Genomic DNA, 144179 nt, shown 5'->3' on the forward strand with positions numbered 1-144179 from the left:
GAAAATAAAATAAAAAATTACCTATATATATATATATATATATATATATATATATATATATATATATATATATATATATATATATATATATATATATATATATATATATATATATATATATATATATATATATATATATATATATAAATTCAATCCACATTTATTTGTATAGCGCTTTTCACAATATATAACGTTTCAAAGCAGCTTTACAGTAAATGCATGCGTCTACTTTACAATTTAGACTGAAATCTCCAAGTTATGGATTTCAGAAATGTACATATACAAGTTAGCTAACAATGTATTAATTTAGGACAGAAACAAATTAGCTCATTGAAGTAATGAATAGGCCTACATGTTAACAAATGATTAGAATATATATATATATATATATATATATATATATATATATATATATATATATATATATATATATATATATATATATATATATATATATATATATATATATATATATATATATACAGCCATTCACTGCCATATAAAGCTTTAAAGAGCCAGGCTATTTTTTAATATAACCCCGATTGTGTTCGTCTGAAAGAAGAATGTCATTTACACCTATACAGGATGACTTTAGGGTGAGTAAATCATAGGGTCATTTTCATTTTTGGGTGAACTGACCCTTTAATGTCTGTCCGTGAATACCAGTGTAATTCTGTAGTCGATCTAAGAGTATTTTATGATATTGTAGTGTCGAACGCAAGTAAAACTTAGTGTTGAGATGCAACAACTGAATCCGGACTAAAAATGTTCTTTTTTAAGGAGCACAATTGAGCGGACACAACTTTTTCAAGTATTTTAGACAAAAAATATGGAAGATTTGAAATTGGTCTGTTATTTACTTATTCATTTGGATCTAATTGTGGTTTCTTAATCAGAGGCTAATTTAAGCTATATTTTGTCTAAAATTTTAACAAACTGTCTGTTTGTTCTGACTAGTATTTTATTAGTCAGGCTTTATAGGGTTAATAAATAAATAGCCTCCCTCCAGTAAGACTAAAAACATGCAGGATTCATCGAAATGCAGGTTCTTTGAATGAAGACCAGTATTTTATACTAAGCCATTCCACTGGTCTCAGTTCAATAAAATGACATTGCGTGTTGTACAATTCACAAGTTACATGAAGTGTAGCCTAGAGGAATTTCCTTTAATTTTTTTTTTAGCTGTGCATGCAAATATTCTGTTTGCATAGGATACCCAGATGATCATTTCCAATGGCCAAAATGTGCCTATATAACCAGGACAATGCATGGTTTCACACCATGTACAGTACACTAAACTTCTTGTTCAAACATCCCACTCCCCCCACTTGTGTTTGGAGTTTATTTTTTCGGTCTACGGTCCTTGTATCAACAAAGCTGCAAGGGACATTTGTATCGTGCCGCCATCTGCCGGACAGACCCTGTTACTGCACAAGCCTCCAGCAGGAAGCGCTACACTTCCATATATGGTCCGTGTCTTACTGCAGTAGGCGGGACTTCTAATCCGATTGGTTTAACTGGTGTCCATCAACTCCGGTCGATAGCAAACGAGCTAACTAGCTCAACACAGACAAAATACAGTGAGTAAAACACAACAGCGCGAAACCGGCGGGTTATTTATTTAAATCTATTTATTTTTTTGTTAAATATTGCAACGTTAAATCGGATAATTGCAGAAACTGGGGCGAAAGGAGAGGTATGTTGATTTTTGTGTCGGTAATAATAAGTTAATTTGAAACAGTAGCTCCCCTTACACGCTACTAGACACAAACATACTAGGATAACGCTGATGCCAATAACTACATCAACATTTATGTGTTATTAAACACATTTTCCTTTAAGATATGTCTTGTTTAATCTCTACAGAATAATTCAGGTTCTGTAAATTATTTTTATATAAGTATATCCTTGTTAATTTGAATAAACCTCATTTGTTTGCTGATTTGTTTACTTGTTTTGCTAACTTGTGTGCTATTGCTGTTTGTTTTGGACATTTTATTAACCTAAAGTGTATGGTATAACATAATTGTCGCTCTATATGACAGTATTAACCTTAAAAACCTATAGAATTAACCTTTGGTTTCTTTAACATCTCTTTAATAATATATAATAGTAATAATGGTAAAACATTGTAGTTAAAGGGATAGTTCACCTCATAATTATTTTTTATTTATTTAATCGCCCTCATGTTGTTCCAGACCTCTATGAATTTATTCCTCCTGTTGAACACAAATTAAGATATTTTGAAGATTATGGGTAACCAAACAGTCGCCGGGCCCCATTGACTTCCATAGTATTTTGTTTTTCCTCCATACTATGGAAGTCAATGGGGACCATCAACTGTTTGGTTACTGACATTATTAAAGATATCTTCTTTTGTGTTCAGAAGAAGAAAGAAATTCATACAGGCTTGGAACAACTTGCGGACGAGTAAATGACAGAATTTAAAATTTTGGAGAGTAATTACTAATTTATGATAATTATCATTTAGAGTGAACTGTTCCTTTAAACGAGCACAGGCTAAAACTATGCTTACACAGCGTTTATAAACGTAAATACATTCACATGTACATTTGTTAGAAACATGATAAGGCACGACCCTGTAAGCGGTTGCTGAATTGTTGTTTTTGGTTGTGATCAAACTGCAAACGTGTTGAATAATATTAATTTGTATTTAGGTAAATATTTGTATTTAGTATTCTGTTAAATAAGTTGCAGTTGATTTTTTTGTTTAGTAGGTATTCTTAATTTATTAACTAGCTATTATTTCTATTACTTATAAAACACCTGAAACCAACAGGCATGTGTGTGTAAATGTATTTGTGAACGTAAATAAATTGAACCGTAATAAAGAAATTAAGGCCTGGTAAAGAATCTTTGTCACATGCAATGAGAGATGTTGATGTATTTAGTTGTTTTTCTATAATATATTTGATAATTTATCTCTGTTTATGAGCATAAAATACATTCACATGTACATAAACATGAGAAGGTACGACCCTGTAAGTGGTTGTTTTTGGTTGCGATCAAACTGCAAACATGTTGAATAATATTAATTAGTATTTAGTTTTAATTCTGTTAAATAAGTTGCAGTTGATTTTTGTGTTTAGTAGGTATTCTTAATTTATTAACTAGCTATTATTTCTATTTTATACTACTCATGAAACAACTTTGAACAAACAGGAATGGGTGTGTAAATGTATTTGTAAATGCAAATAAATTGAACTGTAATAAAGAAATTAAGGCCTAGTAAAGAAGCTTTGTGACATGCAATGAGAGATGTTGATGAATTTAGTTGTTTTTCTATAATATATTTGATAATTTATCTCTGTTTATGAGCATAAAATACATTCACATGTACATAAACATGAGAAGGTACGACCCTGTAAGTGGTTGTTTTTGGTTGCGATCAAACTGCAAACATGTTGAATAATATTAATTAGTATTTAGTTTTAATTCTGTTAAATAAGTTGCAGTTGATTTTTGTGTTTAGTAGGTATTCTTAATTTATTAACTAGCTATTATTTCTATTTTATACTACTCATGAAACAACTTTGAACAAACAGGAATGGGTGTGTAAATGTATTTGTAAATGCAAATAAATTGAACTGTAATAAAGAAATTAAGGCCTAGTAAAGAAGCTTTGTGACATGCAATGAGAGATGTTGATGAATTTTGTTGTTTTTCTATAACATATTTGACCATTTGTCTTTGTTTAATTATTTCTGTAGGAGAATGGTCGTCCCTGATGGTGGAAGTGTCATTCAGCCAGCCGATAATGGTGACGCAGATGGGACGATGTCTAGTTCTGAGCCAGATTTCGGTCCGAACCTGACCACGGTGGAGCTCGAGGAGGTCCGTAAGCTTCAGGAGCTGGTGCGACGCCTGGAGGTCCAAAATCAAGCCCTGCGCAACAGGGGCAGCAAATTAGGGCTGGGGGGAGCCGCAAACAGCAATCTCACTACAGGAAGTAACATTAATAACCTGCACGAGGTCATGGACACTTCTCCCAGAGCAGAGGATGCTGGGAACTTGGAGCTGTCCCCTCCAGCGGGCAGCTGTAGCAGCGAGGACATGTCTCCAATTCCTGACGCCTGCAGACCAGAGGATGAGGAGCAGGATGGCTTCTTACCGTGTGCTTCTGGCTCCAAACAAACACTGGCACGCTATCACGGCGTCTGTGATTCAGAGACATTGGGAGCAGGTCATGCGGGTATGGACCACTCCGCCCTGGATGAAGTAGATGTACTTGACTTGGAGATGTGTGCTCAGGCCGAGGATGAAGACAGCTGGTGGGTTTATTGTTACTCTTTATTTCACTGTGTTCTTGTTTCACGTGACATGTAGTTACTGTGGTAATGACTATAAATTATGCATAATTACATGCAACTAACTCAAAACCAAACCAAATAGCAGGGGTGCCCAATCCTGCAAAGTTCACTTTCAACCCTGATCCAACACAATTATCTCCTGAAGATCTTAAAGCTACACTGTGTGATATTTTTAATTAGTTTCTGTTCCTCTCAATTCCAATTTCGTTTGAACTCCTTCGGTGGCTGATTTAGTCCAACATTAACACGGCAATCCCCCTCTTCACATTCGACACGGTGCCATCGAGTGTTAAAACGCGAAAGGCGAAGCTTGAATTTACGGGTATGTCCCTCTTTGGCTAATGTACTTTCAAGATGGAGGAGCAACATGGCGACCGGCATTCGAACCCCTCACCCGTATGTATTTTTTTTCAATGGCATATTATAAACTTACAAAAATACTTTATTACTTGAAAGAAGCAAATATACAATAAAGAGCACATATATTTTTGAAAGTGTTTTTAGCTAAGAATAAACTAAACTAAAAAAGTTACACAGTGTAGCTTTAATTAGCTGATCAGGGCTAGAGCTGAACTTTGGAGGAAGGTAGAAACAGAAACTCCAGAAACAGGTTGGTAATTAAAGGGATAGTTCACCTGAAAATGTGATGTTTATCTGCTTACCCCCAGTGCATCCAATATGTAGGTGTGTTTGTTTCTTCAGTAGAACACAAATGAAGATTTTTTTAACTCCAACCGTTGCTGTGTGACACTCATATAATCATGTGAATGGGTAACAACTCTATGAGAGCAAAAAAACACATGCTTGGACAACATGCACAAAGAGCCCTGTGGCTCATGACGACACATTGATGTCTTAAGACAACATTTGTGTTCTACTGAAGAAACAAACACATCGAGATGTTGGATGCACTGGGGGTCAGCAGATAAACATCACATTCTCATTTTTGGGTGAACTATCCCTTTAATATTTCTCTCTTAAATGTATAATTACACCGTAACAAGGACACCTTAACATAGTGTGTAATCGTTTTCTTCTTCTTATAATAATGACGTAGCACTGAATATGCACTACACTTTTTCTTTGAAACACGTTAGAGTAGCAGCTCCTCGCTCATGCAAAACTCATCACCATGCTTGACTTGGAAAATTGGTGCTGGGTTGTTGTATTCATCCAATATGTAGGTGTGTTTGTTTCTTCAGTAGAACAAAAATGAAGATTTTTTAACTCCAACCGTTGCTGTGTGACAGTCATATAATCATGTGAATGGGTAACAACTCTATGAGAGCAAAAAAACACATGCTTGCCTTGGACAACATGCACAAAGAGCCCTGTGGCTCATGACCACACATTGATGTCTTAAGACACAAAACGATCAGTTTGTGTGAGAAATCGAACCGTATTTATATAATTTTTTTTACCTCAAATACATCATATCAACAGCCTAGAACACGCCGGCAAGGTCAATATACACACACTGGCTTGTATTCCCAGAGCGTGTATATTGACCTAACCTGACCTAACCGGAAGTGAAGCACGTTCAGGCTGTTGGAAATAGCGTTGTATTTGAGGTAAAAAAAAGATATAAATACGGTTTGATTTCTCACACAAACTGATCGTTTTGTGTCTTAAGAGATTAATGTGTGGTCATGAGCCACAGGGTATCTCTGTACATGTTGTCTAAGCATGTGTTTTTTTGCTCTCATAGAGTTGTTACCCATTCACATGCATTATATGATCTACACACACAGCAACGGTTGGAGTTAAAAATGACTTGGAAAATTGGTGCTGGGTATTCTGTGTTAGTTTGGTATTGCCCAGTGACTTCCTACTGGATCAATTTAATCCCATCCTTTAAATCAGCACCAGGGAACTTTTTTTAACCTTCATAATATATTTTCAAGACTCTTGTGATGATACATCAACTTAAAATAGGTTGAACGACACGTCTGCCATAGCCTGATGGGGTCTGTATAATTTTTAATCGTACTTTTAAACTTCGGGTTTTGGGTAGTAACCCGAGAACAAAAAGAACTACAAAATTCGACTGCTTTACGGCATATACGTCACTTCCACCAACACACACACTTCCTTACATTCGGACGTGCGAGCCCAACTTTGTTCGTCGGATAATATAGTCATGTCTGAAGCAGCAGACAAATAAGAAAGAAAAGGTTTTGTTGGAGGAAAGCAATAAGAGGAAACAGAAAAAGTGATGGGATTAAAGGCAGGACGAGGATCAACATGTGACCAGCGTTTGCTCGTCGGCGTGAGCTGAAGGAGGCGTGCCCGACTGATGCTGTCCTGCTTGTTATGGTGATTACCTACCACTCAAACATTGAACTGAAGTATCATATAGATTCTGTAAAGCGGTAACCAATAGACTACTATAATGACGCTGGCTTGTAAACGTGAGCATCGCGATTATTTAGCGTTTAAAAAAAAAAAATAAAACCCATGAAATTATATTCATATGACCTGCTGAAGCATATGCCACTGACTGTACCTGGGATGAAGACATTTCACACGCGACGCCAGAAGAACAGCTGCATGTGAACTCCTCCTGCGGTGTTCAGGGGAACTGTTAGTGCTGCACCGACCCGCGGGACGCTTTTATGAAGTTATTTGGCCCGCCCCGCACCACTGTATATATTTTTACAACCCGCCCCGCACCCGCGACCATTAAATAGACATACGGGGTCCGCGGGTTATGAGACGACCCGCTCATCAATAGCTCAGGACTATCAGGGCTGTCATGTCAAAAAATGCACGCGCTATGGCATCCCCTGATGTAGGATGACAGAGCTTACGACAGTAGTTGAGGACATTATTTTTTCCCAACTGTAGGGGGACCCCGAGGGCAAAAGTTACCCAGTGTTGCTTTAAAAACAAAACAAAAATGATCATCATTTACTTTCCCTTAAAAGTACAATTCACCCAAATATGATAATTTTTTCATGATGTGCTCACCCTTATGTTGTTCCAAACCCGTAAGACTTCTTCAGAACCCAAATAAATATATTTTTTAGATCAGTTGTGGTAAACAGAAGCTCAAGCATGCTTGCTTGATGTGCAAGAACCAATGAGGTTCATTCTCGTGTTACACATCACAATTGACGCGTGATTGGTCACTCCAGAGAACACGTCTCACAGCTCTTGTTTTTTTTTTTTTTTAGAAAAGTCATTTGTAAACACTGACTCTGTACTTCCGCCTACACCAAGCGTGACCTTTTCACCGTAATTGCTTATTACGCTGGTTTCAAATTCATGTTATCTTGCGTTCGTATACATGGCGTTTGGGAATGCAATCGTGTGAGAGATGCTTCTGGGAGGTCATTATACCAGGCACCTCGGGCGCTTCAGAATAACTACAACAACATTTGAGATGCTGTGTGATGAAATTGGTCTACTGGTTACTCCAGTTATACAATCACATCCTTTCATGAGGCAAAGTCGCGAGTTTTTGTTGCGCATCGAGGGATTTATTAAAAGTAAACGTTTTTTTTTTAAATGCGCATAAAAATAGATGGATGGAAACTAATGAATCCTAAGAGGTTTCTCTCCCTCCATTGAAAGTCCAGGTTACCTGAACTTAGAAGATCCAAAAAAGTCATAAAGGCGGCATGAAACAAATCCATATGAAGCAAGTGGTTTAATCCACATTTTTATGAGGATTACTTTACATAAATAATGATCGACTTGCATAGGCCTATAGTAAACACAGAAGCTCAGACGTACATCACAAATGAGAACAAACCTCATTGGTTTCTCGTGCAATACACATGCACTTTGAGTTTCTGTGTTCATCATATGTGACGTGTTTGTTCGTGATTAAAAGCTTAAATAATCACATCTTCACAAAACGTTTTAACGCTTTCATTACAAATATCTAGATGTGTATTTTGTAGATTAACCAAAGTCTTATGGGTTTGGAACAACATGAGGGGGAGTAAATGCAATTTATAGCGAGGTCTTTTGTGACCGTACTGTCATTCTGAATGTGTAACAGCGGTGAATGTGTCCGCCTCTCTTGAATCTAAGCGGAAGCCTTCCTGCCATGCAGTGTTAGTGGAGGGGTCACAGCGTCGAGCAGTCAGTATCTGTTCTTCTCTGTGGTTAAGAGCTGCTTTAAATCCACTTTGGATATAAGGGAAGGTCAGCCTAAAGGTGCATTACCATGGTGAAGGTTTGCTCTGCCCAGTGAATACATTTTACTCTTGATTAGTTATGGGCTCTTAAACTTTTATTTTTGAAGTGGCATTTTTAATTTTTAACTAGAACATGGTATGAGTGTCGTTTTTCAGCTGTGTGGTTAATTTGGAGCATAACCTTAATTACAGCCCATAACTAAATAACTAAAAACGGACTGTGTGTCAGTGAGGAAGGATTACTGCAAGTCGTGGTTTTGCATCACACACACACACACACACACACACACACACGCATACATACATGCATACAAATATAAATCTCTCACACACACACACACGCGCATGCATGCATGCATACATACACATATAAAACACACACTCACGCATGCATACATACATGCATACAAATATAAATCACACACACACGCAAATGCATACATACACATATAAAACACACACACGCAAATGCATACATACACATATAAAACACACACACACATGCATGCATACATACACATATAAAACACACACACGCATGCATACATACACATATAAAACACACACACATACATGCATACAAATATAAATCTCTCACACACACACATGCGCATGCATGCATGCATGCATACATACACATATAAAACACACACTCACGCATGCATACATACATGCATACAAATATAAATCACACACACACGCAAATGCATACATACACATATAAAACACACACACATGAATACATACATACACATATAAAACACACACACACACATGCATACATGCATACAAATATAAAACACACACACACACACACACACACACACACACACACACACACACACACACACACACACACACACACGCATGCATACATACATGCATACAAGTATAAATCACACACACACACACGCATGCATACAAATATAAATCACACGCACATGCATATATACACATATAAATCACACACACACACGCATGCATACATACATGCATACAAATATAAATCATACACACGCATGCATACAAATATAAATCACACACACATACACACGCATGCATACAAATATAAATCACACACACACACACACACACACACGCATACATACACGCATACACATATAAATCACACACACACACACACACATACATACATACTAGTCAAAAGTTTAGATTTGTCAAAATAGTAATTTCTTTATATAGAAACTGCTATTTTGATTGTTTTTGAAAGAAGACTCTTCTGCTCACCAGTGCTGCATTTATTTAATCCAAAATACAGCAAAAACAGTATTATTGGGAAATATTTTTACAATTTATAATAACTTTTTGAATATATTTGAAAAAAATATTTGAATATATTTTAAAAAGCAGTTTATTCCTGTGATCGAAGCTGAATTTTCAGCATCATTACTCCAGTCTTCAGTGTCCCTTCAGAAATCATTCTAATATGAGGATTTGCTACTCAAGAAACATTTATCATTATCAATGTTGAAAACCATTGTGTACAATTTTTTTCAGGATTATTTAATGAATTCAAAAGAACAGCATTGATCTGAAATATGACATTTTCAGCTGAACTATGCCTTTAGGTTAAACACTATGCAGTGAAGCGTGGTACTAATTTAGCTTCCTCACGCCGCATGAACACTTGGATATGTGGCTAATAATAGCACATTTATCTAGGTTAACGTTAGAGCGAGCGGCCGTGTAAAGTGGTTATCTGGTTAATATTAGGTGGTTAATAGTGTGTTTCAATTATGTTTGGGATCAATGAATGATAGACGAACGTTTGTATATCCTGCCCAACATAATTACCACATGGACAAGCCGTGTTCACGATCTGTCACAGACTGCTGGACTTCGCCAATTCCTTTAATTTGATTAATATTTGGTCAATTTGAAGCCTCTTCTCGTCAAAAAAACATTTAGTCGAATATTAGGGGGCAGCCCTAAAAAGATTGATTTTCATAAATGTACACCCAATGTTGGGTCAAATATGGACTAACCCAGCAATTGGGTTGTTTTAACCCTGTGGTTGGGTAAAATATTTGCTTAAGACAACCCAATCGCTGGGTTAAAACAAGCTGGGTTAGGCTGTTTTTTTAGTCTATCCCTTGTATTTTATTCTTTATAAATGCTGCATTTGTTTAATTAAGAAATTCCCAAAACAAATAATAATAAGCAGCTAATCTCTCTAATGCAGCTTTAATTTTCAGGAGTATAATCCAGCCACTAATCCTTCAGTTGGCCTGCAATTAGCCTCTCCGTATGTGCATATCGGCTGCTTAAGGTTAACCGAGCCCTGTTTGGTTGCAGCGTTGGGTCGTATCTTTGGCACGCTGGTAAGCAGCTTTTGGTGGATTTATGCTTCATGTGATATTGCTCATTCTAGATGGTGAAAAAAAGAGGATTGTTTTGAACTGGATTGTGACTACAACAGTTTTTTCATAGGATCCATTATATAAAGCTGCAGTGTGTCATTTTGTTTGGGGATGTTTTTAACATTGTCTCTCATTTATCAGTTTAATATGAAGTAAACAATTTACAGAAGTACCGCTAAAACATTTGTACTGTATTATTTTTATCATGTTTATTTCCTGCTGTAACTAGTAGTAAAGAGAATGATTGATGAACGTTGCATTCCACTTTTAGGGATGCTAGTGGTCCAGAGATGAGACAGCTTTGCAGCTTTAAATATGCATCAGTATTGTCTTTTTATGACTTAATGGCAATGAATGAGACATTTAAAGGGCTCATAACATGAATTATTTGAATGTGTTCCTTGTGGTTCACTTATAATTTTTCTTTATAAGTGTCACAAGTCTTTGTGAACAATGCGTCCAGTGTAGACGGGTGTCAGCCCAAAACAGCTTATGTCAAAAAAATATTAAGGAACATTTGAATTCTCAATTCATAAATTATTTCTTTGGACGTTTAAGCTAAAAACTTGCAGGATGTTTCAAAGAGCTCTTCTATGTCAAAAGATCATGGAAAAGTTGATTGTTATAACTCCTTTAATTCACATATCTTGTAAATTTTGTGATTTCTGACAATAATTTCAAGTGCATCAAATCTACATCTATTGTTTGAATTAAAGGGTTGGTTCACCAAAAAATAAAATAAACCAATGATTTACTCCCCCTCAAGTCATCCTAGGTGTAAATGACATTCTTCTTTCAGACGAACACAATCAGAGTTATAGTAAAAAGTCCTGCCTCTTCCAAACTTTATAATGGCATTGACTTGTTGCCTCGTTTATAGACAAAAAAAACAACTTCTGGCTGGTTAGCGGTACGCAAGTCGACTTAGGGCAAAATAGTGACCCCTGACGTGATGTACAGGAGAACTGTTTCATTCATTCATTCATCTCGAACTTTTGATGCGGATAGGGCTGGGTAACAAACTCAAGCCCTCTTATATTGAGATTCTCCTTCATTTCTCTTTAAAAATTCTTGTTCTGGACTCTAATTCATGACTTGTTTTGCTCTATCCTCTTGTGTACTGCTGGTAGCTAGTTATTTTAGTCTATAAAGTTTTAAATATGGATATTTTTCTTACAAAAACGCGCCACTTCGCTTTATTAACCCCCGGAGCCGTGTGGAGCAGTTATATGATGGATAGATGCACTTTTATGGACTTCAAAAATGACCCAATTATAAAGCTTGGAAGAGCCAGGACATTTTTACTATAAGGGTGTACTCACACTAGTCAGTTTGAACCGTGCCCGAGTGCGTTTGACCACCAAAGCGCGGTTCGTTTGACTAGTGTGAGTGCTCCGAACCGTGCCCGGCTCGATTAGCCGGCCGTGGCCCGTTTGGTAGAGGTGGGCCAGAGCGCGATTCAGTTGGACTCGGGCGCGGTTTGCATGCAGTGTGAGCGCTAACCGTTCTGGAGTCCGTAATCAAAGCTGCAAAGTCCTTGCTGCACTTCAGCTGGTACCTTGCAAACCTCCTCATACGAGCAGCACGATTACGTGAAAATGTTCGCGCCACTAAGGCGACACATCTGTTTAACAACAGGCTGTGAGAGGGCCATGGACCAAACGACACAAAATTATCCACAAAGAAAACAGAGTGATGGACTCCATTGTGTTCAGAGCGCGCCGCTCTTCCTGTTTATCCCGAAACTGTCGCACCATAATGACGTAAGCGTGCTCCGGCACGAATGCTGAAACCCTATGTGAGTGCAGGCCAGAGGGGGAGTGGGGAGGGGGGACAATCGTACTCGGGCCCGGTTCATGTGAGTACACCCTAACTCCGATTGTGTTCGTCTGAAAGAAGAATGTCATATACTCCTAGAATGACTTGAGGGGGAGTAAATCATGGGCTTGATTTCATTGTTGGGTGAACCATCTCTTTTAAAGTAGTTTACACCAACAGTAAAATGTTCTTATGTAAAATAAAGAAAACAAACAGAATGCACTTCTCTGTTTCCTTTCTGTGCACTTGCTTTTGGAGCGCATCATAAAAATGGACCGAAATTCAGCATATACTAATTTTTGCAATTTTGTTTTGTTAATCTGTTCATTATTTAGGGGAAATCTATTTTTTTGTATTTATTTCTTTTGTGATTTTATTTTATTTTTTTCTCCGTTCACGGAAGCTCTGCATGTGCGTGATGTGAGGATATGTGAATCACAGACACTTATCCATTTATTTAAATCTAATTTAAAGGGTTAGTTCACCCAAAAATTAAACTTATTTCATTAATTACTCACCCTCATGTCGTTGGACACCCGTAAGACCTTCGTTCATCTTCAGAACACAAATGGAGATATTTTTGTTGAAAGCTGAGAAAGGCTTCAGAAAGGCCTCCATTGGCATTCAGTACATTTACACTCACAAGACCCATAAAGGCACTAAAGACTTTGTTACAAAGTCCATCTCAATACAGTGGCTGTACAATCATTTCATGAAGTGATGAGAATAGTTTTTGTGCGCAAAGAAAATCAATATAATGACTATATCCGCCAAGTTATTGTCTTCCGTGTAGGTTTCGCTCCTCCTCTTCTGGGTCATGAACGGCGGAGCTGCGTCATATTCTCGCGCATGCGTCGAGTTCACGTCAATAACTTGGTGGATAAAGCCGTTATTTAGATTTTTGTGTGCACTAACTATTTTCGTCGCATTATAAAATGATTGTACAGCCACTGTAGTGAGATGGACTTTGTAACGAAGTCTTTAGTGCCTTTATGGGTCTTGTGAGTGTAAATGTACTGAATCCCAATGGAGGCCTTTCTGAAGCCTTTCTCAGCTTTCAACAAAAATATCTTCATTTGTGTTCTGAAGATGAACGAAGGTCTTACGGGTGTCCAACGACATGAGGGTGAGTAATTAATGAAATAATTTTTGGGTAAACTAACCCTTTAAAGGGATCCCCTGGTGTTGAGACTTGTATGGCTTAATATAACATAAATGATGTCTCTTACTGAATTATGTAGTAGAAAACCCATGAAAGATCTACGTTATTTAAAAAATCGATTTTATATTTGGACCATGGGCGGCGCCATTTTGTTTGCGTTCTAGGTTGATGACGTAGATTGGTTGAACTCCTCAATCAGCTGGCGTTACCCGTAGCTATTTTTACCACAACGCAACTCGAAAATTGTTTCAGAGTTAAACAAAACCAATGAATTGCTTTGTAATTGTACTTAAAACACACTCAAACATACAAGCACACAAACTCACCTACACAAACAGATCGGCGGCCGGGCACACACACCTACAGACTGCGTTGTCTCAATCGAGATGTTGGGCTGCTCAGTCTCCATGACAGGGGCTGAATCCGAAATCGACCCCCTATACCCTGAAATAGGGCATTATTTGAAGGGACGGCCATTTGTAGTGTTGTCCGACATCATAGTGGAAATGTTCGAGTGCAGTCATTCAGTCTCACGTTGCACCGCAGTGTACAGCCGATTTACAAACAGCTGTCCGACTTCACGCACCCAAACATACATGTGGACACAAACTCTCTCGCTCACACAGACTCACACACACCCCAACAGTTCGGCGCGAACACACACACACACACACACACACACACACACACACACACACACACACACACACACATGAGGCGCGAACAGATCGGCGCGAACACACACGCACTGCGTGCGCGCATACATCACTATTCCCTGTGTTGATATCATAGATAGACTGTTGATATGCAGTAGATTAACTGTAATGCCTAATGTATCCAGCAGAGGGAAATATCTAGGTAGGATGATGGGATAGGGGAACGTGAGGAAGAGAGGCAGGATGTTTTGGTGATGATGCATGGGATTGGTTTGTGCATTAAAGTTTGAGCACGCTCAGTGAATTAACCTCAATCTTTAAACTTTCACTTTTAAGACACAAATTACTTTCGCTACTTTTGTTCACTAATACAACTTGAAGGAGTGAATGAAGACGATCGAGTGCGTGAAGTCGGACAGCTGTTGTGTGTAAATCGGCTGTACACTCGTTATTGCGGTGAACGTGAGACTGAATGACTGCACTTGAACATGTCCACTGGTGTCGGACAACACTACAAATGGCCGTCCCTTCAAATAATGCCCTATTTCAAGGTATAGGGGGTCGATTTCGGATTCAGCCCCTGTCGTGGAGACTGAGCAGCCCAACATCTCGATTGAGACAGCGCAGTCTGTCAGGTGTGTGTGCGCGCCCGCCGATCTGTTTGTGACTTGTGTAGGTGAGTTTGTGTGCACATGTATGTTTGAGTGTGTTTTAAGTACAATTACAAAGCAATTCATTGGTTTTGTTTAACTCTGAAACAATTTTCGAGTTGCGTTGTGGTAAAAATAGCTACGGGTAACGCCAGCTGATTGAGGAGTTCAACCAATCTACGTCATCAACCTAGAACGCAAACAAAATGGCGCCGCCCATGGTCCAAATATAAAATCGATTTTTTAAATAACGTAGATCTTTCATGGGTTTTCTACTACATAATTCAGTAAGAGACATCATTTATGTTATATTAAGCCATACAAGTCTCAACACCAGGGGATCCCTTTAACATAATCTTGTCGACTGTTAATGATCGGTTAACAAGCTTTGAGTGTCGGTTTATATTCATTATTTAATTTGATTAAATTTATTAAATCTTTAAGTGATGTGATATTTATATTTATTTAATAGGATTAGATATATTCACATTGTGTGGACTAAACTTTAAGAAAACAAAACTTGCCCACAAAGAAGCGCAGTTTAAACCTCACCATTTTGATCAACGATTTCGGCCCTTAAACTGGTTTCAGCCACAATGTATTTTTGGTTGAATATTTCCAGTTCCTGAAATTTCATCACATCACTCCTATCACTACTCTCAGTTGAACAGCAGTGTTTGGGAAACCTTTCAAAAAACATAATAAAAAAAAAAGTCATTATTTTTGCATTTCCGTTTAGGGATGCTAGTGGTCCAGAGATGAGACAGCTTTTCTATGTCAAAAGATCATGGAAAAGTTGATTGTTATAACCTCTTCAATTCACATATCTTGTAAATGTTGTGACTTCTGACAATAATTTCAAGTGCGTCAGCCGTCCAGACTCTGCTTTCAAATAGGATCAGAATCTTATTGTTATTATTATGTTCTTCTTCCTCCCAGAAGGAAATGGATGTTTGTGTCGGTCTGGAGAGAGCGTGGGCTCCATCAGAGCAGCATTTATTGGCATGTGCAGCATTTTGATGAGTTGCTCATGAAGGATTGAGGCTTCTCAAATGAACGACAAGCATCTGTTCCAGTAACACTGAAGCGATCGTTTGATTTTCCCCTATAATTACGTTTGAGCAACAATCATGTAAGAACAGGAAGCTCTGGTTTGCCATCTTTATGCAGTGCCTTGTGAAATCGTTTTATTTTTTCCAAATTCTGTTTTTTCCGTTTTATTTTTTTGGACTCCACTAAATGAAATTTGAATCATCAAAATTTTATTTTAATTAATTAAAAAAAACAATTTTAATAATGTTTTTAAAACTAATTTCTATGAAATATACCCCCCCACACACAAATCTTGTGTTATTTTCTGGTAATCAAATTAAGACATAAAACATTAATTTAATTGATCTTTTAATCATATGAAATTAAACAAACTTTTTTTTTGTTCAACGATGCGGTGCACATTGAGCTTTACTGTTAAAATTAAAACATGGAGGAAAAATTATCAAGTTAAATGGTGACGTTAAACCAGACTTTTATTTTGACGGGTTTCTGTGTGTTTATGATATGATGGTAGTTTTCTCAGCTGAAACTGTAAAATGCTGAAGAAGCGGCTCTGGAGTTCGAACTCATGTTCGTTCATTCATGTCCTCATATGTGAGGAGGCAGAGGCTGAAAACACAGAGCGTCGTGCATGCTTCAGTGTGTGTGGGTGTGTGTAGGGATGTGACGTTGAGGACATTTCCCACCAGTTAAACGACATGTGACAACACCGGTATCACCGGAGGGGGCTTTTAAATAGCTAATTCTAAACTGAAAGTAACATGGACACAGCCGCTCGGGCATTCATAACGGAGCGGAGCAAAGCGATTGTTTTCAATGAATTCCTATAGAAGTTGAGCTGCCATAGGAATGATCTGAAAACACGTCAGTGGTCACGCACTGTGAATGACAGTGTGTGTGTATAGGGATGTGACAGTGAGGAACCTATGCTTGTCTAGTAAATACTTCTTGTTTTAAGAATTTTTAGATGTTTGGACTAGAAACAAGACAAAAATACTAAGTAAGAAAAGCATTTTTTTCAGTGTAATTTCTCATTTCTCCCTCAAAACTACTTTTACAGGTTTACTTGCATGGTTGATGCTTACCATTTCTGTTCTTGTAAATGTGTCCTGTTTTTCTCTCTTCAGGTTATACGTGTCACCAAAGAAGCAGGTTATGACACAACAGGGGCCTGAATCGCCACTGAAATGGTGTAGAAAAGTTCTCGATCACCCCAGTCCAGAGACTGAAGTCGCCTGTCGGACACTCATCAACCGACTAGATCAAAGTATGGAAACTTTACAAAATATGTGAATCAGTTGACATATAATAGAAACAATATTTTATGGTAATTTAACGGATGCTAACAAAACACAGTGTTTGTTGTATATAGATGAATAGAGAGTGGATCACAAGTGGACGACACTAAATACAGTTGACAATACAGTGAACAGGGTCTTGCTTTCTTAGTGTAGATTCTCATGTGGTCAAATGGGTTCGAACAGCCACAAAAGACCACCTATTGACCATTATGGGAATATGTAACGTTCATATGCAAGTTGTGTGAACTTATTTTAATCCATTAGATCGAAAGACCGGAAAAAGGCCATACATTTACCCATCGACAAAAGAGACGGATTAAAACACCGGTTGTAAACGGGAATGTCTCCCTCGTCTGCTTGTGATCCGATCAACTAAAACACGTCTTAATACCAGGTTTAAATAGTGCCACAGAAAGAGATAGTTATGAGATTTTTGAGTTGTTCACAATAAGATCTATAACGTGCACAGGGCTTAACTCAAGGATTTTTTTCTACTGCCCTGGCCACAAAAAAGAAAACGCTAAGTAGAAATAAATACAATGTTTATTGTTTTCAATGTTATTGACTCCTGTAACCTTGAATTGAAATAAATAAGCTTAATATGCCCTTTTAAATACCAGCGACATTTCACAATTCTTGTTTCCAATTTTGAAACCACCACACAAAACTACTAGCCAAACTTATTCAAATTCAAGTTCGATTCCCCATGGACAAAATTCAGACCTGTCCTACAAAATACATGAGAAGACATTCGCCAACTTCCATGCTGTCTTTAATGACGCCATGTGAAAATTTGTTTAAGACGATTAAATGAAAGTTTCAGTGAGAAGAAAAATGTCTCTCTTTAGCCTACCATCCAATTCACCAGCTACCACTGCTCTACACTGTTTGCCAAAAAAGGTTTAGAGTATAAATGCATGTATTTTTTTACACACCTGTTCGCAGTCTGAAAGCAGCAAGACAGTTTCTAGTTGGTAAGTAATAGATTCAAGAAAACACAATATTAATATTGCAGGTACAAACAATGTTGAATGCTCTGCAGAAACAAACACATAGTAATTAGTTAAAGGGATAGTTCATTCAAATTTTTTTTTCTGTCATTAATTTCTCACCCTCATGTCATTCCAAATCCGTAAGACCTTGTTTATAAGGTGTTATTTTGTTTGTTTTTTTGCACAAAATGTATTCTTGTCTCTTCATAACCATTAAGGTTGAACATTGGAAAGTGTAAATTAAATGTCTATGGAGGGGTCAGAGAGCTCTCATATTTCACCAAAAAGATCTGTATTTATGTTCTGAAGATGAACGAAGGTTTGGATCGACATGAGGGTGAGGAATTTATGACAGAATTTTTGTTTTTGGGTGAACTAACCCTTTAATGTCCCCCCCCCACACCTGAAATGTAAGCGTCTCTTTTTATATAATCCCATTAGTTACATTTCTTATAAGAATTACTCCTTTATGAAAGCAGGCATTTATTAAAGTCCCCCTGTATTCAGTAATTTTATCCCTTAACTCATCTTTGATCAAAGATGATCAAAATTTGACAAATTATATATGTAATATTTTTTCTTGTGAAATAATTTTTTTGTTGTTGCCGTAAAATAGCTTAAATATATCTCTATTCCCTTGCTTCATTTAGTATACTTGTTCCCATGAATATGCATATTATCCCCCCCTACACTCACTCACTCACACCCGTAGTAAATGCTGCACAATGGTATCGTTGTACAACGTCTGAATCTTATCGTTAATTGATATAATTAACCTTTTGCTTGACTACGTTATCAAAAAGTTAAAAATCTGTTGCTAATCTCACACAAACCATGTTTTCGTTTCATCATTTCCGAGTCTCTGTCCTTCTAACAAAAATTCTTTATACCTTAAAATAGCTTGAATATAACTCTACTCCCTTGCTTCATTTAGTATACGCGTTCCGAGTCTCTGTCCTTCAGATAATCAGCATCCTTAGAAACGCTTTGAACATATAGTTCATCATAACATCGTAATATACATAATACACTTGCTATTTTGCTTAATGTACCCGTTTTTTCACATCAACAGAAAAAAATACTAGGCTTCTCTTGAGACTCCTCTGCTTCAGAGAATAGGTAATGATATGATAAAGCTCGCCAGCAAGTTGACGTGATTGGTTACAAGATAGTTTGTAACACATAAAACACAGACACTGCAGTTTAAGGAGAAAATACTCAGCATTGGTGTTTATTTTGCACATGATTTAAAGAATAATAAAGTATATAAAGTCTAAAAGCGTATTAAAAACACCACATAGACAAATAAACAACATTAAAGGCGGGGTGAAACACTCAGTTTCAGTCAATCTCGAGTAGATTGACAGCAGGACGTCCGTCTCTGTGGTATGGACTGTATTTAGTGGCCTGTCATCATTTGTGTGTTTACTCGCAGTTTATGAGGACATGATTCGGTTTATGGACTATTGTATGCGACTAAACCTTAGCAGTAGCAAGCAAAACGGTTTTGCACATCAGATTAGTACATAGAACAGCAATGGAGTAACGTTAGCGCATTTGAATGACGAAGCACGCTTTGTGAGAATGCTAGGTTTATGTTTGGGTGGTTTTACAATAAACAAACTGACACCTATATTGGTCAGCTAAACAAATGTATTTAAACACACACCATAGATCGCATGCTCCATTGATAAATTAACTAACGTTATACACGATCGTGTCGTTTACTGATGTTTACTCACGCGACGGTAGCCAACAGCAGACATTTGAAGCAGTTTTACTCACCGGCTGCTTCCAAAGCAGGACCGAACCTTTATCGCTGGGACCGCTCCGTCAAAAACACACTTCTTTGGTATGATTTGGTAAAGTCCTGACAGCAGTGACCGTGGAGATCCACTTTTGCGACGCGACTAAAGCGTGATGTGACGCTTCCAGTCATTTCTGCGTTCAAATCGGTTCAAATGCAGCTCTGCCTTCCCAGAATGCTGTGCTAAAGCGTTGAAGTCGCTTGATGTCACCCATAGGAATAAAGTCGAGCGCGACGCGAACTATAACGACATAAGTGTTCACGGACGAGTGGATCTGCAGCTGAGAGCAGTGTTTATGGGCGTGCATTTCCTCTCTCGCCTCTGGTCAGGCGCGTGCGCACCCTTCCGCGAGAAGAGCCCGTACGGCCCATACAAGGACCTTCCGCTCTGTCAACGTCAAGCCGACCCATACTCGAAAAAAACTCTCCGAAACTTGTGAGAAACCGGAAGGAGTATTTTTGACACAGAAATACTCTATCAAACGCCCAACATTAGTTTTTGAAACTTGTCTATGTTTAGGATGAGAAACTAGATGTTTAACAGTGTAAAAAGCTCAGTATGCATGAAACAGCATTCCCCCCCTCCTTTAAAAACATGATTTTCACCACAGGGGGACTTTAACATTTGTCGTGTAATTTGCTCTGTCAAATCTTTGAGTCAAGTTTTGTGCATCCTTACATGTGAAATGACGAATGTAGAATTTAAAGGGATAGCTCACCCAAAAATGAAAATTGTCATTTACTCACCTTCATGTTGCTCCAAACCTGTTGGACTTTCTTTTTTCTGTGGAGCACAAAATATATTTTTAAAGAGAGTAAGAATTTTTAAAAGTTGGTGTGGTCCAAAACAACACCCCGCTGAACTTCATTGTATGGACAAAACGGCAACATGAGGGTGAATACAATTTTTTCATCTGGTTGTTAAATTATTTATTGTTTGTGTTTTGCAGCATCTAGATGGAAGAACGTGTACAGTAGCCCATCTCAGGCCGCTGAGGCTGGCGTCTCAGCATCCTCCTCTGCTGGGTACCTCAAATCAACTAACAAAACACTACTAACCTCTGGCAGCTCAGGTATGGCTTTAACCCGGTTCACTGCGCATCCCACGCCTCTTACCACAACACAAACACACACACCCATGCACACCCATTCAGTGGTGTGGACAGAGCTGCTATGACTTTGTTTGTGTTAAGTACACATAAAGCAAATGACAAGGTCAGATATCATGCATGAGGTTTCTGGCAAACATATCTGGCTGGCAAATTCCTCTTAACTTAGTCTTTAGCTGTGTGTTTCAAAACCTGTTTGGTGTGCGGTGTGAGCTGAAGTCACGAGTAACTGCGTCTGCATGAGTTTCTGCTGTTTAATGAACCTCACTGGTAGCCAGAAATGATTTTAGTTGCTTTGCTGCAGGCATGTGACTCACTTGCAGTTCTAGGGCTGGGCGATATGGACTAGAAATCACATTTTGGTATTTTTGGCTGAATGGCGATATACAGTATATATCTCTGTATTTTCCATGGAGTGGCTCAATGTTCAGTTTTGTTTTATAAGGCCCACCATAAGTAAATGAAGCTTGCAATGTGCTTTGTTTCACGGCTGGGGTTTCAGCAGCAACATTAAGTTTAACACACTCTTCAGACTGCAGTTTATGGCGATGTTGTAAAGGGTAAAAGAGACTTTTGGATGCAACACATTTAGGACATTCTCTACAGATTTGGGCATGGCAATTTTATTTGTATAGCACATTTCATACACAATGGCAATTCAGAGTGCCTAGCATAGAAATTAATTAAAATAGTGATAACACATGCATAAGAAATATGCATAAATGTGTAAGAATTAAAATAAAAACAAGGACAATTAAAATAGTTGTAAAGAGTAATTTTTATAATAAATCAAAATATAATGGTAATGCATAGATCCCTATCTGCCTGATTGTACATTCGGGTACCCCTATCTGAGATGGAAGAGATGGAGCAGGTTCGCAATGTCTCCTTGACCTTACAAGTGGGTCCAAGACGGGCTCCTGTACGGGTCGTGACCTTTGACCCGCAGGGCCTCCCCTTGCTTGAGTCCGCTGCACTGTCTGCAACAAGCAGAATGAAGCGAAGCACACTGCTCTCCTTTTCCAATCTCTTCCAGTCAGACAGCCCTAACCAAAAATAATAATCAGCAGATGCATAAGAAATAGAAATATACAGTTGCAAAGAGAATTCAAAAGAATAAAGTGATATATATATAAAATAACAATAACCAAAGATAAGAACAAAGGTAAACTAAAACAGTTATAAAAAGAATAAAAAGATGATGCATAGATAAGATAAGGAGCAATCAGTGGGACGTCCAGTGGCAAAGTGCTCATTCAATAAATGCACAGATAAACAGATGCAGATTAAATGGTTTTGATGCTGATATTTTATATTTGAATATAATCTCCAAATAATTGAACCAAGACTACAGCTGATTATTTTGATCGTTTAGATACTCTAGGCCGAATTTTATTTTCTGTATTAAAAAAAAAAAAAAAAACTATTCTTCATCCTGTCCATTGTCATCCTCCAAAAAATGTGCAAATTGAAAAAGTAAACATGTGGATGTATCTTTGTACTATGCCATATATTACACAGGGTTCGTACGGGTGCTTGAAATCCTTGAAAGTGCTTGAATTTTGATGTTGTGTTTTCAAGGTTTGAAAAGTGCTTGAATTTTGGATAAAGTGCTTAAAAATGCTTGAAATTGTAACTTTCTTTTACAACAAATAACTATCTGACTAAATAGTTTGTTTATTAAATGTAGAAATAAAACCTACAAAGGTTAGCTCAGTCCATAAAAATAGTGTCAGATGGTCATACAAGTAATTAGTGCATATGCATCGATAATGAAATATCCGAAACGATACCTCTCCTCTTTACACCTGCTGCTCTCCTCTCCGCCTCCGTCCGACAGGTTAACCCTCTGTCTGAACACTAACGTGGCGGCGCATTCTGCTTGATTTTATGACAGTGTGTTAGTGTGTGATCGGTCTGAATTTCGGGGTCAGGATTGCACATAATTCTACAAATTCCAGCAGATCCCGCGCTCATATCTGAAGTGCGCACATACCGTTATAAAGCCGACCTCTGACATACAAGTAAATAAATAAAAAAATAGCTCCTTTTCCCAGCTTATTAATGGTCAAATACACACAAAAAATGTTACAATGTTCATCTGGGTGTGTATTAATGTAAATACAGTCGAGTAACGGGAACAGTGTTTTGATTCCACACTCGCGTCTGGTCTTAAAGGGGCAGCAGTTATTCAAACTACAAAAAGACAAAAGATCACTTGCTGCTCTTTCCTGATTAACTTGAGTAACTTTAACAGATTAATATGCATTTAATTTTTACAATGAAAATCCAATGTTATTTTAAATTTGATAACTTTTTTAATTCAGTTTCTCACCTGAATATAGTTAGACCTAGGCCTACCTGATTTATTTGTGCTATTGTTTTTGCTTATTTGTTCTTATTTTATTACTGTTTTCTCTTCTTTTTACCATTTGAAGTCAAGCTTTCTTGTGCTGTATGTAAGCTACTGCAACACAATTACCCCGTTGTAGAACATGCACTGTAAGCATATTTGTGAGATAATTGTAATGGTAATTGATCAATGTTTATGAAAAAAAAAGCTTAAGCTTTATCATATAAAGTGATCTCTTCAGAAGAAATATTTGATTGCCTAGACTTTTAATAGACATACACACAAAAAAAGAAATTAATTAAAAATAGAAAAGGTCAATGAGCTGAATCTGATTGACTGTCTCCTCAAAGACGAATGTTTGCATTTTTTAAATTTTCAATAAATAAATTGAAAGTTAAGTGAACCCGTCGAGTGATTTTTAGGATAATTGTTTTTACAATAACCCCAAAGGCAGGTTAAATAGTAAGCACAGTCTACTTAGACAGTGATACATTTAAAAGAAATTTGGTTAAATATCTGATCCTTCTGCTTTACGAAACACAATTTTGGCTGTTTATAGCATTATTATCTTTTTAATGTGATGATGACACTAAATAATAATTTTGACAATGTATTGGTATGTAATTTACAGCGGTGTTAGGTGCTGGAAAAATCTTTAAAATGGACCTTGAAAGTGCTTGAAAAGTGCTTGAATTTGACCTTTGAAAAGGTGTACGAACCCTGATTATATGAAAAAGCGGTTAAAATATAAACATTAGGCCTTACATTTTGCTGACGGTAAAAAAACACAAAATCCCATACAACATTTATTCATCTGAACAAATTTTTACATATTACCGATGCAAGTCACTTTACAGTTACTAATCTCATAAAAATACAATTGTTAAACATGCATTTAACGTGCATCAAAATCCCATTATATTGCATTCAGTCTGTTTTGACGTCACCGCACCGGCACTCATTCGGTGAAGTGAAGTTTAACAGAGCATGCGTTAACATGACAACGATGTACGAAAAACAAAAGTTTTTCCTTTGGATATTTCACAAACAGCCGACAAAGTTGTCAAAATGGTCCCCATTTACACGGATCCACAAAAACAAAACACTTTTCGTTTTTCGCCTATAGACTGAACATGTAACACGCATGCGAATGATGTCACTGTTTTCACAAATTCACATTTTTGTAGAAACGATAAGAATATAGTTTTCAAAGGTGTGTTTTTAGGCCCCCAAAACTTTGTAGTCATGTAAATGAACAGCCAAAACGTATAAGTTTTGCATTTTGGGTTAAAAACGGTGTCGCTTGGTGTCAGAATGAACCTTTATGCAAAACAGAAAATACTGTGTGAGTTTCTAGCATTACAGATAGGAGTATAAGTCAAGTGCAAATTGTGCCCTGGGGAAAGCACATCTCAGATGTGTTAAACAACACACACATCTGACAGCACAAGCTGCTGTAAATGCTTATGAGTTTGAAGCCGAATATAAAGCGTTTCCCACAGCAGTTCACTCTGTGCCCTTCTGTGCTTTCCCACAAATGTGTTACTCACAAATGGAAAGTGTCGTGACTGGCGGATGTTTTCTGTGCAGAGCACGCAGATGCGATCCGATAATCAGATCCGTTGACGATTCTTTTTATCTATTAGTATCAGTTTCATTGATTAGTTGCAGCCCTAATATTGAGCTTGTTCTCTGTTGTGTACAGGTCACATGGGAGTCAACTCCGCTCTCAGCTCACAGTCCTCTATTGATAGTGAATTAAGCACCTCGGATGACTCCATCTCCATGGGCTATAAGCTTCAGGATCTGACTGATGTTCAGATTATGGCTCGTCTGCAGGAGGAGAGTAAGTATGCTTCACCAGACACAAATCCAGACAGACCCTGAGGGGGTTTACCTCAGTGCACCACTTATTGATGCAAAATGCAAATAAGTAAAGGGTATGAAAATGCTTTCTATTCCTGTCATTTTGTTTTGTAACTCACTGGGTGCGTTTACATGCACGTTTTTTAAGCCGATTATGCCTAATAAGATGACAATGAACATGGTCATGTAAACGCGGTGACCCTTTTTCTTTCATCGGAGTAAGGTCATAAACTGGTGGAGACAGGTAGTTTTTTGCCTCTTACCTCGATTTCGTGCTGCATGTTAACGCATTAACCTGCTTTCTGTCGGCTTATTGAAGTGCGCATGTGTGATAGGTGACAAAAAACGCAAACTTAGAGCAGATTTACATGCATCCAGATAGAGCGAGCTAGCGTTTTTTGCGTGAAATAAGGACATGTATCACAAACGCAGACTTTTTTAAGACCCAGCAAATTGTAAAGATGTGTTCGATCAGCAAAAGTAGAAAACGTTCAGTCTAGGGGTGTCCCCGACTAAGGATTAACACATTCGAATCAGAATTTTCGATTCTCTATGGTCGACCGATAGTCGAATCATCTGTGTGTGTGTAAACCATAGACCGGAAAAAAATAAACGGTAAAAACGGGTTGGGAAGGGCAGGACACTAGTCAGCTGGAGGCTAAGACTATTTTTATTTTACTTTACACACGGCACACAGCCACCACTTTTAATAAAGTGATCAAAACTAGGCTACACTACACATTCGTAAATTAACAGTTCTCTCATAACATTTAAAAGCCGCGATCGAAACACAGAACATCACACAAATATATAAAAGAACATTTTGATAAATAAACCTAAAAATATACCTGCCTAGAGAGGAAAAGAACACTGAGTGAGTTTATATGCTCGTCCTTAAGCCGATTGTGCCTAAAGGCGGTCGCACACCGGACTGAAGCTCAGCGCCGTGTCTCAGGATCTCACACCAGGCAGACGTGAACATCACGCGCGAGCACAATTTTGAATCGACTTCTGACAGAAGAGCTGCACGATGAGTGTATCTTGTAGCACAGGGTGAAATCAGTATGTACATTCACGATTTGAGGGAAATATACATTTAATCGCCGCGGTCTGGCATCGAATGCCACCGTCGGTGTGTGTGTGTTCGAAGGCGAGACGCATCCGGTGCGAAGCTCAGTGCCCTTAAAAGGGCGATCGCTCAGCGCTGCGACACGTCTATAACACTAATATTGAGCACCCCCATATTGCCAAAATGGTATGATCCTCGTTTCATAACACCCGCGAAGATTCAACCATGAGATCAGTGGTCGAATCCGGTCCTGCATATCGATGCATCGAATCTTCGACTATTAGGGGTCACCCCGAGTTCAGTCAAAGCGTTGCATCTGTAACCGCATGAGGGATAATATGAGCCGTAAATCTCCCGCTGACACGCTTTATTTAACATCACAATTGACGGATCACATTAGGAAAACTCTGAGTCAGACATGGACATTATTATTTTTGACGTCACTACAAGAAAATAACCCAGTTTGTTAATAAAGTCATGTAAACGTGGTATACTTGCATTGTCAGTTTACTGATGTGCATGCAAACGGGGAAAACTGGTTATTTCAATAGGAAATAATACTCAAATAAATAAAACTCAAATATTTGGAGTTTTTAGCTTACTGGTGTGCATGTAAACGCAGTGTTTCAACAGCAAAATCTGATTATGGTTCAAGATAATAGTAGACTGCTGTTATTTGTGTATCGAGAACACATTTGGAGATTAACTTGAGTCTGTTGTGTAATTATTACACAGCAGTTGAGGCTGAAAACTAGTTCTATTATCTGACAAACCATATGGGTTTGTAGTCTGCAGATGATTTGACAAAATATTGGTTCATTTTAAAAGGAAATCAAAACTGACCTGGTTTACTTAATTCCAGTTCCTGAGCTTGGGTAATTTTATGTAGTATTTAATTTCCAGTTAACTTCCACAATTCCTTGCTATTTCAAAATTAATTCCCTGCATAACATGTTTCCTGTTGAAATCTGCACTTTGGTCATGGATGAAATGTAGACGGTTCAGCTCAATCAGTCTTTCATTATAAAATCTATACATCTCTGAGTGTACTGAAGTCAACATACTCTTATTAAATGAAACTTCTACAGCTTGCAAGCTACATTCACCAAACTCAGCATAGCACACTTGTCAGAATGTACTGAAAGTCTGTACTTTTTAACTGATTAGGCTTAAAATCCCATAGACTTCCAAAGAAAATGTCTCTCTGTAATACCTTTTGTTCAGCCTGTGTCAATGAAACTTGGCTCTAGGGATGTTAGTACTGCAGTCAGAAAGGTCAGTTCCAGTGTAGCTAGAGTATCATTAGTATGATGGACAGGCGGCTGCTTTCTATGTGCACGTGTTCTGTGAAAAGCACTTCAGTAGTAAAGCAGATATGCACCTGAAAGGTCAGGTGTACTTCAAAATCTTTAGTATTTAAAGGGACAGTTCACCCCAAAATGAAAATCGCTCACCCTCATGTCATTCCAAACCCGAAAGACTTTGCATCACGTTTGAGCTTCAGCGAGAACCAATGAGGTTCATTCTCGTGTTACGCAGCACCTTGAGCTTCAGCGAGAACCAATGAGGTTCATTCTCGTGTTATGCATCGCCTTTGAGCTTCAGCGAGAACCAATGAGGTTCATTCTCATGTTACGCATCACCTTTGAGCTTCAGCGAGAACCAATGAGGTTCATTCTCGTGTTACGCATCACCTTTGAGCTTCAGCGAGAGCCAATGAGGTTCATTCTCGTGTTACGCATCGCCTTTGAGCTTCAGCGAGAACCATTGAGGTTCATTCTCGTGTTACGCATCACCTTTGAGCTTCAGCGAGAACCAATGAGGTTCATTCTCATGTTACGCATCGCCTTTGAGCGTCAGCGAGAACCAATGAGGTTCATTCTCGTGTTACGCATCATGTTTGAGCTTCAGCAAGAACCAATGAGGTTTATTCTCGTGTTACGCATCACCTTTGAGCTTCAGCGAGAACCAATGAGGTTCGTTCTCGTGTTATGCATCGCCTTTGAGCTTCAGCGAGAACCAATGAGGTTCATTCTCATGTTACGCATCGCCTTTGAGCGTCAGCGAGAACCAATGAGGTTCATTCTCGTGTTACGCATCATGTTTGAGCTTCAGCGAGAGCCAATGAGGTTCATTCTCGTGTTACGCATCATGTTTGAGCTTCAGCGAGAGCCAATGAGGTTCATTCTCATGTTACGCATCACCTTGAGCTTCAGCGAGAACCAATGAGGTTCGTTCTCGTGTTATGCATCGCCTTTGAGCTTCAGCGAGAACCAATGAGGTTCATTCTCATGTTACGCATCACCTTTGAGCTTCAGCGAGAACCAATGAGGTTTATTCTCGTGTTACGCATCATGTTTGAGCTTCAGCAAGAACCAATGAGGTTCATTCTCGTGTTACGCATCGCCTTTGAGCTTCAGCGAGAACCAATGAGGTTCATTCTCGTGTTACGCATCGCCTTTGAGCTTCAGCGAGAACCAATGAGGTTCATTCTCGTGTTACGCATCGCCTTTGAGCTTCAGCGAGAACCAATGAGGTTCATTCTCGTTCTGTAAAAAAAGTTTGAAGAGAAAGTTAGAATGACATTAGGGCGAGTAATTAATGACATGAACTATCCTTTTAAATATTGCACCAACTTATAAAATTGGTTTTGTTTTCAAGTTTTTGTTGTTATAATAATACTAATGTCAGCCGTTTCATATTACGTTTTTTTCTGCACTATTACATCCAATGGTGTGTGTTTGTGTTTGTGTTTGTAAGGTCTCCGGCAGGACTACGCCTCGACCTCGGCCTCACGCCGCAGCTCCTCGGCCTCCCTGCAGTCTCTGCGCCGCGGCACCTACAGCGATCAGGAGTTCGACTCCTACAGTCAGGAAGATGAGGAGGATGAGTGCTGCTCTCTGCCACAGCGTCTCCAGCGCTACTCGCCCTCGCCCCACAGCTCGCCCCGCTGTCTCTCTCCCAACACACTGGCGGAGTACAGCCGGCTCGCCGCCCCGCGGCCACGCATGTCCCGCCGCTCCCTACAGGGCCCTGGGTCTAAGAGTGAGGGTAGGACATTTAGCGTTCATCAGATATGAAATCACCATTTTGTGGTAAACATAAGCCTGGTTGAAATCCTATGTTAAAGGGATAGTTCACTTTAAAATAAAAATTCTGTCATCTTTTACTCACCCTCAAGTTGTTTCAACCCGGTATGAATTTCTTTCTTCAGCTGAACACAAGGGAAGATATTTTGCTGGAGCCATTGACTTCCATAGTATTTTTTTGTCCTACTATGGAAGTCAATGGCTCCAGTTAACTGTTTGGTTACTGACATTCTTCAAAATATCTTCCCTTGTGTTCAGCTGAAGAAAGAAATTCATACAGGGTTGAAACAACTTGAGGGTGAGTTAAGGATGACAGAATATTCATTTTAAAGTGAACTATCCCTTTAAAGGAACACTCCACCGTTTTTAGAAATAGGGCTTATTCAACTTCTTTCCAACAATAGATATGTGCATTTTTTTGTCTCAGTGCATGCATTGCTTTAGTTCGGACGGGTCGCTGCTAGCTTAGCTTAGCATAATGAATGGAATCCTATGTTGCCAGCTAGCATGTCCCAAGTAAAAGTTAACAAAAAAAAGAAAAACCCCATCTAATGGCATTATTATAAGCATTATTTCTAAAAACACTGGAGTGTTCCTTTGAGGCAATTTGCTTGTACAACAGAAGTGATTGATGAACTAAATTATGGATGCTCAATATTAAGGATCATTGATGCTGTGTTGTAGAATGAAGACATTTTTATTTGATGGGGTCATAATCAGATTTTTTTTTCTGGATGTTAGTTTATACCATGGGTGTTCAAACACTGTCCTGCAGAGTTTAGCGCCAACTTTCCTCAACACACCTGCCTAGAAGTTTCTATAATCCCTAAAAAGACCATGATCAGCTGGGTCAGATGTGTTTAATTGGGGTTGGAGCTAAACTTTGCAGGACAGTGGCCCTCCAGCATCAGGATTGGACACCCCTGGCTTATACAGTTAGCACACATTTGAACTTTTTGGTGCAAAGAAATATGTAAAATTTTTAATTTTGCGAAGGATATATTGCGTCAAGGGTTTGCAATAACCAAGTCTAATCACCTTGTATTTATATAGCGCTTTATACAGTAAAGCGTCAAAAAGCATCTTCAAAGAAATAAACAGGAAAATAACGATCAATGATACAAACTTTAGCAAATATGAGACCAAATTTAATTCTTTTGTGAAGCATCTCTACAGAAGACGGTGTCATTCAGATCAATTCTCAAGTTTTTTTTTCTTATCTGATAGGACCATTTATAGTCAAATAAATTATATTTCTGAATATTAAGTGTTTTTTTTAAACACCAACTTAGCAAGCCAAAGGTAACAGTAGCAACAGTAAGATGAACTAAAGCGGCACATATTCAACTTGAGTAAACGCATACATTTGATTAGCAGAACAATGATGCACTTGGGACTGGTTTCACAGACAGGGCTTAGACTAAGCCAGGATTAGACCTTAGTTCAAGTAGGACATTTAAAGGGTTAGTTCACCCAAAAATTATTTCATTAATTACTCACCCTCATGTCGTTGGACACCCGTAAGACCTTCGTTCATCTTCAGAACACAAATTAAGATATTTTTGTTGAAAGCTGAGAAAGGCTTCAGAAAGGCCTCCATTGGCATTCAGTATATTCCCACTCACAGGACCCATAAAGGCACTAAAGACTTCGTTACAAAGTCCATCTCACTACAGTGGCTGTACAATCATTTTAGTGCCTTTGTGGGTCTTGTGAGTGTAAATGTACTGAATGCTAATGGAGGCCTTTCTGAAGCCTTTCTCAGTTTTCAACAAAAATATCTTAATTTGTGTTCCGAAGATGAACGAAGGTCTTACGGGTGTCCAACGACATGAGGGGGAGTAATTAATGAAATAATTCTCATTTTTGGGTGAACTAACCCTTTAAGTAGCTTTTATAAATGTGACACCATTTTCAATCAAAAATTGAACACTTTTTATGCGTTTTGGCTGTTTATTTGCACGACAAAGGTGAAAAGTGCAGGTTTTTGAAAGCAATAGCTATACCCTTACAGTGTTTCTTTACAAAGTGACATCGCCATCTACTGGCCTGTCAGCGTAATACAGCCTTTTTTCCGTGGATGCCTATGAACAGGGATCGTTTTGACAATGTTGTCTGTTCACGAAAAGCGTAAAGGTTTTTAGTTCACCATTTTCGTGTAAACGTTCCATAGTTTACTATGAAATCACACTGTAACTTTTGGAACTAAAAACTTGTCCAAAAAGACCATTGATTGAAAGTTTGAGTCCTTTAAATTCTATCAGAAACTACGTATGACCACCTCTATTTACACAGCAATCTTGCCTATTGGGTAATCAGGAACTATGCCGATGCTCACTGAGCAAAGTGAGAACTCAATAGATACTGTTATTCCGAAATTCTATAAGTACTTTACTTTTATCATTACCTCTGTGCTCATTTTGGTCTAATCTTGACACCACATTTTGGTGCAAATGGTTCTGTAACCGTGTAATGCATCTGTGCAAAGAGGCTGTTATTAAAGAATGGGGAATTTAAATCTTTATTTGATCTGTCAGCACAGCCACAAAAAAAGCACTGGTACTAACTTTACATATGAAAAGGTGTTTGGAGGTCTTAAAGGTTTAGTTCACCCAAAAAATGAAATTGATGTCATTAACTCCTCACCCTAATGTCGTTCCACACCTGTAAGACCTCCGTTCATCTTCAGACACAGTTTAAGATATTATATTTAACCCGAGAGCGTATCTAAGTGTATGCACACTATACTGTCCATGTCCAGAAAGGCAATAAAAACATCATCAAAGTAGTCCATATGAGACCTCAGTGGGTTAGTTAGAGTCTCTTGAAGCATCGAAAATACATTTTGGTCCAAAAATAACAAAAACTACGACTTTATTCAGCATTGTCTTCTCCGGGTTTGTTTTCAATCCTCAAATAAAGATTCGAACGGTTATGAATCAGCGCAATTGAGGATTGAAAACAAACCCAGAAGAGAAGACAATGTTGAATAAAGTCGTAGTTTTTGTTATTTTTGGACCAAAATGTATTTTCGATGCTTCAAGAGACTCTAATTAACCCACTGATGTCTCATATGGACTACTGTGATGATGTTTTTATTCCCTTTCTGGACATGGACAGTATAGTGTGCATTCACTTGCATACGCTCTCTGGATAAATATAAAATATCTTAAACTGTGTCTGAAGATGAACGGAGGTCTTACAGGTGTGGAACAACATTAGGGCGAGGAGTAAATGACATCAATTTCATTTTTGGGTAAACAAACCCTTTAAAGGCTCTGCAACAAAAACTACCCGCCTACCTTAGGCTTAGACAGGAGGAAAGTAGTCATGATAAACTATATAGGTGGACCTCAGGGAAAACACGGCATGGTACAAACCCTTAAAAACTGTCGATTGGCTGATCAGCACTGCACCTGCATGTATTCCTTCTGCATTTCAAACAGCAAGGTAATCTCAATGGGCAGGCAGTGTGTAAAGCAGGCTGTGTGTGTGGTTTTCAGAGGAGCTCAGGCACAGCATGCCTAACCTGACCCCGCGCACCAGCCTGCACTCTCTGGAGGCAGTCAGAAACAGCCGCAGCATGGAGGCTAACTTACAGAGTTCAGGCAACCGCACGTCCCATCTGCCCCACTCCCCTACAGGTTGGTACCCCACTCCTCTGCTTCACCTTTACCCTTATCCCTATTCCTCATCTGCAGCTGTGTAATAATGATGTGCCTCTAACCCAGGGGTTTTCAAACTTTATGATTCCAAGGACCCCCAAATACGATGAATCTTTTATGAGGGACCCCCTTCCTAAAATGCATATATTTATTATGAATGAGAAAACATTAAGTATAGCCAATTCAGGTTAAGAAACAATACCTTGTATTTATAATGCCACACTTACTATTTAACAGTTTAAATAGTAAGTGTGGCATTATAAATACAACATTGTTTCCAAACTTAAATTGGCTATACTTAATGTTAAATGAATAAACCTTAAGAACATTTTCAATTAAAAATTATTTGAAAAAGCAGCTTTCCCAATGAATACATAATGTGTTAAGAATACTGCCTTACAACTCCAGTGTGTAAGATAAAGGGGACTTTAGTGAGAAAAAAATCACTAGAAAAAAAATGCAAACATATACAATTCTGGAAAGTGTATATGGCAAGAAAGGAGAGAAACATTTAGAAGTGTTCGATAGACTTAAACCATTTCTGCTTTGTCTTTTTTATTCTCTTAAATTTTCTGGGGACCCCTTAAAACCTCCCTAGTTGTCCCCGGACCCCAGTTTGAAAACCCCTAACCTAACCCACCCTTTCAAGAGCTCCTGTGTCCACAACCCCATAATCCCCATCGTAGTGGTGAGGTGAATGGATGTTGAGTTGTACAGGTGTGTGTCTGGTTTCTGTTTGACCACTCCTTGACTCGGAACCATTGTTAAACTGACAATACACTATTGGTCTAGTTTCTCCTCCCCTCACATCCATTATCTCTCACACCGCTCGTCTGCGGTTAAAACCTGTTGCACCTGTAGTGGCAGTTTGAGCCACTATAGCACATCCTTTGATGTCCAGGGATGACGTATTTTGGTAAGCAAACTTGGAAGTTATCAATCTTGACAACACAATTTTTCATTCAAAAAAATCTTCATCATGCTGATGTTTTGTGATTGTTTTGTCTTGAAGCTTAAATTCAGTCGGCATACGTCAAAAGCTAAACGTAGGCTATAAACAAACTACACCATGGTCACATGACTTCAATATCACCATCACTAAGCTTACAACATTGCCTTCAGTCTTCAGTCAGAAAACCATTCCATAAAAGTTAGTTAGAATAGTTTGCAAGTTTATAGCAAACTAGCGAGATGTAGTAGATGAGTTTAACTGTTCGGCTGATGACGTTTAATGTCCCTGGGAACCTCTGTAGTCCCATTTTGCCACTTGTTAGCTGGGTTAGTATCTTTTGAAACTTAACGATTCAGATTCTGCTTATTGATTCCTACTTTTGATTCCAATAAGGTAAAAAAAAGTCATATTGCAAAACATTTAATTGAATACCATTAATAAATCTACAGGCTAAAGAACATTTAGGAACTTTTGCCTATGGTTTAAAGGAGTGGTTCCGTGTTTTTTTTTCTTTCTAGGCTTTGCTGTGTTTATGGGGTGCAGTATAACATGTCTTTATGCTTCTTTTCTTTTCTTTTTTAACGCCGTATTTTTCTTCTATGCTCCCTTTATTCCACACCGCTGTCTCCACTGTCCTTTGAACGGCTCGTTTGCTTCCTGCTTCTATGAAGCCCATCCCTCCGAAAAACGCAATGGTCTTAGATTGGTCAGATGGCCAAATGTAGTTTCCTGTATTTTTATTGGCTGAAGTGCACAGGTTGCCGGAAACGCCACGGCCCTTCCCATTACGGGCAGAAGTCACATCTGCGGAGACTAGCGAGGGTCTATGATGTCACCAACCCAGGAAGAAGCTCGTTGTAGTCCAAACCGGCCGCTTTTGTAGGCAATAAACTGCCATAACTTTAAAAGACAATATCTCCGTTTGCATCGAACTTTCAGCGCTGTAACTTTGCAGATACTGTTTATGCTTAAGCAGCAACATTACACACTAACTAAAGTTAAAAAAGTCAAATCGCATGCAACCACCCCTTTAAAACAAACTAGCTTCACTAATATAAATGTCAAGCCTTTTTAAAGGCAAGTGAACACTTGCATAAATATAAACGGCTGAACTTTGATGCGATTGAAAGTGTTTTCAGGTGTTCAGGTTCAGAAACTGTAATCAAATGTACAATAACACTGCGCACACACAAAAAAAGGTTATAACCAAAATATACATTACAAATATAGTTACATAAGTTATTCAGTCAAGAACAGCGAGTGATTTTTCTGTCTTTAGTTGTTTGATTAACGTTATTATAGTGACGGAAGCAGGGATATTAGGCTGCTGTCACTTTAAGAGCTGCACGGATCCAATATACTGTTACACCTGTTTTCGTTCTCAATTTTCATTCACTTAAAGGAACATGCCACTTTATTTGAAAATAGGCTAATTTTCCAACTCCCCTAAAGTTAAACAGTTGAGTTGTACCGTTTTCGAATCCACTCAGCCGATCTCCGGGTCTGACGGTAGCACTTTTAGCATAGCTTAGCATAGATCATTGAATTTGATTAGACCGTTAGCATCTTGCTCAAAAAAATGACCAAAGATTTTCAGTATTTTTCCTATTTAAAACTTGACTCTTCTGTAGTTATATTGTGTACTAAGCGATTTTCTAGACCCATATGGCTAGGAGCTATACTCTCATTCCTGAAAATAGTCCCCAGCACGCTCCCTGTGCAAGCAGGTTGTCAGGTTGGTTATGTTGATGGAAGTTTGCCTATTTTCATGCACTGCGTAATATTGCGCCGCTGCAACAAAGTTCATTGATTATTATGCAGGAATGAGAGTATAGTTCTTAGCCATATCGGTCTACAAAATCACAACTTTTCATTTTGTGTCAGTCTTAGTACACGATGTAACTACAGAAGAGTCATGTTTTAAATAGGAAAAATATTGAAAAGCTTAGGTCATTTTTTTTTGAGCGAGATGCTAATGGTCTAATCAGATTCAATGATCTATGCTAAGCTATGCTAAAAGTGTTACCGCCAGACCCAGAGGTCGGCTGAATGGATTCAAAAACTAAACTGTTTGGGGAAGTTGGAAAATTTCAAAAATAGTGGAGTGTTTCTTTAAGACAACCCACTCTGTTTACGAGGATATTTTGTCATATTTTTGCATGTATGTGTCTGTTCAAGTCTAAAAAGATGAGGAAGAGAACTCAGGATCACACTATACCGTATGAGAGGCGGCTTTCTGTGCGTGCGTGCGCTCAGTGCGAGCTTGTGCTTGAATGGTTTAAAGTCATATTAAAATACACACAAAATAATCAAACAATTTTCACTTTTATAACAAGTATCTGAGTTCCGAATCTGAATGGTTTTTCGATTCCAAACCCTAATTGTTTGCAAACGCATTTTCAAGACAAGTAAAAAGTTTAATAAAAATCCTTTTATGCTTTATAAAACGTGAACTTATCTTGAGCTTGTTCACCTCTGCAACATGACATCATGACTTTGCGTAAACATACACGCCACTTTCTTAAGGAAAATGGCGTGTTATCTATACGCATTTTGAGCTATCCGCGTCTATGCCGTGTGATTCCACGTGTATGTCTACGCCCAAACAAACCATCATCTCCGCGTGCATGTCTACGCCGTGTGATTCCGCCAACCTGATCTGACAGAATGAATATTTATAGCCTAATTTTATATTTTGGAGCAACTAACTCCACTCCTACCCTAAACCTACCCACTCTCAACAATATAAAACACGTAACAGGCAAATAAATGTACAGTCACATGTATTAATTGCAAAAACTGACCAAAAAACTGAATAAAAGTACTAACTCATGTTGCATTCCAAGTCTTCTGAAGTCATACGATATCTTCATGTTAAGAACAGTGTTGATATGAATATATTAATCGTTTAAATGATGATCGTGCCCCTTTGTGAACAGAACACGCACGCACTCGATTTCTGTCTGATTCAAATGATACACGAGACGACAGGAGGGCCAATGGCATTTTACAATCAAAGCTGACGTAATGACGCAATTGGTCACGAGACGCACGACAGCCAATGCTGTCAAAGCTGACGTGACGTTTCTTCCGGCCGCAATATTTGAAATGTATTATTAATCTTTGGCGGATGGAGTCGACTTTCTGATCGCTTTTGGGGATTTTCTTCACACAAATCAATCGTTTGGCCTCGGGACACTTGGGATATTTTTACTTTCTGAATAAATTTTATCCTGTAAAATCCCAGTTATCCTGTTTTTTATAATACTCAAATGGGTAGGTTTAGGGAAGCGATTGCTACGCGTTCAAAATGTGTCTCAATATGTGTGTGTGTCCACAAGGTAAATTGATTAATAAACATACTAAATTATGTTTTTTTGAAAATGTAAAAATGCAGAATGTTTCTTGTGATGGGTAGGTTTAAGGGGCTGTGTGTGTGTTATGGGTAGGTTTAAGGGGCTGTGTGTGTGTTATGGGTAGGTTTAAGGGGCTGTGTGTGTGTGATGGGTAGGTTTAAGGGGCTGTGTGTGTGTTATGGGTAGGTTTAAGGGGCTGTGTGTGTGTTATGGGTAGGTTTAAGGGGCTGTGTGTGTGTGTGATGGGAAGGTTTAAGGGGCTGTGTGTGTGTGATGGGTAGGTTTAAGGGGCTGTGTGTGTGTGATGGGTAGGTTTAAGGGGCTGTGTGTGTGTGATGGGTAGGTTTAGGGGTAGGGACAGTGTAGGGGGGTAGGAAGAAACGGCGTTGATAAACATGCTAAAAAGTGATTATGCGTCTTTATAGCACACCAAAATGGCATACGAATTGGCGTGTCATACATACGCCATTTCATGAGATCAGTCTGACCACAGACCTTATTTCAGGCATTTAACCAAAAACTCGGAGCGATGGAACTGGAAGTGCTAAAATGCTAGCTTGATTCTGGGTTTTGGGCTATAAAATACATCATCCCTGCAGCACTCTTACAGCTTTGCCACTACCCAGTGAGGTGCAGTTTAATTTCCTCATCCAATTACTAAGAGTAATGTGACATGAATGTGGGTTAGTTTCGACCTACAGCCAACTCATATCCTTTGGGAATTTGGTTTAGAACCAAACAACAAGGTCAAAAAACTGCCACTGCAATGTAATTTTACACCGGATTAAGACCCTGGTCTCTCCTCTACACACCTTAAAAAGTCTTTCATTCTGCCCCTCTCTCTGGATATCCTGGGGCTGTTGCTTATCATGTTTTCTAGCTTGACTCTTTCACACACGCCAGTCTTTCCTGGAGGTCGCCCAAGGTTTTTTTCTGAAGGAATATGCCTCCTTTAGTCACTCCCTTTGAGACTGTTGTCTTGGACAGGATCTTGCTTCATCAGATGGCATCCAGCTTTCCTCAAGTATTTCGCCACATACTAAGACCTTCTTCCAGCTCAAGGTTTCCCTCTGACTCCTGGTCCAGGGGCCTCATACATGAAACACAATAATGGATTTGATTCTAAATTCCAAGGATTTCATCAAACGTGCTGAGAAAATCAGGATTTTAAAAAGGCGTAGGTCCACTGAATAGCATGCACATGAAGTTATTAAACCAGTGATTAAAATAATAAAGTTTAAAGATGAATAGAGAATATCTAATTGTTGTCTAATGCATCATATCCAGTACATTGTGTGTTAAAGAGCAGCATAATAACTGCATTGGATTGCATTTCTGAAATTAATTCACTGTTTATGATTTCCTGGAATATCTCACACACATGTTGGTCAGGAACCACGTCATTCCTGGTGCACATTTTTACTTCATCTATTTACTTCATCTGAACAATTAAGGCATATTTGTGAGCGACTATTGGTGGGAGTTAGGGGTGTGTGATGTATATCGTCTGTGACATTATCGTGATTGTTGTTTTAATGATGTGCGATCTGATATAGAGTATGTCCCTCACAAAAAACATAGAGAGCACACACATACATAATGTACTAGTAGGTTATAGTGCATTTAGAGTGCACACTTTCTCTGTGTGATTTAGTTATTAAAATTAATTTAGAAGGCTGCCTATATTCAAGATAAGGGGGCAAATGTACCTCTACGTATTTCAGATTTTTTTCATTTAATATAGTTAATCAATATCACAAAAAGTGATGTTTTTTTCCACCAAATATCAGCATGAGTATATGATTTTATACAACAGTTAGTGACTTACATCTTATACACATTATCGCCTGTTTTTGCTCTGTTTCGCCAATCGAAATTAGTTCTAAAAGAATCCACAGGACTGTTTTGGATCTCTGGCACTAAATGTCTGAATTTAAGACCCCATTTACTCTGCATGATTCAAGTGACCCAATTCCGAATTTTTCCTCTCATGTGGCACGGATCGGATATGACGTGAACGTGTAAGCAGGAAAAAAACCTATGAATTCCGATATCCTCAGATCGGATCCAGGCCTCACTCATATCTAGTAATAAATCCAATATGATTCGGATACGTGCATTTGCGTCTGCCATGTAAGCGGTCAAATCGGATATTCCCCTGTAAATGCGAGTCGTACGTCATTGAAAAAAGGACGGAGGCGAATGACGTCAACTCAGGTGGACACAAACTGCGATCAGGGGCTACTTTAACACAGTTTTCAGTTGCAATTGGGCGGGTTTTGTTGTGAAAAGGCTCCTCTTTTTCTCCACCTTACGAGAGAAATGTTTTGCCGACTATAAATATATGTGGAACAGTGCAGACAGCAAAACATTGTACAATCATTTTGTCTGCTTCCATTGCATATCGCACTGTTTTACTTCCTTTCACCGGTTAAGAACATCTTGGGCTGTTTTCCCTGTGTACAGTGTAAATGCAAATATCGCATACGGGTCACTTTTGAAAAGATGATGTAAGCGGGTCGTCAAAAAAATCGGATATAGTCACCAAATCGGAATTGTGCATCAAGACCTGCAGTGTAAATGCAGCCAATGATTCAATGACTTGAGACTCATTCATTCCTGAATAAATCGGTTGAAACTCAATGACTGACTTGTTAACAGTGACTTCCTACCACCTATTGGTGGTTTTAATTTCACATTTAAAGTATCTTTTCATTCAAGTCATTTCAATATGTCAATATTCAACGTTTTATGTTTAAAACATCAACACATTATTATGCCTTAGTAGCTGTGTAGCTGCAAGTTAAATGCATTCATGTCCCTCTGAGTTGCATTAAACAATCTGTGTAAATGCATCTAAACTCCACTTCAGATGCAGCTTCCTCTGCATTGCAAAGATTAATTTAGTTTATACTTATTTAATTGGTAACAACTGTATTGTCTTATTCTATTTTAATTTATTGATTGAAATGTAAGAATTTGACACAAAAGATTATGCACACATTTAATAAAAAATAAAATTATACACAATTAAAAAAAAAAGCTTTATATAGGTAAAAATCGATTTAAACTTAGTGGGAAAGATGATTTCTGTCAATGCTGTGAATTGAACACCACATAGAATATGAAGAATATCAAAAACATTAGGAGTCAGCTGTCCACAGCAGTCCAATAAACACACTACGCAAAATATCATCCAATTATCGTTATCGAGAAAATTCCAGAAAGTATTGAGGTTTTTTTTGTTGTCAATATCGCACCCCTCTAGTGGGAGGTAATGCACTTGTTCACATTGTGCATGGATTTAATATGAACAGCTATTTATATAGAGAGATGCATTTGTGTGTGTAAAGACATTTTGGAAGCTGTAGATCAATCTACGCAAGTATTTTTATAAACGAAATCTCTGGTCAAATTTAGACTGCTGGCTAAAACGCAATACCAATAACACTGATGAGGAAATTGCATGCGTGTGTGTGATTGGGTGCTCTTGCAGGTGTATCATCTGCAAGGATAAGGGGTGATGGCCAGTCCCCTCTCTATCTGCGGGCTCCCATGAAAGCTCTTAGTCCCGTGGGCTCGATGTCTGGAGTGCGACAGCATACCAAGGGGCCACCAGGGGCCCAGGGAGGGATGAGGAGGGTTCAGTCCCCGGGGCCCGCCAATGGTGTGGCATACTCGGGCTGCAGGAGCGCTGCCGTGGCCCGGCAAACGCCCGGAAGAGGCATGGCTCCAACATCGCCTTCTTCCAGAGGCAGACTTCCACAGACACCCAGAAGGTAACTAGCAATCAGCAAAATACACTGCCGCCCTACACTGAAAAAAAAGTGCATTGGATTTACATTATTTAAATGTGTACATCGGTCCCACATGAACCAATTAAAGGGTAAGTTCACCCAAAAATAAAATGAATGACTTGCCCTAATGTCAGTAGGACACAGTTTAAGATAAATATAAGATATTTTAATAATAATAATAATAATAATAATAGATTTTATTTATAATGCACTTTTCATTCCGAAGAATCTCAAAGTGCAATTTTATATTTGGTCCGAGAGCGTATGCAAGTGTATGCACACTATACTGTCCATGTCCAGAAAGGGAATAAAAATATCATCAAAGTAGTCCATATGAGACATCAGTGGGTTAATTAGAGTCTCTTGAAGCGTCGAAAATACATTTTGGTCCAAAAATAACAAAAACTACGACTTTATTCAGCATTGTCTTCTCTTCCGCGTTTGTTTTCAATCTGGAAACAAAGATTCAAACGGTTATGAATTAGTGTATTGATTCATGATTTGGATCGCCAATGTCACGTGATTTCAGCAGTTTGACACGCGATCCGAATCATGAATCAACACACTGATTCATAACCGTTTGAATCTTTGTTCATGTAACTTTTTAAAAACATTTTAAATGACTTGACTAGTTTCGAAGTGAATTTTATATGCCTCCCTGTCATGATTTAGACATTCAGTTTCATAATATTCATTCATCCACTTCAATTTCATTTACGTTAATATTACACAACTGAATTATAACACTGCACTATCGAGTTGACAAACTTTTAACTAGCAGTAGCACACATTAGCATCTTAAATGCTAAGCCTTAAAAGCTCTTTCATCAAAGCCGATTTGACATTAGGGTGCTTTCACATCTCTAGTTCGGTGCATTTGGTCTGAACCAAGGGCAAACAATTATACATTGTTGCATTTTTCAGCTTTTTTGGTTCCTTTTCACACCACACTGATTGCTTTGGTCCGAACCAGGCACGTGACAACATCCACATCGCTCATTGGCCATGGCGTATTTCCTAAACTGCTTTTCGATTGGTCAGAATTGACGTGTGGGAAAATTCCAACAGAAGAGGCAAAGCCAGCAAACTATAGTAACACTATGGAGAGACGACTGCGGGCTGGTTTTGTCCCTGGCCATAATCTACTACACTGTGTGTATTTACCACAGTATGCAAATACATTTCTATAATGAAGAGCGGATGCGACGTGAAAACAACGCTCTAATGCACTGCAGACGGCGAGCGCATCGCTCGTCACTTCAAGCGGAGGTGTACATTAATTATTAACTCTTGACATGCTCATCTTCAGAAAATATTTCCAACGATCTATCAGGTAATAATGTCATGCACACAATGTCAGCGCAGCTAACTACGGCAGCTGGTTCAGTCCAAAAATGATCAGTACTTTTGCAGTTGGTTCTGTTCGAGGTCGGATCACGTTCTCACCACAAACGAACCGCTCCAGAGTTCGTTTGAAAGCGCAGCGAGATCATCTCTTCAAGGAGGTCTCGGTACGCTTGTTTGGTCTGCTTTTGGTGCGCACCCGAGTGCGATTGCTGCTTTCAGATCTGACCAAACGAACCGCACCAAAGAGGGAAACGAACTCTAGTACGATTCAACCAAACTTAATAAGGCAGGTGTGAAAGCATCCTTAGTTGTTTTAGTCCACAGTCTAAGCAAAAGCTCCACTCTTCCCCACATTGGTAACCCACACTCATTTAAATCTTCTAATAATTCCAACATAATTTAATATTAAATTCTATTAAACACAATCAAGTCTCTCTTTTTCTCATCTTGCTAAAAAATACATTAAAAAAACACTTTTACATATAAATTAACGACATTTACTCGCTTGAGTTAGCCATATGCAAATCATGCTGGGAACTAACAAGCAAACCGAGTTTCAGTTAATGCAACGCAAATCATTCACGTTATCTCAACTCAAACGGATTGACTTCAATTAGACTTGTATTTATGTGGATTGAACACAATCAAATTAAGTTTGAACAAAATGTAAAGCAATTTTGTTGCTTTAGCTCATTTTAATTAAGCAATTTGAACCAGCAGTAAAAATATATTTTTTCAGTGATTTTGAAAGTTATTTGATATTGAGGTTATCTTGCTTATTTCCCTCCATAGCAGATCACTGGGAATGACCAAACCCTGTGCTCCAATCACTGATGAATCCTGGAAAGATGGTTGTTACTAAAGTCCCGAGACCTCCACCCGTCGTCCTTCACAGTGAAATCCAACATGGCACCACTGCCTAAAAAGACATGGCAGGAAAAATCAACACAGAGACCCTAAAAAAAGCCAGAATGAATCCAGAATCTCAATAATAAGGACCATGGACGAACGGTGGATCTGACTCAGAGACAGCAACATAAATTGTAATATTTGCTTGTTTGTCAGACATTATTGTGCTTTTAAGTTCATGCGAACAGGGAGGTTTGAAAAAGTACGAGAACTTGAATATTGAAAAAGGTTTGCGTCTTGTAATACATGTAGTTTTTGTGAAACAACGTGTGGAATTTAATTCCTAGATGCTGTGGAGTAACCCGATATTGATTTGTTGCATGTTTATCTATTTTTTAGAAATGAAGGCTATATGATTCCTATGTGGAGAAAAATGTTTGAGAATTTTTAAATGTGATGAAGGAATAGTTGTTTTTTGTAAAGCAAGAAATGTGTCTGTTTTGTATCAACAAAACATAAAGCAATATAGAAGAATTGTGCTCTCACAAATTGATCTTGAAGAAGAAAATAACTTGCTCTTTTTTATTTTTATTGAGATCACATCAATGTGCCAAGGTACATTACTACTGCAACACTGTTTCTTAATTCAGAGTGCTTGTAGTTGAAGTTACAACACTTTCACTCAAGTTTTAACTTTGACGCCTGTGTAGTCTAGGTTTATATGCACTAAGCCAGTTAAATTGGAGGTATCTGGGTATGCAATGATAATGGAGTGCCTCAGAAAAACAATAAAACAATATCAGCAATAAAAACTCAATGAGAAATTTTATTAATCCCAGGGTTTTCCTGGAAAGGGAAAACTTCCCTGAAGGGGAAACCGTGGGAACCAACACACTAAATGCATGTTTTAATGTTATCAAAACCAGCTAAAATACATTTACAGTTGTGTTGTTTGAACGTGTACACGTGCAGAAGGGGGAGGGATACCAAAACAAGTGTGTGAGGGCATGTATTTAATTAATTATTACAGCATTACGCGCCGTAACTCATTTATTTAGGCAGAAAGCGCAATGTTGTCATATGAGGTGACGCAAAGCGTGCCGCGCTTCGCTCTGCCCCGCCCTCTGCTGTTGTCAACGAACATTCTGATTGGCCGAGGCTTAGAAACGAGCAATCTGATTGGCGGAGGCGACGAATCGAGCAGCGTGATTGGCTGAGGCCTGGGAAAGAGCGTTCGGGGATCCTCAATGTACAGGCCGCAGTAGTGCTACCGTTGGAAAATTAACTATAATAAATTACGACAAATTGGAGGGGATCCGAAACTCACCAACGCTCCGAAGGCTATCACGGAGTAAGTAAAGCGTTTTGGATTTGTGCAGCGTGTGTATAAAACGGTCGCCGTCGGCCCAGTCGGCCTGCGTGGGCCTGGCGGAGCCTTGTGTTGCGTTCAAGCGCGAGGAAGCGCCCAGCGCGCGCTCCTGCTAGCGCGAACCAACACAAAACTGTCTCTCTGACGATCGTGCGCCTTGCTTTTGACGCATTAATCAATCATGCATGAAGTAAATGCATAAAATGCGTCGGGGTTGCCCATTTTTGTGAAACGTCGGGTCGTGTTGTACTCAATTTCACGTTGACATTTTAGTTAGCTAATGCTATTAGCCATTTAGCATGTAGTGTAATGGCGGAGGGCAAGATGGCGCAGTAACGCAGCTGCATTTGCGCAGGCTTTTAGCTGCGTACAGACCGATTTCTCCTGGAATATCAAAGTGAATTTCGAAATGTTTTGTACTGTGTATAGGTATTTAACTGTACTGAGTCAATGCAACAATCCAAACTTTGTTTCGATGAAACTGTCACATGGACTAACGTTAGTCGAGTCCGTAGCCTACTATGGCGAAGGCTCGTCTCAGCGTCGCTGAGCACGCCATTGGTTCGCGCAGACACGTGACGGAATCAATATTAATGAGCCCAGCCTTTGTCGTAGTAGATTTCAGTTTACTGCATATAATAATCACTGTCTTGACAACGATTTCGCACATCTTCAGACACGGCAATCATTTTACAAATAAGACGTTATATTTTTGGCGTGTCCCTTTAGAGACTGTAAACTTATGTACTTTACCCCCCCCCCGTTCCCCAGAGATATGACGTCATGTTGGAAACCCCTTCACGTCATTGTTATACTAATGAAGTCTAACGCAATGTTAACCGTGTATGATTATAATCAACCACTTTCTTTATCAATTTCAATTATTATTTATATATAAATGCTATTAAAGTTGTGTTATTGTAATGTTCTGCAACCTGAACTCTCCTGAGTTAAAAACCTAGCCGTTTATATTTTTATAAATCGTTTTATTTTGCTTGTATGCTTTGATCTATGTTTTAGGAGATCTCGTTTTTCTCCACTTTTTATATTTGGAAATGCAAACAAGAATTTGTACTCCCTAAAATGTCTGAATGTTATACAATTTCTTTCTCTGTCTCTTGTTTCTTTCAGATGCTTTCCTCACAGATGACTGACGCACAGTATTGCTTAATATTTATGACACTTTTATGTGAAGGGAACTACTGTCAAATGTAAAGGTTTGTATATATTGTTGTTTTCACTCACAGTGCCTCATGCTTGTGATTTCACAAAGAATGAAACCTTTTTGAAAAAATTGTTGTTTAATGATTATTTATATTAATTCTGTTTGCTAGATTGAATCTTTGTCATTACATGTAGGGCTGCCCCTAATAGCCAACTAAACGTTAGTCCATACGTAGAAATATTGTATCGTATTTGCGTTACGTCCAGACCGATTCTGCGTTTTAGGAGCCTGAAACCGGTATTTTTTTTTTTTACAACCGGGTCCCAGAGTGGATAAATCTGAAACCGAAACCCTTGCGTTTTGGACAGCCAATCCTTATATTTTGTGAAATGGTGACGTTTTCACACCACGTCCTGCATGTTAAAGGCCAGAAGGCGATACAACTACGGGCACTAGGATTGCGCACATCAATATTGCGTTATTAAATGACTGTATTTTCATTATTGTAAGGGAATTTATAAAAGGCGTTAATAAAACATAATCTGGTAAGTAGCAAGTGCATTGTTATTTTATCGTGAGATTTGACCTCACTTTTGACCATTGCTTTACCCCTTCTAGCCAAAACTCCTCTGTTTTTAGTGTATTTCTATGGCAAAATTACAGCGCCACATACTAGCCGGGTATATATACTACATCATTTTGAGTTGGTTTCAGCGGTTATGTGTGTATGGAGAGATTTCTTGAGACAAGAAAAAAAGATTGGATAGGTAAAGCTCTGGCTTCGTGTGGATGTGGTCTTAGTTGACCAAAAATGTATTCGTCATTTAGTTGCAGAAGAAAAAAAACTCAGCCGGAAGTGGCGAGGTCATGTAGTGCGTGAGGGACAGCTCGTTAATTTGTGGTAATTACAGTATGTTGGGAATATCATCCATCAACCTCAAAAATGTCATCATTTGAAAAATAGCAACTTTACATGGCAGCTCGCTCTAATGTTAACCTAGATAAACACTTTTATTAGTGTTTGTGTTGAGTGTGGAAGCTGAAGTATAACGGACGATATGGATGCGCCGGCGCGATCGCTTGCATTTTTTCTTGATTACAGCAGAAACAACTTAAAGGGATAGTTCACCCAAAAATGTAAATTCTTACTTGCACTCATGTCGTTCCAAACTCGTACGACCTTCGTTCATCTTGAGAACACAAATCGGAAGGGGATAAATCTGTAGTTCTACAGGGAGTGCAGAATTATTGGGCAAGTTGTATTTTTGAGGATTAATTTTATTATTGAACAACAACCATGTTCTCAATGAACACAAACTCATTAATATCAAAGCTGAATATTTTTGGAAGTTTTAGTTTTAGCTATTTTAGGGGGATATCTGTGTGTGCAGGTGACTATTACTGTGCATAATTATTAGGCAACTTAACAAAAAACAAATTTATACCCATTTCAATTGTTTATTTTTACCAGTGAAACCAATATAACATCTCAACAATCACAAATATACATTTCTGACATTCAAAAACCAAACAAAAACAAATCAGTGACCAATATAGCCACCTTTCTTTGCAAGGACACTCAAAAGCCTGCCATCCATGGATTCTGTCAGTGTTTTGATCTGTTCAACATCAACATTGCGTGCAGCAGCAACCACAGCCTCCCAGACACTGTTCAGAGAGGTGTACTGTTCTCCCTCCTTGTAAATCGCACATTTGATGATGGACCACAGGTTCTCAATGGGGTTCAGATCAGGTGAACAAGGAGGCCATATCATTAGATTTTCTTCTTTTATACCCTTTCTTGCCAGCCACGCTGTGGAGTACTTGGACGCGTGTGATGGAGCATTGTCCTGCATGAAAATCATGTTTTTCTTGAAGGATGCAGACTTCTTCCTGTACCACTGCTTGAAGAAGGTGTCTTCCAGAAACTGGCAGTAGGACTGGGAGTTGAGCTTGACTCCATCCTCAACCCGAAAAGGCCCCACAAGCTCATCTTTGATGATACCAGCCCAAACCCGTACTCCACCTCCACCTTGCTGGCGTCTGAGTCGGACTGGAGCTCTCTGCCCTTTACCAGTCCAGCCACAGGCCCATCCATTTGGCCCATCAAGACTCACTCTCATGTCATCAGTCCATAAAACCTTAGAAAAATCAGTCTTGAGATATTTCTTGGCCCAGTCTTGACGTTTCAGCTTGTGTGTCTTGTTCAGTGGTGGTCGACTCTCTGCCTTTCTTACCTTGGCCATGTCTCTGAGTATTGCACACCTTGTGCTTTTGGGCACTCCAGTGATGTTGCAGCTCTGAAAAATGGCCAAACTGGTGACAAGTGGCATCTTGGCAGCTGCACGCTTGACTTTTCTCAGTTCACGGGCAGTTATTTATCGCCTTGGTTTTTCCACACGCTTCTTGCGACCCTGTTGACTATTTTGAATGAAACGCTTGATTGTTCGATGATCACGCTTCAGAAGCTTGGCTATTTTAAGACTGCTGCATCCCTCTGCAATATATCTCACTATTTTTGACTTTTCTGAGCCTGTCAAGTCCTTCTTTTGACCCATTTTGCCAAAGGAAAGGAATTTGCCTAATAATTATGCACACCTGATATAGGGTGTTGATGTCATTAGACCACACCCCTTCTCATTACAGAGATGCACATCACCTAATATGCTTAATTGGTAGTAGGCTTTCCAGCCTATACAGCTTGGAGTAAGACAACATGCATAACAAGAATGATGTGGTCAAAATACTCATTTGCCTAATAATTCTGCACTCCCTGTATAGTCGATGACTTTACTCCAGAAAGGCAGTCAAGACATCGTTAAAATAGACCGTGTAACTCCAGTGGGTAAACCTTAATGTTATGAAGAGACCGGAATACTTTTTATGTGCAAAAAAACAAACAAAAATAATGACTTTATTAAACATTTTCTTTATGTCGGTGTCTTTCTGCAATGCTTTTGACGTAGTAAATACAGTCCAGCACTTCTAAGTTACGTCAGAGCTACGCCAGAACGGCGGCTCACCATTGGCTGATGCTGGTCTTGCGAACACCAATGTAAGCTGTGTAGACCAATGGTTCTCAACCTTTTTTTAGTGATGTACCCCCTGTGAAATATTTTTTCAGCCAAGTACCCCCTAACCCGCACAAAGCCTTTTTGGTTGAAAAAAAGACTTACAACAGAACTGTGCCATCCGTGTCTGATTTATTAAACTTTGGAACAAATAAACGCATACAAAATTAAAACATTTAAAGAAAAAAAACTATTTTAAACATTTAAAAATATTGTAAAAATACAAATATTTTTAAATGTAGTGATTCAAACTAATGTAGTGAAAACTGACCATATAACTATTTAAAACTAACAATTAACCATTTAAAACTCCATAAATGTGCAAAACACTGATCATTTGTAGTGGTCTCTCTTGAACTATTTGGAAATAAAGATATAGCTAAAAAAGAAAGAAAGAAATAATTTACTTAATTATAAATAAAGATTTGTGCACGTAAAAATAATTATCAACATAGTGTCCTCTTTTGGGATCATAGTAAAGATCTGTTCTCAAAAAGAAATCACTTAATTTGAAATAAAAGCAGAAATTGCTAAAATATCTCATCTTAAAATATCTTTTAAAGAATTAAATATAAAATTCCTTTTATGAACTTATATTTTCCTGAAATATTTATGAAAAACAAATATGTTTAAAGGATTTTTGCATGGATGCTACTTTTTAAATATATGTATATTTTAAAATCTCACGTACTTCCTGGAGTGCCTTCATGTACCCCTGGGGAACCACAGGTGTAGGAGACTGACACAGACCTGTAAAAAATGTTGAATAAAGTCGTTATTTTGTTTTTTTGCGCACAAAAAAAGTGTTCTCGTCGCTTCAGAATTGTCGATTGTTCCCCTGAAATTGTTATTAAATTACGATTATCACAATTTACATTGAATGAAGTTTTGAATAGCTTTATAACATAGTTTGAAGCGACTGCATGCCATATTGTTATATCAAAAGAAACAAGCTGGAAACAGTCCATTGGTTTGGTTTCTTTAAATAAATAAAAAAGTAGAATGTGCATGGTATATCAAGTTATACTAAAAATAAAAATTAAACATGAGGAAAACTTAACTTAAGATAAAAAACACATTAAGCTCAGAAGTGTACCGGTACATTTTATTGAACGATTACATAATTGAGACATTCGTAACTGTAATCACGATTACAAATTCGATTAATTGTGCTGCCCTGCACTGGGGTAACATGGGCTATTTTAACTGTGTATGGAGGGGTCTGCTCTCACATTAATCAGAAATATCTTCATTTTTGTTCTGAAGATGAATGACGGTCTTACGAGTTTGGAACGACATGAGGGTGAGGAATTAATGACAGTTTACATTTTTGGTGAACTATCCCTTTAAAATACTCCATCATATTTGTCATTAAGATAAGTCCATTAATACATTATTCCAAACTGTAAAAACTCAACTTTTATTTGTGTAAACTCACAATAACAACAAAATATTGTGCTTTTGTAAAATAAAGAGATCAAACCGGATGCGCTTTCTGCTGTTCCAGTCTCCGTGAAACGGTGCGTCAGAAAAATGAACCGAAACTACTTGCCTCACGGACCTGAGAAAAATATCCATAGTAAGTTTGAAATGTCTACTTTTAAACAAACCAATTTAAATCTAAAAGAAATACTCTCTGATTATGTAATCCGTATAAAAGGTGCATGTCTCTCTATGTGCGTGTCCACTGTACTTCGGAGATGAGTTGGCATCATCAGCTTCATCTTTGCAGCTGAAACTGACTCAGAAAAACACTTGTATTAATAAACAATTAAAATGTCTCCTCGTTATCCTTGATGTCTTGACACATTTATAATCATTCATTTTGCTGGTGCTTTGCAGCAAGCTTGATGCATGTGCTTGAGCGTGGAAGAGGCATATATTACGTCCCCTTCATCCCCAGTATATATTTAAGTCATTAAATTAATATAAACGTGCAATTAGTTGACTAATGGCTTCAATGAACGGTTACTAGTCGACCAGAAAGAAAAAAATCTAAAGTCAGGGGCAGCCCTTATTTCATGTGATTTATTTTTTTAATTTTTTTAAAAATGTTTTATCACATTCCTCATATCCCCTTTTTTCGTTTTTCTTCACTTTAACAGTATTGTGAAAAATCCCAGATAATGGATCAAGGTGGAGGGATCCTGGAGCTTCACAAGGATTTGAAAATGCCACACACAATGATAATGGCAGATTTTGGTAAGGAACAGTAACTAAAATAATAATTGCCATATGTTTGGTCAATTTTAGGTTATGACATTGGCTTATCGTCAGTTTTTCATCCTCAAATGGCTGCCATGTGCAGTGTCAATGCACAGTTTGTATTTTGATGTATGTGGAAAAAAACAGTGTGTTCACACCAAGAACATCAAAGGTGCACTATGTAGTATTTTTGCAGTAAAATCTCCAAAAACCACTAGGGTGGTGTTATATACTTTGTTCAGTTGAGTACTTAAAATGTCCGAAATGTTTCCAACTATTTGTAAATTGTGAGAAAATTACTATTTTAACTAAGGACAGGGACGTGTGAGCATAGCGTTTGAGCGAGTCGCCTGTCAATCGCGTCATATCTGCGCTATCCTCGGTTTCGGCTTTTATTTGGCAGGAGCGCTTTACTCTTAGCAGTGTGAACAAGTGAACCCACGGAGTAACGTCATAACATTTTTAAACACATTTAAATATATCTAATATGATAAACAGAGCTGCTTTACCTCATAATCATAACCGGAAGAGCGGATCAGGGCAGGTGCCCGGCAGGGATGGAAATTAGCACCCGCCACCAGCCAAATGCGGGTGATTTTGAGCTGTGGCGGGTAAACTCGCTTCACCTACCGGCCACTGTGGCGGGTAAATAAAAATAGCATACTGTTTCCCCTCTTTGTAAACTTTGTTCAATTCATGCGAGTGCGGCCGTATGTCCGAAAATGACCAGTCGGATTATTGAACCGTCATTACCCGGATGTAGTACCAGAAGACGCGAATAAGAACTCGCGCACGCTGAGAGAAGATCCGTCACTGCGCATCAACCGAAAGCGCGCACTTGTCTCACAGCGCGCAAATATTGAGTTATTTTTCAAATCTTGCGCTTAAACGGACAAACTCACAAAAAAAGTATGCCAACATGTCCATCTTGATGAGTATCCAAGCAGACATAGTCTGAATACGCCTCAAGTGAACTGTATAGAGTCGAGAAAGACGAGCATATCCCTCTATTAGGTCTTAAAGGGGCAGTAGCCTTTACTGCTCTGTTTAATAACAAAAGGACATCACGCACTGCTCTTGATTGAATAGCTTTCGTAAGTTTAATAAGGATTAATCTTTAATTTAAACAGTTAAATATGCAGTTATTTTACATTTGATTACTTTATTCAATTTCTGTACCCTTTCTGCAGGCCAGTAGGCCTGTACATTATTATTTAATGTACACAACTACACATAAGTGAGGTCAAGAACAAAACACATTTTAGTTTGAATTTTATTTTATACTGTGGGTTGTTGCAATGTGCTAAATAAATATTTGCATAATTTGTAATTGATTTATTACTTGAAACTTTAATATTAATTAATGGAATTGTCATAGCATTAGCCATAAATGCAATGGATAATTGGCAAAATTTCATAATTTCTAGTGTTTCGGTTTCAGCCAATAATTTTTATTTCGGTGCATCCCAACTGACAATGTTCTGCTCGGTATGTCGTCAACACACTTCAGAAGATGCCAAAACTAGTAGTTTCATTGTTGGTACTAAAGACCTAAAACTGGAAGCCATAAAAGACCACAAATCATCCAAATGCCACATCCAGGTAAAAAAAAAAAAAAAGAGCGCACAGAGACCTACTCATTTAATGAAATGTATATCAGTTCATGGTTTGTGTGTGTATAAGAGAAAATGTCAGCATTTCATTGAGACTTGAGATTAAATAAACTGCTTAAGTATTGTAGAGCTTGTAGTATTAATTTTTCACGTGCAGTTACACATTATCGGTTAAAAACAAGAAAGTGGCTGGTAAAAACATTGAGTGGCTGGTAGATTTTGAAATCCACCAGCCACAGTGGCCGGTGGACAAAAAAGTTAATTTCCATCCCTGGCGACTGTGTCCCGTCCCGTCATAATAAAAGTCCCGGTGCTCGCGAGCAGTGTGTGTGTGTAACAATCGCTCCAGCGGCCGTGATCATCTCCTCAACACTCGGTCCTGCTCTGCTTTACACTACAGTAACGTTAATAACCGCATCCATGAACATGATTTCTGCCCGAGTCCTATTTTCCACCGGCTGTGAGGTGAAGACCACATGTCCCAAGATGCTGTGCTCACACTTGGCGGTATCAAACGCCTTTGTTTAGATTAGGCGCCCTCCAGTGGACGGAAAGTTGCATAGTGCACCTTTAACTATAATAATAACTGTCAAGTTGTAATAATTGTTTTTATTCTCACACAAAGTCCATACAAATATAAAGATAACGACACAGGAACATTATTGTTGGAATCACTTTCAGAGCAATTTTTTCAGCTGGTGAACAATGAAAACATTGACAGCCAATCAGAAGCCGACCTGCTTTAACGAGCTTGTGCATTTAAAGGGTTAGTTCACCCAAAAATGAAAATTCTGCCAATAATTCCTCACCCTAATGTTTTTCGACACCCGTCAGACCTCCGTTCATCTTCAGACACAGATGAAGATATTAGTGTTGAAATCCGATGGCTCAGAAAGGCCTTCATTGACACCAATGTCATTTCCTCTCTCAAGACCCATAAAGGCACTAAAGACGTCGTTACAAAGCCCATCTCACTACAGCGGCTCGACAATCATTTATGAAGTGGCGGGAAGTTTTTGTGCGCAAAAAAAACACACGAAATAACGACTTGTATAGTGATGGCCGATTTCAAAACAAAGATTCGAACCATTATGAATCAGCGAATCGATTCATGATTCGGATCGCCAAAGTCGTGTGATTTCAGCAGTTTAACACGCGATCCGAATCATGAAACGATTCACTGTTTCAATATTTCGTTATTTTGTTTTTTTTGCGCACAAAAACTATTCTCGCCGCTTCATAAAATGATTGTAGAGCCGCTGTAGTGAGATGGGCTTTGTAACGACGTCTTTAGTGCCTTTATGGGTCTTGAGAGAGGAAATGACATTGGTGTCAATGAAGGCCTTTCTGAGCCATCGGACTTCAACACTAATATCTTCATCTGTGTGTGAAGATGAACGGAGGTCTGACGGGTGTCGAACGACATGAGGGTAAGTAAGTAATGAAAGAATTTTCATTTTTGGGTGAATTAACCCTTTAAAGTGACAGACAACAAAACTGCAGCGTGAGCTTATATGATAAGTGATAATAACAAGAACTATATTGTGCGCTGGTGTGGACACTAAATGTATCGTTATCCTTGGTGTGAACCAGCCATAAATTCATTTGATGACAGCAAATTATGTACGTTAATTTACTCCCATAAAACTGTATTGTGTATCAGTCGTCATTTAAAGTGATAGAAATTCTGTCATCATTTATGGCGCTCCAGACTGCGACCAAATGATTGCAAAGTGTCCTTTTTTCCTGGCGGTGCAACTAAGTTTAGCTAGAGGTCACACTGGTGTCACCAACACATTGCCCAACTTGTAGACATGTTTTGTTTTGTGATATTCTCTTGGGCAGTTGCAGGGATGGGTGGCCTGGCCCACATTGACGGCGAGCACATAGTGGTGTCTGTGCCGGAGGCCGTGATGGTCTCAGATGTGGTGACGGATGAGGGCATTATGCTGGAGACTAGCCTAGAGGCTGAAGTTGTGGAAGGGCCTGACATCTGTCATGAGGACGTCATCACCACTGAGGGAGTGATCATGTCGGAGTCAATCCTGGAGGCCGAGGTGGCCATTCAAGAGGCTTTGGGTGGAAGCGCTGATCTGATTGAAGAATCGGTGCCTGATCAGGTTTTCGTGGCTGACCTCATGTCAGCTCATGATCAGAGTCCTCTGGATCACGACCTGGTGTCCGCAGAGGTCATGGTCACGGACACAGAGACGGTCATCCAGTCACATGACACCATGCCATCTGATGTCACTATTAAAGTGGACGATGAGGATGATGAGAAGAGCACTTCAGAGGACTACCTCATGATTTCCTGTGAGTGCTGCTTTTATTTCATTTATTTATCCTTTATTTAACCTCAAGTTGGTTGCATAAACTTAGCCACTATGTTAAAGGGTAAGTTCAGCCAAAAATGAAATGTATGTCATTAATGACTCTCCCTAATGTCGTTCCACACCCGTAAGACCTCCGTTCATCTTCACACACAGTTTAAGATATTTTATATTTAGTCCGAGAGTGTATGCAAGTGTATGCACACTATACTGTCCATGTCCAGAAAGGGAATAAAAACATCATCAGAGTAGTCCATATGAGACATCAGTGGGTTCATTAGAGTCTCTTGAAGCAGCGAAAATACATTTTGGTCCAAAAATAACAAAAACTACGACTTTATTCAGCATTGTCTTCTCTACCTTGTTCGTGTTCAATCCTCAAATAAAGATTCAAACGTTTGTGAATCAGTGAATCGATCAATGATTCGGATCGCGTGCCAAACTGCTGCAATCACGTGACATTGATCGATTCACTGATTCACAACCGTTTGAATCTTTAGGTCTTACGGGTGTGGAATGACATTAGGGAGAGTCATTAATGACATCAATTTCCTTTTTGGGTGAACTAACCCTTTAAAACTTTGTCTTAAGCACTAATTTGTCCAACTAGGAATTACTCAAAACGTAATCAGTCTTACTTTTCTAATTCAAATTAAACTGATCTACCATTTTATGTAACTGATTTTAAAAAGTTAGGACCAGTCTTAAAGAAAAAAATTAGATGACTTACTTTTAAGACTAGTCTAAGTGGTTTATGCAACCGGCCCCAGGAGAGAATCCCATTGAGATATAAATCTCTTCTACCAGGGAGTCCTGGGCAAAATGGCAGCACAGTTATCACAGCAAAATAAAATAAAACCAAAAGACTGACAAGACGAGAAATACAAAATACAAAAAGTTCTGTCCAGCACTCATACAAATACAGTTCTTAATAATTGCAAAAAAAAAAAAAAAAGATAAACATTCAATATTTAATTAAGTAAAACATGAACATGATTTTTTTCAAATAAACCTCCATAAGGTTGCTAAGCATATTTAAAGATTTCTTGCATCAAAATACTCTGCACTTCATTCCATGTTATATGCCAGCTTAGATTGATTGGATCCACAGCAATGTTTGTTTTTGGCTTCTTTGCAGTGGATGAGGTTGGGGAAAAGCTAGACATTGGAGACGCGTCTTTAAAGATCAGTGCAGATGTGGTTCAAGATGACGACGGCTCGAAAGAGGATGAGTTCAGCTCTGAGGTCATCAAAGTTTACATCTTTAAGGCTGACGGAGATGAAGATGTGGAAATTGGTAAGGAACACATTTCAGATCTTTGCCACGAGCTCTGTGTTAATGTGGCTTACTCTTAAAGGGATAGTTCACTTTAAAATAAAAATTCTGTCATCTTTTACTCACCCTCAAGTTGTTTCAACCCTGAAACTACTACTGTACTTTTTTTTCCTACTATGGAAGTCAATGGCTCCAGTTAACTGTTTGGTTACTGACATTCTTCAAAATATCTTCCCTTGTGTTCAGCTGAAGAAAGAAATTCATACAGGGTTGAAACAACTTGAGGATGAGTAAAGGATGACAGAATTGTCATTTTAAAGTGAACTATCCCTTTAATGGAAGGGTTTTGAGAGACATCAACACGAACAGTAATGTAGTTGTCATTCTTGCTGTGGACGCTTAAATGGGCAAAACCTTTCCCATGGAGATAATAGCTGTAGATGTTTCTCAGGGTTATACATATAGGGGTCCGAAAAAATATTTGGACACTTGAGCCACAGTTTCACCCCAAAAAAGTCCAATCATGAGGCAATAGATATGGTGTTCAAAAATAAGATTTTTTTGTTGTTGTGATTATTATAAACATTGTGAAACACTTTCATATCTTGACTTGCGTCCAGGGCTCCAGACTGCAACCTTTTTTCTGCAGTTAACAGAATTTTCTGTTATTAACCCTAGATATCAGATCAAACCGCGCTGACGTGGAAATCAGGAGTTACAGAAGGCTTTTCAATCCACAAATCACCAACATTCACCATGGATTTAATGTAACTGTAACCATGGTATTGTGGCAGAAATTCATTTCAGGGTTCATACAAACAGTTTGAGAGTGAAATTCAAGGTTTTTACCTAGGATTTTACCTTCTCCACCTAATTTTAAGCCAGGAAAACCCCTCTCATAAAATATCAAATTAAGAATGATGATCTATTTTTAAGTGACACTTTTTTACTGATGAAAAACATCAGTTTTGTTTAATGAAAAACTTTTATCTGCATCTCAACTCAAGCTCAGTGCTTTAGTCAAATGTGCATTTCCAAGAAATAAATGTGTAATATAAGTAACTGCACTTATTAATGCAAAACGAGTTAAATTTCCAACCAATGTTAAAATTGCGTCTAAATTACATTATTGTGTAGCTGAATTATTATTCCAAAAAGGAAGGAGGCCCATAATAATTCTGTCTTGCATTTAAAATGGTCAGTTGTTCTTAGTTAGATCTTATGTTAATCACAATTTCATGCTAATATCAGCCTTGTTGATGTGAAAATGCTGCCTGGGTTTTTGCTCCGTTTTATGCACGAGCACAGCATATTATGCATCCGCAGTACAACCTGTTTTCTGATCAGATCTGTTTCAGATCCCGAGGGTATCGAGTAAACTGTGTGTAAATATCAAGGACATTTAGATTTTCCATTCATGCCTTGCAAGATGAATATGTTTGGATTGTGTTGTAGGCAGCACAGAGGTGGTAGCAGAAAGTGATTTTCCCAATGGGCACGCGGTGCTGGAGTCAGTGGGCTCGGGCCGGCTGCCCAGAGAGAAGATGGTCTACATGGCTGTGAAGGATGCCAGCCCAGGAGAGGAGGATATCAGTGAGTTCTGTCTCTTTTTAAAGGACAACTCTGGTGAAAAATGACCCTAGGGGTAATTAACAGATGGTTACCGAGTAGATCGTTTTCTGGGATGCATTTTTAATGAAATCGTAAGTAAAGAGTTTTATCTCTAAAAACAGATTAGCTTATAACGGGAGTGTATGGGGCAAAGAATAAGTAAAATTAAATGGCTAGTTAACACCATTAACAAGACTCAAAATAGCCTCACACTAACACGGCAGCATAATGAGGGTCCCTACATGCAAACCGAAGCATTGAGAACTTTATAAGTGTACAAACAGTTTAATAAGAAGATACTTTATAAAGACAGTACATTACGCGCTTACAGACAGGAGCCATCTTGGAAAACAGTCTCGATGAGTCGAGCCACGAGCGCTGTGCTAAGTGATGAACTGTGACTGAATCACATATGGGACGCCTTCTTCCCTTGTAGTTAGTCAACCATATATTAAAGAGATATAATTCGTGCATTTCCATGTAATTAGATTTCACAAACTTAATTCCTATCGATCAGCTCACTTAGCACAGCGTTCGTGGCTCGACTCGTCGAGACTGTTTTCCAAGTTGGCTGCTGTCCGTGAACGTGTAATGTACTGTCTTTATAAAGTATCTTCTTATTAAACTGTTTGTACTCTTACAAAGTTCTCAATGCTTCGGTTTGCATGTAGGGACCCTCATTATGCGGCCGTGTTAGTGTGAGGCTATTTTGAGCTGTTAGTGGTGTTAACTAGCCATCTAATTACACTTACCCTGTGCCCCATAGACAAGAGCTATAAGCTAATCTGTTTTTAGAGATAAAACTCTTTACATTCGATTTTCATGAAAACGCATCCCAGAGAACGATCTACTCGCTAACCATCCGTCAATCACCCCTAGGGTCATTTCTCACCGGAGTTGTCCTTTAAGAAGACTTGCATGTGCCTACAGCAAGCTTTAATTATAGTCTGTCTTGATTGTAGACTGTTCGGAGATGACTGACCAGGTGTATATGGAAGTCATTGTCGGGGAGGAAGAGGCTCCTGCTATCACAGAAGCACAACTGGAGGACACACCAGTTAACAAGAGCTTTGTTCCTGCGGCCTGGGCGACTGCTTATGGTCCTTCACTTTTTTGTTGCAGGCAGAGATACAAATTGCTTTTAAATTTAATAGTCCACCCAAAAATGAAAGTTCTGGCTGAATTCGGAACAGGATACATCCGTCCTCTAGTATGGGACTATATTAGAGTCTTTTGAAGCCGTACGATAGCTCAGGGTCTCCCAAATGTTTTTATCAGCCGAATCCCAATCTTTGTGATTTGATATTAGTACTAAGCCATTGTACTAAGTTTTATTTCAGTTAACTGTCCAGCCTTATTTTATTTTTTTAATTAATTATTAGCTTTTATCAACTCATGAACCACCTGCAGTTCCCTCAAGAACACCCAAAGGCTTGCGAACCCTCGGATGGAAAACCCTGTGAAAACTGATGACAGAATTTTCATTTTTGCCTGTTTCCTTAAAAACTAACTTAACATTTATAAAAAAAAAAACATTCTCCTTTCCTTTTAGTGCATTTATAGGGTGTAAATGTCCGATGCAAACAGCTTACCAGTCATGGCTTTCCTACAGGAAGCAGTCTAGAAAGTAAGAACGGTGCAGCCACTCCCTACCTACAGATCACTGACAGCATCAGCACAAGCCGAGCTCTTAAGCAAAAGATCAAGAAGAAGAGGAGGGGAGAGACACGCCAGTGCCAGACAGGTATGATCGTCTGCTAGTGCTAGAAGAGTTTAAGTCAACATGAACTCAAATGGACCCCTGACATAACAGTCAGTTAATGAACTTAACTGTTATTACACAGAATTTTTTTTGTCGTCTTAATCTTTCATCTTAATCTTTTCAGTGGCCCTCATTTATCAATCTTGCGTAGAAACGGGTGTATATGTTGGCGTATGATTATGCTTACACTCCTCTCACCGCCTGATTTATGAAGCTGTGCACACCTCTGCAATCCAGGTGTACGCAATACCTGCCCTTGATAAATGCCACGGCTGAAAACGATCGTCATTAGAATAACACGCCCCTATATATTCAAGTCTCCGCCTCCCCCACGCCCTCATTTTACGCCATGGACACACGGAAGACGGCAAAGAAGCGAAACTTCTCCGACGTGGAGATCGGTCGCGTCTCAATCATCTCACTAGTCCACTAGTCAGGGCACTGATTAGGACATAAGTCAATGGGCTGACTCCCTGATCAGTGCCCTGACTAGTGGACTAGTGAGATGATTGAGACGAGACCATCACCTGGCCCAGTGGTGACCCTGGGAAGTGGAATACAGTGGGTCATATCGCATATCTTTGTCAGTGCGTTTTGTGGTGTTAGGAATTTTCTTCGCATTTTCGCACTAGCTCAAACGTGCGTACACCGCCTTCTGAGCTGGCGTAGGATGTGAGCGTGCCGTACGCCAACGTCCATATTGATAAATCTCAAAGTCACCGTGGGTTTGGGTGTACGCAAGGTGTATGCTGGAAATTTGGTGTACACACTTTTAATAATTGAGGGCCAGTGTTACTAAATGACTAATCTTTTTATCTTAGCAAGATAACTATTCTGCCATTGTTTTAAACCACCATTGTAGGTAATGCACCCTTTCTAAAAACCTGCTTAAAGTTAATACTGAAATTAAATCTTTAAACACCCAAGTATGTTGATGAATATTTTTTTCTTCATTTAAATGTTTTTATATGAAGCCAGTAGTTATACAAATCCTAATATTATTTACGCATGAGTACTGATGTCCATCTTTGTGTCAAAAACGTAAAGATAAAAAAAAGACGAACAGAAAATCACTCCCTGATCTCTACTGAAGAAACGTTTGTAGCTTTAATAAGAATACGTTTGTATTAAATTCACACAGTAATGGCTATTAGATAGACCTACATTATATAATCGAATGATCAAATGTCAAAGAAAAAAACACATTAGTTTAGCACTCTTTGTTTCCCTTGCATCTGTTTCATTTTATTACTTGTCTTCAATAAGCTTGAGAATATTTTACTTAGGCTAGTATTGACTTTTGCTGTGATGCTGAAATTTGTATCGATGATCTTGGTATTACTGTCATCTAAAAAGTTGGTATTGTAGCAACCTTATTTTCATAACTATATTGTTTCATAACCATATATATATTGGTATATATAATCAAGATTGAAACTTAAGTGTGTTCGTCTAACACCGAAACAAAACAAAACAAAACAAAAAGCAGTAAAATACTTAATTAAATGTCCCTTCAAACATGACATCATGATAAATGTCAAAATGTGAGGCTCGGTTACATGTAGTTGTCCCATATTTAAGAAAAAATGGTTGCAAGCACGTATTAAATTTTGCTACGCTTGGTGTTTGAGCATTAATTTCAGTTAACCTTCATGTACCATATTTGTCTGAAAAGTTTTTTTTCTTGGAAATACATCTAAAAATATTGAGTCTTATATTTGGGGTCTAAACTTTTACATGTCAATAATACACCTGCAACAGTAGGGAGCGGCAAATAAGAGTAAAACGAGCGTTTCCACCAGGACTGATAAACGCAGCGGAGTAATCAAACAACTTATTAAGCAGCCAAGAAATACGCGTCAGAGTGTAATGTTAGAAGAAAAGCTTAACGCGGTCCTAAAAGCGGCTGCTTCGAAGAAACTGACAGACAAGTGTGTCAAAACATAGCTGAAAAAGGAAATGACTGCTCTGGTTATTCAGCTGAAGGTACTGGATATCATCAGAGCTGAACTTACACACCAGCGAGGCCCATGAGTTCTTATTTTGGCTACGCACTGACGCACTCGCCTGTCAATATCCTCAAAGCGGCCGCTTTGATGTGGCGTAATGGATTAGTGCTTGCTCACCGACTTCAGAAAGATACGGCTGTCTTTTCAGCGCTTATGCGATCGACCTAAGGAAAAAAAAACATTTATATCCCCTTTGGATCAGGTAGATAATGCCGATCAAACATCTGTGTTTTTTGACATGCCAGCATCTGTCACTGTACATAAAAAAAATAAAGTGAGAAATCAGTCAGTGAAATTTACCAAATAAGAACTTCAGGTTATTTTTTATGGTAGCAATGCCATAGTGTTTATTTCTGAATGTGATTGCTGTTGGTTCACTTTACCAGTATTTGCCATACTTGAAAAACAGAAATTAAAAATTTTAAAGGGAAAAGGGATGTTGTCTTGTGTTCATGGTTGCCTTATATTTGGTACAATACATAATAGAACAATAAATGCAATTTAATGATAGATTAAAAAAATGAGCATCACCATTGGCATATATTGAGGTGAACAAGGGTGAACTTGACCTCTACTCCCTAAAAATGGATGTTTTAAAAGAGAAATAGTCCTTTCTTTTTGCTCTTGATGGTCCTCACCACTCTGAAGTTCACTATAGAAGTGTAATGTTGACCTGGCTCTTTTCAGCATGTCCTCCTCCTTTGTTTTAGCTGTAATCATTGGTCCTGATGGGCAGCCCCTGACCGTCTATCCCTGCCACATCTGCGGCAAGAAGTTCAAGTCGCGGGGTTTCCTCAAACGGCACATGAAGAATCACCCGGACCACATGTTCAAGAAGAAGTACCAGTGCACCGACTGTGACTTCACCACCAACAAGAAGGTGAGTTTCCACAACCATCTGGAAAGCCACAAGCTCATCATTAAGAACGAGAAGATTCCCGAGTACACGGAGTACACGCGGCGCTATCACGAGGCCAGCCCGCTCAGCTCCAACAAACTCATACTGCGGGACAAGGAGACCAAGCTGCACAAGTGCAAGTACTGCGAGTACGAGACTGCCGAACAGGGACTCCTGAACCGCCATTTACTGGCTGTGCACAGCAAAAACTTTGCACATGTTTGTGTAGAGTGTGCCAAGGGTTTCCGCCACCCTTCTGAGCTTAAGAAGCACATGCGGACACACACGGGCGAGAAACCCTACCACTGCCAGCATTGCGATTTTCGTTGTGCCGATCAATCCAATTTAAAGACTCATATAAAGAGCAAACACGGGACCGAACTGCCCTTTAAGTGTGGCCATTGCCCCCAGGCGTTTGCCGACGACAAGGAGCTCCAAAGGCACACTGAGATTTTCCAGGGTCATAAGACTCACCAGTGTCCACACTGCGAACACAAAAGCACCAATTCCAGTGACTTGAAGCGCCATGTCATCTCGGTGCACACTAAAGACTTCCCGCACAAGTGCGACGTGTGCGAGAAGGGCTTTCACAGACCTTCCGAACTGAAAAAACACGCGGAAACGCACAAGGGGAATAAAGTACACCAGTGCCGGCACTGTGATTTTAAGACATCGGACCCCTTCACACTAAGCCGGCATATTTTGTCCGTTCACACAAAGGACTTGCCTTTTAAATGCAAGCGTTGCAAGCGCGGCTTTAGGCATCAGAACGAACTTAAAAAGCACATGAAGACACACAGCGGCCGCAAGGTTTATCAATGCCAATATTGCGAGTACAACACTACGGACGCTTCGGGTTTCAAACGGCATGTCATATCCATCCACACTAAAGACTATCCACACAGGTGTGACTATTGCAAGAAGGGTTTCAGGCGACCGTCAGAAAAAAACCAACATATAATGCGACATCATAAAGAAACCCTACTATGATGCTCTTTCATCCCCCAAACAAGATCCGACGCTCTACTCAACAGCTGCATTTGTCCTTTAGATTGCCTGGATATAACAACCTTCTTATTTAATGTTCTGCTTGTATGTAAAGAAACATCAATCAAAACTGAGACGGGTAACAGTAAGTGGCTAACAATATGGTCTTGGTCAAAGTTTTCATGCCACACTTAGTGCAGTCTTTGCTTTCTCTGCAAATGAAAGTGAAGAAAATGGTCATTCAGGGTCTCAAATGCCTATATTTTTATACCCACTTTCCTGTAAGAAAATCACACCCTCTATTAAAGGGATAGTTCACCTCAAAATATCAATTCTGTTGTCATTTACTTGCCCTCATGCTGTTCCAAACATTTAAGACTTTATTTTGTAGAGTTTAAAAGATGTTTCGCAGCGGTCATACTGTTGTCTTTCATTTAAAGGGATAGTTCACCCAAAAATGAAAATTGGCATCATTTACTCGCCCTCAATTTGTTCCAAACCAAAGAAAGTTTCTTTCTTCTGTTAAACACGGAAGAATATATTTTGAAGATTGTTGGTAACCTAGCATTTGATTGGACTTTTTTCATGCGGTAGGAGTCAATTGGGTCCATCAACTGTTTCATTTACCACATTCTTCAAAATATATTCTTCTGTGTTCAACAGAAGAAACAAACTCGATTTGTTCCAAACCTGTATGAGTTAGAGTAAACGATGACAATTTTCATTTTTGGGTGAACTATCCCTTTAACTGACAAGTGGCTGTCAAGCTTTAAAAAGGATGAAAAAGCACCATATAAGTGCCATAAACTGAGATTTTGTGCTACTTTGTGGCTCTTTTTTGTCCATTTTGAGTGCTTGGTCAGTGTATACTTTAGTATGGAAGAAGCAGCACAATGATGTTGTGTTGCATGGGAGAAAATGACAAGGATTTGGTGTAAAACGAGGGTGAGTAAATAATGACAGTTTTCTTTTATGGGTGACGTATTTCTGATCAGAGCATAAGCAGAGGCACTTAGTCAGGATAGACGCCATATTGAATTTTAAACCGATGAAAACAAGGCTAGACTTGGTCTTTACACTGCATTAGCTGATGGAGAGCCTAGATGGCATCATGTTATGGCGTTTGTTTGCTGACAGTCTTTATCAGCTGAACAGTCGTATTTGTTTGACATACTGTACTTCAATCGCTAACAGCCTCGTTTTCAAAAATTGAATATGGCTCTTCCCTGACTGTGGTCTGATGAGACGGATGCTTTCCTGTTTTTCTCAGACATCACTAAATCATTACACGTATTTTACTAACGGGTATGTCCAGGTTTTACTCTCCCTTTTACCATTTTGTAACCATCATGATGTTAATTTGAGCAACTTCTTTTAGTAGTTTCTGAAATTGTGCTTTCCAGCATTTCTGTTCCATTTGCTCTCTGCGATCCTAGTGTCTCTTAAGCACTTCTTCACAAATTAAGCGTTTTGTTCATAACTTTGTGAATACCACTACATTCAATGTTTATGTAAAATGAAACGTTAACAACAATTGCGAACATGCACATACTGCCAATATTTCGGATCTCCTGCGTCATGCCTTACATGTGTTTTTTTTTTGTTTGTTGTTGCACTGAATACAGTATGAATCGATTGTGAATATTTTTAACATGCCATGATAGATGTATACATTAACAAATGCAAATCACATTAATAAGAGCACTTTTTGCTTTTAAAATGTCACTGAGTTATTTATTATTTTTAGTGGGTGGGCAAAACAGACACACCATCCTAAACCAGAAGCCATCCAATTTAACACCAGTAAAAGACCTCGGCGATCAAGAGGCATGCCTTGATATCTAGCTCTATTAATTGGTATAAATATTGATTTGTAATATGACTGTAGTTAACAGCAGCGCCCAGCAACTATAGCACTTCGCAGCATATCGTACACGGTGGATTTCGTTCATAGGTGGAGGAGGAGAGGGGCTGTACTTGTCAATCATGTTTTTTATCGTCAGACGTCCTAATGTAATAGTCACGCCAATGTTTCATGTGAGAGAGAGAGAGCTTATAATGAAGGCTTTAAGACAAAATAGTAAAAGTGGAGGATTTAAAACGGCTTTAACTTGAAATAAAAAAAATTGGCTGTTACTTGAAATTGCAAACGCCACTTTTAAAGGTTCATCGACTCGTCTTAAAACGAATATCACTCAAATTTCAGCATAAATGCATGTTGTAAATCTTGCTTTTGTGATTGGACATCTATGATTCATGAATTGGTGGTATTATGTTCGAGGCAGTAAAAGAAAACATTGTTTAATTGATTAAGTACTTACAAAGTAATGCGTTATAATTTGATCCCTGGGACCTTATATATTTGCACAATTACAGGGTGTCATTCATGAATCACAAGGAGAACTGTGTGTGTGTGTGTGTGTGTGTATATAGTTTATATAACCGTTCTTGCGTAAATGGATGCACTGAATAGATGCAGCAGTTTACCTAATCCGTTTTCTGAGCGATTCACAGATTCGTTCTGCTTGTGTTTTGTGAATGAGGTCCGTTACTGTTGTGGCTTCTTGAATTATTCCAGTCATAGTTCGAAACGCACCTGTACAGGCAGAAACCAAGTGGCGAAATGTATGCGAGCAGTCTAGATGTTGCTGTGTTTGTTACAGTTGTGGTTGGAGATTAATATTCTTCATGAAAAATAAGATTCATGCGCTTGAGTTCTTTTCTTTTTGGCGTTGTGGTCAATTGGTGAGGAAACAAAATAAATGCTTTTTAAAAAAGGATTCTTTTGCTGTCAGAAAATTTCACACTCAGGTATTTCATTGACATTTAGCAAATAGCACTTTTCAGATGTAACACAATTAACAATTCAATGGAAATCATTTTAATCTGCTTATAAATAAGTGTTGTATTATGCCATTAAAGGTAATCATAAATACTGTATTCTGTTACTGTTCCTTAACCTTGTGTGTGTGTGTGTGTGTGTGTGTGTTTGGGCATGTTTTTGTGACATATGAGGACCCAAATGTGTATAATGACATGGGTGTGACATAGGTATTACAAGGAGAGAGTGAAATATGAGGACATTGGCCATGTCCCCACTTTCCAAATGCTTATAAATCATACAGGGTGATTTTTGTTTAAAAAGTAAAAATGCAGAATGTTTCCTGTGATGGGTAGGTTTAGGGGCAGGGTAAGATAAGATACGGTTTGTACAGTATAAAAACCATTACGCCTATGGATGTCCCCATATGCCACAAAAACAAATGTGTGTGTGTGTGTGTGTGTGTGTATAATGTGTATGTGTGTCGTTCTGCGTCCTAGTTCAGTAGTTGGTGCACATTTCAAGTGCCGTCTCATTCGCAGAATCCTTCCTGTGAATGAAAATATTCACTGTCTAAAAGTATTGATGCTCACTATGTTTCCTCAACAGAAATCATGACGCACCAAACAAATGATCACTTAATAGATATGACGTGCGATAGAAGATTATATGTCAGCATGAGCATGAATCGCAGGTTAATCTAGATCAGGGGTTTTCAAACTGGGGTCCGGGGACCCCCAGGGGTCCTCCAGAAGATTCTAAGGGGTCCCCAGAAAAATTTCAGATAATTAAAACACAAACCAAAAATGGATAAAGTCTAGCAAACAATCTAACTGTTTAATTTCTAAATGTTTCTCACCTTGTTTGCCATATACATACCTTTCACAATTGTATGTTTGCTTTGTATCCTGCTAGTGATTTTTTCTCACTTTAGTCCCCTTTATTTTGCTTACTGGGTTCGTAGAGCAGAATTCTTAATGCAGTACATAAGCTGCTTACCGGTACATACATTTATTGTGAAAATTGCTTATACAAGTAATTTCTAATTGAACACCTTCTTCAGATTTATGCGTCCAACATTAGGTATATCCAGTTTAAATTTGGAAACAATGCTGGATTTAAAGCTACAGTGTGTGATATTTTCCCCCATCTAGCGGTGTAAAGGTATATGACCATCCAGTGAATATTAGTTTCTGCTCCTCTCAATTCTGATTTCGTTTTAACTCCTATGGTGGCCGATTAAGTCCAAGATTAACACGGCAATCCTCCTCTTCACATTCGACACGGTGCCATCGAGTGTTAAAACGCGAAATGCGAAGCTTGAATTTATGGGTTTGTCCCTCTTTGGCTAATGTATTTTCAAGATGGAGGGGTAACATGGCAACCGGCATTCGAACCCCTCACCCGTATGTATTTTCAATGGTATATTATAAACTTACGAGAATACTTTATTACTTGAAAGAAGTAAATATGCATTAATGAGCACATATATTTTTGAAAGAACTTTTTGGGGGTCCTTGGCATCGTAAAGTTTGAAAACCCCTGGTCTAGATAACCCTCATCCTTCCCTCGGGTCATTTTGACCCGAAACTCATTTTTAACATTTAAAAAATTGAGCGTTTATCAGAATGATCCAAGACACTAGGACTTTTGTCGCACTTGAACCATGAATACACAAAAAAATTGACTGGATTCTTGAAATTTAAATTCAATTTGACCAGACTAGCCTGGCTCTGCCCTCCTATATACACGTCCGCTCAAAAAGCGTCTGAAAATGACATTGAGTTAGTTTGAGATGACATACGTCACGTCATGGTTATGGCTGATCCAATAGTTTTAATCTTGAACAGAGTATCCGCCTTCAAGGAAGTAAACGCTTGTCAATGCAGAGACTCTCTGAATAAATCAAATGTACGAGAGTCTGGTAGGGCCAGACCCAGTGTGATATTTTGAGCTGAAATCAAATGGTTATGCATTAAAGTCTGTTATTTTCAAATGAAGTTGAAATAATATGAAGAATGTGCTTAAATTAAAATGATACATTTTATTTATTGATTAAAATCTAGTCATTTAAAGGTAAATAAATAAATAATATATTGAAATGAAATAAGCTTTCTGGACAAAAAGAAGTATAATTTAAGGCTTAAGGTCATTTTGAACCATGAGGGAAGGAATTGTTACAAAGCAGAAATCCATCTTTCAAAAAGGATCCTTTTGCTTTCAGAAATGTTCACTCTCGGGTATTTCATTGACATTTAGCTAATAGCACTTTTCAGATATAATGTCAGTGTCACTTGAATCTGCTTCTTATTAGTGTTGTATTATGCCATTTAAAGTTAATCCTAAACGCTGTATTCTGTTAATATAATGTCTGTGTCTAATTCAGTAGTCACTTTAAGGGCCGTCTCAATCGCAGAATCCTTCCTGTGACTGAAACGTTCGCTCTTTAAAAGAATCCCAAAATGGATACACACTGAACTCCTCAACAGACCTGACATGCAATAAAAGATCTGAAAAGACAAACTATTTAATTATGTCAGCATGGGCACATATTATAGACAAGTTGTAAACTTAATCTAGGTAATGTGTAATTATGTCTTTTAAATGTTTAGCCATGTCACCAGAAATAGTCATCTGTGTCCCGCTGTCTCAACCAGGGGGGACTCGGCAAACTTTAAAGGGTCATGAAACCCTAAACCAAATTTTCAGAGATTTTAACAGAAGTATGCGTGTTGAATATCATGGAAGACAATGTTACCTCTGTTAATTTTGAGTGTGGGAGACAACTAGTTAATTTGAAGCATTTTTGCTCTTTTCAACTTCCTGGTTTAAATGCATCTTCATGTCAACGTCATAGGTTGTGACGGTTTATTGTTATAGAAGACACGTTGCTTAATGACCGCACGCGCTTAATTTTTCATGACAGCACTCGTTTGACAGGCGTTTTCATCGGATCTCAATATTACTTAAAATTACATTAAAATGCATTTCTAGTTATACCATAATCTTAAATATTTTGGGTGGAAAAAGTGAGTAAAAGATATTTCTTAAAACCCTTAGTCTTGGTGCCTTTGAATAATGTTGTGGACAAAGTCAAAACTGTTGAGAAGCACTGATGCACACGATAGGAAGCTGACGGAGTTACACCTTTGGGTGATTTTGGTTTGATGCACTTCTTCAATTGTCCTTATCTATAGTATCTTCCCTCCGTTCAGAATGCTCCGAACTCCCAAACGCTTGACAATTAGTCAGCCTATTCCTGTGCATTTATTTTACAGCAATGATTTTATTAGGGGTGTAACGATTCGTTTTAACTTCGATTCGTATCACGATTTGAGGTTGTCGATACGATTCAAGGACGATATTGGTTCATTTAGAACGATAGCCAAAAATTTAAATCAGTGTGACTGAAATAAATACGTGCAGGTGAAGTTTTCTAGATTCCTGTTGTTTCTTTTAAGGGAATCAGATATCAATTAATTATGGATATAAAACAAGTAAACAATTAATGGCAAATGGGTTTGTCTTAAACCTCATTAAAATCACCACATAGACATAAAAACAACTGTCAAAACTTGACTACGTCTAAAGTGCCTTCATGTAATTAAACATGCACTGAGATGGTGTTGGAATACCAGAAAGACGGTTGTGTGACATGCCCAGGTAAGTGGATAACCTCAACTTTCAGTTCCAAAACCTTAGGTAACTTCCAGGGTATGTGGGTAGCCATAGCCTCTCTGCTCTCCGAACAGAACCTGATCTGGAGCGGCTCATGTTGCAGGGTTAGTTTACCTCAGACCCAGAGTTCATCCATATGTGACGGCAAGTTAACCCCTAACATTTGTGTAAAAAAAAAAGGGCAGACGTTCCCGAAGCTTGAAAATGAAGAAAGATGCATCAAAATAAAACTAGTACATGTTACAATGGCCAGTCTTATGCACCCAAGTGCACTTTATTTTGCCTTGAATAGCCACACACCTGATGAAATGGAATTACTGAAGGACTTTATGGGTTATGGACTTAATGTACTCTTTGGAATAAAACACCCTCTTTTCACTTTGAATGTTTTTCACATAGTGGAGCTTGAGCTCAATGCCAGTGCAGGACTGTGGGGTTGATCTTGAGGTTGTGCATGTTCTCAAGGTGCCGTCCGCAATTTGGCTCAGAAAATGGAGCGTCAAATCATACTTGCTGTTGGGATGAAGGAGAAGCAAACAAATAGCTTTGACATATTTTCAACAGCAGACGGATTAATTGTTTTTTTCGTTATCAATCAACAAAATTCATAGTTTATAAACTGTAGTCTGAACATTAATACATTGATTTGCTACAATTACAACTTGTAAGCTGGAAATGTCCTCCTTGTACCTCCTGAAAGTCGTGCGTTGCCATCTCGAAATTACGCTGTAGCTTGAACACGGCATAAATACAGTTTTCCATTAATGTCATTTACAAAGTATCATTGTTAGCTCTTATGTAGAGTGTTTTTTTCTCTCTCTATCCTTTGTATCCTAACCCAAACTGATTTATTTTAAACAAGGTTTTCAACATTTTTAACAACATTTTCCAAGGGGCACCATGAAGTGCAAGACAGAATTTTGGTCCCCCTTCTTCCAGAAGAGGACTGTTTCTTTTGAAGTTTAATAAGAAATATAAGTAATTTATTTGTTAACATTTTATATTATTTAAAGTAATGAACATTTCATTTGGTCCCCCTTCCACCTTCGAACCGAGATTGATTTTTATAATTGACGCATTGGAACACATCGGTGTGATTCTAATGTTTAATGCCTCACTGATATTACTATATTATATTATATATCACTATTCAGTGTTTTCAACCACATAGGCTAATGTTTATTTGAGGTTTCAGAGATTTAAATATAGAATTGTGTAAAAACATTTTTTTTTATAGTTTTTAAATTCAAATTCCATATGATGCCTTTAGAAGCTGCAATAATGCTTTCAAATATAGGCTATTGTGACGAAGTGTTTTATTCATATCAGATACACATCGAGTGTGAAATAATAAAGATTACTCTATTTTTTGCCCAGTTCACAGGCCACTTACTTTTATGTATTTCAGTGATGAATTTACATGTTTTAAATCCAGCGGATATATAATCATGATATAAAGGCGTTTAAACGACAACATTCACTTACATTTCATGATATAGTTTTTCACGACAAGTTTTTATTGTGAATATTTAGAATAAAAAGGAAAAAAAAACTACTAAGGGCTAAAATATGTAAAAAAGCTCCTAGAATAAAGACACAACCCAATTCAGGAATAATGATTTAATGCTTCTCTGAAGAATGAAGTTTTTCACTACAGACTTATTGAATTATGTCTTTCGACACATCCACAACCAACAATTATCTCGAACATTTTGTTTAGCCTATTCTAAATTGTATGGCAATTCGTAAGGGAAACTTCCATCCTTTTAATGTCTTCATCCCTACTTTTTATGTTTTCGTTTATTAGTCTATTCTGATTTGTGTGGACCCATTTCGTAAGGAAAACTTACATCCTTTTAATGTCTTCATCCCTTTATTGTTTTACCTTTTCACTTGTGATCCTGACATGTTTTCCATCCATCTTTTTTTTTGTGTGTACGTGCAGTTAAAACACCATGCACTATTTTGAAGTGACGACAGAACGTGCTCGTATTCACTTTCTATAATTCCATAATTAACCACACGGAGGACCAACATCATATTAGGCAGGTGTTCATAATGTTTTAACTCCTCTGTGTATTTGTATGTTTTAGCATCTATCCAAACATGCAGAAATTTTAACATTTAGGTGTACAGACATACAAATATAAACAATGACGCCAGTCTGATTTTTTAAACCAGTAAAGGAGTTAATGTAATGCTTCATGAAAATAAGTTATCAATTAATAATAAAGAAATGTTTATGTAAAGTGAATTAATGTATTTGTTAACATTTAGAAACATGTACAAATAATACAGTTCATGTTTAATATAATAGTAATGATAATTATATGGTGAACGAGAGCATTCAATGAGCTGCAGCTAAAGAAAAAAAAACACAAATAGAAAAAAATCCCAGAAAATGAGTGTGCTGGAAATACTCACAACTCAACTAAATACAGAAACACACTGCAAACACTCACAACTCAACCAAATACAGAAACACACTGCAAATACTCACAACTCAACCAAATACAGAAACACACTGCAAACACTCACAACTCAACCAAATACAGAAACACACTGCAAATACTCACAACTCAACCAAATACAGAAACACACTGCAAACACTCACAACTCAACCAAATACAGAAACACACTGCAAATACTCACAACTCAACCAAATACAGAAACACACTGCAAATACTCACAACTCAACCAAATACAGAAACACACTGCAAATACTCACAACTCAACCAAATACAGAAACACACTGCAAACACTCACAACTCAACCAAATACAGAAACACACTGCAAATACTCACAACTCAACCAAATACAGAAACACACTGCAAATACTCACAACTCAACCAAATACAGAAACACGCTGCAAACACTCACAACTCAACCAAATACAGAAACACACTGCAAATACTCACAACTCAACCAAATACAGAAACACGCTGCAAATACTCACATCTCAAGCAAATACAGAAACACACTGCAAATACTCACAACTCAACCAAATACAGAAACACGCTGCAAATACTCACAACTCAACCAAATACAGAAACACGCTGCAAATACTCACAACTCAACCAAATACAGAAACACACTGCACATACTCACACCTCAACCAAATACAGAAACACACTGCAAATACTCACAACTCAACCAAATACAGAAACACACTGCACATACTCACAACTCAAGCAAATACAGAAACGCACTGCAAACACTCACAACTCAACCAAATACAGAAACACACTGCAAATACTCACAACTCAACCAAATACAGAAACACACTGCACATACTCACAACTCAAGCAAATACAGAAACGCACTGCAAACACTCACAACTCAACCAAATACAGAAACACACTGCAAATACTCACAACTCAAGCAAATACAGAAACGCACTGCAAACACTCACAACACAACCAAATACAGAAACACACTGCAAACACTCACAACTCAACCAAATACAGAAACACGCTGCAAACACTCACAACTCAACCAAACAAGTGACAAATCGGTCAAGGACATGCTTATTGTTCAATGTCTACTCACCAGAGGTGTTGTTGATGACCTGAAAGGTGAGTTTTTTTGTTTTGTTTATTTATTTTAATATTCTGTGATCATGTTAGTATTTGCAGCAAGTTTCTGGAGGTATTGTGAGCATTTGCTGCACACGCTGTAAAACTGATGTTTTCTTAATTAGTTGGTGTTTTTTCTATTTGCATGCTTTCTTTATTTGCAGCGTGTTGAGCTCTTTCCATCATACAATTCAGTATTTTACGTGCCTAATCTAAAGGTGAGTAAACTGTTTACTCTTAATCACTATTAACAACTCTACTGCTGGTTTAAATTACTTTTTAAGGTATGAACTTTAAGTAGGTATTTAAGTTGGGTATGGTTTACAAGTTGTTAAAGAATATATATATATATATATATATATATATATATATATATATATATATATATATATATATATATATATATATATATATATATATATATATAATCTTACTCTTAACATATGAGCTAATTAAAGAATAATAGTTTGTTACTTTTTGTGATAATGAATGAAGAACTCACTATTCATAGCCTATTAATGTAGTAACTGTAGAAACTAATATTTATAAACTATAAAATAGTTTGCAAATAAGTGCTTTGTTGCTGTATGCTTTTTAGTGTTACCGATAAGGGTGTAAATCGATACACGAATATTTTTTCAGAATGCTCATTATGAACGCAGTCAGTGGATTCAACTGATCTCATAGCCAAAACTATGCTGAAAATTTTACTTTCAATACTCTTTATTGCTTTAAACATGACCTTACACACAAAAAGACCACAGTGAAGCAAAAAACACTGACAAGAACTCAAAGAACTAAATATGACCACATACAACAAATGAAGCATAGTGACAAATCTCATTTTGGCAATGCAAATAGTCTTTGACAGAAAGTATGTCTAAAAAAAGAAAAACGTATAAACATGATGATATTGTTTACTGTAATGTATTTTATAAAAATAAACAGGTCCCATGCTGTAGTATACTCTAAAATATAATGACTATTAGTCTGGTACATACTACTATAAATCATAAGATACATGTGGTTTCTCTCTTTTTAATATATATTTTTTGTTTTGTTATTTTGATAAATATATGCAATGTTAGTTATTCTCAAAAATGATATAAGCTTCACAAATGTTCTTTACAATATTTTTTCGAGTTGAGCATAGAATACTTTTATATGGAAATATTGCAAAACATTATATTCTTTCTGTACTATTGCTGACCAATGAAATCCAGCATTAACAGTCTTTCAGTGGTTGGCTTAACAGAGCCCATCTTATTCAGTTCTATTATAAAGGGATAACATGCAAGACACCAGAACAATGAAATGTTAATCGTTTAAACTTCACAGTAGAGCGCTTTATGGATTATAAAACCATAATTTACCATTTATGTCCTAGATTGGAAGAGGAGACAGAAAAGTTTTCAGACATTAGACAGCAGTTGGTTTTATTAAAATACATATAAAACTATTCTGTGTGAGGATGGGGTGGGGGGGTTATGTTCTCAGGGGTGCACAATGAATGACATCACATGAAAATTTAAAAAATAAAGTTTTCTACAATAAAACATTTAAAAATATGGGACAGAAGAAAAACAAAGCAATATTTAATAATAAAAAAAAAATTGGGAAACATTAGTTATCTATGTAATTCTATAGGCTATATGTGAAAACATTTTTTTTTAATTTTATATACACAAGCATTTTCTTAGTGATTGCACAAAATTATGAGGCTATCAAGTACCCAGCCAACTCCAATACAAAAAATAAAAGCCACTTTTTGCCTCTACATGTATGAGGTATGGAGCTGAATGGGTATGTGGGTGTGAGTGTGGAAAAAGGATATTTTTTTTTTGTGCATTAGAAAACAGGAGTGCCCTTTTTCATCTTGGTCTCAGATCAACCATTGTATCCTTTCAATTAATATTCCGGTGAATTTGAATCTGCTACATTGTCTACCCTGGGCAGGTGTTTCCGTCCACGATCTTGTTAGCGGGCTCTTGTGTTCATAAATATTAATTTAAAAAGTGTCAATTCAGACCTTTGTAGAGATACAAATCCAGACATTGTGAATGTGATATTGTGAAAAGGGAATATTTCATGTCACAACAAACAAAATCGAAAAGCAAGCACATTACCAAATTACCATTTCTCTCTCTACCTAATTTACAAAATCTGTTACCATTCATTTTTCAGATTTTTTTTTTATAGATTATGTAGCTATAATGTCTACAGTAATTGCAATAATGACAATATAATTTTTCCCATAATATATTATAGAAACCATTTTTAGGACACAGAATAACTAAGGCCCTATCCCCACCAGCCCTTCCCAATGTCATTTTGTGATTTAGATATAGGAACAACTAAACATACAAAAACTAAGTCCATTTCACAGTTTCTCTAAGGACATGAGTGAGCAGCCCTGTTGATCACCCATAATACACAGGATCAGTTGTATTTTTATTTTTTTTTCAATTCTGTGCACCTATGTCAAAGATTGTTTGTGACTACAAGTTGGCACAACCTTCATAATCATATAACAGTATAGTTATGCAGTAATGGAATTTAGCAGGCAGGGAACAGAAAGGCGAGTAAAAATGTAAACCAATGAATGATCCAAAGAGATTCCTGCCAGAGTTGAGCAGCTGTCTTTCCGGCCTGCCCCACAATCTTGTGTGAATGAGCCATTACTTGCTGGGCATGGTTTTGATAGAGCGATTAAGAGAGCCCATGTTAGTTGATGTATGGAGCTGAGGACTTGCACTCTTATTGGGGAGGCTACTAGAATGTCCCATTGCCTCTTCAGCAGCCCGAAGAAGAAGGGTGTAGTTGACAGCTACCTCCTCTACCTTGCGTAAAAGCTGTAGTTTTTGAGTTTCAGATCGTACACCCCTGACCAGCCGAATGAATGTATGAGTAAGGTTACACAGCACCTGGAAGCTAGCTGTGACGGCACTTAGCATTCGTGAGGGACTTTTCTCAACACTCGCCACTCGTCTACATGATGCCCTGAACTCTTTAAAACAGACTGCAAGTTCTTGCTTGTACTCTGCCAGTCTTGCCGGGGGGATACGAGGTTCCCCCTCTATTTGGGGACTATTGGCACACTGCCTTAAAATTGAGAGCAGCTCATTGGCATCAAGTTGTGCATTTAGGAATCCATCAGGTAACGAGAATGTTTTGCCCTGCAAGGATTGTACTCTTGCCAAGCTAGTTTCCAGATTCCCACAGGCTCGCAGATCAATTCTCTGTGTTTGTGGCTCCTCTTCTTCCTCCTCCTCCTCCTCCTCCTCTTCCCCACTGCAATCTTCTGCATTAAGTACCTGAAGAGTCTTGCTGACTACTGGCATTGCCCTTGAATCTAAATGCATTCCTGGTAAGACCTGCAAGGGGATGGAATAAGACAGTTCATCCTTTTCACTGCTCTCATCAGCAGCTTCACATTTGCGATAGCAGAAGCAGAAGGAGCAACATTTTTCTCTGTCCTCAGTATCCTCACTTGGCAACCCTAAAACCTCAGCAGTACCTTCACGACTTTCCTGAAGTATCTCTTCACCCTGAATAAAAAATATCCCCTTTTTCTTTGCATCCCCATCTTTAGTATGTACAGGCTCCACTGGAGTCGGAAGTCTAAGTCCAGTGGCCCTGACTCTTTCCATTTCTTTCTCAAGGCTCTTTGCTTTTGTAGTTTTAACCTCGGCATACAATGGAGTGCTGTCATTATTATCGATCTCCCCTATACTATATCTCCTTTGAAGCTTTTTATATTGTGGCGCACCAATGCATTCTGAATGGGTGGTGCACGTAGGCAAGCATGATGTCGCAGCATCTCTTGGTTCCCTAGATTCGAGGCTTGTGGATCGGATTCGAGTGGTTTTAATTTCCAAAGTCTGAGGTTTCCTCAATTCTCCTTGAGCATGTGGAGACTTTGGGATTGCTGGGGGTGTTTTAGAGATTGCCCTTTCTCTTCCTCTCTGTTCCGTTGCAGAACCAACCGCTGTATCTGGGAGACGCATTCCACGGCACATTCTCTTACAATCGCAGCTGCGTCGCTGTTCGCGTGAGATCCCAGGAACTTTCTGTACAGGACTTGTGCGCAGTTGGCAGGCACATGGGGTAAATGAGGGAACAGGAGAGGACCCCTGTGGAATGAACTCTCCTTGTGATGTTTTAGGCTTTAGAAGCTCCTCTAGGAACTCCAGCTCATACTGCCTGACTTTTTGAAGCTGTGCACGACGCTCATCTGTCTCTCTGCGCAAACGTGCTGGGAAAGTGGCTGAAATTAAGTTCCTAAAACTCAGGAATGGAGTACTACGCTGGGATTTGGCTTTATTTGCCTGTTTCTTGTACTCAGCTCCTGGGATAGTTGCACCCTTTTCCAAACATCCTAAGATATGTGTTGGGTCTACCAGAACAGGCACAGTTTTAGGAGCTTTCTGTGGTTCCACAGGGAGATTTTGGGAGTTCTCTGCCTTTGCCTCTGACGTCTCTTTCCGTTCTACTTTAACAGGCATAACTGGTGAGTACTTGGTAGGAGGCAGGGTGCTGGGCTTCACCAAGCTTGCATCAGATGTCTTCGCTGTGTTCTCTTTGTTGCTAGCTAACTGAAGTCCTTTAGCACGAAGACGCTCATCATCTGCGGGAGGCGATGAGTGAAACACAACCACTTTTGGGGCCTGTGGATCTTTTAGACGCACCTGTGGACCAGGTTCTGGTCGTACTGGACATGTGCAGAACAAGTCAGCAGCTGGTAGAAGGCCCTTTAAACTTGAAGGCTTAGTGGTCTCACTTGAGGCAGTCTCGGCATCTTGGCACATATTTGTCGAACAAATTTTTGCAGATGCAGTTCTATCCACAGGCAAGAGAACGGGTAAGGCTATACTGGTAGTTTCTAGGGTGACTGAACCAGAATCTTTTTCCGGGACACCTTCTGAGGTAATAGAGCTTGGTTTTTCTTCAATAGCAAGAGGCAATTGATCTGTGTTGACTTGGGGAGCACAAACTTGTTCTGCTGCTTTAATTTCGACAGATGTCTGTTCAGACTCTCCCAGGCACTCTTTGACAGGGCCTTTTTCAGATTTTTCTATATCCTTCTCACTTTTTGCTTCAGGGCTTTTCCCCTGCTCCACAGAGTTCTCAGAGGGACTAATTTCTTGACTGGGACATACTTTCAAGGGCACAGTCTTAGTTAAGATCACAGGCTTTGGTGGACACCCGCCACGGATCTGACTCATTGAAAAAGCTCCTCCCCCAATTGCTTGTGTTGTGCAGCCGGGGATTGACAAGGGGAAGTCTCGTCGACTAAAAAGTCGCTCTTTGTTGATGTGGTGGGCAAATAGATATGCCTGGTTCTGATGCTGCTTCATGGCAGAAACCATCTCAGACACATCAGTTAGCTCTGATGAATTTGTCTCGTGTCCGGAGTCTAGGGATGATTCAGGGGTTATGGCAGCAAGCACAATCAACCCTGTAAGGGAACAGAAACAAAACAACCATGCTCGTAAGAAATCACATAAGCTTTTGTCCCTTTATGTAAGCAAAATTACAGACATAAAATGTTATAATTAAATGTCAAACTAATCTAAAAATGTTAAATTAACTTTAACATTGCACATACAGTACAAGGCAATGTACTAAACATCTGTTTTTTTTAAAGAGTAGGTAACACTGCACTGATGCTTGTTTTGGGACGGTTTCACTTCATATGTCAGGCTACTGTAATTTGAAGAAAAAGTACACAAAGTACTAATTTTATGATTTTACAATTTGCTTAAGATTGATTTACTCATAGACATGTTAAAGAACCAGCTCTTTTAATATTACATTACGTCCACCTGCTGTTTGTGATGTCTGCTGGTGATGGTGTGGGTAATCCTCCGATGCAGCTAGTGCTTCCAGTGCCTGGAGGGTGGACACTAATGCATCATCTAACTCCTGAGCATGGTCTTGAACTGTCCTAGTGGTCACATTATCAATCAGTGTGACAGGAACTTCCTCTTGACCCTTGAGAGCAGAGGCTTTGATTCCTTTGCGACCCTTTTTCGGGTCATCTTCGTCAGAACTGTTATCACGAAACCCTGGGGGTGGTGCTGCTATGCCAGGAGGAGGGGGTTGCAACTTTCCACCTCCATCATCTACCTCTTCATCGTCCTCATTGCCAGGTAGTGGTAAGGCAATGAGATCAACAGCACCCCCTTCACGAGAAGCACATGAATGTGTGCACTGCTGCAAAATGAGTTTTCCAGCCTCCCCGATGTCTGAGATCAAACCTTCAGCTTGGAGTTTAGCCTTGCAGGAGTCACAGAAAACCCTCGGTGCAGGCTCCATTGTTTTCGCTCTGTTCCTGAAGCTTGAACTGGCATCAGTGGGACCGTCTTGTTTGGCCACAGATTCAGTGCTCTTTAGAGTGGGGTCAGACTTTGTGCGTGAGCGACTCTGTACCTGCGAGATAAGATTCTCATTAATGTCAAGCTCCTGTTCTGCTTGTATCTGAAGCTCCTGCATCTGTTGTTGTTCTTTTAAATGGATGTGACACAGGCCAAGGTGCTGAGATATGGGTGATGCTGATGTCTTCTGTGTTGCCTCTCTGGACGACCCCTCTCTTTCTTCGCGACGACTCCCACTTAACACGGTGGCTCCAGAGCGAAATTGGGCATGGGAGCTTCTGGAATCTAAATGACAGAACTGTCTGAGTGGTTGAACGAGTAGAAAACATGATGGATGGGGATGAGTCCAGATGACAAAGGTGAATCTGTTGAATAGTGTTCTCAGAGATGGAAAAAAGCCTTGTGGGATGTGATGATATGCTGTGATCTTTCTCTTTGGCAGACCACAGGAGATGCTTCCAATACATGGTATTGTAATACAATGCGATATATACTGGACATCCAGATATATGAATACATCTAGATCAGCATTTCCATTACACTTACATAAACCGACTCAAGATGAAGATGGAGAGCTCAAGAAGATGGAGGATTCAAGCTAGAATTATGAATGATAGCCATGCTAACTCCTTATAATAATTAGAAATTCCTTTTGGGAGCAACCTGATGAATTCATGTCATGATTAATAGATTTTTCTCACTATTAGAAAATGACAAGCGTATATTTAGATGCCACCATGGACATGTTCTCACCATTATTACATCTATTTTGCTTTGAAATGTCCCAAACTGCACATGTAACAACATATTTAAATTCCGCTTGTCATTGAAAGATGAAAAGCAAAGCAAATGCACTGTCATAAAATGATATGCAATGACTTGTATTTTAATGAAATTGCAACAATACAATTTCTAACATACCTGCCTTGATCATATAAGGCTGACCAGGTATCCTGCAGTAGATTGTCCTTTTAGGGTCCACAAATAGCTTGTAATAACCAGAGATCAAACAGGCAAAGTTTGATGCATCTGGCCACTCCATTAACAAGACCAAGGGCTATAATAATTAGTACAGAAATAATTAGTACAGAAACATATTAGAATGTTATATTGCAATGCGCTCTCTCTCTCTCTCTCTCTCTCTCTCTCTCTCTCTCTCTCTCTCTCTCTCTCTCTCTCTCTCTCTCTCTCTCTCTCTCTCTCTCTCACACACACACACACACACACACACACACACACACACACACACACACACACACACACACACACACAAAAAATTCTGCCCCCCAATTTCTGCTTTTTTCCACACCTTTGCATCCAGAATAACAACTTCAACACGTGCTACCCCATGATGCTCTCTAAAGAGCTGGACCTTGGCCACGCGGCTGAACTCTGCTAAGACAGTTGTTAGGTTGTTCTTCAGGTCAATTACATGACTGATACCATGTCTCGGCCCAACCAACAATGTAGTGGCTGACTGCTTCTCATCCTTTCCATAGAAAAAGAAAATAATCAGAAATGTAATGAGAAGGACAAATCTGAAAGCTAATGAGATATTAAAACATTTAGTGAAATCAGTGTAAAAATGTAAGGGTTACTTATTTGTATAATCTTGATTATTGGTTAAAAAAATATGTCAGATTCATATTACCAAGCCAACTGTGTGAAACAAGAAGCCTCCAAATGGTGGGAGGTCATTCAAGACACGCATATACTGTAGTTTTCCTTGAAGAGGAGAAACCTACATGAGTAAAGAGAAAATAAAACTGGTGAGTTGTGCAAGTGCCAGCAGAGGGCAATGTTTTGCTGCTATAAGGTGTGCTATGACTATAAATGATCAGTATGGAGAAATGAATTGCACAGAGCATATCTCTATTCCAATATTACACATCAGATATGCTTTTAGGGCATAAAAGTCACGAATACAAATTTTTTTGTTGTTGTAAAAGTTTCATTTATCATATGTGAGGAAAAATACCTCTATTTAAGGCTTAGTGGCTATCCCAAAAATTCTTAGAAACCAGATATACCTTGTTACCAGCTGGTGGAGGATGCTGATATGTCTTCAACAGCTGTGAGAGAGTCTTGCAGACGTTTTTCTCCTTGACGGTTGGCAACAGAGTCAAAGGAAGAAAAGGTTCCAAACCCCATTCTTTCCTAAAGGAAACGATGCCGTTTTAAAACATGCAACCACCAGATACAAGACTTTATAGTATGTTTTGATGGTTTAATCAGCGTCATCTACCGCTGGTGGATAACATCTTATTTTGGGTATAAAACTATATGCTATAGCCAATGGTTATCATATAGACATGTTTGTACAAAATCGGATGTGTGTTACTTTGGTAGAAGGCTAAAGGGTCTGTTCACACCAACATGAATGTTTGGCACAAAACGTCATTATTCAAACTGTTGCAATAAAAAACAACGGCAAATACAGATCTCTCTATTTTCTCTATTTAAACTCTATTTTGACACACGCATTAACTTCAATTCATTCAAATTAACAATTTAATTCTTAAATCATAACTAGAGCTGCCAAATTTTTTTGTTTTATCTAATTGATTACACAATGTGGCGATTAATTAATCTCCCAAACGTAAACGGCATCAAATAGACATTACAAAAAGTAGTAAAATATTTTGAGGTGAACTATACCGTTAATGTTGGCTATCTTGGACTTTAGGAACATTCTAACTGCATTCTATGCTTAATCACACAGTGAGTTTTTGCCATGCATCATATTCATCATCAATCAACAGTATGGGGCGGGGCAAGTGCGTTAATTAGCTATGGTTAAAAAAAAAAAAAGTGTTAAATTATTAACGCATTAAATCAAAAGCCCTAATCATAACATATTTATATCACATTTAAAAAAAAAATCCCTTTTTAAAGGGATATTTTTAAAATATATTTAATATAATTATATTTTCAAAAACCCTAAGACTTACTCAACGTGCTTTAGAGAAATCTTCTGATTGGGTCTCGCAATTGACACAGTGATGTAGATGTGAAGGGCTGCCAACCTAAGTGTGACATCGGACTTCCAATCCATTCCATATCGCTCTTTAATGACGTCATTGCGGCTCTGTGGGAAGTCGGAACAAACAACAGACCAAGAGGAGTTATACTAACATCTGACTACCTGTGTGAACATTTCTTTCTTCACTCATGACTAAATCCACCTGTATGTAGAGGTACTCAAATGCAGCGGGGTCTCTCCTCAGTAAATCAGCGGGATCCTTTGGGAAGAAGCAAATACGGAAAAGACACTTCATTCCTTGGAAGTAGGTCCTGTGAACTACCTGAAAAACAGAATAAAATGAGATTTCAGAATTCATTATAGAATTCACCTTTGAAATACAGCACCAACAAACATTCCAGGACTAAACTGTCACATTCCATTCCTTAAAGCGGTGGTTCCGTGTTTTTTTTCTAGGCTTGGCTGTGTTTATGGGGCGCAGCATAACATTTTTTAAATTTTATTAATTATTTTTCTTCTATTCTCCCTTTATTCCACACTGCTGTCTCCACTGTCCTTTGAACGGCTCGTTTGCTTCCTGCTTCTATGAAGCCCATCCCTCTGAAAAACGCAATGGTCTTAGATTGGTTAGATGGCCAAATGTAGTTTCCTGTATTTTTATTGGCTGAAGTGCACAGGTTGCCGGAAACGCCACGCCCCTTCCCATTACGGGCAGAAGTCACATCTGCGGAGACTAGCGAGGGTTTATGATGTCACCAACCCAGAAGAAGCTCGTTGTAGTCCAAACCGGCCGTTTTTGTAGGCAATAAACTGCCATAACTTTAAAAGACAATATCTCCGTTTGCATTGAACTTTCAGTGCTGTAACTTTGCTGTTTATGCTCAAGCAGCGACATTACACATTAACTACAGTTAAAAAAGTAAAATCGCATGCAACCAGCCCTTTAAGGTTATGTGCTGCTGGCAGCCATATCAATTTTGATTCACCATCATGTAATTTAGGTTTCCCCAGTTCTTAATAACAGAGCAGTTGTGCTGTTCTATTACTGTAGATTCATATACGATGGCATCCATCCATCATCCAGTCTGAGACGACACAGAAGGGAAAATATGATTCAAAATCCAATTTAGACAAGTGAATAAGGAAACATTTTAGGATTTGGAATAATTTAATTTACCTGAAAATGTAATTTATGTCACTATAATCAAATAAAAGAATTAGTAACTGAGCATTTGGACTCCTTTGTTCTGACGCTCAGATGTTTTTGCTTCCATTGGAGCACAAGATCAAGTGCTTTGGAATATTTTTAAATCATGCTGGATAACATGGATCGCGAGTATTTAATTACAATTATGAATTCAAATTAAGTTTTTTTTAAACTTGCGTTCAACTCACCATAGCAAGTAGGTGTACCTTGTACCCCACATTTAAAGATAGTTTTTAAACCCTATGAACTTTAGAGAGAAGGTAATGCAGCAGTCACTGGTTTTTGGGTGGCATTTACTCACATGAGACAGTGGCTGGTTTTCCTGGAGCAGATGTAGCCTCTGATTCTGGGCCAGTCCACCGGACTCCAGCATCAAAGCGAAATGCTCAATGTAGCGTAGAGAGAGGCGATCCTGCAGCGATGATATCACATCCTGTGGCAAAAAGGGAGAACATTTTGAGAATTTTGATATCTAATTGTTTGCGATATATACCGGTAAAAATAACGATAAAGCCTAGTTGATGACGTGACCCATTCGCAGCCCACGTGCAGAGCGAACATGTCGGAAGAGAGGAGTTTATCGCTATACAAGGAGCTACCTCTACAATCTGGAACTAGTACACATAGAGTGAATCTCTCAAGCTCTCAGTAGCTGAAAATATCTTTGTCAAGCAATCCGTAAACACACTATTTCAGTTCATCTCAATAAATGTGCAGTGTATTTGGCACTCAAACACTAGTGTGAGGCGGCGGACTGAGAGCGCTCTGTGTTTCTCACACACTCAAAGAGAGAGCGAGAGAGTCTACTAACACGCAGAATTGACGTGCTACATGTAAACAATATTCTTTGTAGTATTTTTATGTAAAATAACAATGTGTTTGGAATTATTCCGCCTTTATGAACAAGAAGAAACTAATGCGCAAATGGCAATCTCATTGGCTGGCGCTCATCTATTACTGTGCCTGTTTTGATTTCAGCAAACCGGTTTGAGCGAATGCAGACAACGTGATTAATATTCATGAACCTTGAAGCTCATCAATCCTTAGTGTGGTTTGTATTGCTTTTAGTTACAGAACTCGTAGTATTGTTATCTTATCAGTATTATTGTTAGTTTTTTTTTTTTATCACCAACAATGTCTAAGCACCACCACCAGTCCTAAATTCAGTTAAAATGACAAATATGCAATGCATTCATATTAGTTTTAGTTCAAATTACTTAAATTCTATCATTAAATAATTTGAATGTTTGTTTTTTCGTAATCTGAAGACATGGTTGGGATTATTAATTTTGCTGTTTGCACTAATTTTACCGCTGTTTGCACCATGAGTTTGGATTTTTAATGTAACATTTTTTCCTTTTCTTTTATGAAGTTTGTTAATTATACGAGCCTATTTGATGACAGTACGTTTGTTTGTTTTTCTGAGGTTCTCAAGAATGCGTGCAGCTCTCACTTGTAGCCAAAAACATGAGGAATGGTGCTACATTTATATCGGCATTGATATCGTTATCGCAATAAATACCAGAAAATATTGTTTGCACCACCCCTAGTCGCTGGAGTCGTCACCTGCTTAGGGTTGGTGTTTTAGTCCCCTAAAGCATCATGAACTCAACTGTTACAATATTTCAGATATGCAATGCAAAGTAAATGTATTGGAAAGCAACTGCATCAGGAGGATAGGCTTGACCTTTCCATCAGTGATGAAGCACCGAAGCCAGCACTCTTAATCACTGTACCCTGCCACTGGAGACAAATGTATGATGCCTTTTACTGACTAGTGGCTTTGCTTCAGAAAAGACTCCAAATATTTAATGAGGTTTCCATGTAACTAAAGCAAATGCTGTGCTCCAACACCAAAGGAGTGTACTGGCCAGTGTGAGGGGATGCATTATATACTTTGTGTTTGATGATAGTAACCCTCGCAATGGGAGATGGACAGATTACAGCGTTGTGTACTGTCACCAGGATTGAGATAATCTGTTTGGTGGTATTGACCAAAGGCGGAAGATATCGCCTCAGGAAGGATTGTGAGAAATGTTAACCTCTCTGTGAAACCACAAATGTAGTAAAGGTTCAAAAAGCTCACTAGGCCATTTTTATCTTGTTTTTTGACCTGACATGATATCAATACTTTTCCTGTTTGGCTGGAACTTTAAAAACGGTGCATAGATCCTTTGAAGCTAATCTAATTGCATAATAGTTGTATATGTTACAACAATTATAGCTACTGGAAAGAAATTACATTCACATAATGTAAGATGAAAGTCCTGACATGTTTACTCTTGCGTTTGCAAAGAAAAATGTAATAATATTGGCTAAAGAATTTTATAAACCATGTTCAAATTTAAATGAAAATGTGCAGGTGTCAGTTCGTTTAGAGAATGCGGCGTTGCCATTCTAACCATTAGCATCTGCTCTAGGGAGTCTTGTTTTGTGTGAAACATGACAGGGGATTGGGGATGAACATAACAGTGCAATGCATTCTATTCAAACGACATGTCTTGTCTTTGTTTGTGTCACCTGCCTAGGGAACTATGGATGTAAATTAGCAATGTTGCTATAATCTGGCATGATCATTAACATGCATTCAATAAAAAAATACATTTGTATTGAATTTCCCCATTGTGTTTCTAGTAACAGGGGAGAGTTTTCCCAAAACACTCACCCTAACAGTGGTGCGGCTGTCAAATGTAAAGGATTTGATCTGTCCATTTTCCAGAAACACCTTCAACACATTTGGTATCAGAAGCAGTGAGTCGTCTTTAAGCATGGTCTAAAAAAACCAGAGGGGATAAAGAATGAAGGAGCAGTTAGTGACATTACGGAAAGAAAAGACTCATTAGGTAAATCAATCCAATACAACATCTACTATCTTCTAAAAGACAAAGAAAGAATGTAGAAACACATGAGAAGACTTTAACCGTATGGAAACCTTAAAGAAAAGCAGACCAAGTCTAAAACAATGGTTAAAGGGAAGATCTTTGTCTAACTCAATAGTTTAAAAGCATTGGATAAAGGTGACGCAGAGTATAATTAAGCAGAAGTCGTATCACTTACATTCCATATCCAATGCGATACCATGTTCATAAAAATTGGACACAAACACTGAATTCCATATATTTGTAGCAAAAAGAGGAAATCTTCGAGGCATCTACTTTATATGCAATAAAAAAAGTTGAAGGTGCACTAAGTAATTTTTGTTTATGTTGAATTGGCTCAAAAGCCTGGAGCCATGCTGTCATTGGCAAAACTTTGGTGTGGTTAGAACCAAATCATCGATCAAACAAAAAACTCAAAATATGACAGTGTATACTATTACGCAAAAGGGAATTTATTCAATTATCACAGAAATTCAAAATGGACAAAAAGCTCAAAATACGACAGTGTATACTATTACGTAAAAGTGAATTTATTCAATTATCACAAAAATTCAAAATTGATAAAAACTCAAAATACGACAGTGTATACTATTACGTAAAAGTGAATTTATTCAATTATCACAAAAAGCTAAAATGGACAAAAACTATTATTTTTGTCCATTTTGAATTTGTGATAATTGAATAAATTCACTTTTACGTAATAGTATACACTGTCGTATTTTGAGTTTTTTTGTCCATTTTGAATTTGTGTGATAATTGAATAAATTCACTTTTACCTAATAGTATACACTGTCGTATTTTGAGTTTTTTGTCCATTTTGAATTTTTGTGATAATTGAATAAATTCACTTTTACGTAATAGTATACACTGTCGTATTTTGAGTTTTTTGTCCATTTTGAATTTTTGTGATAATTGAATAAATTCACTTTTACGTAATAGTATACACTGTCGTATTTTTAATTGAATAAATTCACTTTTACGTAATAGTATACACTGTCGTATTTTGAGTTTTTTGTCCATTTTGAATTTTTGTGATAATTGAATAAATTCACTTTTACGTAATAGTATACACTGTCGTATTTTGAGTTTTTATCAATTTTGAATTTTTGTGAAAATGGAATAAATTCACTTTTACGTAATAGTATACACTGTCGTATTTTGAGTTTTTTGTCCATTTTTACTTTTTGTGATAGTTGAATAAATTCACTTTTACCTAATAGTATACACTGTCGTATATTGAGTTTTTATCAATTTTGAATTTGTGTGATAATTGAATAAATTCACTTTTACGTAATAGTATACACTGTCGTATTTTGAGTTTTTTGTCCATTATGAATTTTTGTGAAAATTGAATAATTTCATTTTTACGTAATAGTATACACTGTCGTATTTTGAGTTTTTTGTCCATTTTGAATTTTTGTGATAATTGTATACATTCACTTTTACGTAATAGTATACACTGTCGTACTTTGAGCTTTTTGTCCATTTTGAATTTCTGTGAAAATTGAAAAAATTCACTTTTACGTAATAGTATACACTGTCGTATTTTGAGTTTTTTTGTCCATTTTGAATTTGTGTGATAATTGAATAAATTCACTTTTACCTAATAGTATACACTGTCATATTTTTAATTGAATAAATTCACTTTTACGTAATAGTATATACTGTCGTATTTTGAGCTTTTTGTCCATTTTGAATTTTTGTGATAATTGAATAAATTCACTTTTACGTAATAGTATACACTGTCATAATTCTATTTTTTGTCCATTTTGACTTTGTGTGATAATTGAATAAATTCAAATTTGCATAATATTATACACTGTCGTATTTTGAGTTTTTTGTCCATTTTGAATTTTTGTGATAATTGTATACATTCACTTTTACGTAATAGTATACACTGTCGTATTTTGAGCTTTTTGTCCATTTTGAATTTCTGTGAAAATTGAATAAATTCACTTTTACGTAATAGTATACACTGTCGTATTTTGAGTTTTTTTGTCCATTTTGAATTTGTGTGATAATTGAATAAATTCACTTTTACGTAATAGTATACACTGCCGTATTTTGAGTTTTTATCAATTTTTGTTATAATTGAATAAATTCACTTTTATGTAATTGTATAAACTGTCGTATTTTGAGCTTTTTGTCCATTTTGAATTTTTGTGATAATTGAATAAATTCACTTTTACGTAATAGTATACACTGTCGTATTTTGAGTTTTTTGTCCATTTTGAATTTGTGTGATAATTGAATAAATTCACTTTTACGTAATAGTATACACTGTCGTATTTTGAGTTTTTTGTCCATTTTGAATTTGTGTGATAATTGAATAAATTCACTTTTACGTAATAGTATACACTGTCGTATTTTGAGCTTTTTGTCCATTTTGAATTTTTGTGATAATTGAATAAATTCACTTTTACCTAATAGTATACACTGTCGTATTTTGAGTTTTTTTGTCCATTTTGAATTTGTGTGATAATTGAATAAATTCACTTTTACGTAATAGTATATACACTGTCGTATTTTGAGTTTTTTGTCCATTTTGAATTTGTGTGATAATTGAATAAATTCACTTTTTTGTAATAGTATACACTGTCGTATTTTGAGTTTTTCGTCCATTTTTCCTTTTTGTGAAAATTGAATAAATTCACTTTTACCTAATAGTATACACTGCTGTATTTTGAGTTTTTTGTCCATTTTGAATTTTTGTGAAAATTGAATAAATTCACTTTTACCTAATAGTATACACTGTCGTATATTGAGTTTTTATCAATTTTGAATTTTTGTGAAAATGGAATAAATTCACTTTTACGTAATAGTATACACTGTCGTATTTTGAGTTTTTTGTCCATTTTGAATTTGTGTGATAATTGAATAAATTCACTTTTACGTAATAGCATACACTGTCGTATTTTGAGCTTTTTGTCCATTTTGAATTTTTGTGATAATTGAATAAATTCACTTTTACCTAATAGTATACACTGTCGTATTTTGAGTTTTTTTGTCCATTTTGAATTTGTGTGATAATTGAATAAATTCACTTTTACGTAATAGTATATACACTGTCGTATTTTGAGTTTTTTGTCCATTTTGAATTTGTGTGATAATTGAATAAATTCACTTTTTTGTAATAGTATACACTGTCGTATTTTGAGTTTTTCGTCCATTTTTCCTTTTTGTGAAAATTGAATAAATTCACTTTTACCTAATAGTATACACTGCTGTATTTTGAGTTTTTTGTCCATTTTGAATTTTTGTGAAAATTGAATAAATTCACTTTTACCTAATAGTATACACTGTCGTATATTGAGTTTTTATCAATTTTGAATTTTTGTGAAAATGGAATAAATTCACTTTTACGTAATAGTATACACTGTCGTATTTTCAGTTTTTTTGTCCATTTTGAATTTGTGTGATAATTGAAAAAATTCACTTTTACGTAATAGTATACACTGTTGTATTTTGAGTTTTTTGTCCATTTTGAATTGTTGTGATAATTGAATAAATTCACTTTTACGTAATAGTATACACTGTCGTATTTTGAGTTTTTTTGTCCATTTTGAATTTGTGTGATAATTGAATAAATTCACTTTTACGTAATAGTATACACTGTCGTTTTTTGAGTTTTTATGAATTTTTGAATTTTTGTTATAATTGAATAAATTCACTTTTACGTAATAGTATAAACTGTCGTATTTTGAGCTTTTTGTCCATTTTGAATTTTTGTGATAATTGAATAAATTCACTTTTAAGTAATAGTATACACTGTCGTATTTTGAGTTTTTTGTCCATTTTGAATTTGTGTGATAATTGAATAAATTCACTTTTACGTAATAGTATACACTGTCGTATTTTGAGTTTTTTGTCCATTTTTACTTTTTGTGATAATTGAATAAATTCACTTTTACCTAATAGTATACACTGTCGTATTTTGAGTTTTTTGTCCATTTTTACTTTTTGTGATAATTGAATAAATTCACTTTTACCTAATAGTATACACTGTCGTATTTTGAGTTTTTTTGTCCATTTTGAATTTGTGTGATAATTGAATAAATTCACTTTTACGTAATAGTATATACACTGTCGTATTTTGAGCTTTTTGTCCATTTTGAAATTTTGTGATAATTGAATAAATTCACTTTTACGTAATAGTATACACTGTCGTATTTTGAGTTTTTTGTCCATTTTGAATTTGTGTGATAATTGAATAAATTCACTTTTACGTAATAGTATACACTGTCGTATTTTGAGTTTTTCGTCCATTTTTACTTTTTGTGATAATTGAATAAATTCACTTTTACCTAATAGTATACACTGTCGTATTTTGAACTTTTTGTCCATTTTGAAATTTTGTGATAATTGAATGAATTCACTTTTACCTAATAGTATACACTGTTGTATATTGAGTTTTTATCAATTTTGAATTTTTGTGAAAATGGAATAAATTCACTTTTACGTAATAGTATACACTGTCGTATTTTGAGTCTTTTGTCCATTTTGAATTGTTGTGATAATTGAATAAATTCACTTTTACGTAATAGTATACACTGTCGTATTTTGAGTTTTTTTGTCCATTTTGAATTTGTGTGATAATTGAATAAATTCCCTTTTACGTAATAGTATACACTGTTGTATTTTGAGTTTTTTTGTCCATTTTGAATTTGTGTGATAATTGAATAAATTCCCTTTTGCGTAATAGTATACACTGTCGTATTTTGAGTTTTTTGTCCATTTTTACTTTTTGTGATAATTGAATAAATTCACTTTTACCTAATAGTATACACTGTTGTATTTTGAGCTTTTTGTCCATTTTGAAATTTTGTGATAATTGAATGAATTCACTTTTACCTAATAGTATACACTGTTGTATATTGAGTTTTTTTGTCCGTTTTGAATTTGTGTGATAATTGATTAAATTCACTTTTACGTAATAGTATACACTGTCGTATTTTGAGCTTTTTGTCCATTTTGAATTTTTGTGATAATTGAATAAATTCACTTTTACCTAATAGTATACACTGTCGTATTTTGAGCTTTTTGTCCATTTTGAAATTTTGTGATAATTGAATGAATTCACTTTTACCTAATAGTATACACTGTCGTATATTGAGTTTTTATCAATTTTGAATTTTTGTGAAAATGGAATAAATTCACTTTTACGTAATAGTATACACTGTCGTATTTTGAGTTTTTTTGTCCATTTTGAATTTGTGTGATAATTGAAAAAATTCACTTTTACGTAATAGTATACACTGTCGTATTTTGAGTTTTTTGTCCATTTTTACTTTTTGTGATAGTTGAATAAATTCACTTTTACCTAATAGTATACACTGTCGTATATTGAGTTTTTATCAATTTTGAATTTGTGTGATAATTGAATAAATTCACTTTTACGTAATAGTATACACTGTCGTATTTTGAGTTTTTTGTCCATTTTGAATTTTTGTGATAATTGAATAAATTCACTTTTACGTAATAGTATACACTGTCGTATTTTGAGTTTTTATCAATTTTGAATTTTTGTGATAATTGAATAAATTCACTTTTACGTAATATTATACACTGTCGTATTTTGAGTTTTTTGTCCATTTTTACTTTTTGTGATAGTTGAATAAATTCACTTTTACCTAATAGAATACACTGTCGTATATTGAGTTTTTTATCAATTTTGAATTTGTGTGATAATTGAATAAATTCACTTTTACCTAATAGTATACACTGTCGTATTTTGAGTTTTTTGTCCATTTTGAATTTTTGTGAAAATTGAATAAATTCACTTTTACGTAATAGTATACACTGTCGTATTTTGAGTTTTTATCAATTTTGAATTTGTGTGAAAATGGAATAAATTCACTTTTACGTAATAGTTTACACTGTTGTATTTTGAGTTTTTTTGTCCATTTTGAATTTGTGTGATAATTGAATAAATTCACTTTTACGTAATAGTATAAACACTGTCGTATTTTGAGCTTTTTGTCCATTTTGAAATTTTGTGATAATTGAATAAATTCACTTTTACGTAATAGTATACACTGTCGTATTTTGAGTTTTTTGTCCATTTTGAATTTGTGTGATAATTGAATAAATTCACTTTTACGTAATAGTATACACTGTCGTATTTTGAGTTTTTCGTCCATTTTTACTTTTTGTGATTATTGAATAAATTCACTTTTACCTAATAGTATACACTGTCGTATTTTGAACTTTTTGTCCATTTTGAAATTTTGTGATAATTGAATGAATTCACTTTTACCTAATAGTATACACTGTTGTATATTGAGTTTTTATCAATTTTGAATTTTTGTGAAAATGGAATAAATTCACTTTTACGTAATAGTATACACTGTCGTATTTTGAGTCTTTTGTCCATTTTGAATTGTTGTGATAATTGAATAAATTCACTTTTACGTAATAGTATACACTGTCGTATTTTGAGTTTTTTTGTCCATTTTGAATTTGTGTGATAATTGAATAAATTCCCTTTTACGTAATAGTATACACTGTTGTATTTTGAGTTTTTTTGTCCATTTTGAATTTGTGTGATAATTGAATAAATTCCCTTTTGCGTAATAGTATACACTGTCGTATTTTGAGTTTTTTGTCCATTTTTACTTTTTGTGATAATTGAATAAATTCACTTTTACCTAATAGTATACACTGTTGTATTTTGAGCTTTTTGTCCATTTTGAAATTTTGTGATAATTGAATGAATTCACTTTTACCTAATAGTATACACTGTTGTATATTGAGTTTTTTTGTCCGTTTTGAATTTGTGTGATAATTGATTAAATTCACTTTTACGTAATAGTATACACTGTCGTATTTTGAGCTTTTTGTCCATTTTGAATTTTTGTGATAATTGAATAAATTCACTTTTACCTAATAGTATACACTGTCGTATTTTGAGCTTTTTGTCCATTTTGAAATTTTGTGATAATTGAATGAATTCACTTTTACCTAATAGTATACACTGTCGTATATTGAGTTTTTATCAATTTTGAATTTTTGTGAAAATGGAATAAATTCACTTTTACGTAATAGTATACACTGTCGTATTTTGAGTTTTTTTGTCCATTTTGAATTTGTGTGATAATTGAAAAAATTCACTTTTACGTAATAGTATACACTGTCGTATTTTGAGTTTTTTGTCCATTTTGAATTGTTGTGATAATTGAATAAATTCACTTTTACGTAATAGTATACACTGTCGTATTTTGAGTTTTTTTGTCCATTTTAAATTTGTGTGATAATTGAATAAATTCACTTTTACGTAATAGTATACACTGTCGTATTTTGAGTTTTTATGAATTTTTGAATTTTTGTTATAATTGAATAAATTCACGTTTACGTAATAGTATAAACTGTCGTATTTTGAGCTTTTTGTCCATTTTGAATTTTTGTGATAATTGAATAAATTCACTTTTAAGTAATAGTATACACTGTCGTATTTTGAGTTTTTTTGTCCATTTTGAATTTGTGTGATAATTGAAAAAATTCACTTTTACGTAATAGTATACACTGTCGTATTTTGAGTTTTTTGTCCATTTTTACTTTTTGTGATAATTGAATGAATTCACTTTTACCTGATAGTATACACTGTTGTATATTGAGTTTTTATCAATTTTGAATTTTTGTGAAAATGGAATAAATTCACTTTTACGTAATAGTATACACTGTCGTATTTTGAGTTTTTTGTCCATTTTGAATTGTTGTGATAATTGAATAAATTCACTTTTACGTAATAGTATACACTGTCGTATTTTGAGTTTTTTTGTCCATTTTGAATTTGTGTGATAATTGAATAAATTCACTTTTACCTAATAGTATACACTGTCGTATTTTGAGCTTTTTGTCCATTTTTACTTTTTGTGATAATTGAATGAATTCACTTTTACCTAATAGTATACACTGTCGTATATTGAGTTTTTATCAATTTTGAATTTTTGTGAAAATGGAATAAATTCACTTTTACGTAATAGTATACACTGTCGTATTTTGATTTTTTTTTCCATTTTGAATTTGTGTGATAATTGAAAAAATTCACTTTTACGTAATAGTATACACTGTCGTATTTTGAGTTTTTTGTCCATTTTGAATTGTTGTGATAATTGAATAAATTCACTTTTACGTAATAGTATACACTGTCGTATTTTGAGTTTTTTTGTCCATTTTAAATTTGTGTGATAATTGAATAAATTCACTTTTACGTAATAGTATACACTGTCGTATTTTGAGTTTTTATGAATTTTTGAATTTTTGTTATAATTGAATAAATTCACGTTTACGTAATAGTATAAACTGTCGTATTTTGAGCTTTTTGTCCATTTTGAATTTTTGTGATAATTGAATAAATTCACTTTTAAGTAATAGTATACACTGTCGTATTTTGAGTTTTTTTGTCCATTTTGAATTTGTGTGATAATTGAAAAAATTCACTTTTACGTAATAGTATACACTGTCGTATTTTGAGTTTTTTGTCCATTTTTACTTTTTGTGATAATTGAATGAATTCACTTTTACCTAATAGTATACACTGTCGTATATTGAGTTTTTATCAATTTTGAATTTTTGTGAAAATGGAATAAATTCACTTTTACGTAATAGTATACACTGTCGTATTTTGAGTTTTTTTGTCCATTTTGAATTTGTGTGATAATTGAAAAAATTCACTTTTACGTAATAGTATACACTGTCGTATTTTGAGTTTTTTGTCCATTTTGAATTGTTGTGATAATTGAATAAATTCACTTTTACGTAATAGTATACACTGTCGTATTTTGAGTTTTTTTGTCCATTTTAAATTTGTGTGATAATTGAATAAATTCACTTTTACGTAATAGTATACACTGTCGTATTTTGAGTTTTTATGAATTTTTGAATTTTTGTTATAATTGAATAAATTCACGTTTACGTAATAGTATAAACTGTCGTATTTTGAGCTTTTTGTCCATTTTGAATTTTAGTGATGATTGAATAAATTCACTTTTAAGTAATAGTATACACTGTCGTATTTTGAGTTTTTTTGTCCATTTTGAATTTGTGTGATAATTGAAAAAATTCACTTTTACGTAATAGTATACACTGTCGTATTTTGAGTTTTTTGTCCATTTTTACTTTTTGTGATAATTGAATGAATTCACTTTTACCTGATAGTATACACTGTTGTATATTGAGTTTTTATCAATTTTGAATTTTTGTGAAAATGGAATAAATTCACTTTTACGTAATAGTATACACTGTCGTATTTTGAGTTTTTTGTCCATTTTGAATTGTTGTGATAATTGAATAAATTCACTTTTACGTAATAGTATACACTGTCGTATTTTGAGTTTTTTTGTCCATTTTGAATTTGTGTGATAATTGAATAAATTCACTTTTACCTAATAGTATACACTGTCGTATTTTGAGCTTTTTGTCCATTTTGAAATTTTGTGATAATTGAATGAATTCACTTTTACCTAATAGTATACACTGTCGTATATTGAGTTTTTATCAATTTTGAATTTTTGTGAAAATGGAATAAATTCACTTTTACGTAATAGTATACACTGTCGTATTTTGAGTTTTTTTGTCCATTTTGAATTTGTGTGATAATTGAAAAAATTCACTTTTATGTAATAGTATACACTGTCGTATTTTGAGTTTTTTGTCCAGTTTGAATTGTTGTGATAATTGAATAAATTCACTTTTACGTAATAGTATACACTGTCGTATTTTGAGTTTTTTTGTCCATTTTAAATTTGTGTGATAATTGAATAAATTCACTTTTACGTAATAGTATACACTGTCGTATTTTGAGTTTTTATGAATTTTTGAATTTTTGTTATAATTGAATAAATTCACGTTTACGTAATAGTATAAACTGTCGTATTTTGAGCTTTTTGTCCATTTTGAATTTTTGTGATAATTGAATAAATTCACTTTTAAGTAATAGTATACACTGTCGTATTTTGAGTTTTTTTGTCCATTTTGAATTTGTGTGATAATTGAAAAAATTCACTTTTACGTAATAGTATACACTGTCGTATTTTGAGTTTTTTGTCCATTTTTACTTTTTGTGATAATTGAATGAATTCACTTTTACCTGATAGTATACACTGTTGTATATTGAGTTTTTATCAATTTTGAATTTTTGTGAAAATGGAATAAATTCACTTTTACGTAATAGTATACACTGTCGTATTTTGAGTTTTTTGTCCATTTTGAATTGTTGTGATAATTGAATAAATTCACTTTTACGTAATAGTATACACTGTCGTATTTTGAGTTTTTTTGTCCATTTTGAATTTGTGTGATAATTGAATAAATTCACTTTTACGTAATAGTAGACACTGTCGTATTTTGAGTTTTTATCAATTTTTGTTATAATTGAATAAATTAACTTTTATGTAATTGTATAAACTGTCGTATTTTGAGCTTTTTGTCCATTTTGAATTTTTGTGATAATTGAATAAATTCACTTTTACGTAATAGTATACACTGTTGTATTTTGAGTTTTTTGTCCATTTTGAATTTGTGTGATAATTGAATAAATTCACTTTTACGTAATAGTATACACTGTCGTATTTTGAGTTTTTTGTCAATTTTTACTTTTTGTGATAATTGAATAAATTCACTTTTACGTAATAGTATACACTGTCGTATTTTGAGTTTTTTTGTCCATTTTGAATTTGTGTGATAATTGAAAAAATTCACTTTTACGTAATAGTATACACTGTCGTATTTTGAGTTTTTTGTCCATTTTTACTTTGTGTGATAATTGAATAAATTCCCTTTTGCGTAATAGCATACACTGTCGTATTTTGAGTTTTTTGTCCATTTTTACTTTTTGTGATAATTGAATAAATTCACTTTTACCTAATAGTATACACTGTTGTATTTTGAGCTTTTTGTCCTTTTTGAAATTTTGTGATAATTGAATGAATTCACTTTTACCTAATAGTATACACTGTTGTATATTGAGTTTTTTTGTCCGTTTTGAATTTGTGTGATAATTGATTAAATTCACTTTTACGTAATAGTATACACTGTCGTATTTTGAGCTTTTTGTCCATTTTGAATTTTTGTGATAATTGAATAAATTCACTTTTACCTAATAGTATACACTGTTGTATTTTGAGCTTTTTGTCCATTTTGAAATTTTGTGATAATTGAATGAATTCACTTTTACCTAATAGTATACACTGTTGTATATTGAGTTTTTTTGTCCGTTTTGAATTTGTGTGATAATTGATTAAATTCACTTTTACCTAATAGTATACACTGTTGTATTTTGAGCTTTTTGTCCATTTTGAAATTTTATGATAATTGAATGAATTCACTTTTACCTAATAGTATACACTGTCGTATATTGAGTTTTTATCAATTTTGAATTTTTGTGAAAATGGAATAAATTCACTTTTACGTAATAGTATACACTGTCGTATTTTGAGTTTTTTTGTCCATTTTGAATTTGTGTGATAATTGAAAAAATTCACTTTTACGTAATAGTATACACTGTCGTATTTTGAGTTTTTTGTCCATTTTGAATTGTTGTGATAATTGAATAAATTCACTTTTACGTAATAGTATACACTGTCGTATTTTGAGTTTTTTTGTCCATTTTGAATTTGTGTGATAATTGAATAAATTCACTTTTACGTAATAGTATACACTGTCGTATTTTGAGTTTTTATGAATTTTTGTTATAATTGAATAAATTCACTTTTACGTAATAGTACAAACTGTCGTATTTTGAGCTTTTTGTCCATTTTGAATTTTTGTGATAATTGAATAAATTCACTTTTAAGTAATAGTATACACTGTCGTATTTTGAGTTTTTTTGTCCATTTTGAATTTGTGTGATAATTGAAAAAATTCACTTTTACGTAATAGTATACACTGTCGTATTTTGAGTTTTTTGTCCATTTTTACTTTTTGTGATAATTGAATAAATTCACTTTTACCTAATAGTATACACTGTCGTATTTTGAACTTTTTGTCCATTTTGAAATTTTGTGATAATTGAATGAATTCACTTTTACCTGATAGTATACACTGTTGTATATTGAGTTTTTATCAATTTTGAATTTTTGTGAAAATGGAATAAATTCACTTTTACGTAATAGTATACACTGTCGTATTTTGAGTTTTTTGTCCATTTTGAATTGTTGTGATAATTGAATAAATTCACTTTTACGTAATAGTATACACTGTCGTATTTTGAGTTTTTTGTCCATTTTGAATTTTTGTGATAATTGAATAAATTCACTTTTACGTAATAGTATACACTGTCGTATTTTGAGTTTTTTGTCCATTTTGAATTTTTGTGATAATTGAATAAATTCACTTTTACGTAATAGTATACACTGTCGTATTTTTAATTGAATAAATTCACTTTTACGTAATAGTATACACTGTCGTATTTTGAGTTTTTTGTCCATTTTGAATTTTTGTGATAATTGAATAAATTCACTTTTACGTAATAGTATACACTGTCGTATTTTGAGTTTTTATCAATTTTGAATTTTTGTGAAAATGGAATAAATTCACTTTTACGTAATAGTATACACTGTCGTATTTTGAGTTTTTTGTCCATTTTGAATTTTTGTGATAATTGTATACATTCACTTTTACGTAATAGTATACACTGTCGTACTTTGAGCTTTTTGTCCATTTTGAATTTCTGTGAAAATTGAAAAAATTCACTTTTACGTAATAGTATACACTGTCGTATTTTGAGTTTTTTTGTCCATTTTGAATTTGTGTGATAATTGAATAAATTCACTTTTACCTAATAGTATACACTGTCATATTTTTAATTGAATAAATTCACTTTTACGTAATAGTATATACTGTCGTATTTTGAGCTTTTTGTCCATTTTGAATTTTTGTGATAATTGAATAAATTCACTTTTACGTAATAGTATACACTGTCATAATTCTATTTTTTGTCCATTTTGACTTTGTGTGATAATTGAATAAATTCAAATTTGCATAATATTATACACTGTCGTATTTTGAGTTTTTTGTCCATTTTGAATTTTTGTGATAATTGTATACATTCACTTTTACGTAATAGTATACACTGTCGTATTTTGAGCTTTTTGTCCATTTTGAATTTCTGTGAAAATTGAATAAATTCACTTTTACGTAATAGTATACACTGTCGTATTTTGAGTTTTTTTGTCCATTTTGAATTTGTGTGATAATTGAATAAATTCACTTTTACGTAATAGTATACACTGCCGTATTTTGAGTTTTTATCAATTTTTGTTATAATTGAATAAATTCACTTTTATGTAATTGTATAAACTGTCGTATTTTGAGCTTTTTGTCCATTTTGAATTTTTGTGATAATTGAATAAATTCACTTTTACGTAATAGTATACACTGTCGTATTTTGAGTTTTTTGTCCATTTTGAATTTGTGTGATAATTGAATAAATTCACTTTTACGTAATAGTATACACTGTCGTATTTTGAGTTTTTTGTCCATTTTGAATTTGTGTGATAATTGAATAAATTCACTTTTACGTAATAGTATACACTGTCGTATTTTGAGCTTTTTGTCCATTTTGAATTTTTGTGATAATTGAATAAATTCACTTTTACCTAATAGTATACACTGTCGTATTTTGAGTTTTTTTGTCCATTTTGAATTTGTGTGATAATTGAATAAATTCACTTTTACGTAATAGTACATACACTGTCGTATTTTGAGTTTTTTGTCCATTTTGAATTTGTGTGATAATTGAATAAATTCACTTTTTTGTAATAGTATACACTGTCGTATTTTGAGTTTTTCGTCCATTTTTCCTTTTTGTGAAAATTGAATAAATTCACTTTTACCTAATAGTATACACTGCTGTATTTTGAGTTTTTTGTCCATTTTGAATTTTTGTGAAAATTGAATAAATTCACTTTTACCTAATAGTATACACTGTCGTATATTGAGTTTTTATCAATTTTGAATTTTTGTGAAAATGGAATAAATTCACTTTTACGTAATAGTATACACTGTCGTATTTTCAGTTTTTTTGTCCATTTTGAATTTGTGTGATAATTGAAAAAATTCACTTTTACGTAATAGTATACACTGTTGTATTTTGAGTTTTTTGTCCATTTTGAATTGTTGTGATAATTGAATAAATTCACTTTTACGTAATAGTATACACTGTCGTATTTTGAGTTTTTTTGTCCATTTTGAATTTGTGTGATAATTGAATAAATTCACTTTTACGTAATAGTATACACTGTCGTTTTTTGAGTTTTTATGAATTTTTGAATTTTTGTTATAATTGAATAAATTCACTTTTACGTAATAGTATAAACTGTCGTATTTTGAGCTTTTTGTCCATTTTGAATTTTTGTGATAATTGAATAAATTCACTTTTAAGTAATAGTATACACTGTCGTATTTTGAGTTTTTTGTCCATTTTGAATTTGTGTGATAATTGAATAAATTCACTTTTACGTAATAGTATACACTGTCGTATTTTGAGTTTTTTGTCCATTTTTACTTTTTGTGATAATTGAATAAATTCACTTTTACCTAATAGTATACACTGTCGTATTTTGAGTTTTTTGTCCATTTTTACTTTTTGTGATAATTGAATAAATTCACTTTTACCTAATAGTATACACTGTCGTATTTTGAGTTTTTTTGTCCATTTTGAATTTGTGTGATAATTGAATAAATTCACTTTTACGTAATAGTATATACACTGTCGTATTTTGAGCTTTTTGTCCATTTTGAAATTTTGTGATAATTGAATAAATTCACTTTTACGTAATAGTATACACTGTCGTATTTTGAGTTTTTTGTCCATTTTGAATTTGTGTGATAATTGAATAAATTCACTTTTACGTAATAGTATACACTGTCGTATTTTGAGTTTTTCGTCCATTTTTACTTTTTGTGATAATTGAATAAATTCACTTTTACCTAATAGTATACACTGTCGTATTTTGAACTTTTTGTCCATTTTGAAATTTTGTGATAATTGAATGAATTCACTTTTACCTAATAGTATACACTGTTGTATATTGAGTTTTTATCAATTTTGAATTTTTGTGAAAATGGAATAAATTCACTTTTACGTAATAGTATACACTGTCGTATTTTGAGTCTTTTGTCCATTTTGAATTGTTGTGATAATTGAATAAATTCACTTTTACGTAATAGTATACACTGTCGTATTTTGAGTTTTTTTGTCCATTTTGAATTTGTGTGATAATTGAATAAATTCCCTTTTACGTAATAGTATACACTGTTGTATTTTGAGTTTTTTTGTCCATTTTGAATTTGTGTGATAATTGAATAAATTCCCTTTTGCGTAATAGTATACACTGTCGTATTTTGAGTTTTTTGTCCATTTTTACTTTTTGTGATAATTGAATAAATTCACTTTTACCTAATAGTATACACTGTTGTATTTTGAGCTTTTTGTCCATTTTGAAATTTTGTGATAATTGAATGAATTCACTTTTACCTAATAGTATACACTGTTGTATATTGAGTTTTTTTGTCCGTTTTGAATTTGTGTGATAATTGATTAAATTCACTTTTACGTAATAGTATACACTGTCGTATTTTGAGCTTTTTGTCCATTTTGAATTTTTGTGATAATTGAATAAATTCACTTTTACCTAATAGTATACACTGTCGTATTTTGAGCTTTTTGTCCATTTTGAAATTTTGTGATAATTGAATGAATTCACTTTTACCTAATAGTATACACTGTCGTATATTGAGTTTTTATCAATTTTGAATTTTTGTGAAAATGAAATAAATTCACTTTTACGTAATAGTATACACTGTCGTATTTTGAGTTTTTTTGTCCATTTTGAATTTGTGTGATAATTGAAAAAATTCACTTTTACGTAATAGTATACACTGTCGTATTTTGAGTTTTTTGTCCATTTTTACTTTTTGTGATAGTTGAATAAATTCACTTTTACCTAATAGTATACACTGTCGTATATTGAGTTTTTATCAATTTTGAATTTGTGTGATAATTGAATAAATTCACTTTTACGTAATAGTATACACTGTCGTATTTTGAGTTTTTTGTCCATTTTGAATTTTTGTGATAATTGAATAAATTCACTTTTACGTAATAGTATACACTGTCGTATTTTGAGTTTTTATCAATTTTGAATTTTTGTGATAATTGAATAAATTCACTTTTACGTAATATTATACACTGTCGTATTTTGAGTTTTTTGTCCATTTTTACTTTTTGTGATAGTTGAATAAATTCACTTTTACCTAATAGAATACACTGTCGTATATTGAGTTTTTTATCAATTTTGAATTTGTGTGATAATTGAATAAATTCACTTTTACCTAATAGTATACACTGTCGTATTTTGAGTTTTTTGTCCATTTTGAATTTTTGTGAAAATTGAATAAATTCACTTTTACGTAATAGTATACACTGTCGTATTTTGAGTTTTTATCAATTTTGAATTTTTGTGAAAATGGAATAAATTCACTTTTACGTAATAGTTTACACTGTTGTATTTTGAGTTTTTTTGTCCATTTTGAATTTGTGTGATAATTGAATAAATTCACTTTTACGTAATAGTATAAACACTGTCGTATTTTGAGCTTTTTGTCCATTTTGAAATTTTGTGATAATTGAATAAATTCACTTTTACGTAATAGTATACACTGTCGTATTTTGAGTTTTTTGTCCATTTTGAATTTGTGTGATAATTGAATAAATTCACTTTTACGTAATAGTATACACTGTCGTATTTTGAGTTTTTCGTCCATTTTTACTTTTTGTGATTATTGAATAAATTCACTTTTACCTAATAGTATACACTGTCGTATTTTGAACTTTTTGTCCATTTTGAAATTTTGTGATAATTGAATGAATTCACTTTTACCTAATAGTATACACTGTTGTATATTGAGTTTTTATCAATTTTGAATTTTTGTGAAAATGGAATAAATTCACTTTTACGTAATAGTATACACTGTCGTATTTTGAGTCTTTTGTCCATTTTGAATTGTTGTGATAATTGAATAAATTCACTTTTACGTAATAGTATACACTGTCGTATTTTGAGTTTTTTTGTCCATTTTGAATTTGTGTGATAATTGAATAAATTCCCTTTTACGTAATAGTATACACTGTTGTATTTTGAGTTTTTTTGTCCATTTTGAATTTGTGTGATAATTGAATAAATTCCCTTTTGCGTAATAGTATACACTGTCGTATTTTGAGTTTTTTGTCCATTTTTACTTTTTGTGATAATTGAATAAATTCACTTTTACCTAATAGTATACACTGTTGTATTTTGAGCTTTTTGTCCATTTTGAAATTTTGTGATAATTGAATGAATTCACTTTTACCTAATAGTATACACTGTTGTATATTGAGTTTTTTTGTCCGTTTTGAATTTGTGTGATAATTGATTAAATTCACTTTTACGTAATAGTATACACTGTCGTATTTTGAGCTTTTTGTCCATTTTGAATTTTTGTGATAATTGAATAAATTCACTTTTACCTAATAGTATACACTGTCGTATTTTGAGCTTTTTGTCCATTTTGAAATTTTGTGATAATTGAATGAATTCACTTTTACCTAATAGTATACACTGTCGTATATTGAGTTTTTATCAATTTTGAATTTTTGTGAAAATGGAATAAATTCACTTTTACGTAATAGTATACACTGTCGTATTTTGAGTTTTTTTGTCCATTTTGAATTTGTGTGATAATTGAAAAAATTCACTTTTACGTAATAGTATACACTGTCGTATTTTGAGTTTTTTGTCCATTTTGAATTGTTGTGATAATTGAATAAATTCACTTTTACGTAATAGTATACACTGTCGTATTTTGAGTTTTTTTGTCCATTTTAAATTTGTGTGATAATTGAATAAATTCACTTTTACGTAATAGTATACACTGTCGTATTTTGAGTTTTTATGAATTTTTGAATTTTTGTTATAATTGAATAAATTCACGTTTACGTAATAGTATAAACTGTCGTATTTTGAGCTTTTTGTCCATTTTGAATTTTTGTGATAATTGAATAAATTCACTTTTAAGTAATAGTATACACTGTCGTATTTTGAGTTTTTTTGTCCATTTTGAATTTGTGTGATAATTGAAAAAATTCACTTTTACGTAATAGTATACACTGTCGTATTTTGAGTTTTTTGTCCATTTTTACTTTTTGTGATAATTGAATGAATTCACTTTTACCTGATAGTATACACTGTTGTATATTGAGTTTTTATCAATTTTGAATTTTTGTGAAAATGGAATAAATTCACTTTTACGTAATAGTATACACTGTCGTATTTTGAGTTTTTTGTCCATTTTGAATTGTTGTGATAATTGAATAAATTCACTTTTACGTAATAGTATACACTGTCGTATTTTGAGTTTTTTTGTCCATTTTGAATTTGTGTGATAATTGAATAAATTCACTTTTACCTAATAGTATACACTGTCGTATTTTGAGCTTTTTGTCCATTTTTACTTTTTGTGATAATTGAATGAATTCACTTTTACCTAATAGTATACACTGTCGTATATTGAGTTTTTATCAATTTTGAATTTTTGTGAAAATGGAATAAATTCACTTTTACGTAATAGTATACACTGTCGTATTTTGATTTTTTTTTCCATTTTGAATTTGTGTGATAATTGAAAAAATTCACTTTTACGTAATAGTATACACTGTCGTATTTTGAGTTTTTTGTCCATTTTGAATTGTTGTGATAATTGAATAAATTCACTTTTACGTAATAGTATACACTGTCGTATTTTGAGTTTTTTTGTCCATTTTAAATTTGTGTGATAATTGAATAAATTCACTTTTACGTAATAGTATACACTGTCGTATTTTGAGTTTTTATGAATTTTTGAATTTTTGTTATAATTGAATAAATTCACGTTTACGTAATAGTATAAACTGTCGTATTTTGAGCTTTTTGTCCATTTTGAATTTTTGTGATAATTGAATAAATTCACTTTTAAGTAATAGTATACACTGTCGTATTTTGAGTTTTTTTGTCCATTTTGAATTTGTGTGATAATTGAAAAAATTCACTTTTACGTAATAGTATACACTGTCGTATTTTGAGTTTTTTGTCCATTTTTACTTTTTGTGATAATTGAATGAATTCACTTTTACCTAATAGTATACACTGTCGTATATTGAGTTTTTATCAATTTTGAATTTTTGTGAAAATGGAATAAATTCACTTTTACGTAATAGTATACACTGTCGTATTTTGAGTTTTTTTGTCCATTTTGAATTTGTGTGATAATTGAAAAAATTCACTTTTACGTAATAGTATACACTGTCGTATTTTGAGTTTTTTGTCCATTTTGAATTGTTGTGATAATTGAATAAATTCACTTTTACGTAATAGTATACACTGTCGTATTTTGAGTTTTTTTGTCCATTTTAAATTTGTGTGATAATTGAATAAATTCACTTTTACGTAATAGTATACACTGTCGTATTTTGAGTTTTTATGAATTTTTGAATTTTTGTTATAATTGAATAAATTCACGTTTACGTAATAGTATAAACTGTCGTATTTTGAGCTTTTTGTCCATTTTGAATTTTAGTGATGATTGAATAAATTCACTTTTAAGTAATAGTATACACTGTCGTATTTTGAGTTTTTTTGTCCATTTTGAATTTGTGTGATAATTGAAAAAATTCACTTTTACGTAATAGTATACACTGTCGTATTTTGAGTTTTTTGTCCATTTTTACTTTTTGTGATAATTGAATGAATTCACTTTTACCTGATAGTATACACTGTTGTATATTGAGTTTTTATCAATTTTGAATTTTTGTGAAAATGGAATAAATTCACTTTTACGTAATAGTATACACTGTCGTATTTTGAGTTTTTTGTCCATTTTGAATTGTTGTGATAATTGAATAAATTCACTTTTACGTAATAGTATACACTGTCGTATTTTGAGTTTTTTTGTCCATTTTGAATTTGTGTGATAATTGAATAAATTCACTTTTACCTAATAGTATACACTGTCGTATTTTGAGCTTTTTGTCCATTTTGAAATTTTGTGATAATTGAATGAATTCACTTTTACCTAATAGTATACACTGTCGTATATTGAGTTTTTATCAATTTTAAATTTTTGTGAAAATGGAATAAATTCACTTTTACGTAATAGTATACACTGTCGTATTTTGAGTTTTTTTGTCCATTTTGAATTTGTGTGATAATTGAAAAAATTCACTTTTATGTAATAGTATACACTGTCGTATTTTGAGTTTTTTGTCCAGTTTGAATTGTTGTGATAATTGAATAAATTCACTTTTACGTAATAGTATACACTGTCGTATTTTGAGTTTTTTTGTCCATTTTAAATTTGTGTGATAATTGAATAAATTCACTTTTACGTAATAGTATACACTGTCGTATTTTGAGTTTTTATGAATTTTTGAATTTTTGTTATAATTGAATAAATTCACGTTTACGTAATAGTATAAACTGTCGTATTTTGAGCTTTTTGTCCATTTTGAATTTTTGTGATAATTGAATAAATTCACTTTTAAGTAATAGTATACACTGTCGTATTTTGAGTTTTTTTGTCCATTTTGAATTTGTGTGATAATTGAAAAAATTCACTTTTACGTAATAGTATACACTGTCGTATTTTGAGTTTTTTGTCCATTTTTACTTTTTGTGATAATTGAATGAATTCACTTTTACCTGATAGTATACACTGTTGTATATTGAGTTTTTATCAATTTTGAATTTTTGTGAAAATGGAATAAATTCACTTTTACGTAATAGTATACACTGTCGTATTTTGAGTTTTTTGTCCATTTTGAATTGTTGTGATAATTGAATAAATTCACTTTTACGTAATAGTATACACTGTCGTATTTTGAGTTTTTTTGTCCATTTTGAATTTGTGTGATAATTGAATAAATTCACTTTTACGTAATAGTAGACACTGTCGTATTTTGAGTTTTTATCAATTTTTGTTATAATTGAATAAATTAACTTTTATGTAATTGTATAAACTGTCGTATTTTGAGCTTTTTGTCCATTTTGAATTTTTGTGATAATTGAATAAATTCACTTTTACGTAATAGTATACACTGTTGTATTTTGAGTTTTTTGTCCATTTTGAATTTGTGTGATAATTGAATAAATTCACTTTTACGTAATAGTATACACTGTCGTATTTTGAGTTTTTTGTCAATTTTTACTTTTTGTGATAATTGAATAAATTCACTTTTACGTAATAGTATACACTGTCGTATTTTGAGTTTTTTTGTCCATTTTGAATTTGTGTGATAATTGAAAAAATTCACTTTTACGTAATAGTATACACTGTCGTATTTTGAGTTTTTTGTCCATTTTTACTTTGTGTGATAATTGAATAAATTCCCTTTTGCGTAATAGCATACACTGTCGTATTTTGAGTTTTTTGTCCATTTTTACTTTTTGTGATAATTGAATAAATTCACTTTTACCTAATAGTATACACTGTTGTATTTTGAGCTTTTTGTCCTTTTTGAAATTTTGTGATAATTGAATGAATTCACTTTTACCTAATAGTATACACTGTTGTATATTGAGTTTTTTTGTCCGTTTTGAATTTGTGTGATAATTGATTAAATTCACTTTTACGTAATAGTATACACTGTCGTATTTTGAGCTTTTTGTCCATTTTGAATTTTTGTGATAATTGAATAAATTCACTTTTACCTAATAGTATACACTGTTGTATTTTGAGCTTTTTGTCCATTTTGAAATTTTGTGATAATTGAATGAATTCACTTTTACCTAATAGTATACACTATTGTATATTGAGTTTTTTTGTCCGTTTTGAATTTGTGTGATAATTGATTAAATTCACTTTTACCTAATAGTATACACTGTTGTATTTTGAGCTTTTTGTCCATTTTGAAATTTTATGATAATTGAATGAATTCACTTTTACCTAATAGTATACACTGTCGTATATTGAGTTTTTATCAATTTTGAATTTTTGTGAAAATGGAATAAATTCACTTTTACGTAATAGTATACACTGTCGTATTTTGAGTTTTTTTGTCCATTTTGAATTTGTGTGATAATTGAAAAAATTCACTTTTACGTAATAGTATACACTGTCGTATTTTGAGTTTTTTGTCCATTTTGAATTGTTGTGATAATTGAATAAATTCACTTTTACGTAATAGTATACACTGTCGTATTTTGAGTTTTTTTGTCCATTTTGAATTTGTGTGATAATTGAATAAATTCACTTTTACGTAATAGTATACACTGTCGTATTTTGAGTTTTTATGAATTTTTGTTATAATTGAATAAATTCACTTTTACGTAATAGTACAAACTGTCGTATTTTGAGCTTTTTGTCCATTTTGAATTTTTGTGATAATTGAATAAATTCACTTTTAAGTAATAGTATACACTGTCGTATTTTGAGTTTTTTTGTCCATTTTGAATTTGTGTGATAATTGAAAAAATTCACTTTTACGTAATAGTATACACTGTCGTATTTTGAGTTTTTTGTCCATTTTTACTTTTTGTGATAATTGAATAAATTCACTTTTACCTAATAGTATACACTGTCGTATTTTGAACTTTTTGTCCATTTTGAAATTTTGTGATAATTGAATGAATTCACTTTTACCTGATAGTATACACTGTTGTATATTGAGTTTTTATCAATTTTGAATTTTTGTGAAAATGGAATAAATTCACTTTTACGTAATAGTATACACTGTCGTATTTTGAGTTTTTTGTCCATTTTGAATTGTTGTGATAATTGAATAAATTCACTTTTACGTAATAGTATACACTGTCGTATTTTGAGTTTTTTTGTCCATTTTGAATTTGTGTGATAATTGAAGAAATTCACTTTTACGTAATAGTAGACACTGTCGTATTTTGAGTTTTTATCAATTTTTGTTATAATTGAATAAATTCACTTTTATGTAATTGTATAAACTGTCGTATTTTGAGCTTTTTGTCCATTTTGAATTTTTGTGATAATTGAATAAATTCACTTTTACGTAATAGTATACACTGTCCTATTTTGAGTTTTTTGTCCATTTTGAATTTGTGTGATAATTGAATAAATTCACTTTTACGTAATAGTATACACTGTCGTATTTTGAGTTTTTTGTCAATTTTTACTTTTTGTGATAATTGAATAAATTCACTTTTACCTAAAAGTATACACTGTCGTATTTTGAGTTTTTTTGTCCATTTTGAATTTGTGTGATAATTGAATAAATTCACTTTTACGTAATAGTATATATACTGTCGTATTTTGAGCTTTTTGTCCATTTTGAAATTTTGTGATAATTGAATAAATTCACTTTTACGTAATAGTATACACTGTCGTATTTTGAGTTTTTTTTCCATTTTGAATTTGTGTGATAATTGAATAAATTCACTTTTACGTAATAGTATACACTGTCGTATTTTGAGTTTTTTGTCCATTTTTACTTTTTGTGATAATTGAATAAATTCACTTTTACCTAATAGTATACACTGTCGTAGTTTGAGTTTTTTGTCCATTTTGAATTTTTGTGATAATTGAATAAATTCACTTTTACCTAATAGTATACACTGTCGTATTTTGAGTTTTTTGTCCATTTTGAATTTGTGTGATAATTGAATAAATTCACTTTTACGTAATAGTATACACTGTCGTATTTTGAGTTTTTCGTCAATTTTTACTTTTTGTGATAATTGAATAAATTCACTTTTACCTAATAGTATACACTGTCGTATTTTGAACTTTTTGTCCATTTTGAAATTTTGTGATAATTGAATGAATTCACTTTTACCTAATAGTATACACTGTTGTATATTGAGTTTTTATCAATTTTGAATTTTTGTGAAAATGGAATAAATTCACTTTTACGTAATAGTATACACTGTCGTATTTTGAGTTTTTTTGTGCATTTTGAATTTGTGTGATAATTGAATAAATTCACTTTTACGTAATAGTATACACTGTCGTATTTTGAGTTTTTTTGTCCATTTTGAATTGTTGTGATAATTGAATAAATTCACTTTTACGTAATAGTATACACTGTCGTATTTTGAGTTTTTTTGTCCATTTTGAATTTGTGTGATAATTGAATAAATTCACTTTTACCTAATAGTATACACTGTCGTATTTTGAGTTTTTTTGTCCATTTTGAATTTGTGTGATAATTGAATAAATTCCCTTTTGCGTAATAGTATACACTGTCGTATTTTGAGTTTTTTGTCCATTTTTACTTTTTGTGATAATTGAATAAATTCACTTTTACCTAATAGTATACACTGTTGTATTTTGAGCTTTTTGTCCATTTTGAAATTTTGTGATAATTGAATGAATTCACTTTTACCTAATAGTATACACTGTTGTATATTGAGTTTTTTTGTCCGTTTTGAATTGTGTGATAATTGATTAAATTCACTTTTACGTAATAGTATACACTGTCGTATTTTGAGCTTTTTGTCCATTTTGAATTTTTGTGATAATTGAATAAATTCACTTTTACCTAATAGTATACACTGTCGTAATTTGAGCTTTTTGTCCATTTTGAAATTTTGTGATAATTGAATGAATTCACTTTTACCTAATAGTATACTGTCGTATATTGAGTTTTTATCAATTTTGAATTTTTGTGAAAATGGAATAAATTCACTTTTACGTAATAGTATACACTGTCGTATTTTGAGTTTTTTTGTCCATTTTGAATTTGTGTGATAATTGAATAAATTCACTTTTACGTAATAGTATATACAGTCGTATTTTGAGCTTTTTGTCCATTTTTAAATTTTAAGATAATTGAATAAATTCACTTTTACGTAATAGTTTACACTGTCGTATTTTGAGTTTTTTGTCCATTTTGAATTTGTGTGATAATTGAATAAATTCACTTTTACGTAATAGTATACACTGTCGTATTTTGAGTTTTTTGTCCATTTTTACTTTTTGTGATAATTGAATAAATTCACTTTTACGTAATAGTATACACTGTCGTATTTTGAGTTTTTTTGTCCATTTTGAATTTGTGTGATAATTGAATAAATTCACTTTTACGTAATAGTATACACTGTCGTATTTTGAGTTTTTATGAATTTTTGAATTTTTGTTATAATTGAATAAATTCACTTTTACGTAATAGTATAAACTGTCGTATTTTGAGCTTTTTGTCCATTTTGAATTTTTGTGATAATTGAATAAATTCACTTTTAAGTAATAGTATACACTGTCGTATTTTGAGTTTTTTTGTCTATTTTGAATTTGTGTGATAATTGAAAAAATTCACTTTTACGTAATAGTATACACTGTCGTATTTTGAGTTTTTTGTCCATTTTTACTTTTTGTGATAATTGAATAAATTCACTTTTACCTAATAGTATACACTGTCGTATTTTGAACTTTTTGTCCATTTTGAAATTTTGTGATAATTGAATGAATTCACTTTTACCTGATAGTATACACTGTTGTATATTGAGTTTTTATCAATTTTGAATTTTTGTGAAAATGGAATAAATTCACTTTTACGTAATAGTATACACTGTCGTATTTTGAGTTTTTTGTCCATTTTGAATTGTTGTGATAATTGAATAAATTCACTTTTACGTAATAGTATACACTGTCGTATTTTGAGTTTTTTTGTCCATTTTGAATTTGTGTGATAATTGAAGAAATTCACTTTTACGTAATAGTAGACACTGTCGTATTTTGAGTTTTTATCAATTTTTGTTATAATTGAATAAATTCACCTTTATGTAATTGTATAAACTGTCGTATTTTGAGCTTTTTGTCCATTTTGAATTTTTGTGATAATTGAATAAATTCACTTTTACGTAATAGTATACACTGTCCTATTTTGAGTTTTTTGTCCATTTTGAATTTGTGTGATAATTGAATAAATTCACTTTTACGTAATAGTATACACTGTCGTATTTTGAGTTTTTTGTCAATTTTTACTTTTTGTGATAATTGAATAAATTCACTTTTACCTAATAGTATACACTGTCGTATTTTGAGTTTTTTTGTCCATTTTGAATTTGTGTGATAATTGAATAAATTCACTTTTACGTAATAGTATATATACTGTAGTATTTTGAGCTTTTTGTCCATTTTGAAATTTTGTGATAATTGAATAAATTCACTTTTACGTAATAGTATACACTGTCGTATTTTGAGTTTTTTTTCCATTTTGAATTTGTGTGATAATTGAATAAATTCACTTTTACGTAATAGTATACACTGTCGTATTTTGAGTTTTTTGTCCATTTTTACTTTTTGTGATAATTGAATAAATTCACTTTTACCTAATAGTATACACTGTCGAATTTTGAACTTTTTGTCCATTTTGAAATTTTGTGATAATTGAATGAATTCACTTTTACCTAATAGTATACACTGTTGTATATTGAGTTTTTATCAATTTTTACTTTTTGTGATAATTGAATAAATTCACTTTTACCTAATAGTATACACTGTCGTATTTTGAGTTTTTTTGTCCATTTTGAATTTGTGTGATAATTGAATAAATTCACTTTTACGTAATAGTATATACACTGTCGTATTTTGAGCTTTTTGTCCATTTTTAAATTTTAAGATAATTGAATAAATTCACTTTTACGTAATAGTTTACACTGTCGTATTTTGAGTTTTTTGTCCATTTTGAATTTGTGTGATAATTGAATAAATTCACTTTTACGTAATAGTATACACTGTCGTATTTTGAGTTTTTTGTCCATTTTTACTTTTTGTGATAATTGAATAAATTCACTTTTACGTAATAGTATACACTGTCGTATTTTGAGTTTTTTTGTCCATTTTGAATTTGTGTGATAATTGAATAAATTCACTTTTACGTAATAGTATACACTGTCGTATTTTGAGTTTTTATGAATTTTTGAATTTTTGTTATAATTGAATAAATTCACTTTTACGTAATAGTATAAACTGTCGTATTTTGAGCTTTTTGTCCATTTTGAATTTTTGTGATAATTGAATAAATTCACTTTTAAGTAATAGTATACACTGTCGTATTTTGAGTTTTTTTGTCTATTTTGAATTTGTGTGATAATTGAAAAAATTCACTTTTACGTAATAGTATACACTGTCGTATTTTGAGTTTTTTGTCCATTTTTACTTTTTGTGATAATTGAATAAATTCACTTTTACCTAATAGTATACACTGTCGTATTTTGAACTTTTTGTCCATTTTGAAATTTTGTGATAATTGAATGAATTCACTTTTACCTGATAGTATACACTGTTGTATATTGAGTTTTTATCAATTTTGAATTTTTGTGAAAATGGAATAAATTCACTTTTACGTAATAGTATACACTGTCGTATTTTGAGTTTTTTGTCCATTTTGAATTGTTGTGATAATTGAATAAATTCACTTTTACGTAATAGTATACACTGTCGTATTTTGAGTTTTTTTGTCCATTTTGAATTTGTGTGATAATTGAAGAAATTCACTTTTACGTAATAGTAGACACTGTCGTATTTTGAGTTTTTATCAATTTTTGTTATAATTGAATAAATTCACTTTTATGTAATTGTATAAACTGTCGTATTTTGAGCTTTTTGTCCATTTTGAATTTTTGTGATAATTGAATAAATTCACTTTTACGTAATAGTATACACTGTCCTATTTTGAGTTTTTTGTCCATTTTGAATTTGTGTGATAATTGAATAAATTCACTTTTACGTAATAGTATACACTGTCGTATTTTGAGTTTTTTGTCAATTTTTACTTTTTGTGATAATTGAATAAATTCACTTTTACCTAATAGTATACACTGTCGTATTTTGAGTTTTTTTGTCCATTTTGAATTTGTGTGATAATTGAATAAATTCACTTTTACGTAATAGTATATATACTGTAGTATTTTGAGCTTTTTGTCCATTTTGAAATTTTGTGATAATTGAATAAATTCACTTTTACGTAATAGTATACACTGTCGTATTTTGAGTTTTTTTTCCATTTTGAATTTGTGTGATAATTGAATAAATTCACTTTTACGTAATAGTATACACTGTCGTATTTTGAGTTTTTTGTCCATTTTTACTTTTTGTGATAATTGAATAAATTCACTTTTACCTAATAGTATACACTGTCGAATTTTGAACTTTTTGTCCATTTTGAAATTTTGTGATAATTGAATGAATTCACTTTTACCTAATAGTATACACTGTTGTATATTGAGTTTTTATCAATTTTTACTTTTTGTGATAATTGAATAAATTCACTTTTACCTAATAGTATACACTGTCGTATTTTGAACTTTTTGTCCATTTTGAAATTTTGTGATAATTGAATGAATTCACTTTTACCTAATAGTATACACTGTTGTATATTGAGTTTTTATCAATTTTGAATTTTTGTGAAAATGGAATAAATTCATTTTTACGTAATAGTATACACTGTCGTATTTTGAGTTTTTTGTCCATTTTGAATTGTTGTGATAAATGAATAAATTCACTTTTACGTAATAGTATACACTGTCGTATTTTGAGTTTTTTTGTCCATTTTGAATTGTTGTGATAAATGAATAAATTCACTTTTACGTAATAGTATACACTGTCGTATTTTGAGTTTTTTGTCCATTTTGAATTTGTGTGATAATTGAATAAATTCACTTTTACGTAATAGTATATACAGTCGTATTTTGAGCTTTTTGTCCATTTTTAAATTTTAAGATAATTGAATAAATTCACTTTTACGTAATAGTTTACACTGTCGTATTTTGAGTTTTTTGTCCATTTTGAATTTGTGTGATAATTGAATAAATTCACTTTTACGTAATAGTATACACTGTCGTATTTTGAGTTTTTTGTCCATTTTTACTTTTTGTGATAATTGAATAAATTCACTTTTACGTAATAGTATACACTGTCGTATTTTGAGTTTTTTTGTCCATTTTGAATTTGTGTGATAATTGAATAAATTCACTTTTACGTAATAGTATACACTGTCGTATTTTGAGTTTTTATGAATTTTTGAATTTTTGTTATAATTGAATAAATTCACTTTTACGTAATAGTATAAACTGTCGTATTTTGAGCTTTTTGTCCATTTTGAATTTTTGTGATAATTGAATAAATTCACTTTTAAGTAATAGTATACACTGTCGTATTTTGAGTTTTTTTGTCCATTTTGAATTTGTGTGATAATTGAAAAAATTCACTTTTACGTAATAGTATACACTGTCGTATTTTGAGTTTTTTGTCCATTTTTACTTTTTGTGATAATTGAATAAATTCACTTTTACCTAATAGTATACACTGTCGTATTTTGAACTTTTTGTCCATTTTGAAATTTTGTGATAATTGAATGAATTCACTTTTACCTGATAGTATACACTGTTGTATATTGAGTTTTTATCAATTTTGAATTTTTGTGAAAATTGAATAAATTCACTTTTACGTAATAGTATACACTGTCGTATTTTGAGTTTTTTGTCCATTTTGAATTGTTGTGATAATTTAATAAATTCACTTTTACGTAATAGTATACACTGTCGTATTTTGAGTTTTTTTGTCCATTTTGAATTTGTGTGATAATTGAAGAAATTCACTTTTACGTAATAGTAGACACTGTCGTATTTTGAGTTTTTATCAATTTTTGTTATAATTGAATAAATTCACTTTTATGTAATTGTATAAACTGTCGTATTTTGAGCTTTTTGTCCATTTTGAATTTTTGTGATAATTGAATAAATTCACTTTTACGTAATAGTATACACTGTCCTATTTTGAGTTTTTTGTCCATTTTGAATTTGTGTGATAATTGAATAAATTCACTTTTACGTAATAGTATACACTGTCGTATTTTGAGTTTTTTGTCAATTTTTACTTTTTGTGATAATTGAATAAATTCACTTTTACCTAAAAGTATACACTGTCGTATTTTGAGTTTTTTTGTCCATTTTGAATTTGTGTGATCATTTAATAAATTCACTTTTAAGTAATAGTATACACTGTCGTATTTTGAGCTTTTTGTCCATTTTGAAATTTTGTGATAATTGAATAAATTCACTTTTACGTAATAGTATACACTGTCGTATTTTGAGTTTTTTTTCCATTTTGAATTTGTGTGATAATTGAATAAATTCACTTTTACGTAATAGTATACACTGTCGTATTTTGAGTTTTTTGTCCATTTTTACTTTTTGTGATAATTGAATAAATTCACTTTTACCTAATAGTATACACTGTCGTATTTTGAACTTTTTGTCCATTTTGAAATTTTGTGATAATTGAATGAATTCACTTTTACCTAATAGTATACACTGTTGTATATTGAGTTTTTATCATATTTGAATTTTTGTGAAAATGGAATAAATTCACTTTTACGTAATAGTATACACTGTCGTATTTTGAGTTTTTTGTCCATTTTGAATTGTTGTGATAATTGAATAAATTCACTTTTACGTAATAGTATACACTGTTGTATTTTGAGTTTTTTTGTCCATTTTGAATTTGTGTGATAATTGAATAAATTCACTTTTACGTAATAGTATACACTGTCGTATTTTGAGTTTTTTGTCCATTTTGAATTGTTGTGATAATTGAATAAATTCACTTTTACGTAATAGTATACACTGTCGTATTTTGAGCTTTTTGTCCATTTTGAATTTTTGTGATAATTGAATAAATTCACTTTTAAGTAATAGTATACACTGTCGTATTTTGAGTTTTTTTGTCCATTTTGAATTTGTGTGATAATTGAAAAAATTCACTTTTACGTAATAGTATACACTGTCGTATTTTGAGTTTTTTGTCCATTTTTACTTTTTGTGATAATTGAATGAATTCACTTTTACCTGATAGTATACACTGTTGTATATTGAGTTTTTATCAATTTTGAATTTTTGTGAAAATGGAATAAATTCACTTTTACGTAATAGTATACACTGTCGTATTTTGAGTTTTTTGTCCATTTTGAATTGTTGTGATAATTGAATAAATTCACTTTTACGTAATAGTATACACTGTCGTATTTTGAGTTTTTTTGTCCATTTTGAATTTGTGTGATAATTGAATAAATTCACTTTTACGTAATAGTAGACACTGTCGTATTTTGAGTTTTTATCAATTTTTGTTATAATTGAATAAATTAACTTTTATGTAATTGTATAAACTGTCGTATTTTGAGCTTTTTGTCCATTTTGAATTTTTGTGATAATTGAATAAATTCACTTTTACGTAATAGTATACACTGTTGTATTTTGAGTTTTTTGTCCATTTTGAATTTGTGTGATAATTGAATAAATTCACTTTTACGTAATAGTATACACTGTCGTATTTTGAGTTTTTTGTCAATTTTTACTTTTTGTGATAATTGAATAAATTCACTTTTACGTAATAGTATACACTGTCGTATTTTGAGTTTTTTTGTCCATTTTGAATTTGTGTGATAATTGAAAAAATTCACTTTTACGTAATAGTATACACTGTCGTATTTTGAGTTTTTTGTCCATTTTTACTTTGTGTGATAATTGAATAAATTCCCTTTTGCGTAATAGCATACACTGTCGTATTTTGAGTTTTTTGTCCATTTTTACTTTTTGTGATAATTGAATAAATTCACTTTTACCTAATAGTATACACTGTTGTATTTTGAGCTTTTTGTCCTTTTTGAAATTTTGTGATAATTGAATGAATTCACTTTTACCTAATAGTATACACTGTTGTATATTGAGTTTTTTTGTCCGTTTTGAATTTGTGTGATAATTGATTAAATTCACTTTTACGTAATAGTATACACTGTCGTATTTTGAGCTTTTTGTCCATTTTGAATTTTTGTGATAATTGAATAAATTCACTTTTACCTAATAGTATACACTGTTGTATTTTGAGCTTTTTGTCCATTTTGAAATTTTGTGATAATTGAATGAATTCACTTTTACCTAATAGTATACACTGTTGTATATTGAGTTTTTTTGTCCGTTTTGAATTTGTGTGATAATTGATTAAATTCACTTTTACCTAATAGTATACACTGTTGTATTTTGAGCTTTTTGTCCATTTTGAAATTTTATGATAATTGAATGAATTCACTTTTACCTAATAGTATACACTGTCGTATATTGAGTTTTTATCAATTTTGAATTTTTGTGAAAATGGAATAAATTCACTTTTACGTAATAGTATACACTGTCGTATTTTGAGTTTTTTTGTCCATTTTGAATTTGTGTGATAATTGAAAAAATTCACTTTTACGTAATAGTATACACTGTCGTATTTTGAGTTTTTTGTCCATTTTGAATTGTTGTGATAATTGAATAAATTCACTTTTACGTAATAGTATACACTGTCGTATTTTGAGTTTTTTTGTCCATTTTGAATTTGTGTGATAATTGAATAAATTCACTTTTACGTAATAGTATACACTGTCGTATTTTGAGTTTTTATGAATTTTTGTTATAATTGAATAAATCCACTTTTACGTAATAGTACAAACTGTCGTATTTTGAGCTTTTTGTCCATTTTGAATTTTTGTGATAATTGAATAAATTCACTTTTAAGTAATAGTATACACTGTCGTATTTTGAGTTTTTTTGTCCATTTTGAATTTGTGTGATAATTGAAAAAATTCACTTTTACGTAATAGTATACACTGTCGTATTTTGAGTTTTTTGTCCATTTTTACTTTTTGTGATAATTGAATAAATTCACTTTTACCTAATAGTATACACTGTCGTATTTTGAACTTTTTGTCCATTTTGAAATTTTGTGATAATTGAATGAATTCACTTTTACCTGATAGTATACACTGTTGTATATTGAGTTTTTATCAATTTTGAATTTTTGTGAAAATGGAATAAATTCACTTTTACGTAATAGTATACACTGTCGTATTTTGAGTTTTTTGTCCATTTTGAATTGTTGTGATAATTGAATAAATTCACTTTTACGTAATAGTATACACTGTCGTATTTTGAGTTTTTTTGTCCATTTTGAATTTGTGTGATAATTGAAGAAATTCACTTTTACGTAATAGTAGACACTGTCGTATTTTGAGTTTTTATCAATTTTTGTTATAATTGAATAAATTCACTTTTATGTAATTGTATAAACTGTCGTATTTTGAGCTTTTTGTCCATTTTGAATTTTTGTGATAATTGAATAAATTCACTTTTACGTAATAGTATACACTGTCCTATTTTGAGTTTTTTGTCCATTTTGAATTTGTGTGATAATTGAATAAATTCACTTTTACGTAATAGTATACACTGTCGTATTTTGAGTTTTTTGTCAATTTTTACTTTTTGTGATAATTGAATAAATTCACTTTTACCTAAAAGTATACACTGTCGTATTTTGAGTTTTTTTGTCCATTTTGAATTTGTGTGATAATTGAATAAATTCACTTTTACGTAATAGTATATATACTGTCGTATTTTGAGCTTTTTGTCCATTTTGAAATTTTGTGATAATTGAATAAATTCACTTTTACGTAATAGTATACACTGTCGTATTTTGAGTTTTTTTCCCATTTTGAATTTGTGTGATAATTGAATAAATTCACTTTTACGTAATAGTATACACTGTCGTATTTTGAGTTTTTTGTCCATTTTTACTTTTTGTGATAATTGAATAAATTCACTTTTACCTAATAGTATACACTGTCGTAGTTTGAGTTTTTTGTCCATTTTGAATTTTTGTGATAATTGAATAAATTCACTTTTACCTAATAGTATACACTGTCGTATTTTGAGTTTTTTGTCCACTTTGAATTTGTGTGATAATTGAATAAATTCACTTTTACGTAATAGTATACACTGTCGTATTTTGAGTTTTTCGTCAATTTTTACTTTTTGTGATAATTGAATAAATTCACTTTTACCTAATAGTATACACTGTCGTATTTTGAACTTTTTGTCCATTTTGAAATTTTGTGATAATTGAATGAATTCACTTTTACCTAATAGTATACACTGTTGTATATTGAGTTTTTATCAATTTTGAATTTTTGTGAAAATGGAATAAATTCACTTTTACGTAATAGTATACACTGTCGTATTTTGAGTTTTTTTGTGCATTTTGAATTTGTGTGATAATTGAATAAATTCACTTTTACGTAATAGTATACACTGTCGTATTTTGAGTTTTTTTGTCCATTTTGAATTGTTGTGATAATTGAATAAATTCACTTTTACGTAATAGTATACACTGTCGTATTTTGAGTTTTTTTGTCCATTTTGAATTTGTGTGATAATTGAATAAATTCACTTTTACCTAATAGTATACACTGTCGTATTTTGAGTTTTTTTGTCCATTTTGAATTTGTGTGATAATTGAATAAATTCCCTTTTGCGTAATAGTATACACTGTCGTATTTTGAGTTTTTTGTCCATTTTTACTTTTTGTGATAATTGAATAAATTCACTTTTACCTAATAGTATACACTGTTGTATTTTGAGCTTTTTGTCCATTTTGAAATTTTGTGATAATTGAATGAATTCACTTTTACCTAATAGTATACACTGTTGTATATTGAGTTTTTTTGTCCGTTTTGAATTGTGTGATAATTGATTAAATTCACTTTTACGTAATAGTATACACTGTCGTATTTTGAGCTTTTTGTCCATTTTGAATTTTTGTGATAATTGAATAAATTCACTTTTACCTAATAGTATACACTGTCGTATTTTGAGCTTTTTGTCCATTTTGAAATTTTGTGATAATTGAATGAATTCACTTTTACCTAATAGTATACACTGTCGTATATTGAGTTTTTATCAATTTTGAATTTTTGTGAAAATGGAATAAATTCACTTTTACGTAATAGTATACACTGTCGTATTTTGAGTTTTTTTGTCCATTTTGAATTTGTGTGATAATTGAATAAATTCACTTTTACGTAATAGTATATACAGTCGTATTTTGAGCTTTTTGTCCATTTTTAAATTTTAAGATAATTGAATAAATTCACTTTTACGTAATAGTTTACACTGTCGTATTTTGAGTTTTTTGTCCATTTTGAATTTGTGTGATAATTGAATAAATTCACTTTTACGTAATAGTATACACTGTCGTATTTTGAGTTTTTTGTCCATTTTTACTTTTTGTGATAATTGAATAAATTCACTTTTACGTAATAGTATACACTGTCGTATTTTGAGTTTTTTTGTCCATTTTGAATTTGTGTGATAATTGAATAAATTCACTTTTACGTAATAGTATACACTGTCGTATTTTGAGTTTTTATGAATTTTTGAATTTTTGTTATAATTGAATAAATTCACTTTTACGTAATAGTATAAACTGTCGTATTTTGAGCTTTTTGTCCATTTTGAATTTTTGTGATAATTGAATAAATTCACTTTTAAGTAATAGTATACACTGTCGTATTTTGAGTTTTTTTGTCTATTTTGAATTTGTGTGATAATTGAAAAAATTCACTTTTACGTAATAGTTTACACTGTCGTATTTTGAGTTTTTTGTCCATTTTTACTTTTTGTGATAATTGAATAAATTCACTTTTACGTAATAGTATACACTGTCGTATTTTGAGTTTTTTGTCCATTTTTACTTTTTGTGATAATTGAATAAATTCACTTTTACCTAATAGTATACACTGTCGTATTTTGAACTTTTTGTCCATTTTGAAATTTTGTGATAATTGAATGAATTCACTTTTACCTAATAGTATACACTGTTGTATATTGAGTTTTTATCAATTTTTACTTTTTGTGATAATTGAATAAATTCACTTTTACCTAATAGTATACACTGTCGTATTTTGAGTTTTTTTGTCCATTTTGAATTTGTGTGATAATTGAATAAATTCACTTTTACGTAATAGTATATACACTGTCGTATTTTGAGCTTTTTGTCCATTTTGAAATTTTGTGATAATTGAATAAATTCACTTTTACGTAATAGTATACACTGTCGTATTTTGAGTTTTTTGTCCATTTTGAATTTGTGTGATAATTGAATAAATTCACTTTTACGTAATAGTATACACTGTCGTATTTTGAGTTTTTCGTCCATTTTTCCTTTTTGTGATAATTGAATAAATTCACTTTTACCTAATAGTATACACTGTCGTATTTTGAACTTTTTGTCCATTTTGAAATGTTGTGATAATTGAATGAATTCACTTTTACCTAATAGTATACACTGTTGTATATTGAGTTTTTATCAATTTTGAATTTTTGTGAAAATGGAATAAATTCATTTTTACGTAATAGTATACACTGTCGTATTTTGAGTTTTTTGTCCATTTTGAATTGTTGTGATAAATGAATAAATTCACTTTTACGTAATAGTATACACTGTCGTATTTTGAGTTTTTTTGTCCATTTTGAATTTGTGTGATAATTGAATAAATTCACTTTTACGTAATAGTATACACTGTCGTATTTTGAGTTTTTTGTCCATTTTTACTTTTTGTGATAATTGAATAAATTCACTTTTACCTAATAGTATACACTGTTGTATTTTGAGCTTTTTGTCCATTTTGAAATTTTGTGATAATTGAATGAATTCACTTTTACCTAATAGTATACACTGTTGTATATTGAGTTTTTTTGTCCGTTTTGAATTTGTGTGATAATTGATTAAATTCACTTTTACGTAATAGTATACACTGTCGTATTTTGAGCTTTTTGTCCATTTTGAATTTTTGTGATAATTGAATAAATTCACTTTTACCTAATAGTATACACTGTCGTATTTTGAGCTTTTTGTCCATTTTGAAATTTTGTGATAATTGAATGAATTCACTTTTACCTAATAGTATACACTGTCGTATATTGAGTTTTTATCAATTTTGAATTTTTGTGAAAATGGAATAAATTCACTTTTACGTAATAGTATACACTGTCGTATTTTGAGTTTTTTTGTCCATTTTGAATTTGTGTGATAATTGAATAAATTCACTTTTACGTAATAGTATATACAGTCGTATTTTGAGCTTTTTGTCCATTTTTAAATTTTAAGATAATTGAATAAATTCACTTTTACGTAATAGTTTACACTGTCGTATTTTGAGTTTTTTGTCCATTTTGAATTTGTGTGATAATTGAATAAATTCACTTTTACGTAATAGTATACACTGTCGTATTTTGAGTTTTTTGTCCATTTTTACTTTTTGTGATAATTGAATAAATTCACTTTTACGTAATAGTATACACTGTCGTATTTTGAGTTTTTTTGTCCATTTTGAATTTGTGTGATAATTGAATAAATTCACTTTTACGTAATAGTATACACTGTCGTATTTTGAGTTTTTATGAATTTTTGAATTTTTGTTATAATTGAATAAATTCACTTTTACGTAATAGTATAAACTGTCGTATTTTGAGCTTTTTGTCCATTTTGAATTTTTGTGATAATTGAATAAATTCACTTTTAAGTAATAGTATACACTGTCGTATTTTGAGTTTTTTTGTCCATTTTGAATTTGTGTGATAATTGAAAAAATTCACTTTTACGTAATAGTATACACTGTCGTATTTTGAGTTTTTTGTCCATTTTTACTTTTTGTGATAATTGAATAAATTCACTTTTACCTAATAGTATACACTGTCGTATTTTGAACTTTTTGTCCATTTTGAAATTTTGTGATAATTGAATGAATTCACTTTTACCTGATAGTATACACTGTTGTATATTGAGTTTTTATCAATTTTGAATTTTTGTGAAAATTGAATAAATTCACTTTTACGTAATAGTATACACTGTCGTATTTTGAGTTTTTTGTCCATTTTGAATTGTTGTGATAATTTAATAAATTCACTTTTACGTAATAGTATACACTGTCGTATTTTGAGTTTTTTTGTCCATTTTGAATTTGTGTGATAATTGAAGAAATTCACTTTTACGTAATAGTAGACACTGTCGTATTTTGAGTTTTTATCAATTTTTGTTATAATTGAATAAATTCACTTTTATGTAATTGTATAAACTGTCGTATTTTGAGCTTTTTGTCCATTTTGAATTTTTGTGATAATTGAATAAATTCACTTTTACGTAATAGTATACACTGTCCTATTTTGAGTTTTTTGTCCATTTTGAATTTGTGTGATAATTGAATAAATTCACTTTTACGTAATAGTATACACTGTCGTATTTTGAGTTTTTTGTCAATTTTTACTTTTTGTGATAATTGAATAAATTCACTTTTACCTAAAAGTATACACTGTCGTATTTTGAGTTTTTTTGTCCATTTTGAATTTGTGTGATCATTTAATAAATTCACTTTTAAGTAATAGTATACACTGTCGTATTTTGAGCTTTTTGTCCATTTTGAAATTTTGTGATAATTGAATAAATTCACTTTTACGTAATAGTATACACTGTCGTATTTTGAGTTTTTTTTCCATTTTGAATTTGTGTGATAATTGAATAAATTCACTTTTACGTAATAGTATACACTGTCGTATTTTGAGTTTTTTGTCCATTTTTACTTTTTGTGATAATTGAATAAATTCACTTTTACCTAATAGTATACACTGTCGTATTTTGAACTTTTTGTCCATTTTGAAATTTTGTGATAATTGAATGAATTCACTTTTACCTAATAGTATACACTGTTGTATATTGAGTTTTTATCATATTTGAATTTTTGTGAAAATGGAATAAATTCACTTTTACGTAATAGTATACACTGTCGTATTTTGAGTTTTTTGTCCATTTTGAATTGTTGTGATAATTGAATAAATTCACTTTTACGTAATAGTATACACTGTTGTATTTTGAGTTTTTTTGTCCATTTTGAATTTGTGTGATAATTGAATAAATTCACTTTTACGTAATAGTATACACTGTCGTATTTTGAGTTTTTTGTCCATTTTGAATTGTTGTGATAATTGAATAAATTCACTTTTACGTAATAGTATACACTGTCGTATTTTGAGTTTTTTTGTGCATTTTGAATTTGTGTGGTAATTGAATAAATTCACTTTTACGTAATAGTATACACTGTCGTATTTTGAGTTTTTTTGTCCATTTTGAATTTTTGTGATAATTGAATAAATTCACTTTTAAGTAAAAGTATACACTGTCGTATTTTGAGTTTTTTTGTCCATTTTGAATTTGTGTGATAATTGAAAAAATTCACTTTTACGTAATAGTTTACACTGTCGTATTTTGAGTTTTTTGTCCATTTTTACTTTTTGTGATAATTGAATAAATTCACTTTTACCTAATAGTATACACTGTCGTATTTTGAACTTTTTGTCCATTTTGAAATTTTGTGATAATTGAATGAATTCACTTTTACCTGATAGTATACACTGTTGTATATTGAGTTTTTATCAATTTTGAATTTTTGTGAAAATGGAATAAATTCACTTTTACGTAATAGTATACACTGTCGTATTTTGAGTTTTTTGTCCATTTTGAATTGTTGTGATAATTGAATAAATTCACTTTTACGTAATAGTATACACTGTCGTATTTTGAGTTTTTTTGTCCATTTTGAATTTGTGTGATAATTGAAGAAATTCACTTTTACGTAATAGTAGACACTGTCGTATTTTGAGTTTTTATCAATTTTTGTTATAATTCAATAAATTCACTTTTATGTAATTGTATAAACTGTCGTATTTTGAGCTTTTTGTCCATTTTGAATTTTTGTGATAATTGAATAAATTCACTTTTACGTAATAGTATACACTGTCGTATTTTGAGTTTTTTTTCCATTTTGAATTTGTGTGATAATTGAATAAATTCACTTTTACGTAATAGTATACACTGTCGTATTTTGAGTTTTTTGTCAATTTTTACTTTTTGTGATAATTGAATAAATTCACTTTTACCTAATAGTATACACTGTCGTATTTTGAGTTTTTTGTCCATTTTTACTTTTTGTGATAATTGAATAAATTCACTTTTACCTAATAGTATACACTGTCGTATTTTGAGTTTTTTGTCCATTTTGAATTTGTGTGATAATTGAATAAATTCACTTTTACGTAATAGTATACACTGTCGTATTTTGAACTTTTTGTCCATTTTGAAATTTTGTGATAATTGAATGAATTCACTTTTACCTAATAGTATACACTGTTGTATATTGAGTTTTTATCAATTTTGAATTTTTGTGAAAATGGAATAAATTCACTTTTACATAATAGTATACACTGTCGTATTTTGAGTTTTTTGTCCATTTTGAATTGTTGTGATAATTGAATAAATTCACTTTTACGTAATAGTATACACTGTCGTATTTTGAGTTTTTTTGTCCATTTTGAATTTGTGTGATAATTGAATAAATTCACTTTTACGTAATAGTATACACTGTCGTATTTTGAGTTTTTTTGTCCATTTTGAATTTGTGTGATAACTGAATAAATTCCCTTTTGCGTAATAGTATACACTGTCGTATTTTGAGTTTTTTGTCCATTTTTACTTTTTGTGATAATTGAATAAATTCACTTTTACCTAATAGTATACACTGTTGTATTTTGAGCTTTTTGTCCATTTTGAAATTTTGTGATAATTGAATGAATTCACTTTTTCCTAATAGTATACACTGTTGTATATTGAGTTTTTTTGTCCGTTTTGAATTTGTGTGATAATTGATTAAATTCACTTTTACGTAATAGTATACACTGTCGTATTTTGAGCTTTTTGTCCATTTTGAATTTTTGTGATAATTGAATAAATTCACTTTTACCTAATAGTATACACTGTCGTATTTTGAGCTTTTTGTCCATTTTGAATTTTTGTGAAAATGGAATAAATTCACTTTTACGTAATAGTATACACTGTCGTATTTTGAGTTTTTTTGTCCATTTTGAATTTGTGTGATAATTGAATAAATTCACTTTTACGTAATAGTATATACACTGTCGTATTTTGAGCTTTTTGTCCATTTTTAAATTTTGTGATAATTGAATAAATTCACTTTTACGTAATAGTTTACACTGTCGTATTTTCAGTTTTTTGTCCATTTTGAATTTGTGTGATAATTGAATAAATTCACTTTTACGTAATAGTATACACTGTCGTATTTTGAGTTTTTTGTCCATTTTTACTTTTTGTGATAATTGAATAAATTCACTTTTACGTAATAGTATACACTGTCGTATTTTGAGTTTTTTTGTCCATTTTGAATTTGTGTGATAATTGAATAAATTCACTTTTACGTAATAGTATACACTGTCGTATTTTGAGTTTTTATGAATTTTTGAATTTTTGTTATAATTGAATAAATTCACTTTTACGTAATAGTATAAACTGTCGTATTTTGAGCTTTTTGTCCATTTTGAATTTTTGTGATAATTGAATAAATTCACTTTTAAGTAATAGTATACACTGTCGTATTTTGAGTTTTTTTGTCCATTTTGAATTTGTGTGATAATTGAAAAAATTCACTTTTACGTAATAGTATACACTGTCGTATTTTGAGTTTTTTGTCCATTTTTACTTTTTGTGATAATTGAATAAATTCACTTTTACCTAATAGTATACACTGTCGTATTTTGAACTTTTTGTCCATTTTGAAATTTTGTGATAATTGAATGAATTCACTTTTACCTGATAGTATACACTGTTGTATATTGAGTTTTTGTCAATTTTGAATTTTTGTGAAAATGGAATAAATTCACTTTTACGTAATAGTATACACTGTCGTATTTTGAGTTTTTTGTCCATTTTGAATTGTTGTGATAATTGAATAAATTCACTTTTACGTAATAGTATACACTGTCGTATTTTGAGTTTTTTTGTCCATTTTGAATTTGTGTGATAATTGAAGAAATTCACTTTTACGTAATAGTAGACACTGTCGTATTTTGAGTTTTTATCAATTTGTGTGATAATTGAATAAATTCACTTTTACGTAATAGTATATACACTGTCGTATTTTGAGCTTTTTGTCCATTTTGAAATTTTGTGATAATTGAATAAATTCACTTTTACCTAATAGTATACACTGTCGTATTTTGAACTTTTTGTCCATTTTGAAATTTTGTGATAATTGAATGAATTCACTTTTACCTAATAGTATACACTGTTGTATATTGAGTTTTTATCATATTTGAATTTTTGTGAAAATGGAATAAATTCACTTTTACGTAATAGTATACACTGTCGTATTTTGAGTTTTTTGTCCATTTTGAATTGTTGTGATAATTGAATAAATTCACTTTTACGTAATAGTATACACTGTTGTATTTTGAGTTTTTTTGTCCATTTTGAATTTGTGTGATAATTGAATAAATTCACTTTTACGTAATAGTATACACTGTCGTATTTTGAGTTTTTTTGTCCATTTTGAATTTGTGTGATAATTGAATAAATTCCCTTTTGCGTAATAGTATACACTGTCGTATTTTGAGTTTTTGTCCATTTTGAATTTGTGTGATAATTGAATAAATTCACTTTTACGTAATAGTATACACTGTCGTATTTTGAGTTTTTTTTTCCAATTTTACTTTTTGTGATAATTGAATAAATTCACTTTTACCTAATAGTATACACTGTCGTATTTTGAACTTTTTGTCCATTTTGAAATTTTGTGATAATTGAATGAATTCACTTTTACCTAATAGTATACACTGTTGTATATTGAGTTTTTATCAATTTTGAATTTTTGTGAAAATGGAATAAATTCACTTTTACGTAATAGTATACACTGTCGTATTTTGAGTTTTTTGTCCATTTTGAATTGTTGTGATAATTGAATAAATTCACTTTTATGTAATAGTATACACTGTCGTATTTTGAGTTTTTTTGTCCATTTTGAATTTGTGTGATAATTGAATAAATTCACTTTTACGTAATAGTATACACTGTCGTATTTTGAGTTTTTTTGTCCATTTTGAATTTGTGTGATAATTGAATAAATTCACTTTTGCGTAATAGTATACACTGTCGTATTTTGAGTTTTTTGTCCATTTTTACTTTTTGTGATAATTGAATAAATTCACTTTTACCTAATAGTATACACTGTCGTATTTTGAGCTTTTTGTCCATTTTGAAATTTTGTGATAATTGAATGAATTCACTTTTACCTAATAGTATACACTGTTGTATATTGAGTTTTTTATCAATTTTGAATTTTTGTGAAAATGGAATAAATTCACTTTTACGTAATAGTATACACTGTCGTATTTTGAGTTTTTATCAATTTTGAAATTTTGTGATAATTGAATAAATTCACTTTTACGTAATAGTATACACTGTCGTATTTTGAGTTTTTTGTCCATTTTGAATTTGTGTGATAATTGAATAAATTCACTTTTACGTAATAGTATACACTGTCGTATTTTGAGTTTTTTGTCCATTTTGAATTGTTGTGATAATTGAATAAATTCACTTTTACCTAATAGTATACACTGTCGTATTTTGAACTTTTTGTCCATTTTGAAATTTTGTGATAATTGAATGAATTCACTTTTACCTAATAGTATACACTGTTGTATATTGAGTTTTTATCAATTTTGAATTTTTGTGAAAATGGAATAAATTTACTTTTACGTAATAGTATACACTGTCGTATTTTGAGTTTTTTGTCCATTTTTACTTTTTGTGATAATTGAATAAATTCACTTTTACCTAATAGTATACACTGTCGTATTTTGAACTTTTTGTCCATTTTGAAATTTTGTGATAATTGAATGAATTCACTTTTACCTAATAGTATACACTGTTGTATATTGAGTTTTTATCAATTTTGAATTTTTGTGAAAATGGAATAAATTCACTTTTACGTAATAGTATACACTGTCGTATTTTGAGTTTTTATCAATTTTGAAATTTTGTGATAATTGAATAAATTCACTTTTACGCAATAGTATACACTGTCGTATTTTGAGTTTTTTGTCCATTTTGAATTTGTGTGATAATTGAATAAATTCACTTTTACGTAATAGTATACACTGTCGTATTTTGAGTTTTTTGTCCATTTTTACTTTTTGTGATAATTGAATAAATTCACTTTTACCTAATAGTATACACTGTTGAATTTTGAACTTTTTGTCCATTTTGAAATTTTGTGATAATTGAATGAATTCACTTTTACCTAAAAGTATACACTGTTGTATATTGAGTTTTTATCAATTTTGAATTTTTGTGAAAATGGAATAAATTTACTTTTACGTAATAGTATACACTGTCGTATTTTGAGTTTTTTTCCATTTTGAATTTGTGTGATCATTTAACAAATTCACTTTTACGTAATAGTATACACTGTCGTATTTTGAGTTTTTATCAATTTTGAAATTTTGTGATAATTGAATAAATTCACTTTTACGTAATAGTATACACTGTCGTATTTTGAGTTTTTGTCCATTTTGAATTTGTGTGATAATTGAATAAATTCACTTTTACGTAATAGTATACACTGTCGTATTTTGAGTTTTTTTTCCATTTTTACTTTTTGTGATAATTGAATAAATTCACTTTTACCTAATAGTATACACTGTCATATTTTGAACTTTTTGTCCATTTTGAAATTTTGTGATAATTGAATGAATTCACTTTTACCTAATAGTATACACTGTTGTATATTGAGTTTTTATCAATTTTGAATTTTTGTGAAAATGGAATAAATTCACTTTTACGTAATAGTATACACTGTCGTATTTTGAGTTTTTTGTCCATTTTGAATTGTTGTGATAATTGAATAAATTCACTTTTACGTAATAGTATACACTGTTGTATTTTGAGTTTTTTTGTCCATTTTGAATTTGTGTGATAATTGAATAAATTCACTTTTACGTAATAGTATACACTGTCGTATTTTGAGTTTTTTTGTCCATTTTGAATTTGTGTGATAATTGAATAAATTCCCTTTTGCGTAATAGTATACACTGTCGTATTTTGAGTTTTTGTCCATTTTGAATTTGTGTGATAATTGAATAAATTCACTTTTACGTAATAGTATACACTGTCGTATTTTGAGTTTTTTTTTCCAATTTTACTTTTTGTGATAATTGAATAAATTCACTTTTACCTAATAGTATACACTGTCGTATTTTTAACTTTTTGTCCATTTTGAAATTTTGTGATAATTGAATGAATTCACTTTTACCTAATAGTATACACTGTTGTATATTGAGTTTTTATCAATTTTGAATTTTTGTGAAAATGGAATAAATTCACTTTTACGTAATAGTATACACTGTCGTATTTTGAGTTTTTTGTCCATTTTGAATTGTTGTGATAATTGAATAAATTCACTTTTATGTAATAGTATACACTGTCGTATTTTGAGTTTTTTTGTCCATTTTGAATTTGTGTGATAATTGAATAAATTCACTTTTACGTAATAGTATACACTGTCGTATTTTGAGTTTTTTTGTCCATTTTGAATTTGTGTGATAATTGAATAAATTCACTTTTGCGTAATAGTATACACTGTCGTATTTTGAGTTTTTTGTCCATTTTTACTTTTTGTGATAATTGAATAAATTCACTTTTACCTAATAGTATACACTGTCGTATTTTGAGCTTTTTGTCCATTTTGAAATTTTGTGATAATTGAATGAATTCACTTTTACCTAATAGTATACACTGTTGTATATTGAGTTTTTTTATCAATTTTGAATTTTTGTGAAAATGGAATAAATTCACTTTTACGTAATAGTATACACTGTCGTATTTTGAGTTTTTATCAATTTTGAAATTTTGTGATAATTGAATAAATTCACTTTTACCTAATAGTATACACTGTCGTATTTTGAACTTTTTGTCCATTTTGAATTTGTGTGATAATTGAATAAATTCACTTTTACCTATAGTATACACTGTTGTATATTGAGTTTTTATCAATTTTGAATTTTTGTGAAAATGGAATAAATTCACTTTTACGTAATAGTATACACTGTCGTATTTTGAGTTTTTTGTCCATTTTGAATTGTTGTGATAATTGAATAAATTCACTTTTATGTAATAGTATACACTGTCGTATTTTGAGTTTTTTTGTCCATTTTGAATTTGTGTGATAATTGAATAAATTCACTTTTACGTAATAGTATACACTGTCGTATTTTGAGTTTTTTTGTCCATTTTGAATTTGTTTGATAATTGAATAAATTCACTTTTGCGTAATAGTATACACTGTCGTATTTTGAGTTTTTTGTCCATTTTTACTTTTTGTGATAATTGAATAAATTCACTTTTACCTAATAGTATACACTGTCGTATTTTGAGCTTTTTGTCCATTTTGAAATTTTGTGATAATTGAATGAATTCACTTTTACCTAATAGTATACACTGTTGTATTTTGAGTTTTTTATCAATTTTGAATTTTTGTGAAAATGGAATAAATTCACTTTTACGTAATAGTATACACTGTCGTATTTTGAGTTTTTATCAATTTTGAAATTTTGTGATAATTGAATAAATTCACTTTTACGTAATAGTATACACTGTCGTATTTTGAGTTTTTTGTCCATTTTGAATTTGTGTGATAATTGAATAAATTCACTTTTACGTAATAGTATACACTGTCGTATTTTGAGTTTTTTGTCCATTTTTACTTTTTGTGATAATTGAATAAATTCACTTTTACCTAATAGTATACACTGTTGAATTTTGAACTTTTTGTCCATTTTGAAATTTTGTGATAATTGAATGAATTCACTTTTACCTAATAGTATACACTGTTGTATATTGAGTTTTTATCAATTTTGAATTTTTGTGAAAATGGAATAAATTTACTTTTACGTAATAGTATACACTGTCGTATTTTGAGTTTTTTGTCCATTTTGAATTTGTGTGATCATTTAACAAATTCACTTTTACGTAATAGTATACACTGTCGTATTTTGAGTTTTTATCAATTTTGAAATTTTGTGATAATTGAATAAATTCACTTTTACGTAATAGTATACACTGTCGTATTTTGAGTTTTTGTCCATTTTGAATTTGTGTGATAATTGAATAAATTCACTTTTACGTAATAGTATACACTGTCGTATTTTGAGTTTTTTTTCCATTTTTACTTTTTGTGATAATTGAATAAATTCACTTTTACCTAATAGTATACACTGTCATATTTTGAACTTTTTGTCCATTTTGAAATTTTGTGATAATTGAATGAATTCACTTTTACCTAATAGTATACACTGTTGTATATTGAGTTTTTATCAATTTTGAATTTTTGTGAAAATGGAATAAATTCACTTTTACGTAATAGTATACACTGTCGTATTTTGAGTTTTTTGTCCATTTTGAATTGTTGTGATAATTGAATAAATTCACTTTTACGTAATAGTATACATTGTCGTATTTTGAGTTTTTTTGTCCATTTTGAATTTGTGTGATAATTGAATAAATTCCCTTTTGCGTAATAGTATACACTGTCGTATTTTGAGTTTTTTGTCCATTTTTACTTTTTGTGATAATTGAATAAATTCACTTTTACCTAATAGTATACACTGTCGTATTTTGAACTTTTTGTCCATTTTGAAATTTTGTGATAATTGAATGAATTCACTTTTACCTAATAGTATACACTGTTGTATATTGAGTTTTTATCAATTTTGAATTTTTGTGAAAATGGAATAAATTCACTTTTACGTAATAGTATACACTGTCGTATTTTGAGTTTTTTGTCCATTTTGAATTGTTGTGATAATTGAATAAATTCACTTTTACGTAATAGTATACATTGTCGTATTTTGAGTTTTTTTGTCCATTTTGAATTTGTGTGATAATTGAATAAATTCACTTTTACGTAATAGTATACACTGTCGTATTTTGAGTTTTTTTGTCCATTTTGAATTTTGTGATAATTGAATAAATTCACTTTTACCTAATAGTATACACTGTCGTATTTTGAACTTTTTGTCCATTTTGAAATTTTGTGATAATTGAATGAATTCACTTTTACCTAAGAGTATACACTGTTGTATATTGAGTTTTTATCAATTTTGAATTTGTGTGAAAATGGAATAAATTTACTTTTACGTAATAGTATACACTGTCGTATTTTGAGTTTTTTGTCCATTTTTACTTTTTGTGATAATTGAATAAATTCACTTTTACCTAATAGTATACACTGTCGTATTTTGAGTTTTTTGTCCATTTTGAATTGTTGTGATAATTGAATAAATTCACTTTTACGTAATAGTATACATTGTCGTATTTTGAGTTTTTTTGTCCATTTTGAATTTGTGTGATAATTGAATAAATTCACTTTTACGTAATAGTATACACTGTCGTATTTTGAGTTTTTTTGTCCATTTTGAATTTTGTGATAATTGAATAAATTCACTTTTACCTAATAGTATACACTGTCGTATTTTGAACTTTTTGTCCATTTTGAAATTTTGTGATAATTGAATGAATTCACTTTTACCTAAGAGTATACACTGTTGTATATTGAGTTTTTATCAATTTTGAATTTTTGTGAAAATGGAATAAATTCACTTTTACGTAATAGTATACATTGTCGTATTTTGAGTTTTTTTGTCCATTTTGAATTTGTGTGATAATTGAATAAATTCACTTTTACGTAATAGTATACACTGTCGTATTTTGAGTTTTTTTGTCCATTTTGAATTTGTGTGATAATTGAATGAATTCCCTTTTGCGTAATAGTATACACTGTCGTATTTTGAGCTTTTTGTCCATTTTTACTTTTTGTGAAAATGGAATAAATTCACTTTTACGTAATAGTATACACTGTCGTATTTTGAGTTTTTTGTCCATTTTGAATTATTAAGATAATTGAATAAATTCACTTTTGCGTAATAGTATACACTGTCGTATTTTGAGTTTTTTGTCCATTTTGAATTTTTGTGATAATTGAATAAATTCACTTTTACGTAATAGTTTACACTGTTGTATATTGAGTTTTTATCAATTTTGAATTTTTGTGAAAATGGAATAAATTCACTTTTACGTAATAGTATACACTGTCGTATTTTTGAGTTTTGCGTCCATTTTTACTTTTTGTGATAATTGAATAAATTCACTTTTACCTAATAGTATACACTGTTGAATTTTGAACTTTTTGTCCATTTTGAAATTTTGTGATAATTGAATGAATTCACTTTTACCTAATACTATACACTGTTGTATATTGAGTTTTTATCAATTTTGAATTTTTGTGAAAATGGAATAAATTTACTTTTACGTAATAGTATACACTGTCGTATTTTGAGTTTTTTGTCCATTTTGAATTTGTGTGATCATTTAATAAATTCACTTTTACGTAATAGTATACACTGTCGTATTTTGAGTTTTTATCAATTTTGAAATTTTGTGATAATTGAATAAATTCACTTTTACGTAATAGTATACACTGTCGTATTTTGAGTTTTTTGTCCATTTTGAATTTGTGTGATAATTGAATAAATTCACTTTTACGTAATAGTATACACTGTCGTATTTTGAGTTTTTTTTCCATTTTTACTTTTTGTGATAATTGAATAAATTCACTTTTACCTAATAGTATACACTGTTGAATTTTGAACTTTTTGTCCATTTTGAAATTTTGTGATAATTGAATGAATTCACTTTTACCTAATAGTATACACTGTTGTATATTGAGTTTTTATCAATTTTTAATTTTTGTGAAAATGGAATAAATTTACTTTTACGTAATAGTATACACTGTCGTATTTTGAGTTTTTTGTCCATTTTGAATTTGTGTGATCATTTAATAAATTCACTTTTACGTAATAGTATACACTGTCGTATTTTGAGTTTTTATCAATTTTGAAATTTTGTGATAATTGAATAAATTCACTTTTACGTAATAGTATACACTGTCGTATTTTGAGTTTTTGTCCATTTTGAATTTGTGTGATAATTGAATAAATTCACTTTTACGTAATAGTATACACTGTCGTATTTTGAGTTTTTTTTCCATTTTTACTTTTTGTGATAATTGAATAAATTCACTTTTACCTAATAGTATACACTGTCATATTTTGAACTTTTTGTCCATTTTGAAATTTTGTGATAATTGAATGAATTCACTTTTACCTAATAGTATACACTGTTGTATATTGAGTTTTTATCAATTTTGAATTTTTGTGAAAATGGAATAAATTCACTTTTACGTAATAGTATACACTGTCGTATTTTGAGTTTTTTGTCCATTTTGAATTGTTGTGATAATTGAATAAATTCCCTTTTGCGTAATAGTATACACTGTCGTATTTTGAGTTTTTTGTCCATTTTTACTTTTTGTGATAATTGAATAAATTCACTTTTACCTAATAGTATACACTGTCGTATTTTGAACTTTTTGTCCATTTTGAAATTTTGTGATAATTGAATGAATTCACGTTTACCTAATAGTATACACTGTTGTATATTGAGTTATTATCAATTTTGAATTTTTGTGAAAATGGAATAAATTCACTTTTACGTAATAGTATACACTGTCGTATTTTGAGTTTTTTGTCCATTTTGAATTGTTGTGATAATTGAATAAATTCACTTTTACATAATAGTATACATTGTCGTATTTTGAGTTTTTTTGTCCATTTTGAATTTGTGTGATAATTGAATAAATTCACTTTTACGTAATAGTATACACTGTCGTATTTTGAGTTTTTATCAATTTTGAAATTTTGTGATAATTGAATAAATTCACTTTTACGTAATAGTATACACTGTCGTATTTTGAGTTTTTGTCCATTTTGAATTTGTGTGATAATTGAATAAATTCACTTTTACGTAATAGTATACACTGTCGTATTTTGAGTTTTTTTTCCATTTTTACTTTTTGTGATAATTGAATAAATTCACTTTTACCTAATAGTATACACTGTCATATTTTGAACTTTTTGTCCATTTTGAAATTTTGTGATAATTGAATGAATTCACTTTTACCTAATAGTATACACTGTTGTATATTGAGTTTTTATCAATTTTGAATTTTTGTGAAAATGGAATAAATTCACTTTTACGTAATAGTATACACTGTCGTATTTTGAGTTTTTTGTCCATTTTGAATTGTTGTGATAATTGAATAAATTCCCTTTTGCGTAATAGTATACACTGTCGTATTTTGAGTTTTTTGTCCATTTTTACTTTTTGTGATAATTGAATAAATTCACTTTTACCTAATAGTATACACTGTCGTATTTTGAACTTTTTGTCCATTTTGAAATTTTGTGATAATTGAATGAATTCACTTTTACCTAATAGTATACACTGTTGTATATTGAGTTATTATCAATTTTGAATTTTTGTGAAAATGGAATAAATTCACTTTTACGTAATAGTATACACTGTCGTATTTTGAGTTTTTTGTCCATTTTGAATTGTTGTGATAATTGAATAAATTCACTTTTACATAATAGTATACATTGTCGTATTTTGAGTTTTTTTGTCCATTTTGAATTTGTGTGATAATTGAATAAATTCACTTTTACGTAATAGTATACACTGTCGTATTGTGAGTTTTTTTGTCCATTTTGAATTTGTGTGATAATTGAATAAATTCCCTTTTGCGTAATAGTATACACTGTCGTATTTTGAGTTTTTTGTCCATTTTTACTTTTTGTGATAATTGAATAAATTCACTTTTACCTAATAGTATACACTGTCGTATTTTGAACTTTTTGTCCATTTTGAAATTTTGTGATAATTGAATGAATTCACTTTTACCTAATAGTATACACTGTTGTATATTGAGTTTTTATCAATTTAGAATTTTTGTGAAAATGGAATAAATTCACTTTTACGTAATAGTATACACTGTCGTATTTTGAGTTTTTTGTCCATTTTGAATTGTTGTGATAATTGAATAAATTCACTTTTACGTAATAGTATACATTGTCGTATTTTGAGTTTTTTTGTCCATTTTGAATTTGTGTGATAATTGAATAAATTCACTTTTACGTAATAGTATACACTGTCGTATTTTGAGTTTTTTTGTCCATTTTGAATTTGTGTGATAATTGAATGAATTCCCTTTTGCGTAATAGTATACACTGTCGTATGTTGAGCTTTTTGTCCATTTTTACTTTTTGTGAAAATGGAATAAATTCACTTTTACGTAATAGTATACACTGTCGTATTTTGAGTTTTTTGTCCATTTTTACTTTTTGTGATAATTGAATAAATTCACTTTTACCTAATAGTATACACTGTCGTATTTTTAGATTTTTTGTCCATTTTGAATTTGTGTGATAATTGAATAAAATCACTTTTACCTAATAGTATACACTGTCGTATTTTGAGCTTTTTGTCCATTTTGAAATTTTGTGATAATTGAATGAATTTACTTTTACCTAATAGTATACACTGTTGAATATTGAGTTTTTATCAATTTTGAATTTTTGTGAAAATGGAATAAATTCACTTTTACGTAATAGTTTACACTGTTGTATTTTGAGTTTTTTGTCCATTTTTACTTTTTGTGATAATTGAATAAATTCACTTTTACCTAATAGTATACACTGTTGAATTTTGAACTTTTTGTCCATTTTGAAATTTTGTGAGATAATTCAATAAATTCACTTTTGCGTAATAGTATACACTGTTGTATATTGAGTTTTTATCAATTTTGAATTTTTGTGAAAATGGAATAAATTTACTTTTACGTAATAGTATACACTGTCGTATTTTGAGTTTTTTGTCCATTTTGAATTTGTGTGATCATTTAATAAATTCACTTTTACGTAATAGTATACACTGTCGTATTTTGAGTTTTTATCAATTTTGAAATTTTGTGATAATTGAATAAATTCACTTTTACGTAATAGTATACACTGTCGTATTTTGAGTTTTTTGTCCATTTTGAATTGTTGTGATAATTGAATAAATTCACTTTTACATAATAGTATACATTGTCGTATTTTGAGTTTTTTTGTCCATTTTGAATTTGTGTGATAATTGAATAAATTCACTTTTACGTAATAGTATACACTGTCGTATTGTGAGTTTTTTTGTCCATTTTGAATTTGTGTGATAATTGAATAAATTCCCTTTTGCGTAATAGTATACACTGTCGTATTTTGAGTTTTTTGTCCATTTTTACTTTTTGTGATAATTGAATAAATTCACTTTTACCTAATAGTATACACTGTCGTATTTTGAACTTTTTGTCCATTTTGAAATTTTGTGATAATTGAATGAATTCACTTTTACCTAATAGTATACACTGTTGTATATTGAGTTTTTATCAATTTAGAATTTTTGTGAAAATGGAATAAATTCACTTTTACGTAATAGTATACACTGTCGTATTTTGAGTTTTTTGTCCATTTTGAATTGTTGTGATAATTGAATAAATTCACTTTTACGTAATAGTATACATTGTCGTATTTTGAGTTTTTTTGTCCATTTTGAATTTGTGTGATAATTGAATAAATTCACTTTTACGTAATAGTATACACTGTCGTATTTTGAGTTTTTTTGTCCATTTTGAATTTGTGTGATAATTGAATGAATTCCCTTTTGCGTAATAGTATACACTGTCGTATGTTGAGCTTTTTGTCCATTTTTACTTTTTGTGAAAATGGAATAAATTCACTTTTACGTAATAGTATACACTGTCGTATTTTGAGTTTTTTGTCCATTTTTACTTTTTGTGATAATTGAATAAATTCACTTTTACCTAATAGTATACACTGTCGTATTTTTAGATTTTTTGTCCATTTTGAATTTGTGTGATAATTGAATAAAATCACTTTTACCTAATAGTATACACTGTCGTATTTTGAGCTTTTTGTCCATTTTGAAATTTTGTGATAATTGAATGAATTTACTTTTACCTAATAGTATACACTGTTGTATATTGAGTTTTTATCAATTTTGAATTTTTGTGAAAATGGAATAAATTCACTTTTACGTAATAGTTTACACTGTTGTATTTTGAGTTTTTTGTCCATTTTTACTTTTTGTGATAATTGAATAAATTCACTTTTACCTAATAGTATACACTGTTGAATTTTGAACTTTTTGTCCATTTTGAAATTTTGTGAGATAATTCAATAAATTCACTTTTGCGTAATAGTATACACTGTTGTATATTGAGTTTTTATCAATTTTGAATTTTTGTGAAAATGGAATAAATTTACTTTTACGTAATAGTATACACTGTCGTATTTTGAGTTTTTTGTCCATTTTGAATTTGTGTGATCATTTAATAAATTCACTTTTACGTAATAGTATACACTGTCGTATTTTGAGTTTTTATCAATTTTGAAATTTTGTGATAATTGAATAAATTCACTTTTACGTAATAGTATACACTGTCGTATTTTGAGTTTTTGTCCATTTTGAATTTGTGTGATAATTGAATAAATTCACTTTTACGTAATAGTATACACTGTCGTATTTTGAGTTTTTTTTCCATTTTTACTTTTTGTGATAATTGAATGAATTCACTTTTACCTAATAGTATACACTGTTGTATATTGAGTTTTTACCAATTTTGAATTTTTGTGAAAATGGAATAAATTCACTTTTACGTAATAGTATACACTGTCGTATTTTGAGTTTTTTGTCCATTTTGAATTGTTGTGATAATTGAATAAATTCACTTTTACGTAATAGTATACATTGTCGTATTTTGAGTTTTTTTGTCCATTTTGAATTTGTGTGATAATTGAATAAATTCACTTTTACGTAATAGTATACACTGTCGTATTTTGAGTTTTTTTGTCCATTTTGAATTTGTGTGATAATTGAATAAATTCCCTTTTGCGTAATAGTATACACTGTCGTATTTTGAGTTTTTTGTCCATTTTTACTTTTTGTGATAATTGAATAAATTCACTTTTACCTAATAGTATACACTGTCGTATTTTGAACTTTTTGTCCATTTTGAAATTTTGTGATAATTGAATGAATTCACTTTTACCTAATAGTATACACTGTTGTATATTGAGTTATTATCAATTTTGAATTTTTGTGAAAATGGAATAAATTCACTTTTACGTAATAGTATACACTGTCGTATTTTGAGTTTTTTGTCCATTTTGAATTGTTGTGATAATTGAATAAATTCACTTTTACGTAATAGTATACATTGTCGTATTTTGAGTTTTTTTGTCCATTTTGAATTTGTGTGATAATTGAATAAATTCACTTTTACGTAATAGTATACACTGTCGTATTTTGAGTTTTTTTGTCCATTTTGAATTTGTGTGATAATTGAGTAAATTCCCTTTTGCGTAATAGTATACACTGTCGTATTTTGAGCTTTTTGTCCATTTTTACTTTTTGTGATAATTGAATAAATTCACTTTTACCTAATAGTATACACTGTTGAATATTGAGTTTTTATCAATTTTGAATTTTTGTAAAAATGGAATAAATTCACTTTTACGTAATAGTTTACACTGTTGTATTTTGAGTTTTTTGTCCATTTTGAATTATTGTGATAATTGAATAAATTCACTTTTACCTAATAGTATACACTGTTGTATATTGAGTTTTTATCAATTTTGAATTTTTGTGAAAATGGAATAAATTCACTTTTACGTAATAGTTTACACTGTTGTATTTTGAGTTTTTTGTCCATTTTGAATTATTGTGATAATTGAATAAATTCACTTTTACGTAATAGTATACACTGTCGTATTTTTGAGTTTTGCGTCCATTTTTACTTTTTTGATAATTGAATAAATTCACTTTTACCTAATAGTATACACTGTCGTATTTTGAGTTTTTTTGTCCATTTTGAATTTGTGTGATAATTGAATAAATTCACTTTTACCTAATAGTATACACTGTCATATTTTGAGTTTTTTTGTCCATTTTGAATTTGTGTGATAATTGAATAAATTCACTTTTGCGTAATAGTATACACTGTCGTATTTGGAGTTTTTTGTCCATTTTGAATTTGTGTGATAATTGAATGAATTCACTTTTACGTAATAGTATACACTGTCATAATTCGATTTTTTTGTCCATTTTGAATTTTTGTGATAATTGAATAAATTCACTTTTGCGTAATAGTATACACTGTCATAATTCGATTTTTTGTCCATTTTGACTTTGTGTGATAATTGAATAAATTCAAATTTGCATAATAGTATACACTGTCGTATATTGAGTTTTTATCAATTTTAAATTTGTGTGATAATTGAATAAATTCACTTTTACGTAATAGTATACACTGTCGTATATTGAGTTTTTATCAATTTTGAATTTTTGTTATAATTGAAAGTATTCACTTTTACGTAATAGTATACACTGTCGTATTTTGAGTTTTTATTAATTTTTAATTTTTGTTATAATTGAATAAATTCACTTTTACCTAATAGTATACACTGTCATATTTTGAGTTTTTTTGTCCATTTTGAATTTGTGTGATAATTCAATAAATTCACTTTTGCGTAATGGTATACACTGTCGCATTTTGAGTTTTTTGTCCATTTTGAATTTTTGTGATAATTTAATAAATTTACTTTTACGTAATAGTATACACTGTCGTATATTGAGTTTTTATCAATTTTAAATTTGTGTGATAATTGAATAAATTCACTTTTACGTTATAGTATACACTGTCGTATATTGAGTTTTTATCAATTTTGAATTTTTGTTATAATTGAAAGAATTCACTTTTACGTAATAGTATACACTGTCGTATTTTGAGTTTTTTGGTCCATTTTGAAATTGTGTGATAATTGAATAAATTCACTTTTACGTTATAGTATACACTGTCGTATATTGAGTTTTTATCAATTTTGAATTTTTGTTATAATTGAAAGTATTCACTTTTA

The 144179-nt window shown here is 33.0% G+C and overlaps 3 protein-coding genes across 9 annotated transcripts in view; 2 read left to right on the forward strand and 1 right to left on the reverse strand.

Annotated features, from left to right (window-relative positions):
- Positions 1-1533: 1533 nt before the first annotated feature.
- zgc:66447 (SLAIN motif-containing protein-like) lies at positions 1534-44271 on the forward strand. The gene is made up of 9 exons (XM_067456879.1): positions 1534-1696; positions 3732-4292; positions 17327-17466; positions 21250-21372; positions 25467-25607; positions 29457-29747; positions 33289-33429; positions 41255-41537; positions 43695-44271. The coding sequence occupies exons 2-9, from the start codon at positions 3736-3738 to the stop codon at positions 43762-43764; spliced, it is 1746 nt and encodes a 581-aa protein (XP_067312980.1). The 5' UTR covers positions 1534-1696; positions 3732-3735; the 3' UTR covers positions 43765-44271.
- Positions 44272-44845: 574 nt separating this feature from the next.
- Positions 44846-66985, forward strand: znf711 (zinc finger protein 711). Of its 3 annotated transcripts, none has more exons than XM_067456877.1 (10): positions 44846-45102; positions 46252-46337; positions 50831-50935; positions 51462-51558; positions 55020-55487; positions 56643-56801; positions 58236-58373; positions 59354-59491; positions 60004-60135; positions 62873-66985. In XM_067456877.1, exons 4-10 carry the CDS (start codon positions 51483-51485, stop codon positions 64048-64050), a joined length of 2289 nt encoding a protein of 762 aa, XP_067312978.1. In that variant the 5' UTR covers positions 44846-45102; positions 46252-46337; positions 50831-50935; positions 51462-51482; the 3' UTR covers positions 64051-66985. The 3 variants fall into 3 exon arrangements, with proteins under 3 accessions (XP_067312978.1, XP_067312979.1, XP_067312977.1); XM_067456878.1 differs by having other exon boundaries at positions 50864-50935; XM_067456876.1 differs by lacking the exon at positions 50831-50935 and having other exon boundaries at positions 44847-45102.
- Positions 66986-74688: 7703 nt separating this feature from the next.
- Positions 74689-144179, reverse strand: part of frmpd3 (FERM and PDZ domain containing 3) — a 407976-nt gene continuing 338485 nt past the window's right edge. For 3 of the 5 annotated variants that reach the window (XM_067456881.1, XM_067456880.1, XM_067456883.1), the window contains 10 exons: positions 87354-87461; positions 84990-85121; positions 83684-83803; positions 83450-83586; positions 82529-82655; positions 82150-82239; positions 81808-81987; positions 81420-81555; positions 79947-80783; positions 74690-79579 (listed from right to left, as the gene is read on the reverse strand). In XM_067456881.1, the coding sequence (XP_067312982.1) occupies positions 76800-79579; positions 79947-80783; positions 81420-81555; positions 81808-81987; positions 82150-82239; positions 82529-82655; positions 83450-83586; positions 83684-83803; positions 84990-85121; positions 87354-87461 (4647 nt within the window). In that variant the 3' untranslated portion in view covers positions 74690-76799. Of the gene's footprint in view, positions 79580-79946; positions 80784-81419; positions 81556-81807; positions 81988-82149; positions 82240-82528; positions 82656-83449; positions 83587-83683; positions 83804-84989; positions 85122-87353; positions 87462-144179 lie in introns of all 5 variants that reach the window. The other 2 variants (XM_067456882.1, XM_067456884.1) reach the window with 2 other exon arrangements.

Source organism: Pseudorasbora parva, chromosome 11 (genome assembly GCF_024679245.1).
Source record: "Pseudorasbora parva isolate DD20220531a chromosome 11, ASM2467924v1, whole genome shotgun sequence".
Lineage (NCBI taxonomy): Eukaryota > Metazoa > Chordata > Actinopteri > Cypriniformes > Gobionidae > Pseudorasbora > Pseudorasbora parva.

Bases quoted from the DNA above. Each gene is read 5' to 3' on its own strand.
- zgc:66447 (XM_067456879.1), top strand. From the start codon at position 3,736: ATGGTCGTCCCTGATGGTGGAAGTGTCATTCAGCCAGCCGATAATGGT. The intron at 25,608-29,456 runs GTAAGTATGCTT...TGTGTTTGTAAG, and splicing joins GGCTCGTCTGCAGGAGGAGA to GTCTCCGGCAGGACTACGCC. The intron at 33,430-41,254 runs GTTGGTACCCCA...GTGCTCTTGCAG, and splicing joins TCTGCCCCACTCCCCTACAG to GTGTATCATCTGCAAGGATA.
- znf711 (XM_067456877.1), top strand. From the start codon at position 51,483: ATGGATCAAGGTGGAGGGATCCTGGAGCTTCACAAGGATTTGAAAATG. The intron at 55,488-56,642 runs GTGAGTGCTGCT...GCTTCTTTGCAG, and splicing joins GGACTACCTCATGATTTCCT to TGGATGAGGTTGGGGAAAAG. The intron at 58,374-59,353 runs GTGAGTTCTGTC...TCTTGATTGTAG, and splicing joins CCCAGGAGAGGAGGATATCA to ACTGTTCGGAGATGACTGAC.